This window comes from Harpia harpyja, chromosome 1 (assembly GCF_026419915.1).
Source record: "Harpia harpyja isolate bHarHar1 chromosome 1, bHarHar1 primary haplotype, whole genome shotgun sequence".
Classification (NCBI taxonomy): domain Eukaryota; kingdom Metazoa; phylum Chordata; class Aves; order Accipitriformes; family Accipitridae; genus Harpia; species Harpia harpyja.
Genome location: NC_068940.1, coordinates 37,709,415 through 37,853,593, shown reverse-complemented (window position 1 = coordinate 37,853,593; position 144,179 = coordinate 37,709,415). Strand labels below are relative to the sequence as shown.

The 144,179-nt window shown below is 44.4% G+C and overlaps 1 protein-coding gene and 1 long non-coding RNA gene across 4 annotated transcripts; one reads left to right on the top strand and one right to left on the bottom strand.

The window, feature by feature from the left end:
• Window positions 1–32,277: 32,277 nt before the first annotated feature.
• NFATC2 (nuclear factor of activated T cells 2) lies at window positions 32,278–126,941 on the bottom strand. Of its 3 annotated transcripts, XM_052787346.1 has the most exons (11): window positions 126,627–126,941; window positions 117,070–118,096; window positions 115,526–115,694; window positions 98,295–98,497; window positions 95,973–96,145; window positions 85,226–85,366; window positions 70,418–70,473; window positions 69,363–69,489; window positions 67,103–67,798; window positions 42,830–42,917; window positions 32,278–38,461 (listed from the first exon to the last, which is right to left on the bottom strand). In XM_052787346.1, the coding sequence occupies exons 1-10, from the start codon at window positions 126,775–126,777 to the stop codon at window positions 42,874–42,876; spliced, it is 2,787 nt and encodes a 928-aa protein (XP_052643306.1). In that variant the 5' UTR covers window positions 126,778–126,941; the 3' UTR covers window positions 32,278–38,461; window positions 42,830–42,873. The 3 variants fall into 3 exon arrangements, with proteins under 3 accessions (XP_052643306.1, XP_052643295.1, XP_052643317.1); XM_052787335.1 differs by lacking the exon at window positions 42,830–42,917; XM_052787357.1 differs by lacking the exon at window positions 42,830–42,917 and having other exon boundaries at window positions 117,070–117,579; window positions 126,627–126,711.
• Window positions 126,942–134,616: 7,675 nt separating this feature from the next.
• Window positions 134,617–136,131, top strand: LOC128141456 (uncharacterized). Its single transcript, XR_008235066.1, has 2 exons — window positions 134,617–135,052; window positions 135,953–136,131. It is a non-coding gene; the product is annotated as an uncharacterized LOC128141456 (long non-coding RNA).
• Window positions 136,132–144,179: the final 8,048 nt, after the last annotated feature.

The window sequence follows — 144,179 nt, the reverse complement described above, 5'->3', positions numbered from 1 at the left end:
CTTCTGTGGATGGTGGTTTTCCAATTAGTCAGAGAGCCTACGACGGCAGGCTATGCAACGCAGTCCTGTGGGTGAAAAAGGAGATAATAATGGTTTTTCCCTGCAGCAGTTTCACTGTCCAAGGGGAGCGTGGGGACGGGAGGGCAGGGCAGGGTACAGATGTTCCTGCAGAGCCCTCGGCGGAGGCAGTCCCCCCGCTCCCTTCCTCGATGCTCGCACGGACTGACACCAGCCAGGCAATACCCACCTACTCTGTGCCATGGCCTGAAATCCTCTGTATGTCTGCAGCTCTCCCTGAGGCTGGTAGTATTTTTTTTTTCTTTTATGAAGACCGAATTAATTCAGATATATAAAAAGAATGGAAATAGGTACAAATATGCCAATGTATGCATTTAGCACTCCCCCCAGCATTTTTGGTTTTAGTCGTCTTCTGTCCCACACCCCTTCTGGCAACTCACGGTTGTAACGTTTTATTAATAGTTCAAATGCGTGGTGAATTCTTCCACTAGAATGGTCTCTCAAATTCTCATTTGGTTCTTCCTAGGCACAACTGGTTTTTAAGCGCAGTGTATGGGTTTATCCTTACTTAACCACCTATCTCACAATTTTTGATCTCTGAAGGCTGAGATTTTAATATTAAGTATGATTATAAACCCTTGCTTTTATGAGGGTTCGAAAACCCCCAAGTATTTGTTGCCTTAATGTTCATTGCATCGAGATCTACAACTTCCTAACAGCCTATGACAAAATGCATGCTTGGAAATGGTAATTAGAGACACAATTTTATTTTACGAGCCACATGAATTCAAATGTCTGTGCTTACACCAACCCCTGAGTCATGGAACAGTGAAGGGTTGGTGATAGCCTCTGATTAATCCCAGCCGGGCTGCGAGCCAGCAGCAACCTGAGGCTGGAAGCTCCATCTGCAATTTCCAGGCAGCTCAGCTTTGGGGGTCTGTTATTCCTAGGCAGAAGGCAAAGCAATCCATTGATTGCATACTGGTCTGGGGTCCTTTGTGGTTTTACGTTCCCAGATAAAATACTGTCCAAGTACGGATATTATTTAAACAGTTTTTAAGCAGAAAAAGAGGTGTGCTGTTTTTTCTTTTTTTTCCCTAATCTGCCTCGCAAATGAGAAATTCTGGAGATCACAGTCCTTTTTGAAGATCAGCTCACTTCTGACACCTAAGAATGTTGCTCAACCAGTTCCTTCAAAACTGGTTCTTTCATAAAACTATTTCTAGAATCTTTTTTCACCTTGAATCCTTGGTAAGATTTTTTAGGCAGCTGCATTTTAATCTTTAGCATTAATTAATTTGGTAAAGTATAAAGTAGCGGAAACATGGATGACAATACCAATGAAAGTAATAAAAACAGATTAATGACTAAATCCAAAGAAACAGAACCCTAGCCTCCCTGCAGACATGGATATTAATGAGATTTCCTTTGTTTCTCTCTGAGGGTGGGCAGTTTCTCCCACCCCACTAATCTCTGCAAGTGCCAAAGAGTTTGTTTACTTTATGTCTGGTTCGAGTTAGAGCCACGGGCAGAACTTGTAAATACAGTGAAATACTATTAGAAACACGAATTTCTGACCTGACAGCAAATGTGTCAAACCAGAAATCTTAATGGGATTTTTTTTTTTTCTTGAGGTGACCAAAGAGGAGGGAGAGGCAGCTTTGCTTTTGGGCGTTCACGCAAACTGAAGCTCCGAGACTGCTTTGTTTCGGTAGGAAAGAGAGGCATACAGTTTTCCAGCATCTATCCAACTTATTAGGGGAATTTAAATATATGGAAATGGACAAAGGGAAGGAGGTGAATTAGGGAGATTCTGCCACACCAGGTGCTGGCTTGTCTGCTCAAATAAATAGGACCAACAAGTGTCTTGAGGGCAAATTAAATAGAAACTCATGTTAGCAATGCATGTAAACAGCTACTGGGTATTTGGCATTTTGGTTTTTCCTAATGTCTCATAGTTTGTGTTGAGTACACCTTTCCCTCATGTGATTTCAACAGGCAAAACAGAGAAAAGCCACAGCCTCTTACAGTGATGGTGGGGCATAACATCTCAATGTTGGTCTGCCCAGAGCCTTTGTTCAGGGAAAGAAAGTGATGATGGACTGAATATTAAAAAACCACTGTAGTGTACGTCTCTGTGTCCGTGCCTACGTCCTGCTTAGGGAAGCAGGGAAGGTTGATTTGCAAATTCCTTCTGTTAATGACTTGTGATGCTGCAGCAAACTCAATTTGTATCCATAATGAAACCTTATAATGTTAGTGGCAGTATTAATATCGGTGTAATTAATAATACTATTTATATCATCAAGAGACAGTCAGTAATTATGCAGAAGGATTGATATCTAACAGCAGATTAACCTCCTCTCACTAAGCAACGGCTTGAACTTGTTTTCACCCAAGTAACTCATTAAAGGAGATGCTCAGAAGCATTGCCGTGGGGGGAGAGAGCTGCTGCAGGGGAGCAACAGAAATCTGGTCATCATCAATTGCAGCACTGCGAAGTGGGCAAAGTCTTAGGGCCAAGGTTTCCGTAATTGAAGTTAAATAAAGTTACGCTTCTAAATAAAGCTCTGTCATGCCTCTGAAAGGGGACCTGGTTCTCAGGAGTAAATCAGTGTGACCAGCACATTTGTATTGAAAACAGTTCTTTCCATTTGAGTTTGTCTGCAGCTGGATCACTCCTCAGTTATCTCATATGTAAGTCAAGTCCCTTCACTCGCTTGTAGGAAATAGTAGGTACCATGGTAAAGAAAAAATGCCATTTATAAAACCAAGAACAGAAGAGGTTCAGTCATTCCCAGCAAAGATATTTCTCTTGATGAGGTGGACACTACAAGGGTGAAAAGTGTGTGAACTTTTTTGATTTATTTTTTTTTAATTTCATTACTACTTTATGATACTTGTTTAAAGAAGCCTCAAACATTTTAACTTGTTAAATTCCTTCACTTTGTGGTTTTGTTTTTGTTTGGTTTTTTTTTTTTTTTATCAGGTCCTTTCTACCTAGATGACTGGAGAACTGGTAGGGTGATGAAGCAAGAAATACTGTACAAATAAAGGCTGATCCATGGTGAGGATGGCAACTTTTTTCAAACTATTTGAAGCTCTTTGGTTTTTCTTAGTGCTACTTTAATTCAGACTTCTGAGGAACTCTGAGGTATAAGAGATCTTTGTTAAAATTCATTAATTCTTTCCCTTTATTTAAAGAAGGAGAAATAAGAGTCTGAATCAGACTGCTGATGAGTTATATGGGAAGGTCAGAATTGATAGCAGCTGTAAAGAAGAACAAAACAGCTTTAAAACCTCATCCCTTTCTGGTGATAAATAAAGAACATGATCTCAATTATTTTTCTCTTCTATGGACTTGTTTCAAGTGAAGGTTTTTTGCTATATGCAGTTTCTCCTCTGAAAAAAAAGTACATCGGTAATAAAAAATAGTCCTTCCTTTGGGTAAGCTTTAATCCATGAATTCTGACAACCCAGCAATCAAGGCTTGTTTCTTCATCCACAGGCTTACGGTTTGTACCGCACAAAGGGTTGTACATGTGCAGTGCACAGCAAGAACGATGTCCCACACCTGTTTGCTATACAAAAATGATGTTGCGGTGAGAAGACAACGGGGTTCCTAATGAGAGGTTGGAAAGCTGTCAAAACGGCTGCTGAGTCAGCTTTTGCTAGGAGCTGGCTTTCCAAAGACTGTTTAAACTACTTCAGATAATTTATGCTGTTGAAATTTCTTTCAGTCAGTGAAAACTAGAGGTGCCAGATATTTCACCACTGACAGCCAGCTGTGCCTTACCTCGGTCTTTCCAGCAACCAGCAGTGTAAATTAAAAGGTAATGGGCTTTGGGTTAGATAGTCATGGTGGAGGCAGTATCTGAAACGTGTCACAGCTTGATTCGGACTATTGCGGAGATGTCTAGTAGGGCTAGATCAGTGCTCAGTGCTCTATGGATAATAGCCTCGTACAAAGGCAGAGAGATAGATGAAAATCCCATTGTATCCCTTCTGGTACTACATGTTCTCTGATTTTTTTACTGAACTTATCAAATGTTATGGTAACATAACTGCTCTCTGACTCCGCAGCTTCGGGAGGGAGGGGGGAAGTGGGAGGAGAGAGAAAAGCTGTCCTTAAAATCAAGAGATTGAATTGTAAGTAGAATAATGGGACATAATATCCAGATACTCACACTAGAGCTCTTGAACAGCCAGCAGACGATCCCATTACAGGGACACACAGGGGCATATCCGGAGTGAAAACACTACAGGCCAAATTGAGCCCCGATACAACCAGAGGCAGCAAATTCGTGCCTGAAGCCCGGAGCCTCCCTAGACCTTTCAAGAGGATGACGGTCCCTCACTCTGCGGTGTTAACCTCTGCCTGGCTCCATGAAGGACTGACGGATGCACAAACAGCGGGAGGCAGATTGTCCCATCCTTGACCCAACTCTTGGGGATGTCACAGAGCTTCGAGTGCTTCCCAAGGACTGGCAGCAGCTCTCGGCCGAGCGCAGGGCAGTACCTGCCAGCCCCTACTGCTGCCTCTGCCTCGCAAGAGCCTGTTCAAGTAGCGCTTGATTTGATTTGAGGGTTTCAATTTTCAAGGAAAATAGACTGCTCTTTTGTAGCTGGAAAGAAATGTGTTTGCAGCATGACTAGTGCCCAGCACAGGATCAGACTCTTGCTGCTTTTCATCCTGAGAGACTGAGCTTAGGCTTGTTCTGTTCGGACATACAGGCACAATTCTGGGAATATCAAAGTCAAGCTGGGCTTTCTTCTAGCCAGAAAACAAAGAAGTATTTGAGTTCCAGTCTATTTATTGAATCTGAAAAACAATATAGCTCACATTTTCCTTCCTTCTTTAATGTTTAATGTTTTATATTCACATCTTGGAGCATCTTCTATCTCTCCTCTCAGGCCTTAGTTTCACATTCTCCTGGGCAGCTGGTAGTCACCATTTAATCCTTGTTCACCTCCCTCTAGATGAGGGTATTGGCCCTGCAGCTGGGAATGATTGCAGACAGCCTGCACTGACTGCTAGATGAAGTTGGGCAGGAATTACCTGAGGCTTTCTTCAACAAGCAGATTTTTTTTTTTAAAAAAAGATACGTTTGCAGATGATACTGCAGAAACTTGTGTTTCTGGTATCCAGCCTTGCAAGGCTCCCTCTGACCTGAACCACATGGTTTGGGTTTCAGTCTGTGCTGCTTTTAGCTGGACATCAGTCTTCCTTTGCCACCCACCTTCTCTCCAAAGGGCCACCCCAGCACCTTCATGGGGTCCAGGACGGGCACAGAATTTGTCGGCTAATGCTGCCAGCAAAGGCCACGGTGCATCCTCTGGTGATGCTGGGGCTTGGCATGTGGGAGCCCCTCCACAGCGGTGGTCAGCTGAGGGCTGGTCCGAGCCCTCTGTGGTCAAATGGAACATTTAGCGCATGCTGGTGGGTATGGATCCAGCCTCGACTCATTAGCACTCAGCAAGAGAAAAACACCTGCTCATTTCTGCAGGTAAGTGCAAGTCTTACCAAATAATTAACCTGGCCACGTAAGAGAAGAACATGCACAATAAACGGCTGAGGTTTAATAGCAGGCATGACATTTGAGCCTACAATTAATGAGCTCCCAGTCTACAGCAAGCCCATGCTCTGTCACTGAAGATTTGACTTCAAATTATTTGGCCTTTCAGCAGAAGCCCATGGATTCCCCCAGTGACCATAATGCGCTGAAAAAAACCACGGGTTTTACACGTGCTCTCACACGAGGGAGGAAAAGCACTGCAGACTTCCACATAAATTAATTTTTCATGTAAAAGCCCTAGAACAATGAGTCTTCAGCTTGCATATATAAATAATTAGTGCGGTTATAAGTTGGCTGGTTTCTTTTTAATTGACTGTATGTATGTATTTACTGACTTTGAAAATGATGCCAAACTTTCTGCTAGATCAAAGCTGCTAACTTTCCCTCTTGCAACCGTTTCCATGTGCTGAGTTTATTCCCTAAATTACAGAAGGAAAAGGCTCCCCTCTTGTGGCTGCGAAGGAAAATGACATTTTCTGCACTGTATTCTCCACTTCCTTAGTTATAGAGAAAGGTAAATAAATTAAAATACCAGTCCTCTTCCACTTACACCACAGCATGGAGCTTTGCCACTTGTGGTGTGCTGTAGAAGTGTTTTAGCAGTCTCTTCAATAGCTGCTGTGTTTGCTTCAGGGCAAAGGGAAATATTTGGGGGAAACTGATTTAAGTTATTTAAATTCTAACTAAAAGTCATAATCTATATCAACAGTTGGGAACATTAGATTTAAAGAACGGATTTAAAGCTGTTTTGCGTTTGTACCTTTAAGATACTTTCTTAGTAAATGTTGATATTTTTATGTGTTGGATTGATTTTGCTCTATAAAGTCTGCTCTTGGAGAGAAGACCTTATAGATAAATGCTTAAAACATACTGCAACTCAGCAGGCATTCATTCAGATTATCAGGTTTTCTATTTTTATTACGTTAGGAATGCTGAAAAGCATATATTGTTTACAGGATGGCTGATTTCCTTTCCAGTTGGTTTGAAACTGCTTTTGAATAAAACCTGAAATTTAATTTAAAAGTCACAAAAGCAGCAGCTTAAAATTATTAGTTAAAAGCTGTCTTTAAATACTTTGGATGCATCAGAAAGAAAAGCAGTAAGTTTACACAGGCATGTTGGACAATTAAAATGAATGCATTTATCAACAAAGGGAAGTTTTTCTCAAAGTCAGTAAACTGAAGCACTTGTTTCTCATCAATGTGTCTGCCAAAGTTTTGGAGCTAACAGGACTTAGCCTCTCACACCTCATTTGTATGTATAAATTGGAAGAAGAAAACAAACTTTCTTGCTTTTTCAACTCTTAGCTGGTTTCTCAATGTTGAATGACCTACTCATTGAACACAGATATACTGAAATTCAAATATACTGAATTTTCTTTTCTTTGTATTTCTACAGAAGAAACAATTACTACCCAAAGTAGGGCTCATTTACTTATTTAACTGTCCAACTTCTTGGAGAATAACTTCCTTCAGGCCACTTGCTTGACTTTCTTTACAATATCAGCAGCAATGATGTGCTGCTATATATAAATATATAAGTATATAAATAATTTATATAAAATTTAAAATAGCTGATATTAAATTTATGCCTCAATATAAGTTATTTCAGTTATATTTTTAAAATTTGTTTATTTTTGAAAGACAGACACATGTTAAATAATCTGCTTTTTTTTTTTTTTTTCTTAAAACTGTATTTCATCTATTGTAGAGACCCTTAAATTCCAGGAAATAATTTGATCCTGGGATTTGAACTGGACCTACAAGAAAACAGTAAAAGTTTTAGATTCAAGGCTATGATCTTGGACAACTCTCAAAAGGAAATATAGAGAAATGTAGCTCAGGAAAAAGGCAGCCTGAAATTAGAACTGTTGTTAATACAAATATAATAGAACAGATTTAGATTTTAGTTTTAACCCTGGTGCTATTTTTAGACTATAAAGAATCTAAAATGGGAAGTCTTTCATGTAATAAAAATCCAAATACAAACAGTTCCTTTTTGATTTCTAAAGCAGAATTTTCTATTGTGGAAGACTTATGTTATGATTTTCAAATTTGCTGCATCTCTATTATTATTATTATTTTAATAATAATGAATTATCTTTAAAATGAGATGCATTTGGCCCAGTAGTTTGGCACATATAGTAGAACTGTTCATTTTTAATTATTAGTCTGTGGCACTAAACCCTGTCATTTTCCCTTTTGAGTAGATCTATTCAAACAGACCTGAAAATGGGTTGGAAATGGAATTGATCTATGAGTTAGGGCAAGAACAGAAGAAGTCACAGCACTTGTATGAGTATCAGTTCTCATATCTGATGAGAATACAGGTTGCTCTATTTTTGTGTCCTGTCTTTGGCAACATTCTGCACAGTACCATTTTGTACCATGGTACCATGGATATCATTTTGACTTTTATTGGTGTCTTTCTGGAGCTGAGGTACCTTCGCAGGGCAGTGCCACTGGGGAGCTGAGCCTTCCTGTTCATTTACAAAACAGAAAAAAATCTGCAGCTTTTGGAGCTGGAAATACCCCCAAATTTATACGATGCATTTAGTCCGCATGCATTATGCATGTCCTTAGCTACACTGAGGGCTTCTCAGGAGATGCAGCTATAACCACAGTGTAGCCAACTATTTATTCTTCCCTCTGATAAACAAATATATTCCAGAGAAGGCAATTTCAGCCTGCTGCCTTTGGACTCTCAGCCTGATCTGACCAAACACTCCGCACGGAGTGAAGGACACTTGAGGGCTCTGTGCGGTTTGCAGCTCACCACGGAGAGCTGCAAAGTTCCCGTGTTAATCCCCTGCCATCCAGATTAAGAGCTTTTCAGATCCTTTGCAGATTTTCTTTTTTTTTAAGCAGCAACTTGTAGGGTTCTCTAATCACCATTGAAAATAGAAAGCAGTCTTCGGTGATGTGAGAAGTTAAAATGAGGGCCACGCACTTTCCTTGCTCTGTGGAGGGAAGAGCTGATTCAGAGACCACCCTTGCAGAGCAGATCCCTCACCACCCATTCCTGCTGCTCAGCATCCACTTCAAAGGCTTTTTGGGGGGTAAGATGATGTATTTAAACCTTCCAGCTTGGAATTTTTGTCTATACCATTTCCATAAGTTAGTGGATTCTGAAGAAACTTCCGGACAATTAATATGCAAGGATGCGAGAGGTGATGGCTGCAGGAGGTGACGGCGGCTGCATAATAACCTTCATCCCTCTCCATCGTGTCCTGCCTACGCGTTGCTCTTGCTTTGGCCCTGTGGTGCTGCTCCCAGCACACATCAGGCCTTAGCACGAGCCGTGTGTTAGCCAAAACCTGAGCAGGAGTTGGGCGAACGGACACCGAGGTGCCAGTGACTGCAATGAAACGGCTGCCTGGGACCGCAGGGAGGTGTGAGGCTGGCATGGTTTGTGGAGTCCTCCTTTTTATTTTTTTTTATTAAGCCTCTTAATGCTTTCTAAAGAGTAAAAACTATGCACGCTTGCCATCTCATTATTGTGCATAAAATAACTAGGGCTCCTCCGGGTGAAATGAGCTTCAGAAATACATGCTTCTTTTCTGCTCTACATTTAAGCAATAATAATTTATGAATCTAATTAGGCTATGGTTTGCAAGAATGATGAATATTCACATTCTAAATAGCTGAGAAATATTAAAAATGTATGACAGCTTTATTTGTTCCAGCTCTGAGGATTATGGGTGAATATTTTCCTGAATGTGCTGAGCTTTCTCAGCATCATTGAAGTGCTGCACTAGAAAAAAAGGATGCTCAGCCTGCTGCAGGGCTGCACCTGCCAGGCAGACCTGCGTGCAGTGCCCTGCAAATGCAGTCCATTGTGCCTGTCGCAAAAATAGCAGTGACAGAATTGCAGCACTGTGGGTTTTAGAATCTCTGTGACAACTTGTTTCCTTGCCATAGTTAATATCCAAGTCATTTTCTAGAAGTTAAGGATAATGTTTTCCTAATAACCTCCCCCTATTTCTTATCTTACCGGTAACTTTGGAATTTGTGTATTTGAGCTGGAAGGATTTGATAACTCCTTTTGCATTTCACCTTTAATTTTATACTTTTTGCTCTGGATTCCTCTGCAATTATGAAAGCAGATGATCAGCAGTCTTGCTGCCCTTAAATAAGGTGTTTAATTTACAGATTCTAAGTTGCCTACAGAGCTTCATATTGTAGGGAAAGTATGTAATTTTTTTTTTTTTTTTGGTCTCCTAATTACTTTCTATATGTTACTTTGCTAGCACAAGGGTACAGTATTTGATTTGCTGGTGTTGCAGCAATCTTTACACAAGACCAAAAACATAATTTTACCATCTAAATGACCAGTCAAGACTAAATTAATACCATCAGCTGAACACTGGTCTGTTGGAGAGCCCATCAGATGAGAATTTAATTTGAAATGCATGTTTGTATTAGGCTTTTTTTTTTTTTTGTGGTGGTGGTTTTCTTTTGTGTGCTTTTTTTGTTGATATCAATATAAGTATCAGGCTCAAGGAACTGAGAAAGAGAGATAGAAACATCTTCTGTAGTCTATTGTTCCGTAGGGATTAGTCTTTTTTTTTTACATTGGTGTTGAATTTGGGGCACAGCTCACACTGAGGTTACATTATCTATCATGCTGAATTACCAAGTAGTGTGTCTGTGGTCAGCCAGGATGTAAAAGTCTCTATGTCATGATGCAGGTTTCTTTGAATTGGATTTGGTTTCCAGAAATTACTTATGTACATACAAACGGAAACCAAACATTTCTGTCTAGCAGCTCATAGGCTGGGCAGTACAGAATCAGCACCTCGGGAACCCTGAGCCCACTATTTATGAATGAAAATTAGGTGAGACAACCTAGAATTCAGCATTTATAAATTTCAAATACCTTGGACTAAAAAATTGACAGTCATGGAAACTACCTATCTGCAACTTGAAAACAGAAAAAAAAAACCAAACCAATTTCATTTTACCCTGTTGTTTTCTATGTTTATTGTACATGGGCCTGAGGTTCTGGGTAAATTTATGAAAATTTTCTATTTTACTGGCTTTGTCCATCTTACGAACCACTTTCTCTGACAACAGCAATTTCCTCACACTATGGCAGCTTGACTTCAACACTCTGGTAGAGATGCAGAAGTGTTCTCGTTAGAAACTGCCTTTCCAGTGTGACACAACTGGTAGGAAGCCCTTTGCATGACAAACCTTGGTTTATAGGGTGTCAAACTGGAGCAAGATGCCTCCTCCAGAAGGGTTGAGCAATCTCTGAAAAACATGTCATGTTGGACAAATCATGTTGACACCAAGTCCCGAGCTGACCAGGTCCCACTTGGCTGGTCGACACTGGCTGGTTAGTGTCTATGAAAGGACAGGCTCCAATTTGATTAATTTTTCACCTAACTGGATCAGACAGACAAAATGGGAGCTTGAGGAAGGGTCATTATCCCTGTTCCATGGACTGGGAAATGGAAGACAGTTACTAATTGAAGGTCACACAATAGATGCATGGGTGCCAGATGCTGTAGATGCCAGAGATGGGATTTAAATCCAGACATCCTGAGTGACAGCTCAGTGCACTAAATTCATATTTATCCATCCTCTCAAAAATCCAAGAAGACTTTTCAATTGATTCAGTGTTTAGAAAATTTTGGCTGCCATAAAGTGATACTTCAGAGAACCCTACAATTTACTAATGTAAAAGACTATTTTTACTACCCCTTTCATCTCCTTTAGGAATGAATGAGTTTAGCCTTCTACAAGGTAAGAAAGTAACAATTAGAGCAACTTTTCAGAAGTGGATGTTACAGCACATGTCTGAAGTGACTTGTCAATAACACCTGAGAAGTCTGTGTTAGAAGAAATAGTTCTGATTCCACTCTGTACTGCAGTGATTTTCAGGTCTCCTTCATTAATATTTCGTTCCTCAGTTTTCCTCTGTTCTTTGATGCATTTTTTAACTTTGCAGATCATTAAAATTGTATTGTTTTCAGATTGATAAAAACACTTCCTTGTGCCAGAATAAATGGAGCATCTCTGATGGATACAGTTGAACTGATTTACAGGAAAGGAATACAATTTAACAAGGAAGCCACTACCTTAAAAAAAAAAAATAGGGGAAAAAAAGAAATCTGTAATTCTGAAGACTGCAAGTTTTGGAGCATAAATGACAATGGAAGTTTATGGAGCCTTTTGGATTAAACCAAAGGCTAGCTCCATTAAACCAAATGGAGCATTCCTAATCTGACATGTTGACAAGGACACCCCTGCCTATTCCAAAAGGGAGATTCAAATGAATCCAGATTTATCTTATGTTCCCAACAGGGGCTGGGCTGGCTCCAAAGGAAGTTATCCAGGCCAAAAATAAACAAGATACACATGAAGCAGTTTGTGCCACCAGGAAACCTTCCAGGGAATATGCGGAGAAGAGAAGGAAAGCCAGCAGAATCACAGCTTAAGGTATCTTTCCTCCCTCCTCATTATGTCCTATCTCTATTTCTTCAGAGAATGTAAATCAAAGTTTCTTCTCCATGAGACCCCTTGCCCTTCTATTCGCTTTCCTCATCATTGCTTCCCCAAGAAGATGGCTCCATGTGCTGCTTCTCAACACTCAACTCCTCCCTGTCCTGCAGTTGCAAGGAAGCAGCTACAGAGATGCTCAGTGCTGATCCTGCATCTGCTAACATTCATACTTGGTTATTGACTTCTGCAAGAGCCGGCTGGAGCCGAATACCCATGCTTTTCCCAGGAATGTGTGTACATAATTTCAATTATGTAATTCTAAAAAGGAAATTTAGCCTTTTCCAACTGCTTTTACTGTGGCAGACACGTAGTCACAGTAATTGCAAATATCAGGACAAGCACCTTTGGCATTTACATTTTGTCAAACTGGGACCAACCTTTTAATTTGCTAAGAGACCCCAGGAGAGCTGTCCTGGTGGCATACGTTGTTACCGCACCATGTCTGACCAGAGTCTGGCAAGGGCTTTATAATTTGCTGGAGCAGAGTGACTAAATTACTTGCTGCTATGAGATATATAACCCCACGAGACACAGAGCAGTTCCTTAATACAATAGCCTTCGAAGAGGCATGAGCTCAAATACCGCTGCAGAGAACAAAGCTTCCCAGTGTTAGATATGATATTAGACGTTCTACCTCATGAAACATTATAGACTCCATTTTCAAAGGAAATCCAAGTTTGTGCCCGTAACAATAGCGTGTTCAGAACTTCCTGCCAGAGCAAAAGTCCGTCTAGCTACTCGGAGACAAGCATCAGTGCACGCAAAAAGGAAGGCTGTGGAGTGTCTACTTTACAAATGCAACTCTAAGGTTTCAGAAGTGCAAGCTATACACATGCAGGATGGAGACAGTTATAAGATGTTTGGCAGTGAGGGTTAGGGTATAAAATATGAGTCTCAGAAGGTTGTTTTATAGCCTGAACTGTAGATTTTGCAGCAGCCTTAGTATTCTGTTAGCTATATTTTGGAAATCAGAAATCTGTTCCAGAGACGTGTGTTGCCTTCCGTGTAGTATTAACATATAAATTTTGTGTGTGAATCTCTCGTCATCAAAATGACAGCAGTCCTTTTTGTCCATGAATTGTGTCATTTACTATCCCCAGTGATAACTGGGCGACAATAGTCATATTCTTGTAGAGTTTGATACTTGAAGGAAATATGCTAACAGAATTAAATGTGAAAAACAGATTACTAGTGTCACTTGCAGCAGTGAAAACTTTTGCAAAGAGGTGATGTAGTATATTGCTACAGTATAGAAGATTGTTGAAACACTGCACATAAAACGGGTAAGTGATGATCAATGATTGTATTTGTGTATTCACCAGAGTCACATTGACTTTAATAGCAGTTGTATGTACGCAGCCAAGGAAGACTTTTTATCATTATATATATAAATAGATATATTTATAGATCTGTATCTATATGAATAGATAGATGTGTGTGCATTTATGTATAGAACCACACAAAACCACAGCTGTTTGGTCTTGTCCTTTTGCTATAATGTTTAACAAGTCTGGTAGAGATTTATTCTGATAATATTACAGTATATTGGCTACATGTATCAAGGCTTTTTTGTTTGGGTTTTTTGTAGGTACGAGGAAGGTAAGAGGTAGCTGGGTTTTGGGGTTCAAGCAGATGCAAAAATCTGAGGCTGGCCAGATCAAGACTTCAGCTTGAGAAGTGCAAAATATATAGCTGGATCACTCCAGCAGTTCTAGTGCAATGATTGTGCTCTTCTATGTCTGTAAGATTTCTTTTGACTTGCTTTTGGTCTTGGCAAGATGCTCACATTTGAGGCTTTGGCTCTCCTTCTTAGGAGGAATATTTAGGCCAATATGGACACTTGAATCTCCCAGTCCTCCCGATAAAATTATGGGCAAGTTCCATTAAGTGATACTGGAGAGGTTTGTTTTTAAAATCACTTAGAACTAGGTCGTGTACATGGGACTCAGGCTGGGTATCCCGGAGGGGAGTAAGGAACCTGTGTGCCTGGGTAAGCGAGCTACCTGCCGGACTGGAGATGGGGTGACACCACCCCTACACGCACTGTCCACAGCCCAGGGTTTACGAGCTGCTGCTAGCTTTGGCCAGCAACACGTTAGCCTCTCCCTGGGGAGGCTGGGGAGGGAAGATGACTCAGAGGGGTGTCTGAATCATCGGGGCTTCCCCTGGGCGAGGCTGGACTTGGGCACACCGCCCTGCCGCATGTCTGGGCAGGGGGGATGGATGGGGAGGGAACTTCTAGCTCTACAGACCTGCAGCCCCAGGAGCAATCTCCCTCCTGAAGGACTTTATACCTGTAGTGTAGCCACAGGTGAGAAACAGGATCAAGGTGACACATGGCATGTGTAAAAGTCATTCCTAAGACTTTTTTGGTGTGTATTTGCTTTCAGGGTCTGTTTTCAGTTCACCGGGGCTACAAACTATGGCAGCTTTGCTGCAAAGTCTGCAATAATGTGAAAACAGAAATAAGCGGTGAGTGGCTGTTGCAAACTACACTGGCCTCCTGGCATTTTCCGCTGTTTTCCACCCACCCTTGAAACTCATATCTGGCCCAAAATGGAACTGTGAGCTGTACCACATGCTCTAAATGAAGTGCTAATTAAATACTTCTACTTAATGTAGACAACATTTCTGCAAAGACTGTAATGTATTGCAGATGTCATGAATTCCCTTAGAGAATGACGAAGGGAGCAACGTACACATTGCATCCCTCTCTAGGCAGTAGGCATGTAACCCAGGTGGTTATGACTGATAAGGCCTAATGTTGAAAGAGCACTTGTCTGATCCAAATTCCCACACGCATTCTCTCACAGTGACCTTGGTATCAGGTATACTGCAGGTGCTTCCATCTGGATGCACGCTTTGACACATGGGAGGTAAATGGTGGAGCTGTAGAGCTTGACAGGTACTCAGCATCTGTCCTGGTTTCGGCTGGAACAAAGTTAATTTTCTTCCTAGTAGCTGGTATAGCGCTGTGTTTTGGATTTAGGATGAGAATAATGTTGATAACACACTGATGTTTTAGTTGTTGCTAAGCAGTGTTTATACTAAGTCAAGGACTTCTCAGCGTCTCAAACTGCCCTGCCAGCGGAGGCTGGGAGTGCACAAGAAGTTGGGAGGGGACACAGCAAGGACAGCTGACCCAAACGAGCCAAAGGGGTATTCCATACCATATGATGTCCTGCCCAGTATAGAAACTGGCAAAGCTGGCCAGGGGACACCACGGCTCAGGGATTGGTTGGGCATCAGTCAGCAAGTGGTGAGCAATTGTATTGTGCATCACTTGTTTTGTATATTCTATTATTATTATTTTCCGTTCCTTTCCTGTCCTATCAAACTGTCTTTATCTCAACCTGTGAGTTTTACTTCCCCCCCAGCCCCTGATTCTCTCCCCCATCCCACTGGGGGGGTGGGGGAAGGGCAAGCGACCAAGCAGCTGTGTTGTGCTTAGTTGCCAGCTGGGGTTAAATCACTACAGAGTCTAAAAGAAAATGGGTAAGAACTGGCAGATGTTGCAGAAAAGGACCTAAATCTCTCTGGGTGGAGGCCCCAGCCATGCTAGAGGAGCTGGCAAGTAGTCTCTGGCTCAGGCTGCCCCAGTGCAGGACAGAGCTCCACAGCAAAGAAACTGAAAGGCTTTGGGTTTAGCACATGCACTAAAGTCCTTTCTGGCAACAGGAGAAAGGCTGAAAATCCAGGTCCAGAACAGTTGGAAGGCTCTGCTAAAGTTATTGCTGTTGAAATCATGGTCAATCTTTAGGTTTCAGGGTCAGCAGCCATCAAGCTCAGAAGAGCCAGATCACCCAGCTTTTGGGATATGCGTATGCTGTTAACGGACCATATGTTCAAGTCCATTTCCAAGTCCAGACTTGCCCATGAGCAGCTTGCTTTCATGCAAGCTCTGGCGCAAGTTCAAGCCCAGCTCTAGCTCTGTCTTGAGGGAAGAGTTTGAGCAAAATGGGTGTCTTTGTACAGACCCAGGCTCTCATCAGTGCAGCCTGGGTGGATTAGACAAAAGCAGGGCTGTGCATACAGGGGTTCAGTTTTCCAGCATGAATCCCAAACTTGGATTGAAACACTTTGTCTGTATACCAGACCCAAATCACCACCAGGCCAATAGCTAGCCAAATGGACAGAAACTTGCATGTCACGGAGCTTGTCCCCACGTGCCTGTGCTCATCACACACATGGCCTCTGTCTGTAGGCAGGCTCTGAGATCAAGTCCTCTTGGGTCATCTTTTGAGGGAGGAGATTTTTCTCATAATCCACAGGACTAGAAATCCAGACTGTCCTTTCTCTGACAGTTCAAACCCTTGGGTATCTGAGGGATTACTTGTGAGACACTGGCACTTCGTCTAAGGTCAGGCTTCAGGGATGGGTCAGAGAGAGGCCCCCCTGCCTGCAGCGGAGCAGGAAAGGGAGCTTTTGGAGTATTTCAGCTGCAATGGTCTGAATACACCCCACACACAAACAAAGCAAATATGACAGAAAGAATAAACTAGGAAATCCAGTTTTCATGCAGTAATGGTTACTTACAGGGCTGGGAAAGATCTCTGATACTCCAGTGTCAGGATGGGGTAAAGAGCCTGATTAGGCAGAGATTCCAGCTGGGAGTGGAAGGACTGAGCCAGGATTCCTGGCTTTAACTAGTTTGTGCTAACGAGCCTTCTTAGTGGCTTGCCTACTGATATACCACTTTGCTCTTCAAAATAGATGGTACATCCTATCTTGTTGAGATCAAATAACTAACGTGTGTTAGTTCAGGTGAAATAATATTTATGTAGGACTTCCTGGCCAGCAGATGAATGTTGCCATAGTGCCTGCGTTTTGGGGTGTCGGTGATGATTAATTAAATCTTACATTAACACTGGATATGTGTAAGTTTGGAAGTGCAAACTGGAGAAGGAGCTCAGCACTGAAGAGTTAACAGGTGAAAAAAAAAAGTCTAGTTCTTTCTGTTTTCATTCTGACACATTTTGCTTTGAACTGTAGCCAACGTGAACCACCTCTGCCCTGATCCAGTGGTACCTCCTCACTGAACTCATGGAGCTTTTCTCTCCAGGACCGTGTCCTGCGTGTCTCCCCACCAGAAATAAAACTGGGTATTCACAGATACCTAACTACAAATTGAACTCCCTCTCTTTTTCTTTTGAAGATTGCAGGCTTGTAAAGATCTGAAGCTAGTTTAGCAACTGTTCTCTGCAGCAGGATTGTGCTTATTGTGCAATGTTAAAACAGTTATTTTTCTTAAAAGAGAGCAGCCAGCCTGTTTCCTTGTTGGTGGAAGGACCAATGCAGACTACGCTGTACTGAGTTTCTGCCTGCAGTGCCTGAAGTCTGCAGGCAAAATTGAGTCAAAGGGTGCCGAAAAGGATGTCTGGTCACCCTGGCAGCGCTGCTCCCATCACCCTCCACACGCTGTCCCTGGCCTGTCCCCACCTCAGTAGCTCTTCCACACCAGGCAGCTGCATCTTGGCTATCTCCATCACCACTTTCACCTTCTCATTCCCAGGTACCGTGTGGGGAAAGCTGTGTCCTTGTGCCGTTGACAGCAGCCAGTGGAAGGCACGGACACCCTGGCACCCCGATGCCGGGACCAAACCAACCTCTGGCAGCCCCACGCTTGGGGCACAGGGAGCAAATTGCTCCTTTGCAGGAGATCTGGGGATGAGCCAATCTCAAGCTGGACAGTTTCTAAACAAATTACTTGCAAGGTGCCCGGTGGCTCTAAGTGCAGAATTAAGGGTACAGCCACCGTAATCAGTATTTGGGATAGCACAATTCCTTTATTATTCAACTCTTGTGGGTGGGAAGGAAATTTCAAGGTGGAGTTAGAGTGCACAGAGGGGTTGGATTTGCTTTGGTAGCTGCAGTAGGCACTAGCATGAGCCCACAGGGAGCTGTGGTTTTGCTGTGTGAAGATACTCTGGGAGACACCAATCAAAAGCAGAGAAAATATTCACTTTCAGAGTGATACAGCAATTAATTAGCACTATCTTTGTTCTTCTTTTGCTGGGGCTGATAACAGTGATGGCTGAAAAATACAGAGATAGCTTCAAAGAATTTCTTTATAACAAGAAATACGCAGCATCTTACTGTGTAAAGAGTATGAAAGCTGCTCCTGTAAAAAATTCATAGAGTATTTCAAGATGGTTCTGCAGTGTTGTGAGTGCTTTTCAGGGTTGGATGCTCTCTTGGGAGAAAAAGGAGGTAGGAATCCAAGATGATGCAGAAATAAGAAAAAGGGGGAAGAGAAAGCAGATGGCTAGGTGGAGAGCTTTCCTTAATAAAGTATTACACATTGAGGATGTGAATTCAACTGCCTGTTGCTATTTATCATGACCACATAAAATTCAGAGTACTTTGCTATTTAAATAGTTATAGATTCAGAGATGAGTCATGAAGCAGAGCTGATATTTTATCCGTGGCTATGTTGGTGAATGGTTTTCTACTGCAAGGATCTTATTTCCATTCTCTCTACTTTAACGCTATTTCTATTCTCAGATTATTTTGTAGTAGATAAATGGGACCAAATGAATAAAACTAATGCTTCTGGGGCTATCTATTATTACAGACTTAATTATTTTCTTTTAAAAAACACACTGCTACACAGGATTGCAGAGATATTCCAAGTTCTCTCTCTCCAGAGAGAATTAATCGAGAAAGAGAGAATTACCTTCTGGCTCTGCTTCTGTAGGAAACTTTGAGGGGAATTTTTTGCTGCTGTTGGTGAGCAGGTCTCTGAGTCAAGTCTCATTTTGCACATCTTTTTGCCAAGATGCAATGTGTCATTTGTATGATAGGCACTGCAAGCATCCTGCACAAGGGAGTAAGTGTTTGGGAGTGCAGGGGAGCATATCCAGTGGCGTGAACTTAAAAACCAGAAGAATCCTGCAAAGTTCAATTCTGCATGTGGAAATGGATACGGTTTTCAATTTTTCAAGTTTAATTCTCTTAGTATTTCTGGGTATGGCAAGCCAGAATAGGCTGAAATTTGTACAATAAATAGCATCATTCACATGAAATGTGTTTTGATACAAAATGTTCTCTCTTGCCCTGAAGACAACCAGCTACTCAAGCAGCCCCTCCACCGCTAAAATAATTTGTAATAGTGCGGTGGTAGTTTTCTCTTCCGCCTGAAAGTAGAGTTAAGTTTGAGAGAAGACAGATCCTTGTCCCAAGGAAAGTATTGCTGATGTTCAAGTCAGGGACCCCAAACAGAGGCTGCTTTCGGAAGATGCATGTTGAGGATTGTTAATACTGGAGAGGGAACTGACTCATCACATCATCAATTCTGCTCCTCTGCCAGTACAGCACAAAACATCTTTTATCATCACACTCTCCCTTTCTTCTTCATTTCTTTTTTAAAAAAGAGTTTAAAACTGTTCAGTGTTCTTGCCTTCCCCTTTTCCAGCCGGTTGCTGTTCTCTGACTGGTGGTTACAATCTGGGGTGATGGACCCCCCATTTGCCCTGTGCAGGAGGACTCTTCCCATCTAGGCATTCCCAAGGACAAGCCAGAGGATGAATTTCTTGGCTTACGCTTTCACTCCCAGCACCGAGTTGCACACATACCCCTTAGCTGTAAGAAAACTAAGCTTTCCCATCTGAGTCCTTTTTTCTTTTTGCTTGCCTTAATCCCTCCTTTCTCTTTGTTGCGGAAAGCACTGTTTATCTTAATGGGGACAGCAAGAACACTCTGGCCACATAATTGCCATGAAGGCTACAGCTTGGTCCAGACGGTACCAGTTTGCAATGATATTTTTCTGGAGCATGCCAACAGCAAGCGGCTGCTGTGAGAGCTGAAATTGCTGCTTTTTTCTGTTCACATCTGCATTTGATTTTCAATCAAGAGTTGGTTGGTGAAAAGCCAACTAATCTACAGTGCTTAGGGGTTTTTTTGTTTGTTTTTAAGGGGCTGGTTTGAGCCAAGTTTAGTACCACAGAACTAGTTCTTAATAGATTTTTTTTTTCCTCTGAATTATGAGTACTTTTGGATACAGACTATTTCAAATGGATCTTATGGGAAAATTATCATTCACCATTATTTCTTTGTATTAGTATCTTGTGTATGGCCATTATGAAGGGCCAAGACCTTTCTGTGCCAGGTGTATTATGGCACACAACAAAATGGCAAATCACGTACCCAGGCCCTCGCGGTGTCAGGGATGCTACTGGGGAGATGGGTGCCTCCAGCTTTGTGCTCTGAAGCCAGGGAATCAGAAAAGTTTGACTTTTGTGAGAACTAGAGGAGGAATTTCCACAGGTTTTGCATGAAACTTCTGGCATTTTCTTTAGGCTGGTGTCACATCTTCTTCCATTTGCTGCTGTTGTGGCAGAGGAAGAATTGGTTTTGTATTGAAGAAACATGAAAAGTCACTGTTTAATCAGAAACTTCAAAGGAGCTGGAAAAGGAACCATTTGTGATTCAACCATCTTAGGCTTTGGGGGACAAATCTGGTACCAGAAAGAGGAAAAGGTCTTGGATCACAGAGTTTTCACTTTTTTATGGCAATTTTTCTGTGAATTACAACAACTGAAAGCACTGACCTGTAACTAACAGTCTACAGCAGGACTTCTAGTACTGCTCGCTGTCCTTTATTTATCCAAGGCTCTGTTTGACACATAACACACTTTCAACAGAATTTTTTAAGCTGAACATACAGTTACTGTTGAAAGGTGCTGAACTAATAACCTTCTGAAACTAAATTTGCCTCTTAATGTGGGGGACTTTGGTTGGGGGCACTGGCTGGATGAGGAAGAGAGCAAATTAATCATACTGACAGAGAAAAAATATAAAAGGTAAAAGCAACTAATACAACACAACAGTAGTACTGTGAACCACTAACACTCACATCGCAGTGCTTTGTACCTGTATTTTAACATGTGCTAGTGCAAAATCAGTATAAAAATCTACCTCGGTCAGCCCATTTGTATATTATACCCTCTCTGGCCACACCAGCATGGCACTGAAAACTGAAGGCACTTCATGGAGTCCCAGAAAATACATTGCCAAGACCTCTGAGCCTGTGCAAACGTTGTAATGCGACACCATGTATTAGGAATGAGGCAGTGTTAGGGAGCTGGGGGCTGTTCCCATGTGCCCTGACATCCTTCTGGGCCTGGGCCCTATCGCAGCGTCTTTTCCATAGGAGGAATTTAACCTCTCAGCCTGTAGAAGTTATACTCCTTTTTTTTTTTTTATTGTTTTATGCATATTTTCTATAGCTGGTGATTTTTTGGCTAAAGATGTAGGCTTTAGTGATGATAATCCACGAGCCCCATCCTTCCTCTGCCTTCCTCTGCTAGCAGGTGTGATGTGCTTTCTGCAATAGTTTTGGCTTCTTAGAGAACCTGTTTAAATAGTTGAAAATACTAAATGACTGTGTGGTTATAAGGCAAAGTACGATCTTCAGTAGTCTGTGCTTTCTTCTGCTATATGACAAAAGCTTGAAAGGTCCCTTACTAACGGATAGAGCTAAAATCTATCATTCTTTTCTGGTTAGTTGTCTTTTAGCCATCAAAGATACCAGCTGCAGTATCTGTATGGAAAACCTGCTAATTTCTAACCTACCTTCAGTTTTCTCGGTCAGTCCCAGCGGACTGGATGTTTAAAAATATGTAAGAGCTGGAGGCTGACTATGCGGCTGCAGTGTTTTTGTTAAGCCAGCCAACTGATGAAAGTTGGCAGCCTTGTTTGTATGGGATATTATATACGGAGGGGAGCGGGATGTGCCAGTCGGTGCTGCTAACAGCAGTGGCTCTGTATGCATGCTTGGGGCTGACACCGTCCTGCAGAGTGACAGGCTCTTCTCTGCTTTATGTGGAAAGTAGAACACACAGAATTTTAAATCTCTACCTATTTCAGTCTTTGGGGGACATTTTTAGGTAGCTTGGATAGCCTGATCTGCCTTCTGCAGTGTACATAGTGCCATCTATTGCTGTCTTCCCTGTGGCGCCTAAAAACCTTCCTCTTTATATGGTTTGTGCTTATGTCCAGTATATTTGCCTGCATATCTGACCTAGGCACCAATGCAGGATGAGCAATTTTAGGTTTTTAATTGAAATTTCTTTCCTTCCTCCGTGCTTGGCCTTCAGAAAATGGTTTTCTTTTTTTTTTTTTTTGGAAGGAAGGAAGGAAAAGCGTTGAACTTCTGTTTACCTCATTTTGTTTGAACAGAGCCCTGTGTGTTAACCCTCCTCCACACAATGAAACTCTGTACAGTGAAAATTGGCTAAGTGGGTCCTTATTCAGGATCATTCATCACCATGGCACGGCCTCGTGCATACATGGCAGATTTACATCAGTGAAACCGAGGAAGAAAAACAAAAGGCCCATGATCTGAAGGAAGGGCTGGCGTTATTTATGAAGTGCCAGTAATGTGCTGAGGACTAGATGAAGATCTAATCAGCCTCACTCTGCAAGGGTGCTGGTGGCAGGGTGACACACCACCAAACGTTGCAGCGAGGAGGACAATGCGTTTGGCAACTCGGGGCTCCTTAAAGGTATGTCATAGTGTGCATTTGCACATTAGACTCTCCCCTTTGGACGATGGGGCATGCGTATGGGAAGTAAGTCTAATGGTGAGTACAGACAGTAAAATTAGTTGAAGGAATTAGCGTTCCTGTTGCGCTTGCTTATTTGAAGCCAGGAAGCCACAGTGATAGTTTCAGCTCCCACTTTGCTCGTTTTGTCCAAGCAAAAGAAATGCCAACAAATATCAGAGGGGACGCAGAGACGAACGGAGAACGTGCTTCTTGGAGTCAGCAATTCATCCTCCTTGCGGGGCTCAAATATATACCTTCCCTTGTGTGTCTCTGCTGTATGTCAGTGAGGGACCAGCAGCAGCTCTGAAGTTGTTACCCAGGAGCCCAAACCCATAAGCCAGGCTCAGGCCAACTTCATCAGGAGCATCCTTAGGATGCTGCTGGCCTAGGTGCAGGGTGTGCGGAGTCAGCTGGCACCAGCTGCTCGTTCACAAATTCTCAGCTTTTTCATAGCAATGGCAATACTTGCTCAACAGCCAATAGCCAGGCCGTGAGGAAGCCTTCTCCCACTCCCTGTATCCTGGTGGTTTTTGTTAAAGGAGAAATTGCATCTCTTGGCGCTGGTCGAGATGAGAGTTGTTCTGGTTTCCGAGGCGTTGCTTTTCGGTGAGTGTCTCCAGCTGCTGCACTCCCCTTCACTCAGGGTACTGACTCATGCTTTTTGCCATCACAATAAGTCTGTTTTCATAAACAAAATTAAGTGCACTGTGTTTATTCATTAGGGAGATCTGAAGTCTCTCAGCAACCAAGAAATACGCTTCGTGGGATGAACTTCTCTCCCTCTTCCCCCTTTTCTCTTTTAACAGCTAAGGGAAAAAAATGGTTTGAGAAAACGCTGGCCCAATGCTATCAGAGGGCTGATTCTGTGCCTGCTGATGTGCAACACCACAACTGAGGAGATGATATTGACTGTTCAGCTGGGGTTTGTACATCTCAGAGACTCAGTGCTCTAGAGAGGGATATTTAAAATTGCACAAAGATGGACGGGAAAACATGGACGGGTTAATGAACTAGGCTTTAAACCATGCTCCAGGTAAGCACAGCGCAGACGAGGGGTCCCAGCTTGACAGCCAGAGAGAGAATCTTGTCTGGCACGTGGATGGCTCTGTGCCAGCGGCTCCCTTATGGATGGTTTTGGGCAGGACTGGTCCTGGTCCTGGGCAAAGCCAAGCATGGCAAGTTGCCCAGTGCCTGTGCCAGAGCCCTGGTGACACAGCCAGCTCTGCTGCTGTTCTCCCTGTTGTGTCCGTCTCGCCCCCAGCCTTCTCCTCTCCTTCCCAGAGTGGGAACACAGCTGGACCCAGCCCCTTATCCTAAGTGGGACAAAATTCAGTTTGCCTACAGTGCTGATAGGTTTTAAGCTGGATCTGCAACAAGGTGAGAGGCTTGGGCAGCCCCACCATGCCAAGAGTCCCCATTTTTGGGTGTCACTCCTCCCTGCTGCGAAGGCTCCTGTAATTGCTGCCATCTGGGATTACTGATGCATTGGTGACATTGATGTTTCTTCATTAAGGACTGGACTAATTCCTGCAATATAGTTTGAGAGAAAAGAAAAATCTTCCTATGGTTAAGCCTGAAATAAAATGAAATCAGATGGAAACCATATGAGTGAGTTCATGGCAACCGGATGGATAAAATTTTGCAACTGAAACAACCCCTGTGCTCTCACTTAGGACAAGTGTAAAGGCAAGTAGCAACCGAGAGATGGCGTTAAGGATGTGAAGAGACAGAATCTAAACTAATAAATAAGCCCCTGTAATTGATACAAGTTTTAACTGAAGCATCCGTATCTAGAGATTCTTCACCTTGGTCAGGTGCAGTACTGCAGAGGAAGAAGTGCAAAATGCCAAGTTATGGAGCATTTTAAAGACAGATAAATTCTAATGCGAGCTAAAGAAAATGGACTGGATCAGAATCAGTAAGTCTGTGTAACGACACATCAGCTCATATCAGCTTACCAATACAGATTTACTCCCTAATGTACGTTGCCTATTATGGTATGTTTTCCAGCATGTCAGTGTGATGGATACCCTTTGAAATTTGGTTTATGTTATGGAACCCAAATCAGAGACTTGCAAAAGCATCTCCCATACTGAGTGCATGCTTCCATTTGGCTAGCTGTCATCATGCAGAAGAGAATTTAGAAGAAATAAGTAATCCCCAAGCCAGTGGGTAGCAGTGAGGGAAGCAGTTCAACCAACCAGGTATAATGTCAATATACACAGAATGTAATCCCAGCCTCTAAAATAGCGAGATCTGGGTTTGAACATTGATTAATAAAACCATGTTATTACAGGGTGGAAAATATACTTTGAATTTCTACTCATAACAACTACTCAGTGACTTCTTTATTAGTATGCAAATTTTGTGCCCATTGAAGAGGAAATAAACGTGGAATTTGCTGTCTTTGCAGCAAATGTAGAGGGTATTTTGGCCATTCTTGAAATCCCACTTTCCACCACATACCATAAATGAAGTGAATACCTTTCACTCGTGCTTTAGAGGGATCCATAAATCAGAAACAAAGGACAGCAGAATAACAGGGTGGTGTTTCTGCTTCCAGAGCACCAGATACCCTGTGCCAACAGCAACAATGTCAATGTGATCTGCGGTTTCCATGCCAGATGATTCTATGGGACTTGAGTGTGGCGGTTGCTTACCTTCCAGTGAGCCAGCCCTCATTTGCCAGCACCCAGTCTTCCTCAGGGGTCATTCCTCAGTAAGAAATGCTGGCAGCCACCTCAAACTTCATGAATTTGGGGGAGTGGGAGCATGGATATTGATCTGGGCTCAGACTTCTGATAACTGGATTTTGTCCCCAGTTATCATTGTAGTTGCTGGAGCTGGGACTTTGGATGAGTCCCTTCCCCGTGCCTCAGTTTCACCATCTGTCCAAACAAGGTTATAGTATTTCCTTGAGAAATTTGTGCTGTGTGGGTGAGAAAACGCTGGATAAAACCAAGGAATTTTGTAATTTTTAAATGTTTAAATTTTGGAATGTTTTGATTTCTCTGTGATTGACAGCAAACTCAGGGGGTCTTCTGGTGTAGGTTCCCACGTGGAAAACTGGATACACTGGTATGTGTAGGAGTTTATTGGCTAGAAAAGCACCATGTCTTCAAAAGTGTAACCAGATGGACTGTCCTGTTAAATAATCACAAACACGCGACTGTGCATAATTCTTCAAAGGATAACTCTTAACCTGCAGCCATTCTCTCCTTGATGTGTCTACAAATACTATTTCAGTACTCTTCTATTTCTGTTGCTGTTGGATCCTTCACCACTGAAAAATGCTCTGGGTAAAGTGATGGCCAGGCTGAATGGGTAAGTCTAATTTTCAGCTCCTGCCAGGTCAGCCTCCGGCTCTGATTTCTTATAAAACACCTGACAGATGAATCTTATGCAGAAGTGAATTGGCCTTTTCATCACCTTCAGGCTGTTCTGCTCCTCAACCCCTACCTCCTCCTGAGAGACGGAGCCAGTGAGTCGCCATCGGGTGCTGCTCTTTGCGGACTAGAGGTGTGTGGGTCTCGAAGGGCTCTAACACCTTTTCTAAGAAGTCCTGGCTTGTTTCAAATCTGCTTATTTCAGAAACTAAAGAAACCCCACAAACATAGAAGAGACCTCATCAAACACATGATGGGCTCCAAGTCCACAAATGGGTCTGCATCTGTGTTAGGGGTAGGTTCAAAGGTTTTGACCAGCCAAAGCTTCTGGATGTAACTCCATGCCTTGGAGTGTCAGCCTCTAAAAAGTCACATTCAAGCTCAACTGTATGTGTCACATATTTGAACCAAAATTTGTCACCCAGGTTTAGAGGAGGGAGAAGCCTCATGGTTATTTCTGTCACTGCATTTTTTTCCTATTGAGTCACGATGCTTATCAGGCACTGTTTCTGGAAAAAAAAACCAACCACAGCCCAAAACACCCTTGTCCTCAGACTTTCTTTTCATCCACCAAATCCCTTTTATTACTTTAAGTTCTCCTGATGGAGATCTCTCTATGAAAAGAAAGATAAAGAAAAATAAAACAGCTAAGCCTTCATCGTTAGTCTTATTTTAGAGGGCTTCATGTTGGCCAGCAAGATCTGGGTTTGTCTGATATAACTTTAGGAAAATGGATTAGTCCTGGACTGTAACCTGCACAAAATGCATCTTGTTTAGATATAGTTCCTTAGTTATAAAACATACATGTTTAGCTTAACCTGTCCCTAAAGAATGGAGGGATAATTAAAACAATGGTTAATTGTTGCCAAACCCACTCCCTGTTGTGTGAACCAGAGAAACGGTAGGGGCTGTGGTCAGAGAGTATCAATTCGTGTAGGGTACAACAGCTCCATCCTTGCTCTGGTTTCTTACCACCTCTGGTACCACCTACCACTGTCTGCTGTTTGCCAGGTAGGCTTGGTGTGGTTTTCCCAGCTGTGAAATGGGGTGATTAGCTCTTGGAGACCAAAATGGGAGTGTGCTGTGTCGAGGAATGAAGAAAAAGGCTGGGAAGTCACATAGCCATCGCAGCAGCTGTGCAAACACTGGTTTAATACAGAGCTGCTGCAAATAATAGAAAAGGTGTCATCTATGATCATCATCTGCTGGCTGGTGCGTGAAACATGGTGGCAGAGATCGGCCCAGCAAAACTCCCTGCTTTCTTATGAGGGAACTAAGCAGCGCAAGGTGAACCAAGCTGCGTGGAAGACTGGAAAACCAAAGTTTTCCAGACAACAGTTTTCACAATCATGAAGCACTTCCTAGTCTTGGCATAGCCTTGCCAGAACTGGGGAGAGATGGCTGGGTAGCCCCTGAGGGGAGAGCAGGGGTGTCTGCCTGTGTCTTGGTCTCGGGCCAGCCAAATCGCCCCATGCTTGGAAAAGTGCGTGCGTGCGTCCGTCTGTCTTTTCGTTGAGGGGGGTAACCGTTTCGCCCGGCAGCGCTTCTTGCTGTCTTCTGCTGTCAGAGGGGGGAGGATTAGGGAGGGCAGCAAACCGCTCTGCCAGCAAACGCAGCCCGGCCACAGGCCAACGGTGCAACGGGCGAGGGTGCGATGGGCGAGGGTGCAGCATGTGATGGTGCACTGGGTCTGCTGCCAGCAGGGCCCCTGTCTCCCCCTCCCCTGACTGCCGAACCCCTCCCGGGAAGTGTTTTCCATGGCCAGGACATTTAACCTCCCTCTGGTGCTGCAGGTCTGCCCCGCTGGCGTGAGGAGGGCTCCCACGGGGGCCCTGGGGAGCGTTGCAGGATCGGTGCGGCAGCGGTGAGTGCACCTCCCCTGCAGATGGCAGTGATATTCTGTGCTGCAGCAAAACCTTTGCTGTGTTTCCCCATACTTTTTTTTTCTTGCTAAGGGGAAAAAAAAAATCCCAACCCTCCATGCAGACTAAAGAGCAAATTTTATATAAACTTTGCTTTGGCCCCAGCCTGCAGCCTCGAGGGAGCAGTGCCATTGTGAGGCAACGTATTACATAGGCCATTCCCATATAAAAGCCTAGAAAATGTAAGATATGTGGGCATGGTTCAATTACATTTATTCCTTCCATTTATTTCATATGTTATATATCCTTTTTAAAGGTAAATGAAGCCAAAACAGTTTCTTGCAAAAGCCCTGTATACCTAGCTAGTACAAATCCTGATTTATAGAACTGTTTGAGTTTAGAACTGGGAAAAAGAAAAAGCGTAAGGAAAGAAAGGCATTCCTGCGCTAATGGTAGACTGAGCTAGTCCCTGGAGACTTCAACTCAAAAAAGAAAGGTCTCACCCCACCTTTTCCTTTAGTGAAGCCTAACATGAAAAAGCTTAGAAATTAAACATCCGTTGGGCTTAGATTTCGGTGGCTTGCTCATGCTGATATAATCAGGCAGCTGAGAAGGCTTCCGTGATACTACTCGTCTTTCAATAAGGGTATGTATATAAAGGGTCCATGAAAAATTTACTCAGGCCAACTTAAACCTTCAGGACTCCGTCTCACCAGTGATCTAGCAATACCAAGTATTTGATATGTTAAGAATGTCCACAGGGAGCAGGTGAAAGCTGAGACCTTAGTACCACTCTAAGGAAAAATAACCAGCCAGTCAATGAAGCTTCACTTCGACTGAATCGTGGCCAGTGACATAGAAAATACTTAAATTCTCATCACTGTCATGTTCATGTGCTCTTACCTAGCACTGCGTAGAGCTAGTATGGCCAATCTGTCACACTTTGTGGAGCCCAACAGTTGTGCTGCTGTTGAGGTCCCTGTACCACACCTGAGCAGATTGCTGTGCTGCTGGCTGGAGACATTAGAAATGCCTGTGCTGTGAAGCCACTTTATAAATAAGCCTGGAAAGCTTTCGGAATTAACAGTAATGCTCCAGGGCTCTCATGCTAAGTAAATGTCACTGACAAGGCCCCATTTCCCATAGATGTTTTTCTTATGCTGGAAACCCTTTAATTTTAATTTGGGCTGGGGAAAGCTTGCTGGTAGTTGCAGTAACCCTGCAATGTACAGTCATCCTTCCTGCACACGCCTCCAGAGAACGGGTGAAAACTCAGTCCAGTGCCTTCATTTGCCATGCTGCATGTATGCGGTCATCACCACTGACTTTTCATCCTTCCCAGCCAGTTTGTAGTTTTTCTTTCAGCTAGAAGCAGATATGTATTTTGGTTTATAAAGAGCAGTGTTATAGCAAGTGGCTTCAGATGCTGTAGTACAGATTAGGGCAAACTTTGCAACGAATCAGGCAATAAGATGTGAGATCTGTTGCAATAAGGTTGGATGGGACACACACATGTATGTCTAAAACTCTGATGGCTTTTTATGCCTCTAGTTCATCATCTGGTGTGAAAAGTTGAGGCACATGGGTTTGAGACAATTTCTGACATTGAAAAAAAAAAAATTAAAGCAAAGCGGGGGGGGAGCAGGTAGCTGGCAAAAAAGTCATTGATATTATCTGTCAAAACTAATATGAATCAAACTTGACTCCTTCTATGCTTATTCCTAGGCTATCATTAAAGGCCTGCCACAAAATCACAGTATTCATCTCTGTTCTGCTCTGCAGGGACAGAGGCTGTAATATTTTCCCCTCGGCCGTGCTGCTTGCTGCCACGCCGGCAGCTCCCACCAAGGGCCGGGAGGGCACATCGGTGCAGGCAGTCACTGCAGCTTTGCTGGAGGGAGGTTTCCGAAAGCTGACATCCTAATCCACTCTGAACCTTCAGCAGTATTTTGGACCGGGCATTTTTCTCAGTTGCTGCTCTCAGCTAGAGGTGGTGGATGGACTGGACTGCTCCCGGGGGGACTTCTGAGTCATATTTCCTCTGCAATTTTGCTGCTGGAGGAGAGGGCTCAGGGCAGCGGTGAGGCTCCCTGCACGGGGCCGGCACTGATCCGGCTGTCTCTCACCTCTGCCAGAGGCAGAGAGCCAGCATACATCTAGTGTCAAGCCCAGAGGTCCGAGGAGTTAAGCTGCAGTTTCTTACTCCTGGTTTCTTACTGTCTGGAGCCCAGGGTGCAGCCTAGCCCTTAGAGCAGTTAAAATCACCTGGAAATAACTTCCTTAATTGCGTACACTCTCATAGATGTGCATAAATGCTGCAGTTGGCCAAAGAAGGTTTATTATGCTTTTAGCTTGGTTTCTGACGGAAACAAGGCTGGTATGGTGAATGCTGGCTGCTTGCTCCCCATCCCTGGCCTGAAAGTCCATTTCATCCCAAATCCCTGAGCAGAGCTGAGCTCTCACAGATAGTTAGACAGTTAATAGCCTGCAGTGCTCAAAAAAATAAATCCTTTCTTTACTATTTATATTTCTCTATATCTGAGTGGCAGCTAGAGAATGTTTTTATTTTGCATGCCTGCCTTCCTTGCTCTGGTCTGCCTCCGTGCTCTCCTGCTTGATTTCAGCTACGATTTCGGTCCTACCGTCTCCTGAATAAAGAGGCACCTTTGTGCTGCAGTCACCTCTGGTGCCTGGCTTTGGCCAATTTGTGTGCAGTGCAGCTCCTGCCAGCCTCTCCTGCCTCCCCCTTCCCCTGGGCTTTTAGGTTAAGTGGTTCCTCACAACCTCAGCAATTTTGCTGTGCCAGCAGTCTTGCCCTTTGGTTTAGCAGGAGCTCAGATCCTGTGCTATGGTCTTCCCTTCCCTAAATAAAAATAATTCAAGCCCCTCTACAACATGAGTTCACTGAGACGGTAGCTGCTCGCAGGACAGACGGTCCAGCTAAGGAGGTGACCAGGGATAGGGGAGAGGAGGACAGTGTTGGGTGGGAGCTCATCTTTCCTGCAGAGCTCCCTTAGCAGCAGCCCAGTTGAGTGTGGCCACCTGAACAAGCCAGTGATGATGTATTTAGAAAAGAATTTGGTATGAAGTTGAAAGGCAGCTTCTTACATTGAGTAAATTACATTTGTATTTAAAAAAAAAAAAAAAAAGAACGTGTAAATCGCATATTTACACAATGGAGCACGCGAGCAAGCAAGTTCTCATACGAAACCCAGATGTTCATTAGAAACATGAATTTTTCTTCCTTGCTGCTACCATGAAAAGTAAAACTGGGAAAAAAGTCAGCTATGTTGAAGGGGTATAAAGGAGTAAGTTAAGTCTAGAAAATCCAGGAAATTTCCCGTTAAGACTAAAAATCTGGGGTACTGTTGTAGTTTTTTAATTTGGACCCAAGATATAAATTAAAGCCAGAGTATCAAGTCAGGTGCTCAAGTTCTCAGCCCTTAGCTGTGGAATTTCCAGGTTAAGTTACTTAAATTTTCCTGTTGCTGAATAAAGCTAAAATCCTGTGTGCCATATATTTGCTCATCATAAAATGTTCTCTCCTAGCCAGTAACAGCTTCTTTGTTGGCGAAGCCTGTCTGGTTTATGAGCTTCCCAGCCTTTGTACAGTGTACTGGGAGTTAAGAACTTCCACATGGCGCTTGCTCTGAGGCTTTTGTGAATAAGCAAAGCAAAGGGCTTGCTCTATGTCCAACAAATATATCAAATATGGTTTGAATTCTCTGTTTTTAAATGCAAAGGATAATATTGATTTTGTTAAGGTAAATGTCTTTAATTGTATGCTGTATAAACTCAACTCTTACTGAGACATAATGGGCTCTGGGCATTCTTCCAGCACAGCAGTACGAAAATGTATCTTTTAGTGTCTCCAGTAGAGAAATGCAGAATTAAGATTTAGCTGAACAAAAATTAAATGGAGTACATCCCCAGTCTCTAAAAAGCATATACTGATGCAGAAGGACATTTACACAGATGGAATTTAATGCTATATTAAGGTCAAAACTCTGGAGTACCTGTTGATGTGGATTGTTTAGTGCTTTTTATTGGGATGGTGCTAGTGGGAATAGGAAATTAAATGAGGGAAAATAGACAATAAGAGAAAATGAAGAAGTTGTTAATAAAATTGTCACTGTATGAATCAATCTATCTATCATCTCATCTACAGAAAGTGAATGGGCTCTTGATGCAAAGGGCTACTGGGCATCTCATCAACAAAGTAGTACTCTGAAATCCTTATGCACGTCCATCCCATTTGTGAGTATTTAGGAGGGTAATGAGGACAAGGAGACTATCATCAAGTGGGTGAATCACCCACTTGATACTAGTTTATCAAAGGCAATAAAGGTATTTAAGAATAGACCAAACACTCATGCAGCAGATGATATCCTTTCATTTATTGCTAAACTACCATAGTACAGGCAATATATAAAAATATTTTACAGATAGCAAAAAAACCATTACACTGGAGGTTAACAATGTTGTTGTAGGAATGTGAATGATATAAACCCCTTTTCAATTCTTAAAGTTAGGCTTTTGAACAAACAGTTTGATTAAAAGGACATCTGTTATGATGATTTGAGTGACAATTGCTCACTCGTGTATGTATTAACATATGGTTTTACCTGAACATACAGGATAGGGCTTCAGCAAGGAGGGTTGGACTTCAGAGAGGGGAGGATCACTTTGTAATTACACACACTCATACGCGCACACACTCACAAATACATAAGTCCCAATTAGGCCACCGTTATTAAGACTGAACTGTACCTTGATTCTCTGTTCCCAGGTCTCACCACGCTACTTGTGTAGTAAGGTACTCATCAGCATCAGTAAAAAAATGGCAGTTTAATCCTGGAATAACTGATTATTCCAACAACACATCTGTGGATTTCTGGGCTATTACAAACACATAAATCATTATTCATTTTTGTGACCCAGTCATTCTAGAACTTTCTACCCAATTTTGCTATTTTATCAGCATTATTGAAAAGAAACTCGAAATACTAACTTTTCCCTAGATAACCACTCATTTGCAGCCTGTATGATCTTTTACAGTACCAGCACCTTCATTTGAAATTAATTGCAATGTGGGTCAGGTACCAATTTTTTCTTTTGTACCCCAGAACAATGAAAATGGCTAAACAAATCTTAAACTGACCATAGTAGATTAGATATTGACTGGTAGTTAAACAAATTACTATCAGCTATCACCTGCTGCAGTTATCAAGTAGCAGACATTAAAAAAGACAGATGTCAATCTTACGTCAATCATTCAAAAACGTGGATTATTCATTCTGAACTGAGATGAATAAAGAAAGAATTATAACTTTCCACGTGTGATGGCAGATAGATGCCTTACATGTACAGGTAAGAAATCACTGAAATGTAAACGACGAGGAAAACAGTTGATTTCTGGAGAATTTGCAATTCACCCAGTCTAAACCCAACGTTGGCATCTCTTCCTATTGCACAGGAATACATAATATAAATAACAAACACTCAGAATTGCAGATAATCTGGAACATCAGATGATTTTAAGTGGTGCAAAATTTATGAAGATCTGAATCAATTTAAGATTTGAAATTAAGACAGTCATTTTCTTGAATCCCATCTGGCAGATAATTGTTCCCTATTAAGTAGCGATTTGGAAAGAAATGCAGGGGAAAAAGTCAGATTGAAATATTTAGAAACATATTTCTGAAGTGTTTAAAGCTGTCTTTGAAGTCTTTGGAAAATTTATCAAATACATTTTTTTAGGACAATAACAATTCAACAACAATTGCATAGAAAATTAATACACTCAGAAAATGAAAATTGATCCTTTATAAATACTATCCTTAATCCAAAGGTGTTGCATATTTGGTCAGACAAAAAGCATAGACACTTTTTTGTAAAGATATGGGTTACAAAATATACTTTAAAAAAAACATGCTAGCTAATTTGAGAACTGTTTTAGATATGTTATTAAGCAGCAGCATTTTATACAATAGAGAATAACATAGTGCTGGTTTTGGAAATATTCTACATTCAGAAAAATGCTGTATTCCTACAAGAAGAAGGGAAGTGATACATATTTACATGGATACAAATAAAGCAAGTGCAAAAACCATGGCTCTTCTACATTCTTTCTACCAATAAAAACACATACATTAGACACTTTCATTCCATCGCTGTTGTTCAGATCTTACATTTTGCTCATTCTCATGGAGAAAAACAAAACAGGGATGTCATATTTCACTGCAAGTTTCTTCACGAGCAATTACTCTCCTGGCAAACTGTACTTCCAACATTCATAACTGACAAAAAAATATCTTCCTGGTATCTGTCCACTCCCATTCCACTCTCAGACTGTTTACATATCATGAATGATGATTTTATTCTACGTATTCATATATTTGATGCAGAAGTTTATAGAAGCTCATCCTGTATTTGCAGCCAAAGCTTGGATGGAAAAATGGAAGTAAAAAAAAAAATGTGCACACACACACACACACACAAAAAAAGAAAGAGATGAACTTCTGAGTTCCGACGAGCCCCATGTACTTCGCATGGTATAACTTTGATGGAAAATGCATTAGAGTTGTTCACCCTGTAGACAACATATTTGGAGGCCTTTGGTACAATGGCAGGAAGGCACTGTGGTGAAACATTCAGATAACTGAGGAAAGACAGAATTTCCTCATGTGCAAGTATGGCTATTTTCCAGATAAAGTGAGAACAAATTACTCACAAAATGGTTTTAACTCTTCCAAGGTTAAGCTAATGCTTCTACAGAAAGAGAGCAAGTTGTATTAAGTAACAAAATATTAATACTGGAAAAACACTGCTCAGCAAGAACAGGAAATAATTTAGTACTGTATATTCTGAAGTTCTTCAGCCTAGCTATATAACTTCTTTAACATACTGATTTTCTTTTTAAAAAGAGACAACGTGTAGCACTATGTCTGAGGATCCTCCTTTTCTCCAGAAATAAATATAAAGTTGCTTAAAGCTGTATTATTTAACTAACAGTTGCATGTAAAAGCGGATAGAGTAGCACAGCCTGACCTCATGTAGCTGTAAATAAAACCACTAAAAAAAGTAGTCTATATTATATACATCTTATGAACTCTCGATCCAGTAGCTGGCTTCATGTGCCTGCATACGTCTGGCTGACTGGAGCCAATTATGGAATCGTGACCCAAGTTCGTAATGGGGGGGTGTGTGTGTTCACATATATCATATGTATATAATATAGCCATATATATCTCTCTCTATATATATGGTTATATTATGTAAATATACATGTATATGCACCTACACAAACACACATACAGATTAATATCTATGCATTAAAAATGAGGAAGAAATACAGCTAATGCAAGCAAGAATAAAGCACTTGTAGCACATTAAAAAAAAAGTCCTCTCCCCCTCTCCATAGCAATGTGCCTGAAGGAACACATAAGAGCAGTGGAAATCTTGTCTTTCAGTTAAAGAGCACATGTTTCATGGGTGCATCCCGCAAAGTAGCTTTGATGGAGCATTGCAGGGGCTCAGGGGTTTGCCTGCCTGGGTCCCTTTGAACGCTGAAAAGCCTTTGCTATGAGTCTATGTTTTTCTTGTCTGCTATACATATTTATGCCTTATAGTAAAAAGGGGAGAAAGATGCTTAAATGGTCAGTGGGGGATAGTGACAAAAAAAAAAAAAAAAAAAGCAGTCCGCATCATGAACATGCATACTGCAATTGCACATTGCAGGAGGAAGGTTGCTAGTGGATTTGGTGTGTGATTATCTGACTTCAAGATCAGCCATTCCTCTTTATACAGAGGACTATTGATAAGCAGTTGCTATGGACAATCACCAAATAAGCAGCAATATTTCTAGACTACATCAGTGTGTCTACAGATTTGAAATGACATTCATTTTCTTCTTTGATAGTCTATTTAAAATCCAGCAACAGAAAAGTGTCTGTCAGTTATTTGGGGACTTTTGGTTTCCTGTGAATGGGTTTTTGGTTTGTTTTCTAAATTTCTCCTATACTTTACAGGTTAGATCAGGGAAAACTAGATGGTCATTTTTGATACTTCCAAGCATGAATTCTGTGAAACCAGGAGCCATACTTAGTCTGTTCTTTTACTCAGCTGCAGCAGAGAACTTCTGACAGACAACTTTTGGCCTGAGGAATTTTTTCAAAATTGTCCAAAACATGAGACTGCATTAGAAATCCATAATACATGTCAGATTCTGGCAAACTGGCAGTTTTAAAACAGTCCTAAATAGCTTATTTGAGGCATGTGAGCCAGTCGAAGTACTATACAAGTGCTGTTTAACAATCAGTAATTCCCCTGTGCAGAAGTCATTTCAGCTAGTCCGAGCCTCAGTTTTGTTTCTGTAAAAGTCAGCAATAAAAAAGGCCATTTTCACCTCTGCAGGTAACAGGCTGAGGCTTGGCTATCTTGACTTTTGTACTGATGCAACATGTGGAGCTCACAATATGAGCACCACAATAAGGCAACCAATGACTTTTTGGTGTTGCTGAAATGGGATACAGGGACTCGTTTTGTGACAAAAAAGAGTTGAATCTCACAAAGTGGACTAATGCCTGCTACCACTCTCCATCTTTCTTACACTAGTGCTGCCGGTGGGTGTTAGCAGTACTTCAAGGGGAAAAAGAAGCAAACTCCCCAAGCTGTGTTATTAATGCCAGTTTGGAATGTGCAGTCAGGAAGGGCTCTGCTCTGGTTCTGGATCTAGGCTTGGTTGAATCCAGAGCTTAGAGCTGCTCTTGTGAAATTCAGATTTCAGTTTAAGATCCAAGATTATAGCTGAGACCTAGGCCAGGTGTTCTGGAAAGTCTAATGCTTCTGTCTCCCACTCTAAAACTGAAGACCTTGCAGAGCTTAAGCACCAGCTTTTAGTGGCAGAAAATATATTCTTCTCAATACTCCTGAAAAGATTTCTGTTGAACCGAGCACATACTCTGCAGGGTTTATGCAAGATCTTTCTTGCAATATTTGGGAATCAATTATGCAGCTGCTCTGCTGGTCTGCTGTATTCATATAACCTAATTCCTGCTGTGAGCATCTGGACACGTTGGTATTCAGCAAAGTTTACTGTGAAACAACTGAGAAAAGAGTAGTTTCACTGTGTTTTCTAGAATAGAGCTCAGGCTCTGCACTCTTAAAAATATCAGTGTTCCTCATTTACAAAACCAGGAAATATTACTATGTATTTCCTACAATATTATGGCTATCTTTTACTGTACATTGATTATCCACTCATGATGCCTTTTTATCACACTGTGGTAGCAGTGACACACCAAAATGTTATAAACTTGCTAGCTGTACAACTGCAGATGGCAGCGGTTATCTTTTATCGTGATAAGCTTGTGTCGGTACAGTATATTCTAACACATGAAGCCAAACATAACAAACATACTAACTCACATGGAAATTTAACCTTTCCAGAAATTGCTGGTAGCTTTGCAAAGATAAAGAGACAAGGTGAATATAAGTAAGAGTATACTTCTTCTGGAACATATGGCTTCTGTAAGATGCAATTATTTTCCTTTGCAGCTCATGTGGTTAAATGTTACAGCTGCTAAATGAGACAAGTTATGAGCCAATAGCAGATTCTATATGAAAAGAAACAGCAACCATTTGTTAGAAAGAAAACATCTAAGATGTGTTCATACACTGCCTAAATATTAATAAGGATCAATCATAAAATCTTTGGATTTACTGTGACTGTGATATATTAATCTCTGTTTTATCTGGGTTCATTTTACCTTGGGACAGGTGTTACAACTGCTGAATTGCTCTTTTCACTGGTTCTCTGTGAGCATCCCTCTCCTTCAAATTCCTATCCAGTCTGACAAGAAAAATGAAGAAAACTCCTGGATTCAGCTGACATCTACCGTTTGAAATACTGATCACAGTGCTCAGAGTCAGAAAAAAATGGCTTTTGATCCCAGGTCGGATAAAGGCCAAGAAAGCTTGGGTTGCCTCAGTTTCCTACAACAATAAAATTTCTCAGAAGGGCTTTGAGACCTGGAGGGCAAGTCATTGTTAGTGAACCGCAAAATGTTGTTATTCTTTTATGGAATATATTACTCTTTCTTCCCCCGTTTCCCACCCCACCCAAATAAGCACTAATATATAACCTCCCTTGCTTTGTGCGGTGTTCAGGAACGACATATCACTTCTCCCTTATTACTAAGATAGATCGATACATAGATAGATATTTTGCAGCAGGCTTGAAGAGTTTCCTCAGACAGATGCCCTGTTATACGAGAACAATACGATCTTTGGACGAAAGGAAGGGTGTCCTTCTCGATGTTTACAGAGAGAGGTGGCGAGCTGCTTAGTCAAGGCTGTCAGCTTGATGCCAATACATTGTTCCTTGCATTGAATTGGTGCCTTGAGATGAACAGTTAAGGAAGCAGGAGGTTGCAGGGGCATTGGAAGGATCTAAGAGGTCAGTTATGGAAGGATTCGGTAAAAGTTGTCTCACAAATCTCTTCTTCTATGTCTGATTTCTGGCAGGGAGTCCAGAAAATTCCTTCCTGATAATTTCGTTAACTGTGAAATAAAAGAAAGAGTAAGAAATGTTAGAGCACTTTCAAAATCATGAGAAGTAAAAGCAATCCTTGGGCAGTTTGCTGTTAAGCTGAAAACATCCCCTCTGTATTCATAACATAATTTTATTAAAACCTAAAACTTTTAGTCCTATTTACCCAGACTACATAGTTTTGGAAGGCAAAGGGGAAGGAGCGGAGAGAAGGGGTTTACACTGTGTTCAGCATGCTTCAAGTACCATAAAAACACAACTGAGAAGCTGTGCCATGTGTCCAGTACACGCTACATCCCTTACGTACACAACACTTGCCCTCTTTCAGAGACATTTCCTTTACCTGAGGTAAAAAAGAAAAATCTGTAAGTATCTAAGCATTTTAACATTTTTCACTAGGCTGAAGTAAGAATATTTTGAAAAGAAAAAGACCAGGTTTGGAGGAAATATAGTGGACAGTGCTGAAAACACAGAGACTGCAATTCAGGTGAAAAAGTGTTGGCTTTTTTGTATTTGGTTGTTTTCTGGGTTTTTTTTAAATCTTGCTGTAGACTATTTGCTCTACATTTTTATTATAGTTTGTTTGTAGATTGTAGCATAAGCAAACTTCCATGCACCACTATGATACTTGGAGAGGCTGGGACAGGCTTGTTAATAAAGCTCAAGAGAAAACACTGAAGAACATGTTACATACAACAGCCATTCCTCCCTGTCTACCTTCCACACTTATTTGCCTAAAGTACCCTTTGGTACCTCCTGGAACAACAATTCTCTCTCTAGGCTGCACTTTCATTAGGAGAGACCTAAAACATGAGCATTTTGGTGCAAAACTCCAGAACTGCCTGTTTTGGGGCTCCATTTCACATGCAGATCCTTGGCGCTGTATTCTCCAAGGGGGTCCACAGTTTGGAAACTTTTTATCAACTTTGACAAATTTGCCTTGAAACCAGAAGACCAAATTTTCCAAGGTTTCAGACACCAGATCTAAATGATTTCTCCCTATTGATATTTAAGGGCTAAGACAAGGACTAACTCAAACTAAAGAAGACCCTCACCCAAGACTGATTAATCCTCAGGTATGCAGGTGTAAGACTCCTTCATATTTAGGCCCCTTTCTAACAAATGTTTATGAAAAAAATTAATTAACATAGTATTTCACCACTTCCAACAATTAAAAAAAAAACGGTGCCAAATCCCTTATTGTCTCTGGGAAGGGGAACACATGTACTAGTTTTTAACAGTTATGACTAGTAGTTCGAAATCTCCCTCCACTCTACATGCAATGGAATTTACCTCTGCGGAAGTAAAAGCTATGTTTTACACAAAGCTCTGTCTTCTTACTGTCTGTTGTGGTGGGATACACTCCTCAAGGACTAAGTGTTTGCACAGAGCATAGCACAGGTGCTTGATGGGAGGAGCAGGGAGCCAGCCCTCTGCATATCCAGGTACAATGAATTCTCCTGAAGGGACCTCATAGCCTGTGTCACACAAGGCAGTTTCCATTCTTCTGTGCTCAAGAGTCCCACCATTAACAGCCCAGAGTTTAGCTCTTTCTAATTCCAGCCAGGAAATGCCTGATTTCAACCAGATTGGTGCCTCTTGGAGAGGACATGGGCAAAAAAGCATGGCTGACAGCAGAACTCCTCTTCTCTCCTGCTCCCCAACTTTCTACCTGCCACCATCACCTGCTGGCTTCTATCAGCCTTTTGGGTGAATTCTTGCAAATAAAGCACATATGTGGGGTATTTAATGTGTTGCTGCTCTGCAGTGCAAGCAAGCAACCAGTGGGAGGTGAGGTTGGTCCACCTTCAGGCAAAAAAACCTCCTTCAGCTCAGTTAGAAGAGCTTCCTGTTTGCTCTACCCAGGAAATGAGAGGAGCAGGTCTTCAATGGAAATTTTTCACAGCCTCAGCTAAAAATAGCAGTGAGGTAAAAGAAGTGGGCACCCACTCTTACAGGGTCATTTCCTTTCTAAAAACAAGTGGGCTGAAACTGCGGGCCGATTTATTTATCGACACGTTTGTTTGAGCAGCCCGCATACCAAAAATACCGTGATTGAGTTTCCTTTCATTTAATACAGCCACCACTCGTGGAAATATCAGAGCCAACAGTCATCCTAGGAAGGGTTAAATATTAAGTGAAAAATGAGCAGATAATTAAATGGAGTTTACTAAACCTACAGTCTTTTGAAGGGTCTGGTTTTGGTTCTGTTTCCCAGCCTGAGCTTTAGGCAAAGTAAAATCCATCGTGCAGCACCAGCAGACCATGAGCCTGAAGCCTGGCCAGTGTGAGGACCTCCACTCGCTGGCCCCGGGCAGGTTGGACGGTGTGGTAAAGGGCTTAGCCTGCAAATTTCACTTTCCCTCCTGTGTGCTGCATGGGAGGTCAGCAGTGGGTTTTGTGGGCTGAGGTTATAGGGGGACTACAATCTGAAAAGAGTTTAAAAGTTGCAGGGGAACAGTATGAAACATTAACCCCATAGACGGGCTGCAGGACCATGCTCGGGCACTGCTGGGCTCTCTCTGTGCGAGCTCTTACAGGTGGCAAATTGGATTTTCATTGTAAGCATCTGAATGACAAGGGAGCTTCCTGTTAACAGTTGGCCTGAACGTCCTGTAATCACCCTGAATTTCAACTAAATCCAAATGGTGAGGGGAATGAGGTGCAGTTTAAGCTGGGCAACACTAGTCTGGGAGCTCTAAGGGAAAGATGTGTAAATCAATGATTGACCCAGTACAAAAAGTCCTAATCTACAACCAGAGCCCCTAAATCTAATGAATATATAAACATAACAGGAATGGATCCCAAGGCAAGTATCTCTCTCCCAGTTTGGAGTCACCTCCAGACTGAGTCTAGTGAAATTACACATCTTTGGTGATCTGCTCCAGATTTGGGAGCATACGGATCCAGACTCAGGTGTAATCTCAGTGAGTTGGGTTTCAATAGAACAAAATCAGCAAACTGAGACATATCTAAACTTCAGAGGAAGCTGAGATCATGTGCGGAATTTGCTATTCTGAGCTCCTATCTATCTTTTTTTGGTAGCATGGTTAAAATGTATCTCAAGTATCGGTTCTCATTATTTGCTCGTTTCTAGCTGAGAGGAAATGGAGATGATGTGATTAATAAATAAAATATTGTTTAAGGTGTCTGGCATGTGGCAGCTCTGGAGCACACTGCTATTGATCCATTTAATGAGAGAGAACTGATTAAATGGGGCCATGAGAACATATGCAAAGATAATGAAAGATTAAATAATAAAAAAGGATATTGAAATTACAGTTGACGTCAGCCATCCAGACCAAGGAAATGCCTAGTTAGGCCTGAATCCCTTCAGCATATCCTCTGTTAGATACTGCTGTGGTACAAGTATTACAACAGCCTCAGTGCTTGGAGATCCCCAAGTTAGCTGAATGCGAGAGGCTGGCTGAAATCATGGGAGAATGTCTGCGTTCTTCTAATCACTCAGCTTTGATGGGTTAGAGTCAGTCTCTCAGGCTCCAGTCCTCAAAGACATTTAAGACTCTAATTCACATCCTCTCAGATAGAAATCTGGAGTGTATTCACTTGCGGGATGATAGTGGGTTGTATTAAATACCGAGCTTCAACTAGTAGTCCAGAGACAGAAAACAGTCTCCAATTTTAGCTGGCAATGAGTCAGGCTCCTTGTAATTGATTATATACACGCACACGCACTCCCATGCATGCGTGCGCACACATTCACACACGCATCTGAGTAACAACTTTACTAGCGTTACTCCACGTGTATGTCTGGAATAACACCGATGGAGTCGATGTTGTCACAGCACTATACTCGTGGCAGTGACTGGGGTCTTGTGCCCTTTGGGGATCCTGCAAGAGTGAGGGTCTCATCTGAGGAGGCAAAGCGCAGCTCCAGCGGGCTCCTCCCTGCACCAGGCACGGATTCTGTAATATTCCATGTTTGCTCTGCTAACACAGCCAAGAGGCATTTTTACATGCAAAGCAAACAAAAGACACGCAGGGAGGAACTAATGGCATAACAAGGACTGAGGAGGAAAGTTGAACCCTGAATTTTTAGTGTGCCCTCAAAACGTGACCAGGCAAACCATGGTCCTAACGTGGTTCTAGCTGCTGCCTGGGAAGGACAGGATGCTTTAGCCCAGCATGCACAACCCCATCTCTCCTTCCCTGCCCACCAGGCCCCAGCTACTTCAGGACAGCTCTGTGGTACACAAGTGGGGAAGAAAAAGAATGAAAAAAAATTAAATTAAATTAAATAAGATTTTAAACCCTTTAAGCCAAATAAAAAGGGGCATGACTTTTTAATTGAAAAAAATAAATAAATGAAGGTTAAGAGAAACACACAGCTGGAGAAAAGGCAGAAAAATACCAATTACCTTTCTTTTTGATTGCTTGGATCAAAGATCACAGTCATTCTTTTTCATATAATGTTTTGTATCCAGCTAAGGTGTGTATCTATCAGCTCTGAAAAAGATTTGCAAAACCATTTTTGAGAAAAAAAGGTAACCTTTGACCTATGTTGCAAGGCCAAATGTTACAGTTTTCAGCTACTCTTTCATTTTGTAGTTTAATTTATTAAAAGGACATTTCAGCATATACAATACATAAGGCAGAACTTAACCACTGACCTTTCTGTTTGCTCAGATCCAGCACTAGATTTCACTTTTTTCCCCTCTTTTCTCAACTGATATTATCTAAAAATAACTATGCAAAAAAATCACACTCCTAAATTGATCACAAAACATGCGAAATGCTGATAATTTGATCTGAGACTTCAGAGGCACAGGAGGTCCATGCGTCTTGTAAGTCAGGTCAAAGACTAGTCACTGCCTTTTGCAAAATTCAGTTATATTATCATCTTAGTGGCCCAAATAAAACATGACACATTAATGCCAGATCAAAAGTCAGTCCCTTTTAAATAAGAGACCTAACCACAGTGGCCGTGTAAATTAGTCTTTGCCTTAATTGTAAAGAACAGGAAAGATATGCGCAAAGAAATTATGAAAGTTACAGTCTTTGCTTCAAACACAAGGTGAAATTTTTTTCTCATAAAATGGCAATTTTTAAAATTATGTTTCATTTTTTTCTGTCTGATCTTTTTAGATTTCTTTTGACTTCATCATGAAAGCATTTGGCACTTCTGCAAAACCATGTGGCAATTATTAAAAAAAATAATTGCAATATTAAGGAGGAAAAAGTGCTTCTTAAAAACTAAGTTAGTTTTGAGTGCAAGATTCAGAAGTGTCTTTGCTGCTGGATTTCAGGTGACTATATATAGAAAAGAAATATTTTACTTGGCTCCCTAAGATTGTGCAGCCACGTATCGTACACTGGAACCTACCACTCAGTACACAGACTATTTTATATTCTGCATCCTGGAAAATCAGCTTTTGCACATGCAAGCAGAGCAACTAATTGACTGGTAAATACAAACCTAGGTGTATCAGGCACAAGGAGCCCAAACCCAACAAACTGTTGGGGGAAAATACCGTGTGGGGGTGGGTGGGGTTGTTTCATAAATCAACAGCAATGAAAGGCTTTTTTTCTGGAAAACGGGGACATATAACTACTAAGAGGTTCTTAGCTGTAAAGCTCTACTTCAATTACACGTCAAAAAAAGATTTTACTCCTTACTGAAATAATGCCAATAAATGCACCCTGCAACTTTTCTTCCTTGTCCTGTTTGTAATCTATGTAGTCTGTGTAAACTATAAACCTCTTCAATGCCATCCAGCCCAACGGCAATCAGGTCATCTCCATTAATTAAGGAAACTCTTGGAAGAAGTTACTGATCTCAAACTAAGTGGCAATTCAAGTCCCATGATGCATTTTTGCTAATAGTTTCAACAGGCTCAAAAACCATCGGCATCTTTCCATGAATTTAACATCATAATATAGATATCTGATGGAAAACAGAATCTAAATAAAATGCATATTTTTGGCTAAAGCCTGTCCCAACTGAAATCAATATCTAAACTCCTTGTGATTCACAGGATCTGGATTTCACTCACGATATTTAAATATCCTTCCTTTACATTTTAATATAGTTCCAGAGTGAGGTGCAAAAATACAATGTATCTATGTATGCTACTATCCTACCCCAAATCTTTAACAGGAAGCTGGGTGTGCCTGTAAGAAAAGAGCAGAAAATGAAGATAGCATTTCTGCTAAAAAAAATTTCAGTGTCCTAAACATACCATACATCAAAACTATCAAGAAGGAAATACTCAAAACACAAATCTGACTGAGACACTACCCCAGAAACTTTAAGGATTTTCTAAGCACTTTTGTTATTGTCAGTGGGCTTCCAGAAAAGATCAACAGCCTACCGCTACAAAACAACTGCATTAAAACTGTCAGGAAAAAGTGTGACCTAGTGGTTAAAGCAGAAGACTGGATAGTGGGACTCCAGAGCTTGGACCTCTGCTATATCATCATCTTGCCATATGGCCCTGGCCAAGTCCAAAGTATCCCTGAAGGACCAGATTTATTACAGGTTTGCTTTGGTCTGAAAAACACAGAAAGACTGTGAAGGTCACACTCAGGGAACTTAAATAACATATGCTTAGCTAACAGAAAAAACCCTGAAACGATGATGACCTGCATAGAATGAGCCTATACTAAGTGTGTGGATGTAGTAGAGAGCAATCATTTTCAAAAGTCCCTACAGGGCTGTTTTGAAGTCCTTAGGTAGTTTAGATCTCAAACTATCAAAGGCATGAGGTGCTAAGCTCACTTAGGCACTCTAAAAATCCTAACAGGCAACAATTTAAGTCACCAAGCTAAAACCTATAAATGTCAGTCAACATCAGAGTGCTCAATACCTCTAGAAATTAGGTCCTAAGTATTTCTGTTAGGAAATTGAGCCAACATAGGTAATGGAGAACACTTTGAAGACGGTGACCTGTTCTGACTTTGCTGTATAGCATCTGAAGTCAGGAGACTAAGGAGCATCCCTCAGCCCTGGCAATGCCTTGTCCTGGGAGACACTGGGGTACCACTTGTGAGAAGCTGCACGGACACTCTCTCTACTGACTGCGTGGGAAGTCTGGGACTGGTATCCTGAGACAGTTGGTAGCCTGAATAATTTCTTTTAGACAAACAACCCTTTGCTTTTGTTTATTCATGCATTATTGTCAGACAGAAGTTGTTACTCTGCGGTTCCCTCCAGCCAAATTCTCCTCAGTGATACAAAGCAAAGTGGCCAGTTACAAGGGAAGAAAAACAGCAGTTTGCAGCTGTGGAGATAATGTGAAACCTGTGCTACTCTCCTTGTACTACCTGCAGTGCACAGAGCTGTTGGGTGCCTGTCCTATTTTGCCATGCTTCACTTCAGCTTGTTACACAAGTGGTTACAATCTTGTAAATCAGTAATAAGTTGCACCTGAACCTGTAAGTGATTAGTGAAAAATCATTACACTTCCATGGCCAGAGGACTTTAACACAGTTAATCAGTTAAGAAAAGAACTGGGTGTTAACTGGTTGTTTAATTCCCTGGAAGACCAGTTTATTGAGACCCCATAGCAAGAGGACTGAAATCTGAAGTGCAAACAATATATGGGAGAATTATATTGCTTACAAATGACATACTCTCCTGGAGAAACAGGCACCAAATGTTGCCCTAAAGTGAGCTGAATGGAGGAATTCTAAGGCTGAGCAGGTGCCATTTGTGGTGCTTTCAGTTATTTAATCCATTTGATCCCTGTTTAAATCTATTGGAAATCAATGAGTTAAGTTTTCTTGGCACCTTCTCTATGAACCAGGAAACTGGGGTTATGTGATATTTGCAGGACACATACACGAGCTTTCTCATCCTGGGTTGTTGACTGGAACAGCGAAAGAAAGAGTAATTTTTGCTCCAGAGTGTGATTTCCTGTCTGCTTGATGGACTTCAGTATTTAGTTGTCAATTTTTTATCACAAGATTCTAAGATAGGTGCAAACCCTGCCTACGCATGGACTGGAGGAAGAATCTGCATCAGCTGGCAATCTGGAAAGTGCACCTTCAGGCACAATTTCATGTCCTTTCCCTCCTGCCCCATTAGGCTTCAGCACATTACTGTGGGAAGCCCTTGGACCTCATCTGCAGGCTCAGTCACCCTGGTGTACAAAAACCTTCATTTAGAGGAGTTGCATCTTAGTCACTGCATGAGTACAATGGGAAGAGGCACCCCATCAAACTGGGGTGTTTCTTTAAATCTCATTCTCAGAACCCTTTTTCTGCCCGGTCCACAGTGCTGCACATACTGAAACCAAGCCCGAGGGATAGCGTTCAGGGTGGCACCCAGTGCCAGGCGCTGCCAATCTCATTCACGGGTTACCTGACAAAGGACTGGCTCTGAATATTAATGTTGACACTGCCGGGAACTATATGAGCATGAAGCAAAAACTCTTGTGTTATTAAATTTGCTAAGATGATGATAAATATCCTGTTTATTTATTAGATAAACCTTTTAAGTCTGTTTAGTCACTACATGTAAGGCATAAAGGGACTGCAACAAGATGTGATAGCTTCGTGCAGTTCTTCTACAAGTGTCAGCAGCCACTTTAGGAAGTGTACCTTGAAAGTGGAAAACTAGATCAGCCTGGGTGTGATGAGGAACTCCAGGCCACCGTGGATTTGGTTTGTAGTAGCTTTCCATAACAAAGTCTTTTTTTAACTGACTTTCTTTCTGCTCACATATATTTAGATATGACTTTCATTCGGCAGTGCTCTGATGCCAGATAGTTTTGGCTGAAATTGTAAGGGAAGGGACACGTGTTTGAGTCATGCAGGCTCTCTCTAGTTGATAGTTAGCAAGTTACTGAGAAAAGATGAAGTTTGTATTTAGTTTTAGTTAACGTGCAATGAAACCAAGTAAAATATTCCAAGTAGAATATGCACATAATAAATAAACATACAAAACCTTATACCAGAAGGGGATGGAGTTCATTTTCTTAAACCACATTAGTTGGCTAAACCAATACAGAAATATTAGGCTGATGGACTGAAGCTTAAGAAACACAAGGCAAGAGACTTCATTTTGTCACTCCTAACTCTTGATCTAACTCTGCAGCAGTTGCTGCTGCTGCAAAGCACAAGGGTGAACTGTGCTTGCATGTATTTTTGTGTGCATGGTTTGGACCTTATGAATTTGCTACATAACTGCTGAGATAAGCAGTGCCATTTGGTATTAAACATCTTTCTTTCAGATTAAGAACAGCAAAACCAAAGGAGGTTGGTGATGACTTTTTCCTACAGTAGCTTGCACCTGATGGTTTAAAAGCTAATGAAATTGGTAATAAATACCACAATGCCTCTAAAATAGTAACTGCCAGCAGGAAAAGCACACAAGCAATAGCACTATTTATTCACATGTCATTTTGCAGTTTCATCATTCTCCTAGACTTAACCTATTTACTAAGAGGCGGTATGAGTCATTCAGCAAAGTGTTTCAAAAACAGCGAGAGAAAAGAGAATGGATGGGAGAAAGCTATTTTTTACAGGAAATAATTGGGGGGTAGGAACCGAAGAACAGTTACAGCATGTTCAGGATTAGCTGAAAGTAACAAGAATAGGCAATGCTGCTGCTTTTTTTATTTCTGTCACAAAGGAACTACCAGAACAAATATTTAATTGAGGGGAAACAAAGCATTTAACAAATATTTAATTAAGGGGAAACAAATCATACTACCCTTCCCTTTAGGCAGTTATGCAGGGGATGAACAGTCAATAATGTAATCTATTTTCCTCCCTTGAGCACTAGCGCTTATGTCTATTAATCCACAAAACTATTTACTGGCTCTAGTTCTCTGGCATCTTATCTTCTGCCGTGTCTTAACTTTGCAAGCATCCCTGCTGAAGGGCTTGTGGATTCTTGTAGAACCTGGGCCTCTCCAGCAAACTGGGTTTCCCTCCCAACATGTCTGAACTGAATTTTGAGCATGGTTCTCAGGAGAAAACAGTCAGCAGAAAATCATTGTCCCAAGGTAACAGGGAAGATGCACAAGTGGCCTACGAACAATTTTGCCAGACAAACCAAGCTCTCCTCTGGAACAGGCATGCAAATAACCTTCTGCTTGCAATTACTCTGCTTTCACAAACAACTTCAGAACAGCGAGTGCAAAGAAGGCATATGGTTTTTATGTGCTTTATTTTAAAGAGGACTATGGGCAGTAGGCACACTGTTCGGAGCGAGAAACACTGAGTAGGGGAACACATGAAATCACTTTTGCACACAGATTATTTTTCTGTCATGACTCCACATCCTTCAGCAAATGAATGTTTGGGGCCAGATTCTCCCCCCTTTGCACCAGGCGCTGAATGGCAAGTGCTGTTTTAGGAGCCCTGGCATCAGGAACTGCCTCCGCAGGCGACGGAAAGTGATAGACACTGCTAGAGAGGTCTGCGGATCTTGGCAATAGGAGTCCAGGACAGCTGAGCACCTAACTTAGGAGCTACAGTTACGACTCCCAAGTTAGCTGGAAAGAATCCAGAGATTAAATATTTAAGTGGCTATTGACAGAATGTTACAATTCACATATAACAATGTCAAGGAGGTGCCACATACAAGGTACTGCATCTCTGTCCACATCCATCTGTTTGCTTTTATTTTGCACTTTGACTGTAAGTCCTTTGAGGCAGGAACTGCTTTTTTTCCCTTTGGAGTCAACACAGCATCTGCCACAACAGAGTTCTCATCCATGTGGGGGTTTCTAACATACAATAATGTAATAAAAAAATACTATATAATATTATGGAGTATATGTATAAATCAGAGACCATTATGAACTGAGAGTTGATTATGAGACACCTATAACTAGAAAAAGGAGTGCGAAGGACTATGGGGAGCAGATACTGTAACTGACTCTGCATCTCACCTCAAGAAGGCCATGAACATCTGACAGTAAATAGCTTGAGAGAATAAGGTATATGCATCATCCAAAGACTTCAAATATTCAATTTGAGTCAATGGCGCAAACGAGAAAACTTTTGTTCTCAGTATGAAAAGAAGAGAAAAGAGAAGAGAAGAGAAGAGAAGAGAAGAGAAGAGAAGAGAAAAGGAGAAGAAAAGAAAAGAAAACAGGGGATTTAAATTACCAGAAATAGAACTGAGCTCCTTGATGTCCAATAGCTGCTGAGGTGACTGTCTTTAGCTGAAGTGCAGCTGGAGCTATTGAGGTTGGGCAATTCCCAACCTCACCACAATAGCAATAACCTACATTTGTTCAGAAATTAGCCTCAATTATTTGCAGATCTCCCATCCCAATTCCAGATCAAGACGTAGGAACAACCACCCTAAGAGACTGCCCCAGGGAATCCTTCCCAGGATTTAATGATGAGCCATCCCAAATTTTCCAACTGTGAGGTCTGGGAGCTGTGTGTATCCCCATGCAACCCAGGCAGGAGCTGAAATACTATGCTCATTGCAGTGTCTCAGGGGCATGCAGCAAGATGCTGCAAGTACTTAGCAAGACTATACTAATCACTCCCAAGTTCTCATCAGCTGTATGACAACGTTGTCCTTTATACATGAGTTTGCACAGCCAGCTCACGAGCTCTGCATTTGTAGCTCATATTGAACCTATTAGTTTGCATTTAACCATCCATTGCTACACTTCCTGGGTGATTTCCAACCAAACAACGAAGGCTTTGGAACCACATCATGATAAAACACTCTCTTGCCTAAAATAAAGATAAAACTTGCTCACGTTTGATATGATCTCATCTGACTACAGAACACATACAGAAGCAATTGGCAGGCTGTCCCCTCGGCTAGGAACGTGGACTGAATGGGAATACTGTTTGTCCTGCAGTTGGGGAACTAGCCACAGACAGCTGGAAGACACAGTAGTAGCAAAGTTGAAGGCCAAGATCACCATAACTCTTTCTGAGCAGTCTTGGAAGAGGAGTGACTGCCAACACGAATGAAATGCCCCAGCTAACACACACAGCAGAGTGAAACTGTATGAAGCCATCGGATATCTTCTGCAAGGCCAGATTTTTAAAGATTTTGGTAGCTAACTCTCAACTAAATCACTGTGGACTAGACATCTAGCTGCTTTTAAAAAAATCAAATACACAAAGAGACAAGCATGCATCACTTCTCAGAATCTGGCCTAGACCGTACCCAATGTATCCCTGACAGACAAGATGGAACAAGTGTTGGGGAACACCAATAGAGGATGTCCTACGACAGGAACCAGCAGTTGTCATTTGGGATGCCGAACAGAGATGGGAAGTTTTTTGTACTAGTAAGGGCTGACACATGGGTGGGGAAGTAATGCTGACTCCTTGCACGCTCCTTGCAGTATCATCACGAGGAAGGCTCACAGCATGTCTGTGCAGCACCATGAGGTGACTTCATCATCATCACCATCATGGAGCGACACTGCACAGCACTGCCATAATCTCTTCTCTAGGACATGGGAACAGCTCTGATGGCTGACTACCACCAGCTGCTGTGCTTTGCTGCAAGCTCAACTTGGGAGAGGAAGGACAGCAGGGCAGTGATGGTGGAGACAAACCCAGCTGAAGCAACAGGACAGCTGTCCATCCTAACCTGTGCTCCCCTGTAACTCATGAGGCTCAGTGACTTGGCTGTGGGCTGTAACACATGCTGCCGAGCCTGTCCCAGCCAGCTCTGGCTCCCATGGTGTTCCTCAGCACCGCAGGACTGCCTGGCAGTGAGCGCAGGTGCAATACTTCAAACCACACTGGAATTACCTGCTGGCCATGGCATCGCTGAGCCCAGCAGCAGCAAAACAGGCAGGTGCCTGGTAAACGGGAGGGAATAGTCTAGGTACTACAAAAATGCCACATCAAGAGACCTAAAAATGGAAGTAATTTACTCGTGGGAAAAGACAAACTATCCAAGAGACTGCGTCTTCCCTGTTTTCAGCCAAGAAGTTAAAATGTGCTCAAGTTTAAGTGGGTGGTTAAGCCATGGTGACTTCAGACCAGGGTCATGCTACAGGACATGCTGGGAGAGGGCAGAAGGAGCATCACAGAACTGAAAACTCCTGTTTTGTGCTGACAGTGACCAGTGACCTGAGCCCTGTCAAGCAGAGATTGGTTACATCTCATGGCCAAGCCAGCAGCCAACATCCCTGCGGGGCCTGTCGGCACGGAGGGTGAGGTGGGAGCACGCTCCGCCCCGGCTGTGCCACAGGTCACACAACAGGGTTTTCCTCTCAGGGGGTCCCCTCGACATGACTGTAATCAACACTAAAAATAATAGCACAGTTTATATTTGGGCTGGAAATCACCACTGTTATTAGCAACAGCCAGCAGAGTCTCCAGAGAGGGTTTGGTCACTGCTGACCATGGCTGAGATCTGAAGGATGATCAGGATAGAGAGGGCTGCAGCCTTTCAGCCGCAGACAGAGACAATTTTTATGATTCAAGAGGGTGACCATCTTCAGTGGGCACTCTCCCCCTTCTCATCACCTGTGTTAGGTGCCCCAGAACCATCCCCCAGTTGCATTTCTTCTTCACCCACTTGTGCGAGGCACTCAGCCTGGCCCTGCCACTGCATGGGGGCAGCATTGGAAGGTGGCCAGAGCAAAACACAAAAGTGGCTGGTTTGGTTTGGGCTTCTTTTTGTTTTTTTTCTTGATTCAGAAATGTCATCTGCATCCAGCTGTTAGTATTTTGGAAATCTGCTGGGTTTTGTTTTCCTCATGTGGTTCAGTGTGGCTGATGCTCCAGCTGCAAAACCCTTGGCAGCCAGTGAGCCTGCTTAAAGCAACTATACATGAAAGCCCGTGTCCTGGCCAGCACCTCCTCTCCTGGGAGCACCCTGAGGCTCCCTTTGGGCAGCCTCCTCATCACTCTAATGGGAACGGTGCTTAACTCCATCGCAACCACACCAGATGAGAGTGTGGTGATCAGGAACTGCACAAATAGGTATCTACATCAACTGATGTGGCCAAGAAAATATTTTAGTTACAGCCAATGCCATCCTGACCCTGACTTCTGAATGCATGGCAATGCTTACACTCTGAGCTGCAGCATAATAAATACACTATAAATTGATAAACTTCCAAAACACTATGGCACTGCTATCGACTCTCAGGTTTTCTGCTTTTCTGCAGAGTTTGTTTTTTAAAATCCCATATTGTCATGAGTATAATCTATGTTACCTATAAAAAGACCTTGATTCAGCAACAGGGCAGGTTATACATGAATGAGGGTAATGCCTTTACCCCTGCATCTTTTCCTTCCAGTATGCTTCTCCCTTGCCCATCTCAGTTGCTTGCTCTCTCTCACGGCCACAACAACCCCTCTTCCTTCCCCCTATCCCAGAGCAGATGCCCCTGCTAGAGGTAGAGAATGGCTGGATCCAGAGTGCCTTGAAACAGCAGAAGAGACTGCAGTGTATTATGAGGAGGTGAGGGCTTGCTGAGACTTATTTCCAAGGAACAAACTTTTAATGGGGTGTGGGTTATACATGTGAAAACATGGTGATTAAGTAAAGTTAAGGGACAGGGCTTTATTACTTAAATAATTCTTCCATTTGACAGCTGAATCCCAAGTCCTCCATTTTTATCCACACAACTCTAATTCCATGCTCAGTTACTCAGTGACATGGATAAAATCATCCATTACTGAATAGTCAGGTAAATACAAACCACCACTAAAGGTAGCCTGATCACATAATTGGCCTTTACATGTCTTTCGCCTCCCAAGCAATGATGGAAACAATGTTGGGTGATTAATAACCCCTGATGATTATATTTACCAAATAAGCTATAAAAGAAAGTAAAAGCGATACGGAAGTGTACTTGCTGCAGCAGAGGCATTCAGTGGTGTGCTGGGGGGGTGCTTCCCTGGCAGGGGTAGGACAGTCCCCGGAGGCAGAGATGCAGTGCAGGGCCATGCTCCTGCAAGCCAGCCTCTGCATGCCCAAAGTCCTGAGGGGAAAGGGGTAGACAAAATCCTCTTTAGAGAATCCCTAACTCCTGCAGATGATAAGCACATTGTAGCTGAAGTTAAACAAAGAAGAAAAGAAAATACATAGTGTGGGCTGCTTGTAAGGTCACTAAACCAGTGGAGAAGGCATTACTTTAATTTCCCTTTTCCCTGGAAAGAGAAATAAACTGAAAAAACAAAATAACCCCACCACCTCTTTTAAGGGTTGGAAAAAAACCTGTCTGAGAAGGGAGATAGTTGAAAATGCCCTGTTGAATGCATGCTGTTTCCCATCCCCCATAAGCAGGCCTTAGTGTGTCTTTTACCACGGCTGGCCTGGACGCAGGCGTTTCACAGTGCAGGAGAGACAGGGCGAGGAGCAAGAGGACATGAAGTTTGCTGTGCTGTCCAGAAGATGAAAACACTAGTGCTGTTTATAGAGGGAAACCCAATTCGTCAGCCCAAATGAATTCCTGTGCTAATCCATGCAGGCTTCATGTTTTCCACCAGCCCCAGCCACTGTAAAGACTATCTTTAGGAGGCACAGTGTGTTTGGAAAGGAGCAGCTGGAAAGAGGGGGACGTTTATGCCAGCTTGGAAGACTTTCTGGTATGGAAAAAGAGGAATGCTCTCTTGGGTCTCCCCACAAAATTAAAGCATCTTCATCCAGAGCAAAACGATGCCAAGCACAACAAACAAAAGCGGCTTTCCCCAACTCTCCTGGGCAGCCTCACTCCAGGGTTCACAATGGTTTCCATAGAACTTGTTTTGCTATCATAACAAATTTGATCTATCCAGGCGTGATGGTGCACACTGTTTTCTAAAGACAAGAAAATTAATTTCGTCGCTTATTTGTCTGCCAAAGCATTTTTGTCTAGGTGCCACCGACAGGGACTCCCCAGATAACTAGTGCATCTGCCTGTCGGCTGAATGCAGCGTACATCTTGAAAAGAAAAATCCTTGAGAGGCTTTGGTCCGTGTGGCACGATGCGAGTTACCTTTGCTGCAGAGGCTGGGGGAGAGGCTGCCCTTGGCTAATCACTCTTGTTCCTCAGCCTCTGATCCTCCCAAGCTGAGCTAGCCTCAGTGCAGTGTGCCTGTGTGCGGCAACACGAGCTTCCTGTAATAAACCAGCCATCAACTGTGTGCATCTCTCGTTGCATACACGGGAGGAAATGAATGTCTTGTTATATTGACCACAATCTGTTGAAATGCTAGTAAATATTACAGTCAAACTGTGATTAAGGGCTAAACTATTTGCATGGCTGGGTATGCTCCCCAAGAGCGAGAGCTGCACTGGAATGTCCCACGCGGGAGAGGTTTCTTCCAGCCTTTCTGCACTCATGCTCAGCAGTGTTTTTTGAAAAGCAGAGATATTTTTCTGCATGACAGCAAAAGCTGGAGGAGCATTTAATGCTACATCTGAACCAAGACCATTATCAGAATGGCCTGAATTTTTTGAAAGTCTTAATCTTGATCTAAAACTTGCCCTAGTTTTGAAGAGAGGAAGAGCTATGAAATATAGTTAAGTATAAAACAAAGGTCCACAGTTCTGTTCTAAAACAGACATAATAGTTTTGTCTGCTTTTTATTTTAATAATAGCCTGTAAAATTTATACCAAAGAAAAATTTGTATTAAAATCAATGGAATTTTTTTAAAAAGGAAACATATCTGAAAACATAGTAGAAGTTATCTGAAGACATGAAGCTGCAGGATGACCTCAGGAGAAGAGCTCTCACATAGTCCAGCCTACCTAGCTGAAAAATCTCACCCTAGGGTTTGCCTGCTGGAAATCAGTACCTTGGGATGCTTTCCAAGGAAGAAGACAGCATCCCACTTAAAGTAAATGAACATGTGTGAAGAAGAAACCAGACAAGAAAAAATTAAATGTAATTTTGAAGAAAAAAGACCCACAAAACACAATGTAATTAAAAAATACAGCTGCTAAAAGTCCTCCTTTGATTTGCCTCAGTTCTGGTTTAAACCAAGCCACTTTGCTCACTGGACCTGCCCAACGCCTAGAGTGGCCAGTGTTTGCAGACTGTTTCCAGACTTTGCAAACATCAATTTGTACAAAATTATAATTACTTCATATCCAGTGACTTGAACTGGGGGACTTGCCCAAGTCCTAAGGACAGGTTCCTAGGTTGGTGACCGTTTACCTACAGAAGTGCTGGGCTTCATTTTTAAGTGGCTTTGGCAGACCCGTGAAACATGGGATTAAAGCATAGGTATGGCAGTGCCCTGTGTGCCCACAGCATTGCCCCTTCCCCTGGAAAGCAGTGGCCAAAGGCACTGCCTGTGGGCAAGCTGGAGGCACCACAACCACACAGAGCATCTGAGGGCAGATGCCTTTCAAAGTCAGGACCTTCACAGACACTTTCGGAGAACAGCCCTGCTGCCTCCTGGTAAGAATCAGAAACCCAAAAGTGGCTGATGAAGACCCAGCACGAGCACTGGGAGGTATCTGACCATAAGGGGAATGCAATATCTGGTACATCATCCAGCTTCCTCTGGCCTTGTGGCTACGGAGTCTCCTGGAACTGAGATCTTACAAAATAACCGATGCTGTGTTGCTCATAATGACAGATATTTAACCCAGGGAGGTTTAACTGTCACGATACTTTCACCATTGACTCCCATACTTCTGAAGTGGCTCCCCCTTCATTTAGTCATTCTCACTCTTTCCAAAGAAACTTAGAAACCACCTAAATAAACCAGCACCCATTGAGACATTGCAAATGTCATAAGAGTCATTCATGTGTCTCACTATTTGTCCTACATTTGACTGGATTCATTCACGGATGGTGAAGTCATTCATCATTAAGAAACCAAACCAAACCAAACCATACCACACCACACCACAATCTGGGAATCTTTGACTAGACTCCCCTGGCAGAGATGATCAGAAGGAATGATTGCAAACTCACACTCCTCTAATTTACTGCTGCTTTTGCCTTGGCCCAAATTATTCTTTGCACGTTAAAAGTGAAGGTTCAGAGTCCTTGCAAAAAGGCAGAGCAAGTCAACACGTAAGCATTGAAAAAGGACTAAATTATGCTGTGACTTTGCTGTGATGTCATCCAACTATTTCTGCAGGGCCTCAAGGTTTTCTGGTCATGCAGTGCACACTGCTTTGGTGCACAGACAGGTCTGGCACACAACCACCGCACGGCCAGCACCCTCCCACCACCCACGAGTCAAAGCGTGCCCAAATGCACACAGCTGGGTGGAAGCAAGGGACAGTCCGCTTTGACCTTTACTTCCATACCTGACAATTATCCATGCAGAAAAATTCTCCCTCAGATGCAAACCTATCACTTCAACATCCAAAGGCAGAAGTCAATACTTTTCTCACTAAATCTAGTTCAACTACGATTTCACTCTAAAGACATAGTGTTTGTTCAGCTGAGGGCAGAGTTTAGCCTATGTTTTGGAGTGCAAAGTTTCCAAATTAAAAACCCACAGAAGGACATGGCTTGATTAAAATGGGAACTGTGTGGATTAGGAGAACCTGCAGGAAGATGGAGAGTATTAGACCAGTTTCTCACTGAATGAATTAGTGTTGCCCTGCTGAGTCACACGGGCATCACTGTTGCAGCCCTTTGATCCTCAGTGGTTTTACTCTAGTTAACAGTAGCTGAAGATTTAACTCTTTTATACCTAACACTGGTTAAATCCAACTCAAGACCAAGATTTCAAAGTCATTGTTATCAGACCATTAGTCATGCGAATATAGAGATCAGAGTTTTAATTGCCAAACAGACTGTAGTATTTCTAGTAGACGTGCACCTAAACTGCAGAATACAAATGTTTGGAAAGATGGGAGTACTTGGATTTAGGGTTTTTGTGCAGACCCCTTTTAGAGAGACGATCCATCTGTGAAATTCACAGCTGGATGTATGCCCAGATTTCTGTGCTTGCAAAATTGAAGCATGGGGACTAGGAGTGATGATTCAGACACAACTGCATTGTTTATACATTTTAGGTTGGCTTTTACCTTCCTCTGGTTTCTTCTTGGTAAACACAGAAAAAGTTATATTACAGAATAAGAAAGAGAAAGAGTGTGAAAGCCAGCAGCTGGTTGAAAATTCAAATTAGGAGCTAATATGCTGGGAAGGGAGTTTCATGGTCTTAAAGTATTTGCTCTTCTTCCCCTATCTCTGACTCTCCTGCTGGCACCACTACAGATGTGCTGCTTGTTTTTCAAATCAGAGAAGAAGGAATGACCTATTAGGTCATCTAGTACCTCTCGTAGCCAGTGCAGGATTGTCTTCTTGTACATTTGTCCAGTCTGCTTTTAAAATTCCTCTAAAAACATACTGCATCCAAACTAGAGCACAGAAGTCTCTTGGAACTGGTGAGTAAGCACCACTATAAAATGACCGGGGAGTATAAGGCCATACCAGCTTCTGCTGGGAAGAAAAGTAGCTCTCACTACTTAGAGTTCTCTTAAGAAAACCAACTTCGATGGGAAATTCAGATGATTCATCCTCATTTTTTTTTATTTTAAAATGGCCAGGTATTTATAAATAATAATATTTTCATAAGAAACAAAGTATGAAAAGCGAGTTGAGGAAAAATGGATTTTAAATTAATCACCTATAGGTCTTCATTCTTGTGAGAAAAAAGACCTATACAGACAAAAAGTCCCCCATCAACTATCCATGCTGCCTGGCAGGATGTGACTGTAACTGGAAAAGTTCTGCTTGTGTGAATAATGCTGAAAATCCAGCCATTTTTCTATAGTAGAAGATTTTATAACTGGCTTTCAGTTTGCACCATAAACAGACCATATATCTTTAAGATGGTTATTCTTGCCAGGCATTTTATTTCACAATAGTTAAAGAAATGTGCAGATGTTGTCCAAACTTTTCAAAGCAGCAGGGCTCTTTGCAGCTGCTTGCAAGATTTCAGAAGTACAGTTCAAAAATGGCTCAAGCTGCCTTTTTGCTAGCCATTGCAGAAGGAGCCGAATCCTCCCATGTGTTATATTGCAGTTTAAGGGGAGAAAGACCCTACCCTTTTCCCACCTTTGCACATTCTTAAATTTAACACAATTTGTAACAAATCAAACTCTGAAGAGCAGCAATGCCAAACCAAGGCGTTCAGGGTTCATGAGCCAGGCCTCTAATAATCATGAGATTGGTTTTTAAATCATGCAATCAACCCCCGCCCCCAAAGTTGCATCATTTTTGTCTGCCTGGATTTTGAAAGACCAAAACACCATGGTTCATATTTTTAATGTTTTGGTTTTTCTTGGATCGGAGTTGAAAAGATCACTACGAAAAAAGTAACTCTCGTATTTTGCTGCAGTCACCTGCACAGGGTCTTTTAAATTGCTATAAATATTCCAAGACTCACAATGAAATTGGAAAGAATTAGCAAAAGCTTCGAGCTGCAATGTGGATGTAAGCCAGTTCAGTGGTTATACTTATTCAATTACATTGTACTAATTTTAAAGGGGAGATAACAGGACAAACTGCAGGTTCCCTACATAGTTGTCAGGGAGGGTAGAACTCCCCTCAGCAAAGCATCTTTCTAATAAATTAATCCAGCCCATTGCATCATCTTTGCTGGAAGTTACTAACACTAGGATTCCTTTTGAGGTGGTCAACATACAAAGCAAGCAGGCTGAGTTCATGCAATTATTGCCCATGTGAAAATCCCTTATATTACATAGGCCGTAGCTACCCCTACAAGTTTAGCCAGCTTAGCAGCACTGGCATTGCTGGTGGAAACCCTTCTTCCAATGCAGACATAGTCATCCCAGTACAAAAGCCTTTCAGTGAAACAGCTGGTGATGGTTCCCTGACTTGGCATAAGCTGTGCTGATTCCAGTGTTTTTACACCAACAGAGCTGTGTCTATACAAGGGCTTTTACCATAATAGCTGTCTTAGCAAAATAAAAAAAAAAAAACCACCACCTTAACCAGCATAGTTATGTGGTAAGCTGCATAAGTGTAAACCAAGCCTTGTTAAAGGTTTCAAGAGCGCGCTTCTCTGGTTCAATGCAAAATGGTGAATTTATCTCTAGGAGTTAACCCCCCTTCCTGCTTTGCACAGTTTTGTTATAAGCCATTTCCCATCCACACATTTCTTGCTTTTCATCTCCAAAGCCCCCATTTTACAAAGATGTTGTCAAAACAGTTATGATTTTGACTGAACTGAAAGAATTTCTGTGTGAAACACCCATTGTCACCCCTAGCTGGCAGAAGACCACTGATTCATTTTCTTTACATCCTGTACTTGCTCATATGACAGCTTTGCTCTGTCTCCAGACTTTGCCCTCAGAAATGAGGGTGTTTCTAATAGACACGCCTGTTCTCAGTGACAGGTAGTGTATTACTTGCCAGCAATCAATCATTCACTTCTAGAAAGCAGGTAGTATTCTTTGATACATACAGTATGAAAGGAGTGAGTCTGATGGAAAGACAGAAAAAAGAGAGAGTAGCTCTGCCAATCCCTCCCTTTTGTGCAACACGTGTTTTAACAACCTACGGCATGGCCCGCACTGCCCCAGCTCCTGCACACCCAGACAACAGCTTCACGTGCCTTTGGTACCCTCACGTCTGTGCAAGGGATGCAGCTGGCGGGACCTGGAATCCCCTAGCCAAGTTACAGTTTTACCAGTGACTTTTTGCATCAGCTGGGGCAAGTCACTTAAAAGCTCTGTGCCCCGCTTCACCCATCTGTAAGAGCTGGGGAAAAGCTTGTCTGCTTCTTTCTGCAGTGGAATTATTTTAATTCATTACCGTTTCTCTGCACTGGATGAATAGTATCACTGGACTGAAAAATGTTATTGTTGTTATCCCTTTAAATTGAAAGTGGATTGAAGGAATAAAAGTAAATGCATGGTCTATTTTGGCAGTTGTCTTCCAACAGATGGGTGTCTATGGTCTTCTTTATAAGAGCTGTCTGCTGTCTGTGATTCAGACCGTCTAAGGAATGCCATGAGCGTGGAGTAAATGGACAGCAAGTCTGGGAAAGGACTTTATTGTGGTTTAGAAGCTTTCAATTCCAAACTGCATGAACAAGTTCTTTTTTTCAAGTAACTCTTTGCCAGTATTTCAAAACTACCATTGAAAATTGCTTGATGCCTTCCGAAAACTAAGCACTTTCTGCTGATAACAGTCCACTGGTTTAGCCTTCAAATGGTGGCATGCCTTCCACCAGCAAATAGCTAGAATTGGGGTTTATTGTCTTGGTGCATCAGTTCGCGGTGGGACCCTGCCCATCGAGGCACCAAGAGAGTGTTCACGTACCCATCCTGCAGTGTCAGTTCTTGGCGGCGGTGCCCGTGGTCTCCTAATGGAATCTGCATGTTCTTTTGAACAGGAAATGCTTTGTAACACAACTTGCCTGTGGGCACTTACTGCACCAATTAAAGATTCCTGAGCTCGAGAACAAAGAGGTGCCAGTGGAACTATGGTTTTAATCACTTGATTCATTTTCTTCCTTCCTCCACTGCTGATTTTGGATGTATGGGTTTTTCTTTTTCTCGCTTTGTTTTGTTTTGCGTGTTTTTAGACAGCAGGACAGCCACTCAGGAAGACTGCTGGGGAAAGAGCAGTCTTGAAAAGGGGCTGGATTTGTCTGAATTTTCAAATAGCAAATTGTTTCTAGACGTGAAGAAGAACATCAGATGCCAGCCTGCCATAACAATACAAATACTTAGCTCTTATTCACGTATGCAGCTTTTTTTTTCTGAGAATCCATGTGAGTTTTAGTAACATGAATTAATTAAATGCTTTACTGGAGGGAAGGATAACAAAATACCTTTGAAGAATGGTAAACTGAAGTACAGGGAAGTTAAATACTTCACTGAAAGGCCAAGCTCAGACACAACCCAGAAGACCTTCCTCCTGGTACACTGATCTTTCTACTTCCTGCCAACAGACTACAGGTTTTGGGGAGCAGAACCACCTTCTTGTTCTCTTTTCATATTGCCTCTAGAAAAGACTCTGGCATATGACTGGGGTACTTATATCCTAACACAACACAAACCCACAATAGCAGTGATCCAAAAATAAAGCATATAGTGTACCCACAGAGTGCTGTAAGGTCCCAATAGAGAACAGAAAATCTGGAATAAAGTGAGTCAGAACTTCAAGAATGAGTCTGATGAATACATAGATTTGCTAGAGTGTTTGAGCTAAATGTTTTGGAGAACATACATGCTTCACTCTTAGTCAAACTCTGCCTGAGCAGAAATGACCACACCTTCTATGAAAAGTAGTTCTAATTAAAAACAGAGCATGGCTTTTTTTTGATGCAAATTGTTGTTCTAACTGAACCACAGCCTATTTGCAACATTCAAATTCACTCCTGTCTAAAATGCCAGGAAACAGGAACATTTCCCCCTCTGCCCTGTATTGCTATTTTACTCTGCGCGTGGACACATGACAAAAACAACTACAAAACAAACTAAAACATGCTCCTAAAGCCACCATCTTCCGTGCTTTCTGGGGATGATAACAATACAGTGTTAAGAAAGAGAAGCGGCTTCTCTACAGCCAGGCAGGCGGCCGGACTCCTGGCCCTTGCTAGTGCGGCTCCACTGCTTTAATGCACGGAGGGCTTAAAACTGCCTTTACCGTGCAGCTGAGGTTCCCCCAGCACAGGGAAATCCCCAGTTGGCAGCAAGCTGACAGCGCTGGCTTCGTGCCACCCCCTCCTCCATCCGCTGTGCAGGGGCTGGGGAGGGCGAGCAGCATGCTCAAAACGTGCTAGCACCGGAGCCAAAGCCCTATGGACCGCGCTGGCTGCAGTGGGAGGCCCTGTGTCCTGTCTTCCCTCCTGGCTGCACTGACCCTTCTCCTTTCACCCGCACACGCACGCTGGTCTCCCCAAGGAGCACATGGAACCAGCGTGGATGCCGAGCAGGCGGCGAGACACCAAAGCCAGCAGGAAGGAGCTCAGTCCTGGACTGCCGCTTACTCAGGGCTGACACAGTAGCTTTGCTTCTTGGGTCCCCAGGAGACCCAGGGTTTCCTGGAGGTACACCGTGCTCAGGCTTATGCCTAACAGCTACCAGCCTAAAGACAAAAAAGCTGGTCAGAAAAGAAAGATTCTTCCTGAACATGGAGGAAAGAAGGGATTTCAATTTTATTTCATGCCACTGTGGGGACAGACTGCAGATTTTGTTGTTGTTGAATGAAAGAACACAAAAAGAAAATGTAGGGACCTAACACACTCTGAATGGTCTTGGATGAGACCCATGGTTAGGGCAATGGTTACTGCAGTGGGGAGCAAAACTGCACAAATGAAGACATTGCTCATAGCAAAGGTGATTGAAAGTGCTGGGCAATATACAAGCACCACATTGCACACCCTCCAGATCCATTTTCTAAAGAAATATCTGCTGTGTCTGAAATTTTCTGTGAAATACATGAGTTCACTATAAAACATCTCTGCTGATCGGCAGTCTGATAAACCACTACACAAGCATCTGCCTTGCTTTTCTCCTCCCCATTAAAGATTGCTGGTGCACCAAAAATAATTTAGAGCTGCTGTATCAAGCAGACAGTTTTGAGTGTCAGATGTGGTTAGATAGTTACTATTTGAATAATGACAATCATTTTGCTTTGTAAAGTAAAAAACACACAACATGACAGCTGAACCGAAAAGAAGAACTAAATCTAAGGCAGGCAAGTTGATAACATTTGAGACAACAGCTACACGTTCATTATTTGTATATGGAAAGAGCCTAACACCATACTTGACACTCAGTCTCTACAAGCCACCTTTAGATCGTGTCGCATCTGAGTGCTTTAGAGTCTGTGATGCATTTATCCTCCTATTGCTCTTGTCACACGATCCTCGTATCTCTGTGTCACAGACGGGGAACTGTGGCACACGGCAGCTGAGCGGCTTCCCCAGGGCTACAGAAGAAACCTCTGGCTCTGCAGCATGAGCACGGGCAGTCCAGGGCCCCAAGCCCGGGGGCACTGGTCTCTCAATCCCCCTCTCCCTCGATCCTGCCCCACCAAGGGATTTTGGACAGTGCTGCAAATAACTAATTTTTTAACTGGGTTTGTGCTTTGAATAGCTAACCTGATTGCTCTGAAGGTGTTGAAAGACCTACGTTCTATTTGTCAACATATTTCTGTGGTTGTTTGTGTAATCTTTACCAATGTGGGAGGTTTTGGTTATGAATAATATTAAGATGAGGCCTCAGCTGAAACGTGCTGAGCATTGTCTCATCCGATGGCTTTCACTTGCATTTGAAGCTAATCATTGCTTGCTGGCATTAGGTTGGACACCTCATGCATCCTGAAGGATGTCCTGACCACGGTTTATATTCACTTCCAAAGTTTTTCCAACAGTAAATAATCTCTGAGGCAGAGGTGTGCAACAAAGGTTTCTCTGCCAATTTTTCATGAATAGTTCCTTCCTCTGGGGTTTGTCTTTATACTATTTGATATCAAAAAGTTACAGATACATATATTTTTTGACAGAGAAATATGGAGGTATATGGAGGAATATGTATATGAAGGTATACATATGTGTGGCAATATCTAACCTGCATCAGCCTTCCTAATGGCTGCATTTCCAAATCCAACCTCTGGGACTTGATAGCTACAGCCTTCCTTCTAGTAACCATGCATTTCATAATTAAGTCTGGGAAGGGGAAAGTTGAGAAGTTGCAAGGGGGCTGCATAGGCTGGCCTGGGCACCCCTTGCTCAGAGGTAGCACTGGCAAGAGGATAATAGGAGCAAATGCTCCTTCCAGGAAAGCATATGGTAGGTCTCTACATCTGCAGTACGGTCAGAAATGAGCTACAGACATGCCAAAGTTACCATTAAGGTAGCCAGTATGGATGGTACCAGTTGTGCAGCTACTGCACGAAGAGTTCCTCGCACATGGCAAAACACACCTGAGAAGATAGGTAAATACTTGCCATCACCTGCCTTAAGGTCCATGCTGTTTTGGCTACACTGCTGGTGCTATTCAACCTCGAGAGCTTACAGCTTTATGAGCTATGGTCCCACATTTGACTCCTTCCTGTGGAGGTGGAACCAGCTCTTATCTTTACAAGGTGGGAGGTAAAGACAGGTTAGGTGTGCTAAGTCCCCAGTATTATGTGCCCTGTGGAGCAGTGAAGGCTCTGAGCAAAGAACAAATCATGGTCTCCGGATGAAGGACAAATACTTTTTTTTACAGCTGGGAAGATAGGAAAATAATGAAGGGTCTTGCCAGCAGTGGCAGCAGGAAGCTGGAAGAGGTAAAGAGAAATAGCAATTGTGTTAGCTATGAGATGTTCTTCTCTGGTCACTTCCAGGAAAGCTCAAAGACTGGGACAGCATCCCCACTCTGAGAGGCAACAGCTTCAGGAATGAGGAACTGATGGAGCGGGGCTTGTCCCAGGTCATTCAAAAAGTTCGTGGCAAAGCTCAGAATAGAAGCAAAGTCCAGAACACCAAGGCTGCGTGTTAACCACGAAGGCAGAGGACAAGAGTTGACAAGAGGAGGTCACAACCATAGAAAGGGACGAAAGCCGGACTGTCAGCAGAAATATGGAGAAAGAAGAACAAAGAAGAGGGAGGAGGAAGATGGGGGGAGGGAAGAAGAGAGAAGGGAAGCGAGAGACAGTGGTTGCCTAAGAGTCTGTGCATCAGCGGCAATGCAGCGCACTCATGCCAAGCCTGGCTGCGGAACCATCAGCTCAGTGTCTATCCCTGAAAAATCACAGCAAGACCTAACAGCTCACTTTATCTCAGAAGAGCTTTCTGGATAAAAGGGATTTGAGGGTAAAGCCTCCATAATCCTTTGGGTTTGCTTTCTTTTAATACTATAAAGCACAAAAATAAACTTTCTAGTCAGGAAAAATATGGCTTTTGTTATGTTTTGAGTCACTTTTCCCCAGCAGCAAACAAAGTGGCTTTTCAATTCAAGTCCTGAACATTTCAGAATAAAATGTTTTGCACAGTCCTAAAGTAAATCGCAATTCTCCAAGTCACACTTCTAGCTAATGTAAACTCATTGAGGTCAGTAAAGAGACTGCATGTGACTGATCTCGCCTGGCCTGACTTGGGTGGCATAATTGATAAATTAATCTCTAGTTGAAATCAATTCAGGATGATCCGGTCAGCCAAGCAGAAGCCTGGAATTTCATTATTAACTTGCTGCTATTCTGCCTAATGGCTCCCCTTAGCATGGAGGTCAAGTGCACCCTTGTGAGCTATGCTATAGTTAGATGTTACTGGCCTGATTCAAAACGCAGCGAAATTAATTTTGCAGTCCATTTTGGGAGTTCATTTAAGTGGACTTTTGCTTGAATCTGAAGTTTGCTAGCTTTTACTTCAAGATTCTTTCTTTTTTATTTCTTTTACAAGGTTTGTACCAAGTATTTTTAGAAACGTGGAAGAACCTCTCAGCCTCTCATATTAAAAGAACCTTAAAACAGTGTTCAGTTTTACTATTAGAAAGATTATCTTGCTTTGTTATCATGCCCCACTCCCTGAATGGGAAGTGGATTTTACTTAGCTATTTTCTTGCAGATCCAGCAAATCTCCTAAATCAAATTCACTGTCAAAACCCAATTCAACACTCCTCTTCAGACAAGAGGACCAGTAAAAACTCTCCAGATTTTACTGTGATGGCACCAAAGCTATATCAACCACATTTCAAACACAGACTAACGAAGAAAACCATCCAAACTCTACTCTGCCCACAAAAAAAGCAATGAAGTCTGTACATGATACAGCCACAGAGCACTCAGTACCTAAGTTGAAGAAACCTCTTGTTCTTCTTGTGTTTCATGGGCACAGTTTCACAACTCTATGTGAGTAACTGCAGTAAAAATCCCAAACTACTGGGTGCTTACAAAGCACATAATGGTGCACATTCACAAGATCAAACCATGCATGCAATTGCTTAGACTGAGAGGATAGCAGCAGTGAATATATGTGAAAATCAGGTCTGTACTTCATGCATAAGAACACCCTATATTTGCAGCAATATATCCAGCAACCTCACTCTGCTCCCACTAAAATCAATGTTGGGTTTGCTACTGGCCTTTATGATTGCAGCATCCAGCTGCACTATTAAATTTGCATTGATTTCCTCTTGCAAGGAACATACTTTAATAAAAGAACCAATCAACCAGATTGTCAATAGTTGCCTACCTAAGAATAAGCAGGATATGTTCAAAGAAAGCTTTACTCTAAATTATATTCATTCCTGAAGGCTAAATCTGCTGGCTCACAACAAAGAAACATCATTGTTTTACTTATCAATGTCCTACTGTTCATCTAGAACATCTGCAATAGTTTTGCCTGCAGCACTACCCCATTCATTACAGGCCTTGATAGACTGTTCAATGGGCTTTTTTTTGGTACAAAATGTACAGAAGCATTTTACAAAGTGGACTTTGCCCTGGTATGAATAATAAAAAAATAATTAATGAAAAAGTGCATTTTGTTTCAGAATCTCCATTTTCCAAACTAACCTTTGGCAAATGGAAACAAAATGGCAACAGCTCGAAACCTGACAGCTCACTCCATGGCACGAAGCAAGACAGAGGGTTTCTGCAGAACACTGTTTTTTGCTCGGTTGCCAAAGCGCATTGCCATCTACCAAAAATGCAGTTGATGAAAGACCAAAATACAGCATGAGCAAACAGCAAAAATCCACACCCATTAAAAGCAGGCCATGTTGGTTTTGTGCCGAGGAACAGGTGGGATTTATAAGTCCTAAACTGCCCCCCTCCCTCCAACAAACTGACCCATACAAGAGAAGAGTGGTGCTTACCGTCATCCAGATATGCTTGGTCCAGATTCTGTTCCTGTTTAATAGTGACTCCAGCTGGTAACACTTCCTTCTGGTCGCTAACCGGTGGTCCATTTTTTGCTGCTCGCTGGCCTGAGGCTGTCTGCTGCTGAATCACGGTAGGATATGAACTTGGACTTAACCTTTGTGCTTGACTGACCTGGGGCTGGCTGGATCTTGCAACATTGGATGCAAAATTTTCACAGCACATGATGTGCTGAAATTCTTGGTGACTTCCACACCTCAGCTGCTGGTTGGTTGGAGAATAGTGAATCACCGGAGAAGACTGCTGGTTGCCTGGAGAGTGGTGGAGCACCGCTGAAGTTTGGCCTGGAGAACCAGCGTGAACCAGCACTGACCGATGGGCATCTGAAATAGCAACTGGTGTAGCCATCAAATTGGATTGCTGGTAGCCCAGTTGGCTCGGACTAAGGCTCTTGCTTCTTTGGTATATTACAGCGGCCGGATTCTGCTGATGGTATCGAGAATCAGGAGAAGAAAGGCCTGAGCGCAACTGCTGGCAAGGAGCCATAGTGGCCACAAGACAGGAAGGGGATTCGGTGACCATTGTATGCTGTGAATAGTAAGGCTGTGTTACTGTTCCCAGACCACTGTGTACTGTATTGCAGATTAAGGCTGGATCATAGTCATCAATGGGCTCTGTTTTGATTGATGGTACTAGAATAAAGCATGCAAAGGACATTATTCGTAACAAGCTGATGAGAAACAGAGAGGTTTTCCTTGAAGTAATAAGAGATTTAAGCCATTTACAAGATTTGCATGTGTGAGCTCATATCTCGCAGGCATTGAGTTTAATAAATCACGTCTATGCAATCATGTCAGAGACTCTCTTGAAAGCACTCTATACTTAGATGTTCTTTAAAATCTTTAATGATCTATTTAACCACAAATTTTTGAAAATTGAGAAAATCAATACTTTAGCTCATTCTGGAACATAAGCAAAATAATAAGCCATAGACAGGTGTTTCTTGTAGTACTTCCATATCAAAGGAAGACTGAATAACTAGAAATCCTATGACATATGCAACTCCTCTTTTTTCTGTGAAACATTTAACTAGTGACCAAAGGCACAGTTGAACTATTTTAGGGCTTTCTTTTTAGCTCCTTTGCTACATGTAACTTCCCCAGTACTGAGAGCTGAAGATCTTTCTGACACCATCATTTAAAAGACCATGATTTTACTGAGAGTTGTGTGAATCTTGGTGTGGATAACTGATGGTCCCCTACAGACAAATTCTCACATTTCTAATGCTTTTTGTCAAATCTTCCCCAAAACTCAGTACAGAAATACCATACAATGGAAACCATACAATGGCCATGCAACTGGGTTATTTTTTGGAAGTATAAAGCTTCCTTCTCTGAAGTGGTCTATTTCAGGGATCATATTGAGATAATATTGTACTTCTCAATAGTATTCCATAACACAACAATTTAGCAACTATACAAAACCTTCACATTGGTGATATCCTATACAGTTCATAAATTCATGGAGAGGACCAGAGATTTCCAGCCTGGAGGAGACTGAAATAAGAATCAGAATGAATGTTTGCTCATCCTTAGAAACCAGTCAAATTAAGACATCATTCTGAAGCTTTCAAAAAATCTGGTACTGTTATTTTATGCTTTCTGGTTTCGACAAACACAATAATCTGATTTTCTCACAATATTTTTCTCCCAGCCAAAGCTGAGAAATTCTGGGAATCTCATTAGTAATCCTACTGCATTTATTGTGACATGGCTCACCAATTCCCAAGAGGAAGAACATCAGAAAAGCATTCATATTTCTCTCAACCAGCCTCATTCTGAAGAATATACTGCTCGTCTTCCTGCATACCAAGCCCTTGTTACTTTCCCAGATCTGATGTTATCTTACTGTCATACACGTCAGCTGGGGAAGGCAATGCTCACGGTTTTCACAGGGTCACATCATGTCACAGACTGAGTCTGCTCCCACTAAGGCTGTTGGCAAACTTCCATCAAGTGAATGGGGCAGCATCAGCCCATTGCCAAGGCAAGTGTCCCATTAAATTTATGGGAAATTCCTGATCATAAATCACATGCATCCTTTAAACCAACCAGTTGTTGAGTGCTTAGCTGCACTCAGCTGAATTAAATTAGTAAAAATATAGATCCTCAAATAATGGCAAGAAAACAACATAGGAGAAAATAAAATCTTGCTCATGAGAACTAGACAACAACTTGCTGTGTCCTTGACAATTACCTGGGTGATAGGTAAAATGCTGGGGTTGGCTTCTTTTTCTTTTCCCATTGATGACGTAAAAATTCACCTTCACAGCTGTGCGAATGTGCTTGTTACGGTACTCTGGTACTTCTACAAAAAGCATGCTCTGAAACAATGAAAGGTGACAATACAGAATTAGTAACTGAGACTGACCAGAGATTCTTGGGTGCATCTCCCCTGTTACACATCCAGGCATAAAGGAAGAGAAATCTTCCTATTCATCCCTATAAAGAAGGGTGTGAAAAGAAGAAAGGGAAAAAAGGGCAGATGGTGAAAGACTAGAAGATTTTTGGTACTAGGAAGCTGGATTCTATGTACTGTATTCTCTCTGGTACTTGATGTTGTCCTGAACTTAGAGAAAGAAGTCGCAGCTACAAATAAAACACACAGAATGGTGATAAATGTGGCAGCACTGTAAATCAGACTGTGCTTGATAAACAAGCATGTATTGCAGAATTCCCTCTTTTTCTTAAACTTGATTATTCTATAGGTTTTTTCACTTATACACAGCCGGATCCTGCTTCCATGGAAATTAACAGCGAGTCTCTCGTTCTCTTCCGCAAGGGCAGGCATGGCCCATGGCAATGTAAGTGCTAGCTCCTAAATGCACTGAACAACTACAGTAAGGTCCCATTAAGCAAAGTGAACAAAGAGGCTCATTCCCTTGAAAGATCAATGTTCATTTCAAATACTGTAGTATAAATCCTGTCCTGCTAAGTACAGAGCACCCAAGACTTCCATACAGGCAAAAGGAAGTCAGGACAGCCAGCATCCTGCAGAGGACAGGGCTGATACAATAGAGTCTTCTGCAAGAACACAAAATCTAGCAGTTATTCAATTTGCTGTGGGTTACTGCTAAATGAATAGTTTCTTTTTGCAACACATTTACTGCTGAAGCATTTGACATTTGTTCATCACAGCAGCAAGATAGCTGCTCTTTCTGCTTTTGAGACACTCTTTGAAAACTACCCCTTGAATACAACTTGCTCTCTGAGAAGCCCAAGGAGAGGACATCCAATGTTTTGCATACTTACAGGCTGGCTCTTATCTTTGTCCACTGTTGCCTCCATTTCCCAGATCTGCTGCCCATCTAGAAGAATATCACAATATTAACCTCACTGTATTTTTTTATATCATAAGGTTTGACTTAAAAAAAAGGAAACCAATTAAGGGCATCAAGTTAGTAAAGCTCTCAAGATGGACTTAATTTCAAGCACCTTCCCAGTCCTAACCAAAAGCAACAGCATTTAATTTAAACATATCATTGAACACTTCTCTCGCCAGGAAAATACATATTAAAATTAAATGTTTATGTAGAAATTAGCCAAACTGAGGAATGAAATATTTAGTACAGGTGCAACATGTGCTTTTTACCAGACTTGATTTCATCCAGTTTGACTGATGGAGGGCATCAGAAGGTCAGATAACTTGTTAAGAGTCACATTTGGTCAGCAGCTTAGCAAACTTTCTGCTATTTTAAGCTAAGACCACATGGCTCCCCACCAGTGGGGTAAGTGGTGGAATGGCCAAGGAGGTGGAAGAAGGACTAGCTAAAAATCCAGATCTCGTACAGGGTGCATGGAGATGGAAGCAAGCAAACTGAGCCACTTCAGGGCTGATTTTTAGAGGTGCTGCACAGTGAAACTGGCAGATGCTCTGAATTCTCACAGGAGCGTAGGTTTTTCTAGAAGTAGTTGAACTGGGACAGATTCTTACCGTAATTGGGAAACCAGCTGTATAGGGTGCTTGATTTCTGTTATGCATGCCCTCTTACTATTTATACTTGTTTCTTATATGTGCAATATGAAACCTCAGCACATGATATCTAGCAATACAGCTCCTCTGATCAAGTAACAAGCCCAACGTCTCCGACAGTGAATCCACACCTCAGCACTGCCACCACTGCAGGCTGTGACAGAGTGCCACTGGCAGTCCTAAAGTCACTACAAGGCACCAAATATTCACCATACTCAGTGTAAAAGAACCTCATTGCATGTGTGATAGCCGCTACCTCTGAACCACTGAAAGTCTTTCTGCTCTTAATTACATCCACGCAGCTCGTCTCCATTCTGAGTTACACAAAATTGTATTTATAGAGGAAAATAAAATTTGATCCCCTTGTATGCAATACCGTCAAAGTAACCCCAGTGCTATAAGAGTACGTCAGTAGTGACATGACATTTGTACACAGACTGGGCGCTTCATCTGGCTACAAATATTTCTTAAATCTACTGTCACCCACACTTCCCAGAAACATCTTTTAGCAATGCCTTCCTTATTACTTTATTTTTTTTTTTTAGATTTTAATCTCTACCCCTTTGATTTTTATATTCCGCTGAGCCTTTTAGCCAAGCAATTTGCAGAAGAAAAATACTGATGGGAAAAAAATTGCCTCATACCTTTCTGAAAGCTTGATTTTAAAATGAATAGGGGACACATATCCAAACGAACCGACGTGACTTGAAATACTGCAGCCGCAAGGCTAGTGTTTGCTTTAGAGAGGGGGAGGCAGCTCCCCGGCGCGTTTCTGCGGGGGTTCCCCAGACTGCACGCCCAGGTCTGGCCGGACAGGGGTGGAGGTCTCCTAAAAACAGTCCTTCTCACAGGACTTTTTATTTTTCCCAATTCTTGGAAATTCTGCAAGAGCTGCTTTTGTCCTCTGTTATTTAAGTACTTCTGCTTCTGGCGAAAAGGGAAATGAAAGAGTATTTTTAAATGCATTTTGCATTTTTTCTGTTGTTTTCCTCTTTGTTCTCCGCTCTGCGCAGACAATGAGCTGACAGATGTGCTCGGCTCTCCGGGCAGCCTCTCCCTGAGCAGGACTCGAGCTGCTGCTCCACAGCCAGGCCAGGCCAGGCCAGGCCAGGCCGCAGCCCCAGGGAGGGCCCTGCCTGCCCCAGCTCCGTGTCCTCTCAGCCCGGGGGTCCCTCCCAGAGTGCCCACCGCAGCAGGCGGGACCTCGCCTCCCCTAGCACTCTACACCTGAGAGACCTCTGCTATGCTTTGGGCCCTAAACACCCACCACGGAGAGAAGGGTTTTCCCCGAGGCTGTCGCCAGCAGCGTGCCCCTTCCTCCCTCAGGATGGGCCGGCTCGCTGGGGCATTTGGGCAGGGTGCCTGGCTTGTGGTGGGGCAGGAGTGGGCACAGAGCGCTGGGTGGGCTTCCTCACCCCCGATCCTTCCCGCTGGGGAAGCGGAGGCAGCCGAGGAATAGCTGGAGGTTTGGTTCTGTCCATCAGTTACCTGTGAGAGGGGAGAGAGAGCCCAGGCCTCCAACGCCTCCTGCCACTACAGGCACAGCATTCTGGTGCAAGGAGAAAACGCTAAATAATTCTGACTTTTTTCTTTTCAAGTGTTTCAAGCTCCCCTGCAGTGAGTCAGTTGTCTTTTCTAAGCTAACACATGGATTAGTGACGGACTGCCAGAGCAGAGATAGCCTAAGCAAGCTGTGTAATTAGAGCCTGCGAGGCTCTCGCCCAATTTGCTGTTTAGCCCTCACATCCCAAAGGACCGCTGTGCAAAGGAATGGAAAATACTTCATTATTTAACAATAAGCATTCACTTTGGCCACTGCTCTGGACTGTTGCAGGTTAAATCTATACCCCTGTTAACACAGCTAACTCTGCACAGTTGCTGAAATAGTAAACATCTTGGGGAAGGGGCAAGCCACCAAATACTGGGGGTTTAATCCAGCAAATACTAAATGCATTGTCTGATGACAAGGCAGTTAATACTTAATGGGGGGATCCCTCTTCTAGGTGATCTTTATGGAAAGAAACCATCATAGTATGTGTTAAGGAACCTCCCCCCACCCCCCAAAAAAACCCAAAGGATAAATTTTTATAGTTCTCTGAAGAAAAGAGGAGGGAAAAGGAAACAACAAAATACGTCATAAAATAAGAGCTCTGATAAAGACGCACGCTGGGAGCTGTCTAAGCAATGCAATATGAAGATGTCCCGACAAGGACAGCCAAGTGGGAATATTTGACATTGGTTTTCCTCCAGGCAGAATGTTTTCATCTTTGTTTCTGTACTGCTAAATTCAAACAGGCTGTGCAGATACAACAGCACTAACTTCACAAAGAAGGTAGAAATCAAAAGGATTTGTTGGGCCAAAATGCATTAAAAAAAGGAGAAACGAGCCTCCAAGTCATCTGCCGTATTCAAGAGGCCTGTAAAGCACATGCAACCACAACCACAATGGATTTGATTTAGTAACTGAGCCACTGAAATTGCACTAAAAGCTAATGAAGCCAACCATAAAAATCAAACAATGTTTAGGCTGAGTCCAAAGTCTGTGGGGATTAAAAGTAAGAATGAGAATAAGGCCAACCAAACAAGAAATAAATGTATTTGGGGTTATCATTCTAATGATGATAGATGCTTCTGTTTGGATATATTCATGCTTGTGGCAGCTAAACAGGTTTCTAATTAATCTGTCAGCAGCAGCAATCCCTGTTCTTTAAGCACTGAAGCCCTGTTGAATATAATCACTCTGCAGTTCACTCCCTGACCTTTATGCTTAAATATCACGATGTTGCTCCATCTGTCTCACTGCTTCACTTTCATAGCTGTGAATGTACAAACTTTAGCTCAAGACAATCAATATTTGCTTTTCCTTTAACCCCTCTGGATACACACATTATGGTGAGCTTTTGGCAGAAGGATGAGGGAGGCTGTGAATAAAATGAAAAAATACAACTGCATTCAGAAATCTCTCTCTACTTTAACCTATCCTTTTTGCTGGTAATGAAAAGAAATCTTTTGATTATGCACACTCAGAGAGTTAATGAAGAGCAGGAGGAATAAACTGAGAAGTCTAAGGCCCATCTGTAAGACAATTAGAGGAAATTTTGAACAGAGAAAACTTGCACCAAACTGTCAACACATTTATCAACTTTAGATTGTGCAAAAATGAGGATTTTTTTTTTTAGGAGGAAATTAAATTGGATGTTTGAAGAAAGTCATCAGCAAAAATGGGATTTTTATTGTAAGGCTGTGCTAAAAATCATAACACTGATATGATGGTAGAGCATAGCCCCCAATACAAAACATGCGTCACGACCTGGCTATGCTGAAGTAGGCCCTTTTCTCCAGTGCCAGTGTTGCAACCCAGGTGGTGCCTAAACACTACAGATGCGTTTTGCTTTGAGCAGAAGGTTGGGCTCAACAACCTCCGGAGGACCCTTCTGGCCTTAATTACCCTGTAATTCTGTCATGCCACAAATGGGACAAATGACTGGTCCCCTCCCTGCTTGCAAACCAAGAAGATAAGCCCCAACTTGACTAATAATCTAAAGTCTACAAGTACAGACAGCTATTTATTGCACATAATTAAACCTGCTTTGACAGTGGAGAGGTAAGAAAACTGCAAGAGAGCAACAGCATCATTTTTGCTGAAGTACTGTAAGAGCGTGAGCGCACAGATGTAGAGAACATGTGCTCTGCAAGCTGCATTCAGCACTGGTCTGTCCTGACAGTGATACGCGCCAGCCAGAGCACTGCAGGGATGTCCCAGTACGTGCGTGGATCACAGGGGAACTTGGTGCCAGGTCCACGTGTGTGGTGTGCCTCAAATTCTACCTCCACTATGGGGAATTCGATCCGCGCCTCTGAAAAGAGAAGTAGTTCCACTAAAGATGATAAAATATTTTTGGATTTAGACCCTGAGGTCTTACCAGCCATGGCTGCCTCATGCAATATTTTTACTGTTGTGGTTCCCCGCTCATTTAATGGTTTGTCTTAGTTGGCAAGTCTTTTAACACCACAGGTCAGTGAAATGTTCAGGAAATAGAGATTTTTGTGCTGCTTCAGGGCTATGAGAGTTAGCGTTAAACCCTGATGAGAGATCTGATTGTGTCAGCACTCTTTGGAGGAATGAATGAGTTGTTGGAAGAAAGTAATTCTACCCTCTGTAACTCAAACAGTGATCATACCAAAAGTCCTGCTTCAAACTTTGGGGAAAATCAAAACGTCAGACTGCATTAGGAACATTTAGGGTGATTCTCTGCAGCCCCTTATAGGGCTTTTTTTAATTAGCCAATTAAAGGTTTTCTGAACCAGTTACAGCCTTTACACATTATTCACCATCCCTTACTCATGACTTTGGGGTCAGTAACTAGCAGAGAAACAAACTTACTACTTTATTTGAACAAGCATGACTGATGGACTGAGAGGTTCAGGAAATTTTCTTTGCAGTTCTCTCCAGTTGAAGACTAAGTATACTATTGTGCCGATTCTGTATGTGATCCTGTGCCTGCATGTGATTTTATGCCTGAAAATGTACATTGCTTTTCAGTCAAGCATTACACAAATTACTTAATGAACAACCTGTTACCTTTTTCCCAGGCAGCAAACCATGCTAGTTCCCCAAACAAACTGAGCCTGGTAGCTGGTGGGACAGCTGCCCCAACTACACGTTTCTACAGAGTTCCCTTCGGGCTTGCAATGAATTGTCCCTATTCACTGTGTTTCTTGGAAGGTCTTCCAAAAAAGCACAACGATTATCGCTGTCAGCTTTTATCAGTAGATGATACGCATCTCTGGAAAACAGTCAAGGTTTTTTAGAGCCACCCCAAGAACAAAATAAACAGCAATGAATGCTTTCCAGCAGAACAGACACCACTTCTGGGATGCAGAAACCTTATGGGCAGGGGAGCACTCACACAAAGACTCTGCTGCTCTTTTCGGGGACAAATTCTCATTTCAGCTGGGAAGTTATTCTGCTCATGTCAGTGCAAGGTTGCTCAGCATCTGGTCCTAAGCAGTTGTCTCCTTCTGAGCTTTTACTTCAGAATAGTTTTCAAACTTTAGAGCAAACCCAGCATAAATGAATTTAAAACTCACAAAAGTAGAGCTATTGAATTTTTCACTGAACGTGATTTTCATGGATTTCTTTTTCTTTCTGAAGCAAGACTGCCCACTGCAGTTAATGAAGCTCTGTTTATGAGTTGAGGCCAGTGCCTTCATTTCACTGAGGACATAAGTTTGAGTCACCACGGCCAAAGATACAAGTCAAGGTCTGGGAGGTAAAAGGCCAATGGATTAGTCATCCGCCATCCAGCCCAACCCCAAATCTGACATTTTGCACAGTGAGAACAAGTCTAGAGGAGATTTCTCCCCATCTATTGTTGAGGAATTCAGTTCACACTAAAGTAACACACAAATACAGTAGTTGAGTAGTGAAGCAGCAGGGGCAGTCTGTCATTCCAGAGCTCTTCCAAATGATTCCTTATGCCAATACATCAAAATAGATCTGTTGTTTTTTTAAGTTTATACATGTGTGTGTGTGTGTGTGTGTGTGTATAAATTATTAAACAAAAGCTCCTCTCAAAATAAAACCACTGGGAACCTCCATGTAATAAAATGAGTCACACCAGGATGCGATGACTAAGTGGGAGAATAGGGAATTCCACTCCCCATGCCAGCTTTCTACATGATCAATTTTCTGTCAACAGGTGATGGGAGCTTGTCTCTCTGCCTTTTGTTTATTCCAAGAATTATTATTATTTTTTAATATTCTCTTTAAACAATTAAGATTAAAAGCTGAATAATCAGGACCAGGCATACTTCCACTAGGCGCCCCCATAGTAAACACTGAGCCAGGGAATCCAGGCCAGTAGTGGCTGCCTGTGTTAATAAGGATTTACCAGCTGTAAAATTCCAAAATCTTGTGTCATACGGGGAAACCTTCCAAAACACTGGATTCCACCCTGTCTCGCTGAGTCTCTAACAGCTATGGCAACTCCGTTTCTGCAGCCACACTCTTGCATTTTCGTGTGTGTGATCCTTAGATTTTTTCCTGTTTTGCAGTGTTTTTCTGGGATCCCCAGTTTAATGTCTGACAATTGCCCCATGGGATTACAAGAACACCTGGGGCAGGCAGCACATTTCAGCCAGGGGGTAAACCTGTGGGCAGAAAGGTTTGCTGGGTTTTCAGCAGCTATAATAGCAAGGAAAAGCAGAAGGTGTCCCATTTACCCTGAAACTTTCTAATTTGCACAGCAAAAAAGGGCAAGCTCTAATCTGCCTGATTAATGCTTGCTACTCTTCAGTGTGCACAAATGGTGGGATTTGCTGAGACACTCTCCTCTTTTGCTTAGAAAGAACAAATAAAACAGAAACTCAAAGAGAACAAAACCTCCCTGATCCTCCCCAGTTCTGACATCTTTTTGTAGAGAACTACCAAACAGGCCCTGTGCTCCACTTTGCTGCCGCCTTACTTTGGTGCACTGCAAGGCACGAGGAGGGGAGAGTAACCTGGAAGGTGATCACCTTTAGCTAATGCAAAAATCAGGTGGGCCTCCCAACAGAGACATCTATAATTTATTCTCCTGGTTCATCCCATTGCTCTGCAGGTTTAGAGTAGAGAAGGTATGCATCCAGCTTTAAATGCTGGACTCCAGCCACAGACTGCACAGAGCAGAGAAAGTGCTCTTTCTAAACTATCAGGAAAACAGCAAGGTAACAATTTTATTTCATATACTCTCTGTAGAACCTCACATGTTGGAAACAAATTGAATCATTTAAAATTACAGTACCACTCTCAGTTTTGTTAACTCTATAACTATTCCCAGATATTTGTGCTTTTTTCCTTAGCCTTTCCCATTAAAAAAACTAAACAATAGTTTGGGTTCTTTTCCCCAGATGCTGGGCTTTTGTCTCAGGTTAAGATGTCTTAAAAACCTACATTGTAATGCATGTTCAGCAGTGGATTGCGTCTGCAACGGAGTTATGATCCTAGTTCTAAGATATGTCCCATTCCTCTCAATTCTCCGTAACTTAAACCCTCTATTTTAGTTCATTAATTTAGAATTCAGTGAGAGAACTGGCGCTTGGAGCTTGCATTAAATATTTAAAGTTGTTTACCGGGGTTAAATAGCAAACATCTCTTTTGGATGGATCTAGGAAAAAAGTGGAAGTTTAAAAAAAAAAATTTGGTGTCTTCTTTATCTTTAATTTGCCTGAGAAAATTGCATCATTGATTTTGCATCATTATGTTCAAAAAGATACTTGTTGAAAATAGTTTGCTTTTTTTTTTGCATTCCCCAGGAGTTTTTTGATCATTCATGAAACTGCCAGACTGCTAACAGGCATTTAGTTCCCTGTTTGGGGCAGAGCAAGACATTTCAGAGTTGACACAACAGAAAAGGGGAACACTGCTGTAGACAGTCTTACAATTTCCTTTCACATCTCCCATAAAGGACCATGATCCTTAGCCCTGGTTCCTCACTATCATCAAAATCAATACACAAACCACCTTCTATTCACATTATACATGCCATAATGCCATCCCATCACAGTTTTCTATAGTGAATTGTCCTGCCCAGAAGACTGTTTCATGTTTCAAGTCATTTGGCTGATTTTGAGCAGATCTATATCAACTTACACAATTACAACACATACAGGCTGTAAAAGGCATTTACTGCATAGAAGAGCACTTGCAATAGTGGCTTTACTTACGATAAAATGTCAGCCAGTATGTGCCTTGGGATTCTTGGGTCTGGGGCAACACTTACTGTAGACTCAGCCTCCCCAGGAGCTTCAGCTCAAAGTAAAATATCACCCCTTTTAACTCCTTGCTTGTCAAGGCTGACACCCTCTTCCCATTATTGCCTGGCAGTATGTAGCTGTTCATTGCTCCAGAACTGATTGCTGAGGACTCCCACACCCCATTAACGAAGGATTTACCCCATTTCACTGAACTCTCTGGCTGCTTTTCATAAGCAAGTCCCATGCCCAAACACCCAGAAGTATTGAGCTCTTGCTGCAGCCGCAGGCCAAAAGGGAGCGATGTAAGAAACCATAAATTCTTAATTTTCTGTGTTTTTAAAATCTATTATATCTAAATACATATTCAACAAATCATCACTATTGCCATCTGTAAGGTGCAAATATAAAACCTTTCTAGGGAGCTGTGATTTCCTTTTAAATTTTGCAGGGAGAGGTACAGGAAGATTGATAGCATTATTGGGTTCAACTTATTGTGTTTTAGAAACAAGTCTTTTTCTAGAAAGTGGAAATTCTAAAACGAGAAAGCACTGCTGTGCTTATCTGCTAGCTTGTGATGCAGCTGGAATACTGCAAAGTGCAAATTTGAGAGCAAAATCACTGTAGAGCCTGCCCGTTTGCTTCTAAAAGTGAAAGTAATATGTTTTGAAGAAATGAAATTATTTACCCGGAGTTAAAGCACGTCTGCAATGAGAGATGTACAGAAGTGCTGGAAATCAGAGACACACTGTGAAGTAGTACAGCTATCAACAGAATAGTTATTAACTTTATTGTTATTCCAGTGATAGGCAAGCCATTACAAGGGATGTAAATGAATATATTGGGATGAAACAGGTACATGTGGCCATGGGTGCTTCTGAGCACCCAAGTCACTGCAGTTAGCATACCTGGATGTGCAATGAGAGCCCATCTCCTACAGCAATCCCCAACAGACAGCAACACATAAATATATACCTGCGAAGCAGAGAGCCACCAACCTCAAAGATGATGGGCACAGGCTGGACACCTGATGCACACCTCAAGTAGTGTGATACTGCTCCTGCTGTGCATGAAGACATGAATGCTACTGCCGTACCTGAAGCAACAAACTCTGTGAATTGTATTTCTGATATTTGACTAAAGCTGCCAGGTATGCCAAAGGGGGTATAGGAGGGAGCCAGAGGAGGTACAAGATGGAACAAGAGGGAGGGAAGATGAAAGGCTCATGGCTCTTGGTATCCTGGCACTGGCACAGGCTCTGTGGTTTGTTTCTAGGGTCAGAGGCAAGTGCATTCCATTCAGACACAGCATTTTGGGCGCTGTGCAGATGAAGGCCTCAACTCGCCACTCAACTCAACACACTGAACACAATGGTCCTGATCCTGCCCTGTGGTGAGCTCTCCTGAAACCAGCAGACATCCAAGTATGTTCAAGCTCACCTGCTCTAGCTGTTAGCACCCTAAGAAAGCACTGTCACTAAAAGATCACTGAGGTGACAGACATGCAGAAACTCAAGGGAAAAAGAAACTAGAACTCCATTGCTTGAATCTAGAGCTGGAAAGATTTATTTTTGTCAAATGGACTTTGAGCATCCATGCTTCAGAGGCCTTGACAGCTGCATCAGTTCAAAGGGCACAGAGAGCACCACCTCCTCTCTTTACACTACATGGCCGAATTGAAAGATTTATGGTGGATCTACTCCAAAGATGTACGCTTCCTGTTTGGGTTGTTCTTCCACCACCCACATTGTCCTAGCAATGATTCATGATGTCCATGTGGCCACCATAAGAGTTTGGCAGGGGAAAGCACAGTCCATTTGCACTTTTCTCCCAGAGAAACACGAAACTCCTCTATCACTCACAGCAGAGCAGCAGTAACCAGTACACAAATGGGAGTAAACATAATGCAACCAACAACATCTGACTTGCAAATTATTACATGACAATTAAAACAAATAAAAGGGGGAATTCCAAACCTTTTCTTTTTTTAACTGTACTGTAAGATCTGGGCCCCAACCAAACACTAACACCCTTGACCTTTAGCATATTTCAAATCCTTGATAGCTGTAAGACTGCTTTTCAAGCTCACTCTTCCAGATCAAAATTAAAAGAATACATGCACTTCCAAAATTTCTATCTGTACAATCTGATCTAGTTGCTTCCCCTGACATATTTTTATTTAGCTGGGCTCAGTTACATGTCTCTGAGTTCAGATCTTAAAACTCCTTGAGCCAAACTCTGCTTTTGTGTGCTGGACTGACTGTACCGAATTCATGAGTTCCCCTGGCTTACAACAGCTACAGATTACAATCTTTCATCAGGAAGAGATAACCTTAAGAAGAACTCAAAACTGTAACACTTGCATGTTGGTAAACCTTATCATTAAGAAAATGAATGCTATTTATGCATCAGCATTTCAAACGCAAGTACTTTATCCCCTTGCTCACACAGAGCACCGAGCTCCAGCCCCTTCAGTTCGCTTCCTGCTGCCATTTCCTGTCGCAAGCCTAAAATGAGAGACACTTACAGACTTCTCATTGGCAAGCTCATTGCAATAGTTTCTAGTTCGTGTAATACAAGGCAGTTATTTTCATAATGACTTCCCAGCATAATTTGGGGAATATTCTTTATTTTCCAGGTATTTCTAGGGAAATATCTGTAGTGCTGTGTAACGGAGAAATAAAATCTGTTCATTGTTGTTCTTAGAAGCATGTTGTATTTCGGTCACAAATATGAACAGTTCTCTGTTTCTCTGTGTTGCTAATAGTAAGTGAAGAATTGCCTACATGATCCAGAGGAAATTGAAATAGGTGTTGAGTGTCCGCCTGAGGGATAAAACCTAATTTACAATTGTGAGCCCCAACAGCAGGTTCCTCAGTTTCCTAAGGCATACTGACTGCCACCTTCTCAGCACCCGCTTCATTGCAGACACTGATCCAGACTCCAGATTCAAGGTGCACCCAGATTTTGGAGTCTATGAAGCAATTAACAGGAGAATACCTCACTGTACAAAGATAACTGCACAAAGGTTTCTGAGGAAAAAAGAGTCTTGCTAGTCTCATCTTAAACACTGGACAAACAAGCCAAGCCTAGGAGCTCTGTAGAGTATGGCATGTCGAAAGCTATTAGATGGTTTTCTACGCTACTGCTCTCACCCTTGCTGTTATTAGTAGAGCTAAAACTGGCGGCAAAAGTGGGAAATCAAATACCACTTGCTAGCACAGACAAGGCTTGTGAGCTGTTAAAATGAAACTCAAAGAAAACCATGTTTCCCCTGCGAGCTTAGTGCATCTTCCTGCCTTCACGAAGGTGCGATTCTTTCACATGCTCCTGGGGCAGCATCGCACTCTGGAAGAGGGCGCAACAATGACAGGGTCACACCAGCGATGCACTATCCACCCACTGGCATGTTTACTGTGGCTTACTTTACTTCTGAGCAGCTTATCAGCGCTTTTTGCAAGGTGCTGTGCAGATCTGATCTGCAGCGAGCGAGCTCCCTGAGGCGAGCGCAGGATCCACCTCCTCCTTCTACCCAGTGACATTTCTAATTGATAAATTGGGCTGCAGAACTGGGCCTTTTTGTTCTGTGTTCATGCAGCCTAATGCAACAACGACTAAGCTTGGCCATGGTAGCGATAATTAAAATTGTTTACAGTGTATAATGAGGGAAGCTGAGAGTCACAGGTGCATAAGATCCTAATTTTCAGGCAAGCTGGGACACTCATTAACCTCTGGCAACCCAAGCACAAAGGCTTAATTCTCAACCTGCTGCAGTCAGCCAGTCTGATCAGCCCCTGCGTGATTTGCATATCCAGCTCAGCTTCTTAACCTTCCTCACCTTAAGATATACCTATTAAAGAAAGCAATCTTCACTTAAAAGCACTTCAGAGCGTACCTGTAAGAGGTATCGCTGCATTATAAAACAGTGCATGAATACACAGAGAACTAGCTCGCCTTCAGCACAGAGCAGAGTCCCCTGATAACCCACTGCAAACTACACAGACTTCTGATTCAGATCAAAGATTTGACTCTGGGCCTCCCATCGTCTAAATTCCCCCTCTGCCAATCATCTATTCAAAGTACAGCAGACTGAGACTGCCTGCAGAGGCTGAAGGGCAGTGGGGAAGGCAGGATATGGAACACCAGCATGCAAATCCCTGCTCCAGACTGGGCACTGCCGCTGGGATAAGTCATGCCTCTCCACTACCAGGAGGTAAAAAAAGGAAAAAAAAAAAAAGAAAAAGTAAAAAAAAAAAAGGCAGTTTCCCCAGGAGTGAAGAAAAGCTTTAGATTTAGTGTGGAAAATGTTGTTGTTCTTTTTACTTTCTAACATCTATTCCAGCCAGAGCCTTCTCTGCTCTTATACGGAAATAGGGGCAGGGCATTTTGGATGTTTCCTCGAAATGGCATTAAGAGCTACCTCCTTTTAGTGGATCATCTCCTTTAGTTACTGCAAAACATTCTTGGGACAGGTACTGTCGCAGGCTGCCAAGCATGTTCCCATGCACCTTCACGATTCGCTGACATCGACGGAACAGTGGCAGCACAGTGGGAAGGAATTAATACGCGGGCTTAAAAGGAAATGCAGGGTGCCAAGAAAATTGCTCTGACTGCACAGGCTCATCTGAACCTTCACAGTTCAGAGGCCCAGAGCCTTTCATTCTTGCTGTAAAACAGCATGGCTTGCTGGTGGTGTGGGAAGAAACCGGGACCCACAGCATGCCTTTTTTTCCCCCCACGTCATCAGCTGATGCCCACATACATTAATTTTTGGCTCAATTATTACTTTTTGCCAAAGCCATTACCCCATAAATCACACACATGCTGTTCACTTGGGCGATGCAATGTCTTAAATCACTTGCAAGTCACTGGATATATCGCCTAGGCTGCCTCTACCTTAGTTTACCAACAGAAAACTTAGGAGCAACGTGTTTTCTTAACAGCATAAAGGGAACACAAAGTTTACATAAAACAGGCTGATGCTTTTTCATACTGCAGAGTCCTTTGTCTTGCTGAAATCAACAGGAGTAAAGGGTGGCAGAGTCTGGCCCTTCATATTTGCAAAGTGCTTTTTTGATCCCTGGATGTTGTTGTTATCCTTGCAGAGCACAGTATTTAGAATACAAAAATGAAGCCTAATGAAGGGTAAGTTAAACAAGTCCAGACCATTTACAAAGAAACAAATGTCCCTTTGCAAAAGCCTTAGAAAATCCAATAAAATACACATACTGCTTAGTGAGGCGAGATGAAATGCCTGCATGCATATGATATTAGAAAAGAAACAATTCAGCTCTGAAAAAACAGGTAACTAACTACAGCAGAATGCATTTGTTTGTGTTTCCTTCTGTAAACAAAAAAAAAATGGATTTCTGCTGCCCACCTTAACCATTAGATCATGCTAAGCATATTTTCTGGGGTCAGGTATTCTCTGAGTTAGAAATCAAGTGATGTTTGTTATAGCATGCCATTATGAAAACACAATACAGAGAGCTTAGGAAAGGCAGTAAATGTGATGCTAGGCAACTAAATAACTCCCGGTAACCATTCTTTATTCCTATTATTTATCTATATTCATCCAACACCAGTCAGGGCTTGGGACCATCTTGTACTGGCTCTGTGCAAGTCGAGCAAATAAGTAGACAAGATGAAAAGAAAGAGAATCTACAATCTGTCACTCATTCCCCCTTCATGGTTGCTCAAGAGCTAGCAAGATTACCTGAAAACTTTGGCAAAACATGTTTTAAAAGAAGCAGCTCTGCTGGAAAGAAAGTAGCACTGGGCTGTAACAGGGGCCTTTCTCTTTGAATTGAATTTGTTTTGCTACAGTCTGAGCCTATATAAAAATACATGAAAAAATATGAAAGATGAAGTGATGTATTCTTGTATCTCGGTATGTGTATAAAAATAATTTTACTTTGATATAAAATACACATTATGTACATTTTCCCCCACAGACGTCTAAAGGGAAGAAAACACAATCTTTGCCTACAGTTCACAGCAATAAAAAAATGTTCATTTCAATTATGATTTCTATAGTAGTGTTCACTAAACACAAGTTAGAACAAGCATAGAGGAACATGTAATGGTCATCCCATTTCTTTGATAACATATCCTGTTCCTGCTGATTCCCAGCGTCTGTATTCTTGTGAACTAACAACATAAATATTTGCTCCCAAGTCTAATTTTACTGACATTGTTAAGTGATTTGGTTTTACTTACATGAACTTGAATGGGATTACTCACTCAAGTAGAGTTACTCATGAGCACAAATCTTAGGACGAGAGCATGAGACACAACAGCACTACAGATTTGCCTTATCCCATTAGGAAAAGTTAGGAAAAAAACCTGCCTTACCTGATGTTTTCTCTGTGAACACCACCTTGGACTCTGCTGTGAAATTTTGCCCAGTCAGAATCATCTGTTGTCCTCCATAAACAAGGCAGCTATCGATATCTTGTCTTTCAACCATTGGAAGCTCATGAGCAGACCTTTGGGCTGTGGACAAATTGCAGACATGAATGAAATCAACTCTGTTTTACCAGGACTTTCCAAATCTTCCCAGAACTATCCACAGATCGATCTTGTCATCGTTACCATCTGTTGACTGCCAAAGCAGCTTCTCCAGGGTGCTAAATTTAGGTTTGAGAAGGAAAAATAAACTTACTCAAGGCATTTTATTTGGAAACATTCAGGAGCTGGCTGCAGCGTTTCAGCTGTGCTGGCCTTACTCCTTGTCCTTGAGAAAGGACAGCTTGGATGAATGAGCTGGAACTTGCCCATGTCTGTTTCCAAATAAATGGCCAAATTTTCAAGTGCAGGCACACTACAGCCCTGGAGCCCAAAAATTCCACCTGCAGAGAGGATTCCACTGAATAACACTGAATTCCTTCAGAAAAAAAAAATTAAAATAAACCTCTTCTACAAAAGCCCGCTGCCTCCTACAGAACAGGGACTACGCTGGGCCTGGAACAGTCCGTTTGCCAACAAAAGCACCATCTCCAAGTGCAGGCACCAACACTTGTGCACAAAACAAGAGGGGCAATCACGAAGCCGTGTTCACATCAGTGAGCAGGAGGGGTCACACCAGGACTCTGCTGCAGCCCGGGCTTTTTGCAAGCATGTTTTGCAGAGGCCTGAACATCTGAGGAGCAGGGCCCTGTGTTGCACGCTGAGTTTGATACAAAAGGCAAGGAAAGAAAAGGTAGGGTGGAATCCAGATGGGCATGTACGTGATCAAGGGTTTCTAAGGTCTTTACTGTTCTTGGCCACAAGCTTGGAGTGTGACTTTGGCAGGTTATTCTCTCTTTCCCCAGCCAGAAAACCAGGATAGCACCATCTCTCCACCTACTTTCCTCTCATCCCATTAAAACAGCCATCTGCATGGTCAGAAAAGCTTTAGAGAATCCTGGTCACCATCCCTGCAAGCCCATTCCAACTGTTTGCTAACAAGCGGCAGGAGCCGAAGAAAGTGAAGATGCGAGAATTGTTCCCTGCAACGCAGACAGCTGGAAAATATCATGAGCTTCCCTGTGACCAGACCAGGTGGGCAGCAGTTCGGGTCTGGTGAACTGCGAGTTCATGACCTGCACTCAAACTCCTCCAGATTCATCCACCCCAACTGGAGAGGTCTCTAGAGGATGCCGCTCATCTATTTAACAGCTGCCTTGGCTGGATTTTAACTTTCTCTGACAAAGAGCCTGCTCCCAAGAGACCCTGAGCACTTGTGTCTTCCCTTCACCGAACACCGTTGGCTGCTGAGCCAAAAACAAGGAAATATTATCCTATACGTTCAGTGCTGGCCCTTCACTCACGCACAGACAAGGCTGCGCTTTCTGTGACCTGGTCCCGGCACACTTTTACTGCTGTGCAACCTTCAGAAAGCCGAAAATCCAACAGCTCTTGGCTGCGGTGAGAGCTGTACGAATTCTCTCCCCACATGAAGAAAATGCTAGAGTATTTGGTGGGGAAATACAAGCATTAAACCTTTCAGACAGGTGTCTGTGGAAGTGGGAAGCAACTTTTCTAGCGAGGACAGGCTCAACTGAACCCTTTCTGCCAGTCATGACACAGAGGTTTTGGGCTTGTTAAAAATATAGCTAATTCAATATTTATAACCCTCTTGTGCTGTTTGAGAAGCATTTTTAAAAATCTATTTAAAACAACCTTATGACTCATTGTTCCCTTCAAATATATAACAACAGCTGGGCTAAGATACTGCCAATTAAGAATATATATTCAGATTATTTTCACAGAAGCTGCTAATTTCTTTCACATGGCTGTATGATTAATTCCTTTCCCTAAATACTCAAATATTTGATGAGTTTATAATTGGATTTATCACAAAGACAGACTTGTAACCTCAAAGGCTTAAGAGTAAATAGCAATCATCAAAAACATGTCTACAATAGTCAAGAGAAAAGGTATTTAAGCTTTGCCCTGGACACTGTTTATTCCTATTCAATCCCCAAATTTCACTTCCAAAGCATCCCAAATCATCAAAATTCCAGATTAACCCATGTCTCCTTCAGACTTCAGTGTGTTAATAGAGAGCTTTGTACCTGACATCCCACAGATCAGTGGTTCTCAAGGCTTTTTCAGGACGAGGAAGGACAAATTTTAGCCTGGAAATAACCGTCTGACTCATCTTAATTACATTTGGATCTCAGCAAGTTGGAAATCGCTGCTGAAGACCAAGCCTCTGTCCAACTTCCATAGAGCGGAGTGTTTGTGTACACTGCGACCTACCAGGGAGCCGGGGAGGACAGCCGGTTCACCGGGAACGTGCATCCCGGCTCTTAGGAAATGCCAAAAACCCTTCTGCCATCCTCAGCCAAGCTGGGGCAGCCTCAGCAGCGCTGCCTGGAAGCCCGTGATGGGCAGAGGTGTTCTGCAGGTACCCCCACGCAGCTTCATGCTGCCACGGCCCCACAGTCAGCAGCAGCCAGGCTTGATGCAGAGCTATGTTCCAGCATGGCTACAGCACAAGCAGGCTATGGGCATCTCCAAAACCGCTTTTGCCTTGACCCAAATTTGGTCATGCCTGTAGGTGTACAAAACCCATGTGTGCTTTATATGTGCTCCAGAATAATACCACTTGGAAGTGCTGCCGTTGAGTTTCTCAATGTGAATACCGTGCTAAGGTGAAAGGTGGAGGCATACAGGTACCTACTGAGCACCGGGTTTCCTCTGCCCTGTTTTGCCTGTACTCTTCCTCTCCCACTGGGTAGTTTGCAAACCCTTTTCTAAAAAAAAACATTTTTCATTTTCCAAGATCACCTTTTTTTTTTCCACCCAGGCCTATAAGAAGGTTTCACTCCATTCCCACCAGTAAGAAGGCTCAAAGTTCAGTGTGGAGCTGCCTGAATAGGATTACTTTTTTTCCTCTGCAAGAAATATTAATTGCCAATAAATCCCCTTCCTCTAAGGCTCATGATGGGTGGACTGCATGCAATAATTTCACACTATTCCTTCTCTTCCCCCAGGGCTTGGCACTTCATAAAATGACCTAGAGCTACTGGAGTTTATGAGCTTTGAATAAACAAAACGCTGTTGATTTAACCAGTTGAGGTGTTTACTTTCAATAGCAACAGTTACTGACATAAGGCAGCAAAGCAAATGCTATAGAAATACTCACGCTTGGCCTGAAGCAGTGTGTCAACCTATTAACAGGGGACATTATTTTTCTATTTTATTTGACTGTCTGCAAATCAAGATGTCATGGATGCACGGTGCCAAGAAATACAATGCATGCGGCGATACAAGAGAGAAAGGGAACTGCTGTCTCAGAGTGCCGCACCACCTCCAGCAAGCCTCAGCCCGGGAGGGAAGCAGCCCCTATGCCGCTGCCCTTGCCCGCACCGCCTGGCAGGCCCGCTGCTGCCCACAGCCCACCCAGGCTCACGTGCACCCGCTGCAGGGGCACGGAGCGCTTCTCGGGGGGTAAGCCTTTATCTGCTTCCCTATGCCAGCAGGTGGAGGAAAGTTTAAGACGGCCTCAACCTCTGGGACAGCAGGCTGAATGCTGCACAGGGGATGCACAAGCCTGGAGGCTGACGGTAAGGAAGCGTGCCAAGGCGGGGTGAAGGTGTTTCTTGCTTCCCCACCTGCCTGCAGCATCCATAACTGTTCCATTTTCAGCAGAGAGGCTATTTGGTTTCTAGGAGAAAAAAGGGATATTTTGAGACAACGGATTACCTGGGTAAGTCTCTTGTGGCTCCAAATCTCCCCCAGGCGAGTGTTGCCCATTGCTGTTAGCAGGTTCCGAGTGACAACCTCAGTTGTGTTCCCTAAAGTGCTCCTTAGGTAATCCCAGCTCCACCTGAGAGCCCCTTTCCCTCCGCGCCGCCCAGCTTTCTCCATCAGCGCTCCTCCTGCACGCATCTCCTGGGACGAGAAGTTCTAGCCCTGCCTGAACATCGTGTTTCCTTCCACCGGCTTGGAGCGCTTCCAAGCGCTGCCTTGTCTTGCCCAAAAGCTGACTCGTTTTATGAGGAGTCTTAGCTGAAGCTAAATGTCTCTGAACAGCCTCCGGAGAGGAACAGTCTCGGCAATCTCTCTCCCTGCGTGTGCAATAAGAACTAGGGCCGGATCGGGTAATGTAGGCAAAGCAAAAAGACTAATGTGATCTGCCCCTCAGGAGGAACAGGCTTGTGAACTCTGCGCAGAGCACTGTGGGTCTGACCAACACTTCCAGAGCAGAGAGACTCTACAGCCTCCATGTATCAGCGCGCTATCTCAGTGCCACCTTCTGCAGAGTGGCTGGAGGCCTCTACGCAAACCTCTGTGTAAACAGAGGCCAAAGAATAGCTGCCAAAGTGAAATCTGCTCCATGCCGCCTTTCTGACACTTGTCACACTGGATCCAGAGCTTAGGTTTACCTGTTGTCCCCATAGCTGACCAGAGTTTAGGAGAGATCTTATCCTGGGTGATCACAAGGAGCAGGATTGAGTCTCACCTGCAGCTCAGTGAGGACAAAGCTAGCGTTACCTCTGATTACCTCTAACTGCCATCACAAGCCAAGTAAACCAAAAAATGTGGCTGCTTAAAAGAGGTGGGGTCACCACATGCACCCGCAGTGCAGCAGTCTCCCCAGGCCAAATGCCCGGGTCCTCTTTGGAACCCCCCCAGCCTTACCCTGCCCAGGGCAGCCCCTGCTCACCCCAGCTTGCTGGAAGCCTTCAAGCCGTGACTCACCACTCCTGACATGTCTTTCCAAACCCCCAAAGGCTCTTGGCTCCAGCCACTGATTTCTGTTGGATTTGAGAAGAGCAGATAGAGCTGAGTGCCTGATGCTAAAAAAAATCCCGAACCCTAGAAGCAATAGCAGAGGCGTAATTTGTTGTGGGATTAATTCTTCCACCTCAGTGCAAACCTTAATGAGCCAAAGTAAACATCTCATTCCTCCTGTCACACTGTGTTTATTTACCACAAGCTGCCTGCCTGAGGTAGGATTGATAGGAGCAGAGCTCCTGTGCCCAGTGCTTATCCAACGCATTAATGTCCTGAGAGACTTTGATCCCATCCATCACACGCTGAAGCACCCTGAGTTCTCCTGTGGGAGGAGAGGCAAAGGCTGGGGAACTGCAGTATGGGACCCAGGGAAGGACCAAGGGCAGAAGACATGTCTAGCAGGCAGGTAGACATTAGTAAGGCACCCTAGAGAACAGCAATCTTCTCATCAGAGGGATGGGTTGAATTACCTCCTGGTAGGAGTATGGGCCAGTGGAAGGCTTAAGTGAGAACTGTATAAATAAAGCAGAGTTCTAACCCTTGTGATTAGATGGGAAACCTTGAAAATGTGATCTAAACACTATGAAAAGAATAACCCGGTATGAATGACAACAGTTTCCAATTTGTTGCCAGCAAGACTAAATCAGCAGTTTGTGCAGAGCCATCCAAGAAAAAAGCACCAAAAATAGAGGGCTTTTCTCCACCTCCTTCTCTGCCCATAATTTATTTTATGATGACCTTGTGAAGGAGGAGTGACAAGCACTGATGGCAGCAGTGTCAGATAAGTATGATACTTTCTATGAACTGCAGCCAGTTCACCAAACCAGCGTGTGATTAATGACAGGAAAACCATGGCCTCGGTTCACTTCTCTGTCGATCATCTCTGCGGGTATGCACAGCATTTCCCTTTAATCCCTTGTGGAGATCTGCTGAGCTTAAATTATGCTCAGAAATCCATGCTCTGCGTAATACACTGGGGCACTTGCTTTTACCACAGCAGTATTGCAAAGACAAAAAATAAACAGGAGTTTATCCTCATAGCAAGGCTTGCAGGCTGCAAAAAGGGCGGGCATTTTCCTTCTGACTCAGACTTTCCAGACTGAAATATTTTGGTTGCACATTAAAAGTGGCAAACATTGTCAGAATTAGCTTTTAAATGCTGTGCTTTAGGAGAGAGAAAAATTTCACTTTAGTAACAGCACCCAGTTTTGTGTCAGTTTTATTTACGGCAACCTGCATGACTGTCTTGCAGTTGAAACGAAAGGGGCAAAAAAATTCCTTTAATTCAACTGGAAACCATGCTACTCTCATAATAATCATGGTTATGGTTAAATTTGCAAATGGGTATCTCCCAAGTGCAAAGACACCATTTGTTTCTGCTTTTTTATCTGAATAAACTAGGGCTCCTTCTTGCCTGCCATTGTATTCCAACCAGCGCAGCTCCCAGCTAAGGAAAAGCACTCGCTGGTTTGCCAAGACAACATTCTTTTACATGACTAGCTCTTTCCTCTGTAGTTATTAATGTGTCACATATCATAGGCTCAGATTGTCTAATATTATGGGAAAATCTACTAGAAGGAGAGAAAAATAAAGGAAACTTCCAGGGAAATTGATTAAAGGGAAATAAGATATTTGACCCAATTTAGTGGAACAAAATACAGTCAATAATAGAAACTATTTAAATTCCTCAGATGGACACACAGTTCTTTAGCAATAAGTTTTGTTTGTTTTGTTTTTTTTTACCACCTCGGAATATCTATTATAAGAACAAGATTTTAGACTCTTTCTCTCATGCCAAGTGCAATCATTTGCATTTTAAGGGATTCACGAGCACAGCTTAGTAACAGCAAACATAGATTATACGAAACAAGAACTGTGAGACACTTTGGGAAGATTTAACCAGGATCCATTAGAATAGAAACTGTGACGCAGTATGGATGATACTCCTAAACCTTACACTCACATCTCACAGACACTTGCATAAAGCCGGTTTTGGTTGCTGACAGCATGGTGTAAAACAAGCTGCCTTGCAGGTGCTTATGTGTCTACTCTGAACTCCCTTCAATACTGCTCCTTCTCTGCTCTATGGATGCTTCAGCTGAGGAGTAGAAACACAACTCCAGAGATCACTCACTCACCGGGAAATGGTTTTCAGCTCATAGTGAAAGGTAAATCAAAGCAAATTAATAGAACTAATGTTACAGAAATTATCTTAATGGTTTGAAAATAATGATCAGATCTGCAAATAGCAAGCCCCTCCATGGGTGATTTGCCAAGTGGCTTGTTATTAGGGCTGTATTTGAAGGGACAAGTTAACTCAGTAACCCTTCATGCCTGCAATTTCACCACCTTCTGTGATAGCAGCTCTGTGATAGCACTGCCTGGCCCAGCAAGAGCTCACCTACATGAGCTGGCTTATGCCTACGCCTAAAGCACAGACCTGCACAAGCAGGGATGGACGTTTGGGCGTGCACAACTGCGTACGAATAACAGCACCGAGGTGTGCAGAGGTGCACAGGCAGGGAGCTGAGCCAAGGACCCGTCGGCTGTGGATCCCGGGGACATCTGTAGCAGCTGTGGGGCTTGCTGCCATTTCACAGACTCAGCGTGGAGCAACACCCAGGAGAAGGGATTTTTCTCACCTTTCCAGCACCACACCTATGAGGCAGTGGCTTTTTATCCCTAAATAAGTGATGGCCTGTTGCTACAATTGTCAGAGGACCTTCAAATGCCTTTGCCTCCTCAGTGGCTTCAGAACGAATCAACAGGCAACAGGAAAAAAAAGCTGCAAGCTGCTGAATGTGCAGGCCTGTCTGGATATGAGGTCCATTTTGAGGCATAACTGATCATTTAACAACATATCACCTCCTTGGTCCTCCCACACAGCTGCCTGGGGAGGAACTTGCTCCGGATGATGCTTTGAACCTGTGAAATCCCCTTCTAAAACCTGTCAAGTGCTGAATGTGACACAGATGAGGTGGAATCAAATCGCCCCGTGAAAAGCAGATACTTCACAGCTCTTGCTTCATTGCAGCTAATGATCTGCTGACACCGGCGGGAGTTTTTAGCCGGGATCAGCTTCTGCTGAGGAGAGCACTCAACTATTCTGTTGGTAGCAACAGTGCTCTCGGGGGAACCCCACTGGTAGGGAAATGGCCAGTTATCTTAAAGCTGCTACTTACTAAGGCTTTCCCGGCGGGATATTACTAACAGCTACCAGACAGGAGAGATCTTACAGGAGAGTCCCTGAGGATAAGGGTCCCCAGGCGGCCATGTAAAAAAAAATGAAAAACAAACAAAGGAAAAAGAAGAGAATCCCAGCAGCACACGAAGGTGGGAGGTGGGGCACAAGGAGAAAATGTCACAGAGCCCCAGCATGCCTCTTCTCGGCAGGGCACCTGAGCTTACCTGAGACTGAGCTCTGCAACATGTGCAGATTGTCTGGGAGAAACTGAGGTTATCATCTCTGCTGTGATTTAGCTTGCATTACTAATGCTGGCTGAACCAACTAATGTTTTTAACCACCTTCCCAGAACTGGGCTGAGATCAGGAAGTGCTACTGAAATGCAAAAACATCGCTAAATATGCAACATACGTACTAAATGGAAGAGGCTTATTACTCCAGATCACTTTATACTCTGCTTCCATGAGTTCAGAAAAGCACAGTCCTTAACATACCTCTCCAAATTGCCAGTACATCCAGTATTCCAAAAATAAAACTTACTTTTTTTTTCTTGGGGAACAAATACATTTTTTTCTTGTAGGAACTTTGCTGTCCGCTATGCAACCAACATTTTCATATTTTAATTAAAAAAATCATAAAAATAAGCCACTTATACTGGCATCTCCACTCTTGGCTTTTTTATGCCCCTAAGACTCATCAAAGCAAACACATCTCAGAAGAAATGCCTAGACATCTTAAACAAGCCATTGTAAATAGTAGTCATTGCACAGGCAAATTAGGTGTGCGCATACAATTCAGGAAAATGTGATCTTATTCTGTAAACCATGACCAGATTTCTGCTTGAACGCTCTTTGGTGATGGGCACAAATACAATGTGCAATTGTGGAAGGGTCTTAGAATGCCTGGCTAACTCATATTTTCTTTTCCTGTAGGAGAATTTGAATAAGTGGGGTGTGATCTGCAGGGCTCCCTGCATGACCCAGAGATCATCCACCCTCTGTTCTGGGCTCGTGCTGTTTTTCTGTACAGTGGATGTAGGAGTTACACCTGGAGTTTCCCCACCCAAGTAGCTCCCCACTGCGGGCAGGAATGGGCTGTTTCCACTCGGAAAAGAAACTGAGGGAGAAGCCAGATGGTCCTTTGCCACAACTCCCTTCCTATCCACAGAAGCTGCAGGTTGCTGAACATTTCCTTCAGCAAATAGGCCTTTCTTTCAGCAGGGACACATTTGGTGTGGAGGCCACTATAGTTTCAGCCATCTAGTTCCATAAAGGATCGTAACTGTTTCCTATGGAGAAAGGTGGTGGCTACTCCCGCTGTTCTCCTTTCCCCATCATGGTGCCCGGAGACTTCACTCAGCTGCTAAAATGCTCTGATAGTTGGTATCTTCTCATAAACATTGCCAAGAGATTTTACATATCCATCATGCTCTCCTTAGCCTTCTCTTGTTTATTCGTTTCTACTGTTTTTTAAAAAGCTGCCATCAATAATTCACCAGCCACAATTTCTCTTGATTTCCCATCCAAAATTGGCTCCTCTCTTATTCTAAGCAGTTGTTATTTAAGTAAAGCCTGCATCTCAATAAATAAAACTCACACACGAGAAACTCTTAATGACTTTCTTCATATGACTTATGGCAAGACAGGTTCTGCGAAAGGGGTGAGTCATTCGGCAAAGGGAGAGGAACACTGTTCATTATGTATTTGCGAAATCCCCAAACCGCTGAAAAGGCACCATTTACCAACAAAAAGCATCACAGAATACATATGAACCAGCAAAGTGGGTGGAGCCCTTCCAGAAATGACTGTGACATGGGGGGCACCTTGTCAGAGGCCTCTCTTTCTCAGGATCCAGTACATTAAAATGAGTGGGAGGTGCAGGTTTCTCAGCTTATAGGATTTGTCCCCCAGAAATCAAAACTGCAAGTTTTCTTCTGTCCCTCAGGGGAATACCAGAACAACCCGGGCTTTCCCTGCTTCAGCCACAGCCTCCTGAGCTGTACACCCCTTAGCACTGACATCTAGAAAAAACAACAACCAGGATGCGCCTGAGCCTCAAAGTCAAACCTGTTTCTTCATTTCAGTTGTGTTCCTGCCACAGCTCAGATCAGAGGATCCTCCTCTGATCAGTCACTCCTTCGGCAGGTGGGACTGGCCACAGTGCTAGGATCCAGCCCAGGTTTGAATTCAAAACCTCCAACCACATGCCAGCTTGTGGATAACAAGTTCTGGTTGTGCCTCTATGCAAAACAAAACCAATCCCAGGAAGGCAGGCAGCTTGCACGCTCATGCACAAACAGGGAGAATGTAAATACGCCCCTATACATGCACCCACGCTGGCTCCCTGCTCCCAGAAAAGACCCGCTAGCCAGAAGGATCCAACAGCAACACACTAATAAATAAACTTCGCAAAAGCCCCGAAGTCCCTCACTGTCCTCACAAGCTCTAAACACCATGAAGAGCCACCTGCCACCAAAGCTTGTTTCAGGAAAGGGAATGCATGTGGGTAAGAGCCACAGGTCACTCAAACGGTGGCACAGACCCAGCCAGCGCAGGAAGAGCAAAGCACCTTGCGTTTGCCTATCTGAGCATGTTGGGTTTTTTCCCCTCAGTGCTAGCCTGGAGCAGAGGGACAAGATGATTGCTGTTGCAAGAGACGGAGAAGGAGCAAATCTCAGGGGATACTTACAGCATTCGATGGGGTTCGATGCTGCTTGCAGAGAAATGATCCTGCCGTTGGACTCGGGGATGTGCACGCGGAAGACGAGCCGGACGCGGGTGTTCTTCCTGCCGATGTCCGTCTCTCCCTTGCGCAGCTCGATGTCTGCGTTCCTCAGCTTCAAAATCCCCGCGCAGTCAATGCTGCCAAACACACACGCCGTTTAGCTTACCACTTCTGCTCTCAAATAGCTTGGAAATAGGTGACAGTCAAGAGAATTAAGCAGTCTTGCTTTGATCTCTGGGTTAAAAGCAGCTCCAAATACCTGGTTTGCTTAGGATTTAGACATTGCCATTTCAGCAGTTACAGGGGAAGAAATCCCAGACAGGCAGTGAGTGGGGGATGCTGCTGGACCCCTCCCCGAAGACCCTGGGCCCAGTGGCTCAGCGGGTCCCAGCCGAGGGCTAGGGGTGGCCTTTACCCTGGGGACAGCCAAAGCCACTCTCCAAACTTTATAACCCCGAGTCTTATTTCCCTCCTGTGCTAAGCACAAGAGTGCACATGGCAGAGCCCACCCCGGCCCGCCGGGGCAGGGAGAGTGAACCAGAACAAGAAGCACACACTGGGGCAGGCAATAAGCTGAGGCTGTGCCGGAGCCCTCTGCAAGCTAGAGAGCATTAAAGCCTCCACTGCCAGCTCTCCAAACAGCTCAGTGCCCAGAGACTGCACAGCAGCTATTGCCTGCACGTGGGCAAATTAGTTCAGCTCCACGGGGAATCACAGCAGTTGAACCAGCTAATTGCATGCACCATCCAGGCACATTTTCCCCACAGTTTGTAATGCAAGCATTGAATTTAACTGCAAAGCAGGAACCAAACTGCTCTCTCCTCCTTTTGGACAAGGTAGGTGCTACTGCTAGAACTGGGCTCTCCAGCCCTGGCCCAGGTCACCATGTCATCCTCCAAAGCCCTGGGATATTGTTCCCAGCCAAGACAATAGCCTGGCAGAGCTGAAAATGGTTCTCTGCCCCCGTTCACCATGTCCCTGCACAAAGGGAGGATATAGGGAGCAGGATGGGGCTGAGCAGCAATGAAAGGATTAGGATGGCTTAAACCACCATTGCAACTTAATATTGGTGTAAGTGCAGGTTAACTTCTTAAGAGTCCAGTGTAACCGAGCAAACATGGCTGTCTACATTAAGAGAATGTGCCAATTAATATTTACAGAATCTGAGATCTTCAGCTCAGCAATAGTCCTCAGAGGGTGCAGTGAGCCCTGTTATTAAACAGGCACTGCCAACCCCTTTTGATATCAGTTTTAAAGACACACCATTTTTCTTCTTTTGATATGAATTAAAAACACATTTTGGGAGGCATAAACCCCAAGCTGTTTCCTACACCCACGCTGTTCCTTGCCATTGCATGTGTGCAGGGGTTTATTACTCCAGGGTTACTTGTTAGGAACAGACAATCGTGTTCCATTCAGCATTTGGCTGCTTAAGTTTGAGATGTGGACTTTTATTTATTTCCTTGGGTGCAGAGGGAAGGAGAGGTTTGAAGGAAAGGGAGGAATGAGGTATATTTTCTGAAAAAAGATATATAAAGAAAGAATGGGGATTTTGCGATGAAGTAGGGGGGCTTAAAAACATAGCTGCTCTGCCAATTTTCTCAGTATCCTCTGAAGGATGGAGATACAGCTCTTTCCTCTGTAGAGCAATCACTCTCATGCTGCCTGGCACACATTCAAGCCTGAAGCTTCAGACTGGTGCCCACTTCATCCCTCTGCCTCCATAAAACTGGAAGGAGTAATACAGAAAAGATGTGCCTGTACTTGCTTTTCTGTGAACCTATTACAAGGGAGTGCGATTTCATGGCCAGAGCACTTGGCTGAGTTCAGAAGAGATGTTTTCTATTCCATTAGATGTTGTAAAATGAATCGTACACCTTTCCTCCACTGTCTACTGCTCCTTGCTTCTCATTGCGTGCCTGCAGCATAAGGACTTGAGATTTGAATCTTGTTTTCCTTACTGCCCTGCAAACCATTCTGACTTTGAAGATGACAGATGATTACAATGTAGTCACCACGGCAATTGGGGTAAAGAGCAAAAATGCCTGCACGGTCAGCTGATGAATGGTAACTCTTCGAGCAGCTTTAACCCAGGTGCTTGTAACTGCTGCTCATGCTTTTGTAAAAATGGTCTTACACTCATATATCATCCTGATGCTTTGGAAAGGGGAGTCCCTCCAGAGCAGACATCATTATTCATTTAAGTGACTCCTTTCCACAGGAGAAAGAACTTCACATGCCAATTTAATCCTCCTCAACTTTGCAAGTAAAAAGAAATGTGCTTACGTTGCTTTCATGTTGTTTTTGGGTTCCAGTGGGATCTCTAAAACTTTGGTGTTGCCAATGATTTTTTCATAGCTGGTGGTGGTGACGGTTTTTCCTGTAATGCGATGGACTTGATAGAAAGCGTGAGGTTTAAGTATCCGTTCATCTGCTGTCCCAATGAAGATCTGAAGACCCAAGGGCTTGTTCTCCATGTAACCGTGAAGCTGGCAAGACATTACAAATCTGTTATCACACACAGGGCTTGCAATGCCTTCATGTCAGGAAACCAAATAGATCTACAGACATATATACAGATATGGAGATACTTATAAAGATACGTGTAGTACAGACTCTTTCCTACTCTCTGAGACAGACATCCTCTTAAGAGTATTTGCTGGAGTCCATGATACATGGGGAAGGGAGCTAATGGAAAACATGTAATTAATGGTTATAATACTAAATACATCAAGTAGAAAAAAAAGAATATATCAAGAAGAAAAAATTCCAGACACGCTCTCCATTACCAGAAATTTGTTGATTGTCTCCAAAACGGATTGATAAATCCCCTCAAAAGGTACATTTTTGAGTACACATGTTTAATTTGCAATGACTGATTCCTAAATAAGGTTCAGAAGATTTTTTTTCTGTGCGGTGGATAAAGCTGCAAAGCAGAGCTGACTCCCCACACCTGCAGCCTTGGGCAGCGGTTCCTGCTTCCTGCCAGCAGGAAACACAGTCTCTCGCTTGCCTTCATATACGTGTTATATACGTGGTACTCCCATATGCACCTTCTCCAGACCTTATCAAAGCTAATGGAAGATGCATATTGACATAGGGGGCTTTAAACCAGTCCCTTTGTGACATCTAACTTGCAAACCCTAGTTTCTGTCCAGCCTAACATTCAGTAAAATGACTTTGCCTCAGCTTGACTTGTGATTCCTACCTCAACTGCAGTTTAAAATTAAGGGGGTTTTTCCCCTAAACAGGAAGTATCTAGCGAATGGGTCTGCAATTTTGAGAACTGAATTGTTAAACAACGTATAAGCATTTCAGAAATTAATGATCCCTGCCACATCCCTTTCTCTGGTCTTGGCAGGTGCAGTCTTGCCCCAGCTCACATCCATTTCAAACCCAGCTGGAAGGATTGTCCTTCCAACCTCTCACTGTGCTCAAGTCACCCTGAGCTTCACATCTCTCCAGCTTCCCCTGTCTCCCTCAAAGCAGACAAGCTGCCTGCTTTCATCTTCAAAGCTCTGCTCTTCTCTTTGCCCTCTCACGTCTCTTTTTCTACCCAGTTAACACCTATTCCCCAACTTCCCAAATCCAGCCCCAAACACCAGCATCAACTTCTGGAACACTCACAGCATTGCATTTTCTGCCCATCAGCCTCTTCCCCCAGGGAGGATGTTCCCGTTTAATATCTGCATCTCCACCCTACAAATCTTCCTGTCTGCAGAATTCTTAAATAGTCTTAAAAGGAAACACGTTCTTGTTCTCCTGAAATCACTTATGTGGGCCAGCGTTGATTCACTGCTCTTTGAAACTCATCCTTCCCCCAGTTGTTGGTTCACTTTCAGCCATTCCTCTTGCATTGCAGTAAAATATTATCTGTACAGGTAGAGATGGCATTTTTGGTCTGTGACTGTACAGCACAAGGATGTCTTAGCTGACCTTAGAGACTGGGACCTCTAGGGTTCAAAGACATAAACAGACTCTTCTTCTGTACTAAATAACATTTTCATAAACGGCATTTGCTGCAAGAGGAGCAAGAAAGCCAGAATGCCTCCATAGGCCAGGAGACGAGGAAATTTCTCCTTCTTTATTAACATTCAAAATTACAAATCAAACCATTCTAAATTTCTCACATAACCAAAAATGAAAACCAGACATTTATCTACCGCATAGCCAGTGATCTAGCTGAAAGGGAACTTTATGGTCTGAGACATGGTAAATTTGTTTTCAATTATTCCATCCACATGCAAAACCTTGATGAAGCCATACAAAGCAAATAGTACTGGAAGATCAGAGAAAAGGAAGATTAAGCTAATGGTATTCATGGCCAAACCGTTTTTTTTTTGCTTTTCTCTTTTCACCAGTCAGCAGGAGGTATCTTTGCATAGAAGGATTAATTCCCCCCTGGAAGGGGACCACATGCAGCATCAATGCAATCCTGGCAACCTTCCTTCAGTATGGCAAATGTAAAGCGACACTCACTCTTCTGAGCTATCATTACTCATCTAGCACATATTTGCGAGGCATACAAAGACAGGGTCTATGCCCCAGAGACCTTAGAACCCAAGGGCCCGAATTTGCAGCCTCCACTTACATGAATAGCTCCATTGAAGTCAACAGGCCTTAAGTAGGGGTTGTGCAAGAAAGAATTACAGAATCCAGCCCAGCCGCAGCTCAAACACCTACGATAGCTCACTCACACAGGCGCTTCGGGAGATTGTGAGGACGGAAAATAGGGTACGAGGCTTTGTGCAAACACGCCAGTTGGCTCTGGGAGCAAGGTGGAGGAGGAGCAGAGCTGGACTGCAAGCACAAGGCTTGGTATTGGAGAAGCAGCGTTGCCAAGAATGTGATAAATACGATGGCAGTCACAGGGAGACTTAGAAATGCACAGAGTGTATAGAAGATTAAAGGCGACAGAGGTCAAAATGATAGATCTGGGAACAGGCATGAATGTAGGAATCAGCCCCTGTTTATCCACAGGGGCCCATTAAGCCCAGGTTCTCTGGGAGCCATACTGAAACTCATCCTAAGAATGGTACTTTAAAAATCCAAGATTTCCTGGCCTTCAATGAAAAGCCGTTATATGACCAAAAGCCATCTTATCCTTACAAGGGGAGGGAGAAGAGTAGTTTTCAAGTACTGAGCATGTTTATTGTCATGCCTGACAGAGTAATTCTTTGTGGATCCAGCTAAGATGACAAGAGGATCCTTTGGACTGGAACGGTTATTACAGTGACAGCAAAGCAGCTTTCGCTCTGCCCTTTGTCCAGGCAGAACAAAATCCCAGAGTTATAGGTGGGAGACTGGGATGGAGGAAAACAGATAATAAATTACAAAAGATGATTTGCCCCCAGTGAGCACAGTCAGTAGCAGCTGTAACAGAACTGGCTACGTACACAGTTTTTCATACTGGCCACCTTTAAAAGTAACTTTAAGTGGTGTTTTTGCGCACGTGTAGAATGAGCTCCCAAGGTAAAACTATTCACGGTCTTCTAATAATAGGTATGTCTGTGGGTTTGGGTCTGTATAAATGTATACGCACTTAAAGAGGAGGAGAATTGATTGCCTGCTCATATGGCAACGTTTGTATCATCTTCTGGACGAGGGGGTATAAAACATATAGTAAAAGGCCTTCTGGTCCTTCACAGGACCAGATTTTAAATCAATTGTTTGATCAGTGGAAGAAAGTAACATAATTATTTGGTAATTTATGACATTATGGCAATGCTTTGGGATGACATCACTGTAAAATCAAAATAGAATTATAAAATGCAAATACAAAGAAAAAATATATGTAAAAGACAGGTGTCTCCATTTAAAAGGGTGTGTCCTTATCTTGAATTAATTGATTATATTTTAAAGGATAATACAGATGATCATTTACCATAAGCACTTCCATCTACCTTTCACTTGCTAAGAGCACATTAGGATGACTTAGGAACAAAAAATGAAGATGGACAGCCCACAGAAACACTTCAGGAACTTAACTTTAAGTAGCTAACCCTACTTTGCAGGGACAGAAACGAGACAATATTTTGTGCTGCATTTTTAAATAGAAAAATTCATTGTGAGCTAGAATGAAAGAACCTGTTAAAGCTATGTTTCAGATATACGTCTCTCCTGAAAATTGAACTACTACAAGAGACTGTTACTCTCAATAAACACTCACCTCCACTGTGCTAGGCAGCTGCTTTAGCATTTAACCGTAACGCTGATCTTTTCTTTGGTGGAGCAAAGAAGGAGCAAAAGTGATCCTTAAAGAACCCTACAGACAAGTGAAGACTTAAAATATTTTTTAAATAATAACTTCAATTCATTTTTTCCTCCCTTAGCAACAACCAAGCCGCTTGAAAGTCTCAGGTTTTCAGTCCTACTTTTCTGCTCATCTCACGGGAAGGGAGACGGCAGCTCAGCCTGCGGCTGCCCGAGGGGAGGGCGCAAAGCCCTGCAACGGGAGTTTCAGCAGAGACAAGAACAGAGGACCAGCCCCGCGCCAAGGTGTTCCTTTACTCATTTTCACTCTTCTTTCCGTGAAGAAAACAAAATCATCTGGATTTCAGTTTCAAGAGAGTGAGAATCGAGAAAGATTTATGAATACATAACTCTGGGAGGAAATATTTTTGTGTATTATAAGGTGACCTATTCACAATAAAACTCCCCCAAACTGTATACAGATCGAGCTGGAAAAAAACCAACTCCTTTGAGTCACATTTGCCACAAGGGGAAAGAGAAGCCAGACATGATGTGTACCTTTCCATACTCTATTTTGGGATTTTAAGATCCTATTTCTTTCAGTTGAAAGATTTTTCTTAAAACTTTGCTTTTGCATAACTCTTATAATATTAACATAGCCAGACGTGGGCTGGTCTGTGACCTGAGGAAATGCAAAGCACTTTGGCAGATAAACAAATAACATCATTCAGAAAACAAGGAGACTTTTCTTGTTTGGTTTGCTGCTATGATTGGGTTTCTAAACAAAATGGAAATGTGTGGCATGATTAAAATCACCATCTCACCTCTGCATAAATAAAATTCATTCATTCTCCACTCCATCCGTGGATCAATACCAGTCAAATTTGGGAGAAGGGGGTATTTAAGTGCCATTTTCAGGAAAGCACGTGTAATTCTGCATGCAAAAAATGAGCAGATGTGCCTTTAGCTACTGTCTATTGGCAGTCCAGTTACCCACACGAACACAATTCCTGTGACGGTACCAGCAACCGCAGCCATCGAGACCACACATTAGGCATATGAAACAACACTTCTTTTTTTTCCTGCACTATTTCAAAACTCAGATCTTCTTACAGACTGAGACCCCCAGCTCCAAATATACAAGCACTTAAAGCCAGAGTTTAAAATTCACATCTAAATCTGTCCCTACCCCAGTGTTCAGATGAACCAAACCCTGCATTCATGTAGTTGGCATTGACTCTGGCTGTGGGGATTTAAAAACAGACGTTCACCTTTGCTGTGCTGCATGAACAGCAAATCTCTTCGCACAAGTGACGCCTGCAACACTGCTTAGTTATGCTGTCTGGTAACCAAGTGATAAATTGACAGCAGAGTCAGAAAGAAAGGCAAATTCCTTAAAGATTCTGTAGGCGGTCACCTATAGATACAACATAAGCACGTACAGGGGGAATTTAGTGAAACCTTCGGAATTCAGATCTTTGAATCTGGACACGTTTACTTGAGTTTAAATATTATTATATTTTATATAGAGTTACATTATTAGCAAGGAGGGAGGATTCAAAGGAGATAAGTAAGATAACATTTTTATTCTTAAATGGGGAAGCCAGGGCAGAGAGGTGCAGTGATTTGCTGGGTCCCGCAGGTGACAAGCAGCCAAAACTCAGTGAGAAACCCGAGGTCGCCATCCCCCTGTGCTCTGCCTTGCTGCAGGAGTTACCGACCTCGTTCTGCAAATGGCACAAACCCGCGGTAACACCGCTCACCGGCCACAGCACCTCAGTTTCCACTAGTATTGCAACAGGTTTCAGAGCCAGATTTTCTTGGAGATTTCTAGTTTGGGTGTTGCACATCTGAAAGTCTGCATGCAAACAGGGATGGGCTTTGCAAGACAAAAGCAGGAGCATCTGCAAATCTTACGGGCACCTTTGAAGAGCCCCAGTGAGAACCTGTGCGATACAGACACCGATTGCCTTAGAGAGTAGAAGGGAGTAATTTGTTTCCCATTCATCCCACCAGGGCTTTGCTTGTCAGGAATTTAGGTCTTTCTGCCCTGGGAGGGATAAAGCTGCATCTTTAAAGCTGATTGCACACATCTTCCTGTCTAGACAACGCAAGCTACTGCCAGAAGGAAAGTATAAAATTGGGGAATGAATTCACTAGTCTTGGTGATTTTATTTGCTTGAAAGTAATCATCTCTCGCTTATTTCAGCTCACTGTAACATGAGGCTTAGTCCATTAACTGCTGCACATTACTTGCTATCTCCCCGTGGAAGTCACTCCAGCTTCCCCTCGAAGAGGGTGTGCATGTGTGTGGTCAGCTTTGAGAACAGCACTGGGGTGATTCAGATAGACCATCCCTGGCCGGTAGCGAAAAGTGGCAAAACAGAGCTCGACTAGCAACATTTAATTAGAAGCACATACAAAGCCGCGTGAGAAATCGCTTCCTCCTACTGCTTCCCTTTTCCTGCTGTACACAAGAAGATAAGAAAGCACCGAGAGACTTGCCAGGAGTGGCACGTGGTTGTGGCACCGGCTGCCCTAGGAAGGAGCCCCAGCTCCCCCAACGCCCACCTTCCTCTAGAAACTGTGAGAGGCTGCAGAGTTAAACCCGTGTCTCAAAGCTTTTTGACACCACAAACTATTCCCTTGCTCAGACTCTTTGTCAGCCCTGAGGCTGGGTTTTGTGCGTTTTTGGACACTCCGCAGCGGACAAGAGGAAGATGTGCTTGTCGGAATAGCCCCACCTTGGCACAGCGCTTCTGTCGTGCCTATTCAGCTCCCTTCCTGGTGGAAGCAACTCTGCGTCTTGGATTTTATCATTAATTCTCATCATTAATACCCTTTGGCTTCAACAATTTCAAGGAATTTTGGGGGAAGTCTTTACTCAACAATACTCCTACCAAGATGGAAAATTTCACTGTATTGTCTCAGGGAGAGTGGCATATCAATAGCTGTCAGTAATTAAGACAAAGACCTCATCCGGACACCGTATCATGTAGCAGCTTGCCTGCCTGCTTTACTTAGAGCTGACATTGAGCAACAAAGTTGAATCTTGTCACATGTTTTTGTTCAATTTAATGTACTTGGGATGTAGCAAAAGAACGCAAACCAGAAGGAAATCTCTGCCTTGGTTCTTTTTGCTCCTTACCAAAGCAGTCTAAAAAGGCCTCCAAAGATAATCCATTGAACATCTGATTCTGCTAAATGATGAGTTTTTATTATACTTAATTTTAAGTGTTTCTTATTTTGGTGATAATTTTGTCAAAATTCCAAGGACTGAATCTCATTTGCTCTGCTGCTCCTTACAGTAAATGACAACCAGACTCCCAGTGTCTAACTGGGATTTCTGCTTTCACGTGGGGTTAAAATACAGGTCTGGGACAGAGACAGCAGCTCTGGGGGGAAAGCAGTTGGGGGGGGGTTGTTCCTGACTGTCTTGACACTGACCTTACATTGCAATGTAAGCAAGTTGTTTCCTCTCTGTGCCTCAGTTTCCCTACCCCTACAAAGGGCTGATCCTCTTTTCAAGATGCTTTGACTATCTCGACTGAAAGTTTAAAAGAAGAGGCACTATGCATCTGACTACTGCACATATGCAGATATGGGAATTTGGAGATCAGATTTTCATAGCTGGGTGAAAATATGAATTTTTTCCTACTAAGAAAACCAGCTGTGTAATTAAAGAGCTTCCATTCACATTCATGACAAAAGATTCAAAATTCCCCCAGCACAAAAAACCTCTCTCTGCCACAAGTAAATCAGAGGGTGTAAATCTGCTGATTTTGACAGAATCACACTGGGGGAGTTTCTCAGCAGAGGGCTCTGCCACCGGTTAGCAAAGTCGTTCCCTTGCTGGCTGTCAGAGGCACCATGGGAACCAGCCTCAGCCCAGCTGGAGCAGAATGAAGGGTGGCAAGCAGAGCGGCTTTCTCATCACCTAACCTTGCAGCTTCCTCTGCCACAGTCCGTTCATCCTTCCCAGCAGACAAGCGAGGCAGCGATGCTTCAGGTGCAGCCCCGGGAGCATCGTACTGTGCAACCGAGACGTGGCACAAAGCTTGAGAGCAACCATGCTGACAAGGGGGAAGATGGGACAAGCAGTAGCAGCAAGAGCACCTTGGAGTTACTCAGTTCAGCCTGAGATGATGGATTTGACTGCATTGAACCAAATCCCCAGAGCTGAGCCCTCTGCCAGGCCTTAGTGCAGGGCCTCCTTTGATGCAGATTTGGGGTCCAGGAACCATACCATGGCCTTTGCTCAGGCACTGGCTATTTGACTGAACGTCAGCCAGATTTTGGAAAGGATCTTGGCCAAAAAGCATTTTTGGAAAAAAGAAAAAAAAGAAAGGGAAAAAAAAAAAGAGAGAGAAATAAAAGCAAGCCCCAGGAGCCTCACTCCTCCCCAGTTTCTTTCTCATGCTGAAACCCACAACACAAGACATGCTCAGAGAGAGTAACTCAGGTCTGCCGGAAGCATCAGGGTTTCAACAGTTGTTTCCGAATGAAATAGAGACCCTAGAAAATTTTCACCAAGCAGCAGCAGGCAGGAGGAATCCAGTCCCTTTCCCTCTGAACAGCCATTAGCCCAGCAAGCGTGACGCTCCCCCCGGATGTGGGAGACCCAGGTGCGAGTCCTCGCTTGGCACGAGGCACTTCCAGTTCAATAGACATCGGTCTTGAGAGAGGAAGGGAGGAACTGGAGGCTTAGCTGGACAGTGAAGCCTGTGAACAGAGAGCTCAGATGTGAGTTTACAGGACACTATCCACCCTGCATGAACTTCTCCTGTGGATACTCGAGAGCGCCCTGAATGGGATGAGTTATGTCAGCATTACTGCTGCGCTGGAAGTGTCCACATTCATGGCAAACAGCCATAAATTCGAACTTTGGTTTACTGCGCGCTGACTCCCCCATGTACAGTCATGCAGTGAGAGCATACATGAAAGAGTAGCCTAAATCTTGCATCTGCCTAATCCAAGCATACTTCTAATCCAATTAATAACCCAAGCCTTCTGCATAACGCAGGCATCACCCTCAAACCAGTTGGTGTACTCTCCTTGCCCTCACCTCTGCCAAAATTACTTTCCATCAAAAGCAATGTATTCTGAATTGGGCTCAAAAGTTTCAGTGAGAGCTTTTCGTTCACTCAAAGCAGGTTGGCACACGGGAAAATCCCTCTGCTCCCTCGAGGTACATGGTTCACTGATCATCTGCCCTGCACCTCTACATCCCAACTGCACCCCAACTGTACATGGAGCAATCCTGCCTGTCCTCTTAGGGGCAAGCTGCACTCGCTCAGCCATAACATCTGGGTGACAGCATCCCTTTCACACAGGGGGATGCAGACCCAGTTTAAAGACTTTAAGCAACAGAGCATGCAACTTATCTCCAGTTCAGGTCTCCCACTAGCTAATTATCCTCACTGTTATCCAGCAGTTCTCTTCTTGCATTATTTAGAGAAAGCACACAGGTCAGCTCTTCCTCTAATCTTGGTTTATTAGATATTATATTTGATATTCCCTGTCTTTCAGTCCAGTCTCACATCTAAACAAAAGCAAACTTCAAGCTTATCTGTGTTTTCCTACACTACTTTTGATTTATCTAGCCATTTCATTTCCTCAGTGGCTTCACTGAGCTTTCAGATAGATAGATCTCAAGGTACAGCCATGCTATCAGTATGCTAGCAGTACAGTGTGAGGGGTACTGACCTACTGACCTACCCTTACATTTGACGGGATATTAGTTTTGAAAAGAATTTCCCAGATGTGCCCAAAATCTGCATTTTTGGCATTGCACATCTATCCCTGCATTAGCACATGTAACAACAGTAAATATATCCACAACCCAACAGCTCAAAGCTCAAGAGGCACCTACAGTCATCACAGTTGCGCAAACAAGCCCCATAGTCCTGCAGGTAAGTCAGGCATGAAACGTGCAGTCAATCTGTCATACACTGTTCTCGAGTTGGGGGCAGAAATCCCTGCAAGAGCCAAAAGCTGCCGAGAGCCTGTGTGAGGCTCCCGCTCCCTAGAAAGGGGAAGGCCACGAGAATGGTACAAAGACGTTGCACAGCATGAGCTGGCTCGGCTGCACAAGTCCAGCACAGCCTGCCCACAAAGTGCAAACAACGCAGGGCTTCGTCCCAGACCTCCGACTTCCCCTTCACTGAACAGGGGGAGTTGGGAAGATGGACAGAAAAGGACAAACTCAACTCCTCTGACGGGCCCTCAAGAGTAAATCTTCCTGGGCAGGCTGGTTTGGGTTTCAGCAGGAGCGCATCTCCAGCCCAGCCCTACTTGTGAGAGTGTGAATCATGGTATCAAGCTGTGATTTGGTTTTAAGTTTCCATCAAAGTTGTGGTTTCACTAATACGCAAAGGAATTAGTTGAATGTTGGAAGTCTCATACAGTTAAAAGTCAAGGTCCCATGCGAAGCCTAGGCTAGAAAACAATGTCTCCTTTGACTTAGAAACCACAAGAAAACACATACAGCAAAATTCAAATATAAAAGGAAAGTGGAACATACGTTTGTTATTGCAAAGCAGCTCCTGTGTGCTCCATTAACAACTCTACCATTCCAGCTTCTTTTTAATTAAAAAAAAAAAAACCACCACAGTGAAAGTCATCCAAATTTTTAAAGTTAAAACCCAGGGGAAAGTTGGGTCAACTGTGCTGAACAGGAGCCCCTCTCTGTACAGCTTTCCTGCTTTAAAGAGGAGAAACGAGGAGGAGACTAGCGCACACAGCCGCGTGATGGGTCGGGGGTACCCTCTGCCCTCCACTTCAGCACTGGGACTTTGTACACCTGGTCTGCGTTTGGATGTTGTACCAAGTTAAACAGTTGTGTAATGTATTTAATTTTTACTGTTACAATCAAGCCAGTAAAGGAGATGTAATTATGGCAGTAGGATGATCGCTCATAGCAGAATTACCTCCTCCCCTTTGCTTCTGAAATTAAGCCCACGGGGGGACGTCCTTTTCCACATTCACTGCTGCCAGCAGAAGGCTGACTTGTGCCCAGTTTGCCCATTACTGCCACGCTGGAGGTTACTGCTCCTGAACCTCTGTTAGAGGAACTGTCAACAGCTTTTAGTGTTGTGCGTGCCAAGAACAGAAGAGACTGAAGACCTCACCGACGTCCAAGACATCTGCATTGGCAAGGCTTTTGTTAAATAAATACAACTCCCACATGATTTTAGGATAGCGGCAGCAGGCAGGGACTGAAGTCTCAGTCCACTTGTGATATCTCCCCCCTCCTGCTGTGGGGAAGAGATGGGGAAGGAGTCGTCCCCGGTGCTCTGACCTGAAGGAAATATTCCCTCCTCTCTCCCAGCCCCGTTACTCAGTTTAACCCACCGCGTTTGACTAACCAGAGACCCCAGCACTCAGCAGCTGCTGAAGCAGGTCGCGGGGATGTTGCCTGCCTGTCTGCCGGGGACCACGGCTCCGGCGGGGGCCAAGACAGCTGCCGCCCGTCACCGCGCGGTGCTTGGGGAGCCTGTGCGACCCGCCGGCCGAGCCCAAACCACCAAGCTGTCACCTAAAGGTGGGAGCCAGCCACCGAAGACTGCTCTCTGCAAAGGTCCCGAACAACGCTCGCCTCAGCCGCAGGCTCGGCCGGCTCAGCGTCGGGCTGCCCGAGCATCCGAAACCTCCGGCTGCAGGAAGGCGCAAAACTTTCTGGCTGAGGAGGGAGTTTTTCCCCACCCCGAGTCAGGGACCACTGATGCAGGGTGTGCTCTGGGCACGGTGCTGCCTTGGAAAACTGGGGCCCCGAGTGACCAACGTCCTCAGCTGCTCTCGAGCACTGCAGCCTCAGGTTGTGCTGAGCGGATTCGATTATCTGACGCAAGCAGTGGAAAAAAGCAGGTTTGTTGATGAAGAACGGAGTTAATAACGTGGTGGAAGTGAGAGAAACAAAGCGAGATACAAATGAGCTACTGGTTACTTATGTGCTGGTTTTCATTCAGGAGTATTTGAGCCTTTTGTAAAGGTAAGTTAGAGAAGCAATACATCAGGGGAAGGATTTGCTGAGATGGCAATAAAAAAAATCCAAAATGCCAGAATTAGGCACACTACTTTGAGAATATGACTACAAATTACTGTGCTGAAGAGCTACGTAAAACACCAGCTTCCTTGAGGATTGTTTACAGCAAGGTAAGTCTGAAACACACAGGTGCTTAGGGAAAAAATTAGAAATAATAAGAAAAACAAAAAGAAGTAAAAAAGCCTATATTTACTTTTTGACCCCAAGACTTAGCTGAGTTCTCACAAACAGATTTTTAACAAAATAGTATACCTCAGCCTCTCTACAGTCCATGGCAGATGCACATCTGAAATCAGTGCCCTGTGTCACCACTCTCAATTATATGAGGTGAGTGCTGCAGCAAATCACACATTTATCTCACAGTCCCAGAGGACTTCAGAATGTGGGAAGACTATGGTGTGAAATGGGTTTGTCTCATTTATACCCATGGGCTGCAACACGTGTAAAAGCAACCACTTCTAATGAAACGAGTACGGATCAGCTATCCAGGTTACAGTTGGACAATCATTTGCATAAATCAACTGCTCATCTTCCCTAAAAGCTTTTCCTTCCACTTCCCTTGAGGGAAGGACAAGAGTTCTGCTTAGAACTCCCTGAAATATCACACAATCATGTGAAATATCATTTCCATCTTGAAAAGAAGATCAGGCTTCATGCAAAGCAGTAGGACAAAACCAGAACCACTAAGTTTAATGAATATCTTCAAAATAGTATTTTTATGGCTTTTAAGGGACCACAGACTCTGCTTGACCATGAAGTGAAGCTCATCCAGACCCAACCTTTGCTACTGAAAAGATCTTTCCTTCTCATCACTGCCTTCAACAGTTCAAAGACAGCAGAACCTTTGCTGAAGAACTGAAAACCTGTCTCTCTCTGAAGCAGAGAGCTTCTGATCACCACATTTTCCTGTGGGCAGTAGGTGAAAGACACCTATGCCAGCATCCAGTGTTACTGAAGTGCTACCACATGCCCTGTTTCCCCTGGACAACAGGATAGTGAGCAATGCCAACAACTCAAAAATTTTACTTCCCTTTAAGAGGTGGGAGCTCCTAGAGGATTATTGAAAATAATGCTGGGAGAGATCTCAAGGAATCATCTAGTTCATCTCTCCTATCCCAAGCAGAATTCAAGTATGTCCATGTCCTTCCTAACAGATGTTTGCCTAAAAGCATGCAAAGATGGAGATTTTTACCCCTCTGGGCAGGGCGTGCTGCTGCGGGGTGAACTTGGACAGAGCTAGGTTTGTGTTTGGATTGCCACCTCTATCCCAGTCACATCCATAAGCTCTCTACACAGGAGCAGTCACTGCCTTTCCTAATGGACAATCTCTTCCAGAGCCTTGACTGGAGCCGCTGGGTACAAATAAGCAGTTGTTCCTCAGCTTTGGTGAAAAATTGTTGGACACTAATCATGCGTACCCCTCTCCTCTGCCGTCTCAGTAACCGGGTGGACCTGCAAGATGGTAGGTGCGTTGCAAACTTCAGCTTTGTCCTTGCTACGCAGGACTTCCTTGCTGTTCTCAGTGACTTAACACCTAGGGAATACTCACACTGGCATTCAACTTACATCCCTAAAACAGAAGCCTGAGTTTCTCTATAGCTAACAGCAAGCTGTAGTTTCCTCTCAAGAGTGACTCAAACACCTAAACTGGGAGCCTACGCTTTTCCATATGACTCTAGATGGCCTCTGAAGTTAAATGGTGTGAACATTACACAGCATGCATGGCTTCTCTCTTCCTCCCCCAGGCAAACAAAGTAAATGCCCTCTTCCGTGTGGCCCATCTAGCCAGAGGTTTTGATTAACCAGACTCTTCTCCTGCCATACTTGGAGCGCACAACTGGTGCAGAATCTTGCGCACAAACTCTCGGGGCTAGACACGTGAAGAAGAGGAAGCAGCATCAGAAAGATAAACCACAAGATAAGGCCTGAAGGATATGAGATCTACTGGTCTGTAGCTTCAGAGCACCCAAAAGAAGAAACTTGCATGCAAAACGCAGTTTTCAAAACATAAATATTGCAGGCCAACACTGTGCTGCAAAAACTAGCCAACTTCTCTTCCTCCAGAAGGTTCAGCTGGATAATTAGTCATGTGGAGGGTTAATTTAATGGGAAATTTAAAAAAAAAAAAAAAAAAATCAGATTTTTTTTTTTAAAGGAGTTTGTATTTTAGAAAAAGTAATCAAAATATTGGAAAAGCAGTATATCAAAAGTGGTTGTAAAATGTATGGGACACAAATGGGACATTCAGCCTTAGTACAAATCCCACCACTTTGGTGAGCTTCTCTCACTCAGGGAAAGCTTGGCTTCTCAATGTTTAAGTCCAAATGTCTAAGAGACAGCACTGCATTCAATAAAGTTGCTATGGAGAGGTCCTAGCGCTCCAGAAAAATCCCAAGGGTGGTGTGTTCACGTCTGTCATTTGAGAAGTGCTGTGGGTGCCCAGCACCAGGTCTGCAGCAGGCAGGAGAACCCCAGCCCTGTCACCCCTGGGTCAACACTGCCATTCCTGCTCTGGGGCCAAACACACTCAGAACCTGTTGAAAACAATTTAATTTAATTTCCTTACAACCAGGTGCCTTTAACTCATGCAAACTTTCCTCAACACAGCGCCTACCTTTTAAAAATCTCTCCTGTTTCATTTTCTCTGTTTCTGTACTGTTTGCATCTGACAAGAACACAAAAGTTAAAATTCACTGAGGGGAAAGAAGGAAAAAGAAAAAGAAACCTTGAAGCCAAATAACTTATGACATGAAAGCTTTGGATTTTACTAGCCTTCCCAAGTTTCAGATGTCATAAACCATACAGGTGCAACTATCTCATTGCTCGGCACCCATATGAACCTTGTTATGTTAAAGTGAACACAAATCCAACTAATACTTCCAGGTTTATAATAAGCCTTCATAAAGAAACTGTCCATATTTTCCCCATATGCAGGCACAGCTGTGCAGAGGCACATCTGCTCGGGAAACTAACGTGGATCTTTGAATTTATAGTTTAAGATCCTTAAGCTTGATGGCAAATTATGATAAAACTAGGAATATCAGTTCCTGTCTCCAATAGAAAATATAAATCCCTCTTTGATTGATATTGATTACAGGAAGGAAACAAAGCACTTATATTTCCCCATGTCACGAGAAACTCCTTCATTGCAATAAACATCCGGTTGACAGGAATATCTTGGGAAGGTAAATGATACTATACTTGTAAGCAAACTGAGAAAAGAGCAAGTGCTGATTGGCCATATAGTTCATACAACCATGTAGCTTCAAACACACCACAGCAGGCTACGAGTTTGTCAGATTCATAAACTAAAAAGATGGAATATATTAAGGTATGTCAAATGTGATTGCTATTTATTATTTTCCTGCACCCTTTACTCAAATATCCAGTCCGTATATGCAAGTCCAGCTCAACCAAAGTAAACAATTTCATTGATTTAACAATTTATGGCTTGATTTTAAAAGGGAGTGAGCCTCCAGGGGAATATCTAACATATGTTTGAAGTTAATCACAAGCCAACCGAGTGAAATAAGTGGTATTGATCACATGCTTAAAATTAAGCATAAATTTCAATGTTTTCCTGGTCCAGGCTTGCCATAGCAAGTCCTATGTGTGACTGGAACATCCGTAGGATGCACCCCAACTTGGCTTAACAAAAGTTGTAGCTGTGGGTGATCTGTACAGTTGCCATACATCATTACCAGCAATATCGCCCTAAAACCTTGCAACACCGACCAAAAGCCTGGCTTTCTTTCCTGAATGGCACTGGCTGAAACGAGGAGGAAATAAGTGAAAAGACCGATGTGGCCCCAAATGGCTACAGCACAGCTACTCAGCCATTATTTTACATTACCCTTTGAAAGGTGAAGGAAAAGCCCTTCACTCTCCACAACAGAATAAGGGTTCAGCTCATCCACCCCTCAGGTCAGCAAAGGGCCACATTTTGTTACCTCCGTCAGCTTGAATTTCATTCACTGGTTTCAGCAGGCTGACTTCCCTTCTCACAAGCATAGCTAGGACCAGAACTGGACTCTTTAGGGCAGTATAAATGATACCTCAAAAGAGATATAAAATTTTCTTTCTGTAGTGACATCAGCCCAAATCACAAGGGAGCTCCTGCCTAAATTAATGCACCCTTTCTCTATAGCATTACAAAGCCAATAAACATGTCCTCTCTATATTTACAGCTTTACGGAGGCCAAACTTTTACTTGAAATCATTCCCACTGCTATGTAATTATCTTGCCCTGCTCTCTCCTTATCACACAGCTACTACAGCTAGTACAGGTTTCCCCTCGGTGGCGTACATCCAGGACAAAACGAAGGCAGTGTTGCCACAGATGACAAGCAGAACTGCATGCAAGGTGGGACATGGCATCAGCAAGTTACATATAAACCAGATTGAAATGGATGTACTGAGTGCTTGAATTACACACGGGTGAAATTCTCTGACCTAAATTTAAACGGGCTTAAAATGAGAAGTCCTACCACGTAACCAGAGGACAGGAAAAAAAAAGAGTAAAATTGCTAAGGAAAAAGGAAACGCATGAAAGACATTTCTAGCAAAAGGCAGCTGTTAACTCTGGGGAAACTCCAGTTTAACATGCATACCTTCCTAATCCAACCCCCATCGAGGTTCACGAAGGTTGCTTTGCTTTTCTTAAGCGAATGTGTAGGAGTCGTATACAGTTTGGCTGTACCGACCAGAGAGGAGCCAAGGTTAGATGCAGCCAAAAACACAGGTAGCAACTCTGCTGCGTGGACTTGCCCTGCAGGAACCTGGGGGACCACGGCTCCAAAACCCTCACTCACCGCCGGCAGGAGGATGTGGTACCGCAGACCTAACGCGATCTGCTAGTTATTTTAAATCTGAGTTTGGTAGGTCACTGAGCTACGCTGAGTGTGAAAGCCAGGCTTGATGTTTGTACATTTTGAAAGCCCTAGTTTACACAGAAGAGTCTGTTATCACGATAAAATGGGCTCAGCTGGAGTTCAGGACAGTTGGGCTTCTTATGACAGAGTTGGGTCACAGGAAGTTTAACATATAGCCCAGAAAAGGTGGCAAATATTTTGCCTAAGTTTCTGAGCTTTCACAAGCTAATCTAAACCAACTTTCTAAACGTCTAGGACTTCACCACAGTTCATCTTCACTTTACGCGCATCTACAAGCACACCCAGGTTCACATGGTCCTCCTCTTTCAGGGCCAGCCCCCAGCAAGACTTTCAGAAATGAACTCACCCCCCCCAGTTTTCCTGTACGGAGTTGTTCTCCAGTCCCTTACCTGGACGACGGGGTGGCCTCCAGTCGGTGCCTTGACGGCCCCTCGGCTTCCCTCCGTCTCGTAGTGTGCCCGGTGGTGGGGCTTCGGCTGCACCTCGATCCGCAGCTCGTAGGAGCCAGACTGGCTGGAGAGCGGCCACTCGAGGGGTGGGAGCGACTGGACGGGCAAGCTGGGCAGAGAGAGACCACACCAGTTGAAACTCTTTAGCACTTTATTTCTCAGAGCCCTCATCCCTTCTTCCTCCAAGTACCCCTCCGGGGCTGCTCTCACTGAAACATTTAGGAATCTGCTATTAATTTCAACAGGAATATGCTGTCCTGCTCACATTTGATTGCAAACTCTGCTGACATTCACGACGAACACAATAAGTTCTGTGGGCCCATCTCCTTGCAGGAGAGAATAGAAGAGAATATTTCTATTTCTTAGAAATATCTGTAGCAGTTATATTTTTTCAAAGATCCCCCTCTTTTACCTAGCTTTTGCTGTGCGTCTTAAACTTTTATCACAGAACATATAGTGAAATATTAACTCCACCTACCACTACTTACCATTTGTGCAAGTTAATAATCTTTATGATTTCCATAAATATTAAAAAGCACACAAATAAAATGCTAAATATTCTTACCTGATACTAGCTTTCCTGTTACCGAAATGCACCAGGGTTTATAACATGAAATTAATACATTGAAATGTACAACTAGACCTTGCACTGGGTTTTAAACAACTTTTATTTTGTTAGCACAAACTGCTGCCAGGACCAATCTAACAAGCCAAGGAAAGTCACAGCCCACGTTCTTCACTCGCAATTTGTGTTTAGCAGGTAGGGAGCCGCACGGGATAACGTCAGCGTGGGGACAACCTTGCTGCCGAGCGGGATGGCAGGGCTGACAGGGTGCCAGTGGTGACTGCAAGTGGAGTCACGCATTTGGCAACCTCCATCCTGGCAGTTGTGCACCGCTCAGGATCCAGACCTGCACGCCGCCAGCACCAGACAATGGAGGGAGTCGATGAGGGCAGTGCCAACGGCTGAGATTTGGGTTAAATGACAATAAACAAATTAACAACCAACAATAAGTCACTTGGGGTTGACTGAATGCTCAGTCTGACTTGGAGCAGCGTGCTCTATTTTGAATCAGGAAATATTTAAAGTATTTTCACCCTTGGTGGAAATTTGTAAGCGAGACATTCTCTGAATTTAGAAAAGCGATCAAACCATTTTCTTTAAAAGCAGCAGGATTGAATGAGAGCGTTTAGCCTTTGTCAAAGGCTGTCTGCAATCTGCTCTTTAGACAAATAATTTGGAAATCTGAATTTGTCATATGCTGTGCTTTCAATGAACCTTTGATGATGTTTCTTCCAAACCCAGATTTTTTCATCTCTCGGAATCATAATGGATTGGGCTCCCATTAACCAGTAGTGTCCCTGAGCACTTAGCTCTGGTTTGCAGCAGGATCCGCTCAAGGAAACCCTCCCTAGGGATCATCATGCATGACAAAGGACATCACACCATGAGAAAACACACAAGCACAAGAAGCACTACATACCTGCAGATAGGTATTGCAGGCACCAGTTGCTTTGTCCAAGATGGAGGTACCAACAAAATTGATTCTGGGGCTGAGTTTCTCCTGTCCTCCTGCTCACAAGGCCCGTGGAAGTCAACAGTCTGAAAGACGTGACACGGAATGCTGTTTTTGTGGGAAGGCATTGATGAAGGATCAGGGCTGGTTTTCCAAATTTTCGTGGGAACACCACAGGAAGGATCCGTAGGAAGGCTGTTCATAGCATCCATGGAAAGAGAAGCGCTGGGCAACTGCGTGTAAGTAACTGAAGAGTTGTCTTCTCTCAAGGGGATGCGAGGAGAGGATTGTGGAGAGGGGGTCCTTGACTGTCGTGGAGAAGTGGAAGGCAGCTGAGTGCTGTAGAGCTCAGTGCAAGAATACCTCCGTTTTGCACCTGGTGATGAAGACCTTGAGTTGGGACAGGGTGATGGTGAATGTCGTCCCAAGCAGGTTTCCTCCGTGATGCTTGTTCGTGGTGACATTATTGGAGAGGTTCTAGGAGAATAATGAGTATGGATGTTTTGAAACTGTGGACAAAGGTCATCACTAGGACCATTATTTGGTGAAACACATGGTGATGTGCAAGGAGATACATTTGTCTCTGAAATGAAACTTGCAGAGGAGCCGCTACTAGCTGGGCTCAAACACAGTGGTTCTCTGTAGCCCTCAAAGCCAGGGACAGGCAGGGTAACCCTTGGGCTAGTGGTAGCTGAGTTTGACTGATGTTCTACCAAAAGAACATCTGTGTCTCTGCTGCGGAAGGGACCCCCTGAATGAATCAGTTCATGATATGGAGTAATTTCAATCCTAGGGCTCGGAGCAGAGGCCCCTGCAGCGTTGGCAGGGTGTGTAGGTGTTGTCCCTATGCTATCTGGCTGTCCATATCTGCCCATGGGATCTGCAGAAAGGCTAGAAAAAGGCAGGGGGCATGGCTTGAGGCCACAGTCCAAGACATCATGAGCGTATGTAACTCCAGAGGGTGGGCTGTTGGTTTTATGTGGAGTCGGTTCTTCTGGAAAAAGAAGGGTCTCTTTAAGACTATAAATATTATTACAGAAGCTGAGCAATCATGGATTAAAAAAATGCATATTTATAAACTGGTTGTGATCTGATATTAGGTAAATAGTTGTTTAATTCTTTTTAACTGCAATTAATGCTTGTGGAAAGTACTGGATTAACAGCCAGGGAAGCTCAAGTGCTCAGAGCAGATGCGGCATGGACAGAAGCACTGCAAACACCTCCACACCGCCCGGCCGGGCTCCCTCTACCTGAGCCCTGAGCTAGAGGGATCACCTGGAAGGGTCAGCACCACGTCAGCCTCTCTGCCCATTTCAATGCTGGCCGTCCTACTCCTTCTGCCAAATATACCCCTCAGCGCTAATTGGGGTGTCATGACTTTGGGCAACTTTTGTCAACTAGGAACTGGACTGAGACCATCACGTCACAAAACCACTTCCAAATAGGTCTACCTAAAACCTAAAGGTTGAGGAACAGCTTTTGGTGAAGGGAGAAGAACCCTTCTTACACAGCAAAGTCCAGTCAGAAAGGGCTTCATGAAACCAAAGCTGAGCTTAAGCTCTTAAATTAAAAACTCAGTTCTGTGTGATGATTTGTTTGGCTCCATATCATGTCAACAAGTTTTGGTGACAGGTTTCACATGAGAAAGCACCAGGTAATCAGAAAACACATTCACAAATATTTTTTAGAAAAGAGAAGGAGAGATAAAAAGGATCCAGCCCCATGGTTACAGGCAATCACTTTCCAATTTCAGCTCAAGGAACATTTTGGCCAGAGAGGGATTATAAAATACACGGTATCAGGTCCTAAGTGTTCAGTGCAATCCTCTCTCCTGGTGCAAAAAAAATCTCAATTTTCAGAAATACTCAGTCTTGCAAACTATCCCCAGGTTGCAGAGTACAGGGATGCTTCTAGGCAACACAGAATTCCCACCAGCACCGCTGAGCCCAGTTCTGATCTCGCCCCAGCACCCCATCGGGTGCTTAATGCCAGCGGCATCCGAGAAAGCAAAGTCATGCCAGGTATCCCTGGGACAGACCCCTCGATGTACATCAGCTCCTGTAGTGTCCCCAGCCTGGGAGCTGAATAATATTTGTCATTACATAAAAGCATGCAAAAAGCTATCAGGATTTTTTTATGTTTTTAAAGATTTCAATGTATCCAGCAGGAAACACCTGAAACAGCTCCACAGTTTGAGATTGATTCTCGCTATCTGCTCACCCCTGGGCACAGATCAGTACATGTCATAGGTGAAGAGTATTTCATTTAAATATTTAAATAACTGTTCCAGCATTTTCTCTAACTCCTACACTACATGAGGCAGCATTTCCCATGAGCCAGTAATATTGTACATAAAGCCAGGTAGGAGCTGACTGTGCTTTCTGCAAAAGTAGCAAAAGTTCGTAGTGAAACTTTTACATACAGAGAGATTGTGATTTAATTTCAGGGGGGTTCTGTTCGTTTTCAGATTTAAATGCTTCTTAGTGTGAGAGCAAAATCCTCCACTGATTTTTGACTACTACCTTTTGTGCTTAATGTTTTGCACAACCTGGAGAAAACTCCACAAAACGAAAAAAATGTAGCAGAAAGTGCTGCGCCTTCATGTTTAGTGGGAAACCCTGACAGCCAACCAAACAAACCAACACACAGAATGTCTATGTGACGGGATAGGAGACGACTGGGAGAGTCCAGCTTGCAGATTTCTTAAGGTTCCTCTGGCTTTTAATCCCAGCACACAGCTGTTTTGGGGATGGTGAAAACAGCAACAAGTAACTGAATTTTGAGCCGAACATATTTTTAGCATTGTTGATCTCAGATATCAGAGCTTTGGCATTCACAGGAATAGTGTGTCATTCACATCACTCAAACTCTGACGCATCAAGCCTAGATACTGATGCTACGATTCACTTTGAATAAAACTCATCACTCCTTCGGACTCAGTGAAGCAACACACCCCTCCGCAGTCACACAAAACATCAATCCCACCGCTTTCAGAAGAATCACTCCAATTTATGCTGATGCAAGGGAGCAAAATCAGCACCAGGCAGAGTGAGGCTTGACGCCAGGACTCGAGGCAGGATTCATACAGTGACCAGCAATCGCAGAAAAGCTCTCCAGGCTGAACAGCTTCACATCAGGAACAGATGACTGTTTCAGTTCCCCATTCAACACACCTACAGCAAAAGCTGCCCCCACCGTACACATTAAACCACATTACCTGTGCCAAATACACAGACAACAGGAAGAAAATTACAGCTCCTCACAACACACGTTGAGCAGCAAAGCTGGCATGTATAATTTGTGTTAAGGGGTATGGGGAAGGCAAACATATATTTGTATGTGAATGTGTAATTTTTAGTCTTCTGAATAACAAACACACACCACCACCCACACTTTCTGCCTATTAAAAATCGGGCTTTAGATAACCCGAGTTTTCTTTGCTTTTCTCTGAAATACTGTGTTGAAACGAGCGCTTTCATCCTTGGCATTCACGCTCCAAGAGGATCCACGTTCCAGATATTAATAACAATGTTTACGCACAACAACAAGCTGCAACATGCCCTTGCCTTCCTACAGCACTCTGGCAGAGCACTCCTCTGCAGTGCTTTACGGGCTGTGCAAACCGGGATTGCTCACCCAGCGCTCACAGGCAGCGAGCGAGGCAGGCGCCCTTTGCCAAGCAGACAACACCCACAGCCTTCCGTAGAGCAAAAATATTTAGTTTCCCCCCACAAGGCAAATTATCAATAAAGCAGGCAGCGGCACTGAAACACGGGCAAGACTGCAGACAAGAAAAACCTCGGCTCGTTTGAAGAGTGCCTGGGGAACTGCACCGGGCAGAGATGCCCAGAGGCTGAGGCCGCGTCTCGGGCACGGGAGAGGCTGCCGGCCCTGACTCATCGGCACGGCTTCGTCAGGACTCGGGGCTTGCGAGGTTTGGGGACATCTCCCGACCGAGTTCCAGCCCTGCATAACTTCAGAGGTACAATGAAATCACTGTCCCGGGTGCTATTGCCCACGCCTGTGATGTCAAGGTCTGTTGCCATGGAAATGCCGGTGATGCTACAACGCAAGGCTCTGACCTCACCGGGGAGGGAAAAGGGGTGGTTGGGTGAAGCAGCAAGTGCTGCTTTCCGGAAGTAAACGGCTTTTCCATCAAAATCAGGAGAAATTCTGCTTTTTGCTTCAGTAGGAGGGGACTGGCTACCCTGCTCCTGGCCAACTTGGCTAAGGCAGGCTGGGGTTTGGAATCTGCTCGAGGAAGGGGCAGACCCAAGCCAACATCCCAGCCTCTCCAGGCGAGCACTGCAGGAGTTTGGTTTTGTAAACAATATCAAGCTCCTGCCTTTGAGAGGGGCAGCAGGGGACAGGGAGATGTTGCTCCCCGGCAGCCCAGCTGCTTTCTCGCTGCTTTTGCAGAGACCAGCAGGAACGTGGAGCAGCCCAGGGCCCGGGAATGGCTCCAGGCAGATGGCCCCAGCAATACCCATGTTTCTCCCCAAGCTGCCAAGGTGAGCTTGGTTAGGGTGGCAGGAGCTGAGGACAGCAAACCTCACACTGCTGGCCTGCTGCCACACTGGAGATGGCAGGGAACAGCCCAGCCACCCACCAGCTGAGCTCCCCAAGGAGGAGAGAGGCCATTGCACCCCCTTACAAGAGAATAATTATGTGACCAATCAGCCTAGCAGAGGTGTTTTTCAAGAAACGAAGCAGCTTCGAAACCTTTGTGCAGATGCCCCAGAGGTACAGTTTTGCACCCAAGGTTGTGCCACCTTCAAGGGTTCATCCACCTCTTGCATATTGCATCCCAGAACACAGACGGAAGCACTGCTGCAAAGGACTGTCCTCTCCACCGCTTTTCTGATGGACGTCTTGGCAAGCAGCACAGCAGCTTCAGCACAGCTCCTCTGACAGCCCTCTGCACATGCAGTTACAGTGCTTCCCCCCCCTCCCTTCAAGGGGGCATTTCCCAGCCTGAGGTTTCACTGCTGAATCATCCTCTGATTCAGTACCAAAAGATCCTTCTTGTTTGACGGGGGGTTAAAAGAAAGTGAGCTTCACACCCAGACAACACTGGCACCTCCTCACATTCTTGGTCAGCTTGACTGTCAGCAAACAGCCTAGTCCCCTGTGTCATCTCGTTCCCGTGACCAGGGAAGTCCGACCTCCAAGGCCCGTAGTATCCCACCCAAACTGCCTCCAAGCTGCCAGCTCTTATTCCCCTCTTTTTTCCATAGCCTTTACCCAGTTACTAGTTCACAAGACCATCTCTACTCTTCCCACAATAGGAAATGGAAGCAGGGCTCTGCATCCTACCATACTGTAAACAAACAGCAAACCAGCTCCTACAGACAGACTCAGGAATTCTGCAGGCAGCTCCACCAACCATCTGGTGGCTGGGCAGCCTCCCCAGGTGGGTACCTTCAGCACTGCCCTTAGTACTGATTAGCTAGAAGACTTAAAACACAGGTGAAAAAGATCAAGGGATTTAAGTTTCAAAGGACTTAACCCTTGAGTTAAAAAAAAAACAAAAAACCTCCTTTTCACACACCTCCGAAAGGCAGAAAGGAAAAGGTCCTGCTGGGCTCCAGAGATTTCCCAAGCTGGACGGGACGCACACCAGTGCGTGTGTGCACACATGGCTTTGCAAGGGCCCACCCTCCACTGTTTTTTAAACAAGGCAGTAACTTCAAAGCCATTCAGTCGGCCAAATGTGACCTTGCCAATTAGCATGAAATTAGGGAATAACATCACCCCAGCAACTGCATTCCACGATGGGTTTATACAAATCATCATCTAGGAAAAGCTAAAGATAGCCACGTGTGGGACAAGGGAGGGCAGGGGGAGAAGTTCGATTTTGACCTCACATCTGTTTGCTGCAGTGCGGCTCCTGGGATTTCAATGGAGTTCCTTATTTGCATAAGTAAAAGAGTCCAAATTTTTTTTAATTAGTTTGCTAATTGTAATTTGAAGGGGCCATTGCAGAGCTTTTTTGCATTTTTCAAAAGCCAAGTCGTCTGTTATTTACGCTAGCTGCTTGGAAGCTCAAAGTGAAAGTTGGTTTCCTGAGTGAAATCTGGTATTCTCTGTTACATGTGCATATTTGTTTCCTCACTGCAGGGCTGCTGCTGAACACTGCCTCCTGTGTTACTGAGCCAGTCACCAGGACTGAGCTGCAAGCTTTTTTTTTTTTTTTCCTTTTAATAGCTTTGTATTGGGGAGAAAAAGAAGGAATGAGGCAAATTATGCAGGGCTTGACACCTACAAGACGTGGCAACGTTCCTGGGAGCCTGGCTACAAAAAAACAACCATTTAGAGGAATATTAATATTTATAGATGCTCCCTGCTTCCCCTCTCCGTATTATACATACATAGACCTTGTAGAGTCATATCACCAGATACAATGTAAGAGTCTGCTGAGCTACAGCAAAGGCTTGAGCCTATGAGAAAACACTCTTTCCCATTTGCATTCTCACCTGTTGTCTTAGGGCAGGATTTTGTCTGGAATCTTATTTAAAGGTGGGGTTTGTTTGGATTTTCAGTTTCAAAACACCCCTCAGAGGATCAGTTCTCAGAAGCATTAACCTCAAATATTAAAAATTATGTGGCAGCTTTACCTATCAGTGGATCATCACACAGTGAACACAGAACAAAAATACATGAAGTGAGCTGCTGAAGCAGGGCAGTTGTCTGGCTTTTCAGTATTTTGTCTCTCATAGTGGCCAACAACAGGTATTATGGAATAATACACAAAGCAGTTATCAGAACTTACTCAGCTGGGAGTCCTGTTTGTAGGAGCTAGTTCCAATGCTCATTGACTTTCTGTTAATCTTCCCCGCTGAGAAACAAGGATATTCAGCACCTTTCAAGTTTGAAACAAGCTAAAACTTGGGATACCACTAGCAGTATCTCCACATGTATCTCTCAAGGGAATGCATCTAACACATTTTTTTAAAAAGAGACAGAAAACATCTTCAATGCCCAAGTGAAATCACAATTTCAACCTAACAGCACAGGATACCCGCTTTACCCAAACTTCCCAAAGCCCGTTCACCTGGGCACATCTCTGAGTTCAGCCTGCTGATGGCAGATGTTTCTGATTTGCAAATGCTGAGATGATGATAGCTAATTAAAGTCTGGCAAATAAGGGTAAAAGGCAGATGGAAAATGGCACTTTGTACAGCACTCCTGCTTTTGGAAATGGTTGGCTTAGAGAGGAATATCTAATATTAATAATATTGACCGTTGCATTTTTATTTACCCTTTTTTCCCCTGTTGCTTTTATAGCAGTCCATGTTCCTGTTGTCTCAGGCACACATAAGCACTACTGAATGCCAACCGCTTTCAGTAAGGATATTTCTGGCATTTCCATGGCAACAAGTTGTGATATAGATCCTACTTTTAAAATACAAGCTTAGGTGGAAACTGTCAAATCCCAACCTTTTAAAAAATTGTTTATCTGAAATAAACTTTCATCCCAATCTAATTCTAGAGCCCCAAATTTACTTTTTTTTTCCCCTAAAAAAAAATTTAAAAAAAAAAATCACTTTTAGCATGTTTACAGAGATCTGTTATTACAGGACCTGTCGTGAGTGGTGGGTGGAGCAGGCCAGACTCTGAGGAAACCAGAGCCTCTTTCAAATGGGCTTTGAATGTAGGAACCAGACTGAAGTGCTGGGATCCAGAGACACTCCTATGGTTTTGGTTCCATTTTGAATCCTCCACTGAAAAGGACTTGTTTTCCCAAGTGCAGTTCAGACGAGGCCAGAATCGCGCATGAAATACGAGCATCAGTTACCACCAGCATGTGGATAAAGCCCTTTCTCAAAATTTGAACATTTTCTGTTCTCGTGTAAACACGCTTTAATCTTTTGTACATTAAAGGTCAGGGATGTATACTGGATTGCTTACAGACTCTAGCTGGTGCCTTTTCAAAGCGAGGGAGAATGTTCTCCAGATTAGAATGCTAATATATATGGTTGTGATTTTTTTTTTTTCATGCTAATGATTTCCATCTTTGCAACAAACAAAATTACTACTAATTATGGTTTCCAGTCATTCAAATGTGGAGAAAGCAGGCTCAAGAAGGAAGTTACTTCTACTACAAGCATACGCTGCTCTGCATTTATGTGGTTTGAAGATTAAACTTTCTACCCCCCACCTACATACTATTATATTCTGTGGAACTTCCCACTTAAGGCTTCACAGCAGTACGCTCTACTATAAGATGTGAAAAACACCAGCATCTGAAGCTTTCGCTGGGATTTAATGTATTTCCATTAAAATCACTGACCTCTCCCCATCGTGGATTTATTTTAGCATGGTTTGATCTACATTAAACCTTGAAAGAAAATTCAGCTTTGTACATTTCTTGACATTAACCATCGTCACTCAGCTTTGATGGTGGTGCACATCTTTATATTTAAACAAGTAAACAAAGAATAAAGCTGAGTAACAACTCCCCATTTTGCTAATGGCACCACAATTCAGGCCTAATAGGTCTCCTCCTGCGCTGTCCCCTAGGAACGCAACATCTCTTCCTTCAAATGCCCTAAAGGAATGCCACCTCTCAACTGTGCAGAATCAAATCTTAGAAACAATATCCCAGCAATTCTTTCCTCTGGGTCCTGTCTCTTTTGGCTTTGTCTGGTTTACACAAATCCGTATTTCATGGGATAGGAAGTATCGATTTTTAGTATCATCAACTGATGGAATCATTTAGAAAGTCAGGGAACACTGGTCACGGTGCTTTTAGTATTACAGATTTGCATAAACTCAGAAAAGCAGGAGAACAGACTGCCACTTTTTTCTTTTTTTTTTTTTTTCTTAATTTAACTTAAGCTTACAGTGTTTGGACCCAAACTGGGATCTGGATCTCCCCAGCTCCTTGCCATCCAAGCAGGATGGCCGGACTCCTCTCGGGTGACTAACTCCTTGGGGCTCCTAGACCCGCTACTCAAGCCGCCTCTTTGAGTTTCCAGAACACCCTCTACCGTGATGATGGTGGTCACAAGGAGACCGGCCGAGCTGAGCTCTTCTGCTTCGTCTTTCACAGCTGCGCTCTCACACCCAGGCGCACAACTCCGTAAATACGAGGAAGGTCCCGCGGCCCCTTTTTCGGATGCTCCATCACCAGACGGGGACCGAGCCACTCGCCGCCCGCGACAGCGCCCGTTCGCAAGCGCCCGCCGCCTAAAGCAGCGCCGCAAAACCCGACAAGCCCAGCCCCGAGCCCAGCCCGCCAAGCAGCACACCGCTCGGCATCCATCGCCACGCCGCTCCCGGGCAGTCACAGCGGGGCCCGGGCCCGGGCCCGGCCGCACACCCGGCGAGGGGCCCCGGCGGGGCCGGCCCCGGGCGGAGCAGGCGCCCGGCAGCACCCCGGGTCTCCGCCGCCCTCCGAGGGGCTGCCGGAGGGCGCAGGCAGCGCCCCGCCCGGCCCGGCCCGGCCCCCCGCAGCCGCTCGGCCCCGCCGCCCCGTCGGGGCGCGGCACCGGCTCCTCCTGCGGCGGCTCCTCACCAACCTTCAATCGGCTTCAGGTAGTCGTAGTCGAAGAGGATGGAGAAGTCAAACTCCTCCTGCGGGCTGCCCTCCCGGGCCGGGCCGGGGCCGGGGCCATGCCCGGGCCCCCCCTCCTGCGGGTCGGGCTCCGGAGCCTGGGCGGCGGCGCTCATGGCGGCCAGAGCCCGCCGGGCAGCGGCGGGGCGGGAGGGGAGGCTCGCCCGGGGCTGGCCGGCTGCCGAAAGGAGCCCGAAGCGCGACAGCCGCCGCGAAACCCCTCGGTATCCTTCCAAGTGCAAGTGGAGAGGAGTTAGAGGGGAGGATAAAAGCGGGGAAAACGAGCAAAAAAGATCTCCTGGCGGGGGGGGGGGGGGGGTGCTGAGGCGGGCGCGGCTGCCCCCGACGGCGGGGGGTGCGGGCGGCGAGCGCCGGAGGCGGCGGCACACGAGGGGGTTTGCCGCGACGAGCGGTGGCAGCTTCCTGCTCCCGAGCAGCCACCTGCCGCCGGGGCCGCCCCCGGGGAGGAGGAGCCCGGCCCGGGCCGCACCGGCCCCGGCGCCGGTCCCGGCCCCGGCGGGCGTCCCTCCGGGGGGGGGGGGGTAGTCTGCAGGGGTCGTGGTGGGAGAGCGGAGGAGAGGGGCCTGGGGAGGAGGGGAAGCGGAACGGACAAGCGAAAAGCAGGGCCCCCAGGGAAGTAATGGCCTTGCGCAGGGATGGGAGCCTCCAGAAACCACCTTCAGCCCCCATTCGGTGAGCTGTCTCTGCCCCGTTACCCTTGGTTGAGCATGACTTGGTGCCTCGCACGCAGCCTCCTCCTCCGCAGCAGCAGTCGGGCCCCTTACTGTTGAGGTTTCCAGGGTCTCCAGCAGCCCCAGGTACCCCAGGTGCTGCCCTTGCCTTCTCCAGGCTTCGTGTGTCCTGCACCACGTGCTCCTGCCTCCCATCGCAGGCTGCTGCTAAGGCAGCAGCAGGCAGGTTTCTGAGTGTGTCTCGTTCTGCAATCACAGGCCACCCGCTCTTAACTGGAGCACCTTTAGAAACACCAAGTCCGCGATGCACAAGGCCTCTGTTCTCCTCCTGCCTTGCTCACAAACAGTGTTTCACAGAACGGGCTCTTGCCACGTTCCCTGCTGACCACACTGCCGGTGCTGCCAGCTTCCCCAAGTACCCTCGGCCACCTTCGCCACATTGACTCTATTCATCAGCATCTTCCCCAGGCCCTTCACAGGGTGCTGGTTGCTGCCCCCCAACATCCTTCTACCCCTCCGATGGCTGCTACAACCAGCAATGACTTCACTCGTGGGTAACTGGAGAGCCTAAATTTGTGTGTTTAGAGCATCTGTGGTCAGAAGACTCTGTTCCCTTGCTTACCTGTTTGTATGGTCCCCTTTATTAGTGTACAGATGGCTGTCACCGGGTCTGTGAGTTTGAAAAATGCTCTTAGTCTGTAGACAGGGAAGGGAGGCAAAGGCAGAGGGACCAAGATCATTAAAAAAGTATTTTGGTGTTTACTTCAACTTGTTTTTATTTGCTAAGCCTGTTAGCACAACAGCATTAACTACATTACAAATCTGACCCCAAGTTACTTGTCTAAGGTCGCAGAAAGTCTGTTTTACAGCACACGTGAACCAGCATCTCTACGTTTACGCTTATACCCTATCACCTTTATCATTAATGTGGTCAGCCAAACCAAGGTGACAAATCACCTTCTCGTCACACCCTTTTGCTCCTTCCTTTGCCAGTTCGGAGTGCAAGAACTCAGACTTTTGCTATGCTTTGAAATCAGTTTCTACATTATGCTTCTGAAGAACCCAGCAGCAAGCTTTGCACAGGCCAGTCACCCCGCAGCAGCTACAGGGAAATGTTAGAGGCACCTATTGGCGAGCAGAAACACTGCACAGAGCTTTCGGGTGCGAAAGGGGAGTAAGGAGAACTGCAAAAACTGCATGAAGGCAGGTGGGGAGCAATCAGACTGGAATTAGGCCTTTATGGCATTAATTTGCTACTGGAAAGCGCCAAGGGATAGGGAAAGCTGACTTTCAGAAAGGGCAGGTGATCCTGCAGATGGGGTGTGCCAGGGTTTTTACTGAGGTATTTAGAGAAGGAGATGGTGAGCTGGAAATAACCAGGAACCTTCCTGGTGTGTTCACTGTGTACATTTCCCTCTGAAGTGCAGTTTAAATGGAGAGGGAAAGGCCATTATTCCATATTCACAGCCACTAATTAATGAGTGATTTCACTGCAATCCATGCATACTTTAGCTCAGCAGAGACTAAAAGGACAATATTTTTTCTCATTGATGCATAATATACATAGTAACACAACAGATAGATAGCTTCCTCGGACCAAACCATTTGAACTTTCTCCTGCACACACTGCCAAAACAGTCGGGAGTGGCGCTTTGCTGGGTTTCCATATGGTCACCGTGCAGCCCTGTGGGCACGTGCACACACGTGTGTAAGCGGCATGAAAAGGTCATAGGCTGTGTCTGTCTCCCCTTGTGCAACACGACGCTGCTTCCTGACCCGATGTGGCTCCTTGGTCGGTGCAGGGACTGCTGAAGCCTATTTTGAAAAGGATCCAGTGCTCGCTCTGTGGTTGAGCTGGAGACCACAGTTAAAGTCTACCTCATCTGCTGCAGCGATTCTTAATGCTACACGAGGCACTTGCTCTCTGTAGTTTCGTAGTGGCTGGTTCGGCCAGAGACAGGGCTCTGCTGCTGCCGGGCAGAGACAGGGAAGCCAGAGCAGCCAGCGATTAGCGGTCTTGGCTACTGGCATTCAGAAACGAGGCCACCACCCCAGAAAGCTGCAGATGGGGTTGAGCTCTTACCCTCAGGAACATGTGTGGGGAACGGAGGCTGCGGCCCCTTGGGGAGCACGTGCTGCTCTGTCTGAGGGCTTGATTCGTTCCGAATTGTTTAAATGTGAAGAAAACGTATATTAGATCGGCCTATTTATATATCCGTTCTAAAACAATGCTTACCGTTTTCTGGAGTGCTAGCTTTTTATCATTGGCCCTTCTATTTAAAATTCATTAGAAAAACCAAATATACTTGCTGATCTTGGCTTAGCACTAAAGCGAGCTGTCATCTTTGCAGCTAACAACACATGGAGCACGACTGGATAGCATCATTTGTATCAGCCACAAAAAGAAAAGACATGAACGATAACATTGGCCTTTTTAAGTAAGATATGGATGATTGGCAGGAGAGCATGGGGAAACGACCCCAACTTCTGCTAAATCTTTGGCTGATCCCTTATCCTTTATTTCCTACCTCACCTGCAATCCATTAAGCATGTGAAGTTTCAAACTTATCCTCATCTACTCCTAGAATTAGTAATACTCCACAAATGGAAAATGCACCTTTTGCTTTCCAAGATGACCATGTCATCCGAAATAGTTTCACCACTAATACATGTAATTATAAATTCTGACACTGGCGAGGAATTAGGGTGACAAGACAGCAATGAGAAAAGTGTTAGAGAAACGTAGGAATTAGCTCAGCTTATAGGATTTAACTCTTTTGCCCAGCGGACAACTTGACAGATGTCAAGGAGCACTAGCCACCAGGCATGCAGTTGACTGGATTCCCTCTGCTCCCTTTTGCAGCTCACAGGGCACATGAGGACATTGGTCCCATATAACCGCTACAGCATAACATATAGGAATAACAGTTTCCACAGGCTTTGGGTGCACAGAGGTGTGAGTTATAATACTGTACTCTGTGGGCTGTGTTGGAACCTACCAGTGTGTTATTTTGAGCAGAAATGGTGCAAATCCACAAAGTATAGATCTGGCCTAAATATTAGAGATGCATGAAACCATTACTAGGTGCAAGCAGCTGCAGAATTCAGCTCAAGTGACAGCTGTAGCTTTTGGAGCCCTCCAAGGGCTGAGCATAGTTTAGTTTAGACCCAAAACAAGCTCCTGAGCCAACAATGAGAATAAAATATTACAAATTGTTGAAGTTTTAGCTGTTATAACTACATAACTGACAAATACTGCCCACAGTCCATCATTGATAATTAGCAATGAAGAAAAGGCAGGGAAACTACTAGACTTAAATAGACTATGGACTCTTCAGCTCAATCCGCACACTCAGAAAAAGCATCCAGCCACTCCAAATCAAAGGAAAAACCCAAACAACGTGACAAACACTTCCCAGTGCTTGTTTTCCATTAGGGCTGGAGTGAAAGGCTGGAATACAGTGTCCAAGGACCAGAAATACTAGCTGGTTTCCCTAAATCTCAATCTTTTTCATATCAGAAACCCTTCCTTTCTACAAGGATCCACCATTTTATTGCCACTACCAAAAGGCTGACATGGCCACAACCCCCAGCTGCTGGTCACAACTCCACTTGGGCTCACAGCACCCACATTAGAGATCTGGGGGGCAGCATTGACTCCTATTTTTTTTTCTGTAAAGCTGTTTTCATGAGCCAAAAAGGTGTTTCAAGAACTTAAGCAAAGTCTGTCCTTGGCAGCATTAACAAAAATTGCAGCCACGTATACTTGCAGCAAGCTCTACACAGAGCAGAACTGGAAATACATTGTGCTGCCATTTCAGGGAACTGGAGAATGGAAGGAGTCCTTTTCCACATAGTTGGATCAGTGCTTGCCTTTGGCAGGGCTTTGCTTTAATAAACTTTAAAAGTATGTGAATTCTGGACTACCTAGGTACTAGGGGACGAGGAATCCAAAAACAAAGCTAAAAAGAGTAGTTTCTAGTGTATACAAACTATGATTTTAAAAGTACTTAACATATTTCTCAGTGTTTAAATTTACTGCAAATGTAATTTATCATTTACTATTTTCAGGTTCTACTCATACCGTCCCGTTGCATTCCTTGTACCAATAACTTCACTAATGCAAGTGATCAGATGATGCTCCGAGCTGAAGAAAGTTTTAGACGATCTTCTCAGAAATACAGTGGCTGTGCTAATTATTATGTGGCCCACATGACATGTAATTTACACGGGATCTGTAACACTGTAATACCCTCATTTAAAACTTTTTAAAAGAAAAAGAGGCAGAGAAAAGTGGATTTAAAATGCTGCACATCTATTTAGCAGCTAAAACCCAAAGAAAATATGAGTCAATGCTGTCTTAAAAATCTAAGTGTTCTAATGGTGTATGTGGCAGGCATTAGAAATTTAACAGGCAACTAAAACTTGCACATGGACTTAATCCAAGCTCTTTAAAATGAGCTCAGACTGTGAGTGACTAGTTGCTTGGTCTGGAGTGTGGGGAGTGCTATTAGAGAAAAAAAGGAGAGAGAGAGAGAGAGAGAGGGGAGAAATATTCTGGTACTTCCTTTGAGAGGCACACATGCACACACGCTACTATTCAATTTTGGGGTCAGGTTGAGTCAGAGATATTACCCCCCAATTTCAAGCTTAAAGTGGTTTGGCAAGAAAGGACAATGGAAAAATTGCTCATATCTCCATGTTCCCATTAAGTTCTGAAGTCTGCTGTGCAAACCAAAGGAATGCACATATCATAGTTTAAAAAAATAGATTAAGCCAGTAGTGGAAAAGAAGTTCTAGGATATTATTATCCTTGGCTATTTTCAAAAAATGAATGATGAAACAGTTCAGTTAGAATACCTATTGGAATGTTATAAAAGAGTGCTCCAATTATGTCAGTGTCCCATCTGTGAATGTGATTCCTGCCCTGTACGAGAGACTCTGAAATCATTTGCTGACTGTTAGCTGGTGTAACTGTGTCCCGTGGGGCAGGCCTACGGATAGAAAGGGGCTACCTTGAGTGACGGAGCATTAACAGATGTGGGATAACAAGATGACACAGGGACTCACGGTCACCTGGTGAAAATCTCTGCCATGGCTAGTGTCTTGCTGACACTTGCAGAAGCACAGCTCAGGGAGCAAAGCTACTGAGGCATCTTTTTGCTAGCAGGGTGTTAAGCTATGCAAAGTCTTCATTCCCCATTCTGAGCCTGCTCTAATCATAAAAGGGGGCTAGGGCCTAAAATTATTAACACATCATCATTTACACACCCTACATTAATGAGACTCTTGCACTTTGTTGTGGGTGCAGAAATCCTCCCAAAGCCAGAGACTGATCCTGGAAGTGCCATGTGCTATTTATTAACCCCTAGCAGTTTTGTGCAGCTCTTTTTTTGTGGAAAGGTTGGGAGCAGACTTGTGACATGAAGATGAGTTGGTGCCAGGGTCTGCTCCCATTGCCCCTATGCCGCTGGCAGTAGTAAGCATTTTGCATAAGGGAAAAATACATGCTAGGGCCCAGGAGCATATTCTTTCTGGAGCACCTCTGGGCTCGGCCGTGCAGATGACTGCACTGCTTATCTGGCTACTGTGGTCTCAAATACTTGATCGGGGGGGGGGGGGGAATAATCAGCGCCTTTCATTTTGGTCTATGACTGCAGGGCTCTGGGGATCATCTGCTCCGGGGAAAGCAGAGGTGCACAGCAGTGGAAGGAGTTGTGGGAGCTGCCATTGGAGTGCAGCCTTGTGCTTTGATCCACTGCTATCCTATAGCAGGTGAGAGCGGGACCTTACCAGCACCGAGAGCAGCAAGAAGTCTCCTATCTTTCCCTTTCCTGCTCTCTCTGCAGCGAAATAACTTCTCCGGGGTGTTGTGAGAGTGACTAAGAGCAGCTGAAGCGCTCAGGAGAGAGGGAGTTTTGTCTGGAGAAAGCCGACGATACACGAGGCAGGGCAATGGCCTGATCCTCGGGCGGTATAAAGCCACTCAGAGTCTTTCCATTGGCTTGTCCGAGAATCGGAGCTCTCGGATGATCCCCTTCGGGTGTACGTGTTAATGAGTGTGGTTTGGCAGGTGCCTGGGGAGCTTGCTACGGCAGGAGAAAACAAATAGCCGCTACTAAGGGCCCTTCAAAGGAAGCCCTGCGACACCCGCCTCATCCCCCTCCCATGGCCCGCACACCCCCTCCGCCGGCCCCGGGAGCCCCCGGGGCGGCTCTGACTCAGCGGCCGAGCGGCCGTGCCAGCGCTGGCGGCGGGGCGGGGACCCGGGGAGCGCGGCGGGCAGGCTCGGCGGCGGCCGGCCGGAGGGCGGGGGGGGGGGAAGCTAAAATGGAGCGAGCCGAGGGAAAAAACCGCTTCCCTTCGCCCCCCTTCCCGCCCCCTCTCCACGCTGCTCCCCCGGACCGGTAGCCCTGAGAAAATTGCAACTCACCTGCGCTTCCCGCCCGGCCCGCGGGGTGCAGCGCCGAGCACCCCGGCGGAACGGGCAGGCCGCCTGGGCAGGGGGCTGCAGGGGCCGGGGGGAGCAGCAGGGCTCGCTGCTCCACGGGCGCCTGACAAGAGCCGGGCTGCGGGCGGCGAGGGGTTTCCTCGCGCGGAGCATCCTCCGCCCCGATCCGCCGCCGGCGGCCACGCCGACCCCGGGGACCGCCGGCACGGCTGTGCCCGGAGACCCCCCTCCCTGTCCGCTAACATCGCCCGGCGGGACGCCCCTTCCCCCGGCTCCCTGCCGGCATCGCACAGCCGCTGCCGTGCCTGCAGCCCCCCTCTCTCCGCGTCCCCACGCAGGGCCGCTCCCGCCGCCGCGCCCTCCCCTGGGGCCCGCAGGCTCGCTTCGCCGCGGCGGGGGAGGACGGGACGGAGGATGCCGCGGCCCCTCCTAGATGGCTGCCCCCCGCCTCGGCGGGGCCGGGGCGGCAGCGGGGAGATCTCCGCTGCCGAGTGGGGTGACGGCTGGGGTCGGAGCCGACCCGCGGGAGGCGCGGAGCGGCCGCGCACCGAGCGCGCACTGTCAGCGGGGCAGACTCCTCCTCTCGCCGCGCTTAACTCTTGCCTCCACCGGCACCGGCGCGCTGCGGCGGCGGGAGGGGAGAGCGGCGGCCGCCCCGAGTCCCCCCTCCGGTCGTCCCCCCCCCCCAGCCCCGCGGCAGGGCTCGCCCCCGCCCGCCCCGCGGAGGTGCCGACCCCGACGGGAGCCGCGGGCAGCCCCGAGGGCAGCGCTGCCGCGGAGCCGCCGGTGCCGGCCCAGCGCTGCCGCAGGGCTCCGCCGGGCCCGGGGAAGCCGCCCGCGACGCCCCGAGCCCCCGACCTGGGCAGGCGGCGGAAGGGTTAAGCGGCCGGGAGGTTAGTCAGCGAGACTCCTGGGGTGATGGCTTGGAAGAGGAGAGTCCCTCTGGCTGAAGTTTAAAGGAGGTTTCTCCAGACAGAATCGTATCGCCTTCGCGGAGCGCTTCAAACCAAACCTAAAGCCAGTCCCGTCCCTTCCCCGAGGGACCTTCTCGCCATGAAACCCTTCCTGCCTACCCAGCCGAGCTGCCTGCGAGCGAGCTAAAACCGGCAGGAGAAACCAGCGGGCCCGAGGAGTGACCTACAGAGACCCCCGGGCAAGGGAAGCGCGCAGGAGGGCACACACACAGCACACAGACACACAGCGCGGGAGTAAGACCCTACCTTGATCCATAGACCTCATGATGTGGTGGTAATGTACCAGCCTGCAGGCAGTTTCTCTCTGCATCAGGAATTGAAAAAAAAAAAATCAATAGCAGGAAAAAAAAAAAAAGAAAAAAAAAAGAAGGAAAAAAAATCTTCTTTAAACCATGTTCAACCAGTGCCGCCCGGACAGAGGGAACCCCTCTTGCTCGCCTCCTCCGTAAGTGTTTGGAGGTGCAAAGAGGGATCCGAACTGGGCTGAGCTTGTTCCTGAAGTGAAGTCAGTTCTCTGCTCTGAGATGAGGGTTACTAGAGAGGGAAAGGCCACTTCCTTCCCTGCTCCGAGTGTTTATAGTCTTTGAATGCTGTAAAATAACGGGATTCCCTCACTGTTTCCTCCTGTTTATCCCAGTGCCATGGAAACCCCTGGATCGCCTCCATCTCCCAAACTGAGGGCTTTCCTGCAAACTTCACACTCAGGAATCCATGACGTCTCCCAGCTCCGGGCCAAGGCAGCTCTGCGGCTTTCTCAGTCTGCAGCACAAGCACTTAATTGTTGAGCAGAAAGTTAGAGAGCGAGAAAGAAAGAAATATGGATGATGTTAAAAATCCCAGTGTGTGCTTTTTAAACAAAACTTGCAGGCACTGCAAAGCCTTTCAAAGCAACGGGGCTTCTGTGCAGAAGTTTTCCTTCTTCCCAGCAGAGACAAGCTCGGACTGCTGCTGCTTTTACCTTTGAATAAATCATTCAGAAAACCGAAGTCCCCAGCTTATATTTATGTCTTTTAAATTCGCCAGCACCCTATTAATACCCATCTTGTTACTGGCACAGGTTTTGACTTCTAATTACCACTGGCTCGGTTCTTCATACAGAAGACGAAAAGAAAAAAAAAAACCGGTTAATTTGTTTAGTGGCATTTCACAGACCTCTCTCTGTTTCTATTTTTAGATCCATTTAGAAGAGGAGCAACCCCATGGATTTCCACTGATACACGTGGAGCTTAGCAAGAATGAAATAGCCAAGGAAGCCTCCGAAACCAAGACAACCCGTGTGTGTTTACACGTACTGTGTATAAACAGGAAAATAAAGCAAAAGAAAACAGGAAAATAAAGATGTCGTGAACTGTGTGCTGTCTTACAACGTATGGTTTTGACCAGTGTGTTAACGAGCATCTGCCTCTCGATACCGTGCTGGGCTCAGCACCTCCGTGCAACCGTAGGTTTTTTCCAGAAGAGATGAAGAGTTCCCATACATAAAACGCTTCTGCGGGGATCGCGACAGCTCTGCAGTCCCTCGGTGTTTGTACGTAACCCCACCAAACGGCGCGATGTGCATTTTGAGCCGGGGTGGCTGCCGGGGTCAGCTGGAGCCCTGGGCAGCAGCGGGGAGTGAGTCACTGCAGAGGGACTTGGCCCGGAGCTGCATGGAGGGCTGGCTGGCACCCGCACGACATTTCCATTTTTCACTCCCTGAGTCCCAAAATCGACTCGAAGGAGGTATCACAATCAAACTTTCTGCTTCTCGAGTTTGTTGTCCTGCAGGCTAGCAACTGCAGGCAGGCCAGGGAAACTCAGCGCACCTCACTTTCCTAGCCTTTGTCATTTTTGGACGTGCCGAGGCGGAAATACCTTCCCCAGCTCCGCGGGCCCGTTATGCAACCGGCTTCCACCGACCCCCGAAGCGCGGGGGAGCCCCGTCCCGCTGACCCCGCGCCCCTCAGCTCCCCCCGCGGCGCCGCGCCAGCCTCCCCCGGGGCCCCCGCAGCGAGTACCCCCCTCACGCCCCCGCCGCCTTCTAGGGAAGCCTTTTTCTCCCCGTCCCGGCAGAGGCTGAGCACCGGGAGCCCCGCTTTGCTCTCCCGGCAGCGATGCCGCCTGCAGAGCCCGGCTCTCGGGCCGCTCTCTCGCAGGGATTCTCCTGCCCGAGCCCCCGGCAGCGAAACACCCGAAACCTGCGCCTGACACTTAGACTCGACCTGGATGCTTCGCCCTTTAACAGCCCTCTCGGCCGGCCACTTGGAAGCCACGGTGTTTACCGGCGAGCTCCTGCAAAAATCCCGGCGCCGCTCCCGCAGCGGCCAGCGCGGCCGCGGCCGCGGCCCCGGGCGGGAGGGACCCAACCCCCCCCGCGGCACCCAGCAGCTCCCGGCCCCTTCCCGAGGTGTCCCCCCCCGAAGCTAATTGGCGTGGTTGATTGGACCCACTGTTGGCATCAGGTGAAGTCCGAACCGTCTGATTTCTGCTTCGAAACGTTAAAGGGAAACAGAGGTTGCGGCTTTGCTTGGAGAGCAAAGCGGTTGTTAATTAATTATTAGTCGGGAGAAATTAGTAATTTCGCCCCGCTTCCAGGCCCAAACTCCTCACTGTGGCACCAAGTGGTCTCCCCCGCATCGCTCCTTATAATTGCACTGGGAAATGCAGAGAAGAGGGGCTGGGGAGGGGGCTTTAGGTGAGGGCGACCTAAAGCAGAGCTGGGAAGGGGCGAGCTGGAGGGGGTTGAGGGCGAGCAGAGGGAGCAAGTGGGTGCAGGGGGGACACCCACCCACCCTGGGGGGGCCGAGGGCACCGTGCCCTGCCAAAGGGTATCCCAGAGCGAGCGGAGAATGGGCGACCCCGACGGAAAGCTTCGCCTCCTCCCACGCTGAGCTATAATCGGGGGAGTAGTCACAGCTCAGCGGTTATGGCACACAGGTTGGCTTCCCTAGTCTGGGCCGTTTAAAAATACAATGTCTTTCTTTTAATAGCTCAGTTTGATCGGCTCCCGCTAGTTCACATGACAGGGTTTTCCTAAAATATCTTCTTCCACCAAGTTTTTTCCAACTTAAAAATGCTGAATCCTGCTACCCAAATTAAACTCAGTGCAAAGCAAAAAAAAAAAAAAAAAAAATAAATAAAGAAGTGAAAGAGGGCTGGCGGCTGCCTCCGGACTGCTAGCATTCCCCAAACCAGCATATGACACAACTGTAAGATTTCCAAGGCTTTTGGAGAGTTCAGCGAGAGAATCGTGTCCTCCACTGGCTGCAGCTTCCCCGCTGAGTTAAACTTTCCTGACGGAACCTTTCTCCATCTGGCTCCGGCTCCCAGCGCGTTGTGAGCGGCCGCGGAGGAGAAGGGGGATGTAGTTCAAGTCTTATATAACTGTGCAGGCTGGATGCGGGGGCAGAGACTTTCCCTAGAAACGAGAGATTTTTATATATATATATAGTTATTTTTAGCTTCCTTTTTCAAAGGAAGGCCAAATACCTCCGACTTTCCTTTGCTTTCTTATTTTGGTATCACTAAGGGATTTTATTTTTGGAGGTAAGGAGCTATTAATAGCTAATATTTTTAGCTATTTATTCCCTCTTTAGGAGAATACTTCCTCTTCCTTTCAGGGCCACGTTCTGGACCGCATCCCTACACACCCCCCCCCCCCCAACAACAGACCCACCGTGCCCATGGCACCCTCCAGGATTTGCCAAGAGGATGCCCGGCTTTGGGGGACAGGAGAGGGGGAGTATCTCCCGGCCCCGGCCCCGGCCCCCTCCCTGGGGGTCAGGGGATGGGTTTGGAAACCGACGTTCTCCCCGTGAGCAGCTCAGCCCGTCCTCAGCGCCGGGCTCCCAGCCGAGGAGGCTGAGCAACGAGCTCCCTGCGCGGGAAAGGAGAGACGGCTACGGGCGGCTGGGGAGAGCAGCCGGCCCGGGGGGCTCCGGGGAGTCGGGTTCCCGGGGGGGCCGGCCCCGGGAGGTGTGTGTGTGGGGGTCTCTGGCTTCCCCCGGCAGCTGCCCGCAGCATCGCCCCGCCACCGGGCAGGGCCGCTGCATCTCCCGCTGGAGAACGAGCGCTCCCCGGCCGGCTCCGCGCTCTGAATTGGCAATAAACCCGAAAGAGGTTGTTGGGTTCTTTTTAAATTTCTCGTGCTCTTCAGGAGATAAGACATCAAGGCTTCCTGAGGATGTGCTCTCAGGCCATCGGGGCAGCTGCCCGGAGTTTATCATCATAGACTTCATGGAGACATCTCTGTTTTCCACTTGCAAAAGGTATTTCAGGCTCACAGCAACAATAAGTATTTTTGACAAAAGCTCCTCACCCTTCCAAAGTAAATACTGTTCTGCCCGAATCTGCCATCGCATGCAATGCACTCTCCAGCGCAACCTCGACACGTTTAAGACGTTAAGCAGAGCCGTGCCTGAACATCGGATTTACCCACTCCGGCTGTGTCTCCGCTGCACCTAACCGGGGCTCCCGAACAGAGCAAGGACCAAACAACTCAACAGCTGCAGCTCGGCCTGCTTAAGTAACGCAAACTGGCACCTCCCTCCCTTTTCATAACGGTCCGAGAGCATCCTGACTACACGTTACCAACTCGAGCTTATTTCTGACAATGCACTTGTCTAAATAACGTATTCACTCACTTAATTAAGTTACAAACAGAGTGTCTGATCTTGTAACGAGCTCCACGTGGCCCGGGGAATCCACCCACATAGAGCTCTCCGAGATTGGAACTAGAACTGCTTGAATTTTTCCCATCAAAACATTTTTTCCAAATGAGAAATAGCTTTTCATCTAAAATGAAAACTGGTTGAAATTTTCTGTTTTTTTCAACAAAACTCAATAAACTGAAAGGCTATTTTTTGAGTTAAAGTAGTTTTTTGGGCTGGTTTGTTTTTTTTTTTTTTTCCTAAGAACTGGCTTTTAGTAAACGGATTCTGTTTGTGAACATTAAAAATTATTTTTATAAGTGAAGAGTGATTTTTTTAACTTTTTCCTCAATAAAGGCAACCTCAGAAAACAAAACCACAAATAAAAAAAAGGTATTGAAGAAAGTGTAGAGAACATTCTTTCTCTTCCCCCTCCCCTCGAAAATTTCCTGTAAAGGAAAAAATAAATGTCTTTCAACTCACTCGTAGAACAATAGGGCCCCACTCTCGCTGTCTTTAGTCAGGCAGCTCTTGAATTAGTGTCCTCTTATGGGACCGGGAGGATGTAATTAATTCAGCTGGCCTGATACGATACCATCCCAGGCTGCAGTTTCCCGTTTTACCGATTACCATGTCTGTCTCCTAGAAATCTGTAGGATTGCAGACAGACACTGAAGCACATTTGCAAAGCAGTCGCACGAGTTCATAACCGTTCGTACACGGAAATGTCCGACACCCTCATGTCAGGATACATGTGAAAGTACCAGACCTGCACCTGCAGCTGTCGGAAAACCTATTCTGAGCCTCAGCCTCCTGAAAAACTCGACCTCGGACTTGTTTTTTTTTCCAGGCAAAAGCCAAATCACTCAGCCTGGCTCGCAGCGGGGGCGGCTGCCCGGGACCCCCCGGTCGCGCAGCATCCCTCCTCCAGCATTGCTTCTCGGATAGGGAATTTCAGAGGCAGGGAAATTCGTTTGCATGGGGGAGAGAGAGAAAACGAGGCGGGACGGCCCGTTAGGTACGACGGCAGGGGTCAGTCTTCCCGGGAGGATTTTTTTTCACGCCCGGGCAGAAGGCAAACCCGATCATTCAGCTGAAAATCCGAGAGTTTACATATATGCCCCATATCCCTATGGGGAATGAAACGGCTGAGGCACCACTCTGCTCCCGCCCGGCACACCGCGGGAGCCCAGGTCTGCTCCCGGCGGGATGCGGGATGGGGGGGCAGCGGGGAACAGCCAGGTACAGGGAAGGTGCAGGTAGATCGTCACCTTTGCAAGCAGGATTCAGACGTGACAGCTCCGAAATAAAAGCAATACGTTGGTTTACTGGGTTGTAAACGGCACCAGATCTATTCCGAACCTGAAATTCGCTTAGCGCGCTCTGCTTCAGCAAACTTGGGCAAAGAGGGATGTTTATACATCATGATCTGTGCTTTTACCCAAACATCAAACATTGTTTTCAGGGAACACTTAAGTCCTCAGGATTGGCACTGCCTTACAAAATACTACCACCAACGACTAGGTTAGCAACTCCGAGGCTTTTTGCAAACGAGCACGTAGGATAAAACTGAACTATAGCCCTTTTTTTAAAGCAAGACTAATTAAACAAATAAGAACTCTGGATGAGGCTGTAAAGGCGTTAGTTTCTTGCCAAAGATAGCTTCTCTTTAAGATTATAAAACCATAGGTGTTTTCTTTTTTTTTTTTTTTCGTTTTCCAGGATTTTGAGCTCAGGTTCAGAAAAAAAAAAGAGACAGCCAAATAGAGCAATTACTCGCTGGAATAATTAGGAAAACATTAGTCATATTGGGAGTTGGAAAGGTGCTTCTCTACGCGGGCAAGGCAAGTAAACAGCATGTTACCATTTACCTGTTCCTTGTAGAGCTCAGGTCACTGTAACTGCAGTCACCAGGCCACGCTTTTGGGAAGAGATCTCCAACAAACAGCCATGCATGAGAAATGCCGATTCTTCTGCTTTTTAACCCTGGATTTTTAGCCCCATCAAAAGTTGCTACCTGGGAAATGGCCATTATTGGTCATTTTAGGATTAGAACTGGCTTGTGAACCTCCTTCCCTTTGCATAGCACAGGAAAAAAGGGAGAGGAAGAAACTACAAGTGCTGGCCAAGACCAGGCGCCTGCCGGCTCAGCCTACAGCAGCCTTGAGCTGCTCCGTCCAGTGCCCTCCCCTGGGGCAGATGAGCACTGGGAATCCTTTCCCACCTGCTCTGTTCAGTGAAGCTGGATACAACAGAGATCCTGTCCCATAAATTATTGTTGTTACAACAGTACAAGGAAATAGCTGGTCACTTTTGCACATTGCTCCCAGCTCACAGAACAGTTTGTGGAATGAGAACAGCATCGTTAATTAATCATTATTCCTAGCTATTCAACTCACCTTCCCCTTCCAAGGAGTTATTGTAGACAACCAAGGTAGGAATTTGAAGTGATCCTTCTGACTGCAGGTGATTATGAGTGTTTTTCCCCAGCAGTTCCTTTCAGGGGGCTGGGTTCAACATCCCCTAGGTACGTGTCCATGCACCATTGGCTTCACAGTGCTCAGCATGGACCTTCCTTCAAGTCCCACATAGCAGCAAGCACCTCTGCAGAAGGGCTGGGTGAGTGTTTGCAAAGCTTTTGGGAAGGGAAAGCATTCATGGTTGAAAGCTAGTCCAGGAAGGACTCAGCAAACCTAGACCGAGAGGATGACTATGAAACCCACCATGCTCACAGAACACCTGGACTCAAATGCCCACACCTACCAACTCCTGGCTCAGCTGGACAATACAGCTAAGTGATTTTTTTTTTTTTTTTTACACAAGTTCAGAGTGAATTGCAGTTTAGAGTGATATTTTTGTATCTAAAGACAACCGCTCACTATCAGGGCACTGGCAAAAATGCATGTATAAATAGATAGCATTAGTTTCAGTTACACTAGGACATAAGTTGCTTTATTAATAACAACAACAATGAACTAATCCAATTAGACACCTGTACATTAGGGTCAGGATGGAAACACTGATGGCTAAACTAAATAAAGATAATAAAGAAAGGTTATGACTGTTTTGAAAAGGTGGTTTTATCCCTTTAATATCACCGCCAGGGCAAGGGAATCTGATATTATATCCTGAACACAATTTACAATTCATTACTGGGGCTCTGGCCACACCCGGCAGCTAATCTAGAATTTCACACATTTAATGAACTTCATACTTGAAATATGTGGTCTGTAAAATCTGATTTACACTGTTGTTAAAATAGTTGGTGTTTGAAAGAAAATATATTTTAAAGTATGTATTTGTGCACAAAGTTTGTTGTTGTTTTTTTTTTTTCCTAAAAAACCCAAACCTGGTCATTAATTTACCCCAAAGCATATAAAATGTTCCCTACAGCGTAATTTCTGGTGCAGTATTTCTTTCAGCACCTCAGATTTACTCACTATGTTTCTTCAGGAGCAACTGCATTCAGTTGTACAAAGGAGTAGAAAGCCCCCACAATGTAATTGTAGGTACTTCAGTTGGTAAGTTAACTTGACAAGTCAGTTCATGATGGAGTCCAGGGTCTATAATTAGTCCTTACCTGCCACCATCATAAAACCGCTGCATTAGGTCAGTCCTTGCTAGGGCCATGCAAGAGGTACCTTGCAATCCCAGTTCATTCAAGCATGTTAGCTTTTTATTGGATGTTAACACCTGATACTTCCTCCAGGCTCTGGTCTTACTGAAGGCTTTGTGGCATTATGTTCTTCGGAGCTGGAATGGCAACAGGAGCTGAAAGAAAGAAGAGTGGGAACCCGTATAAATCACCGCCCTGCACAGTATCCTGACGGTGAAAGATCACAAAAGACACCTAGGCTGTTGAAGGAAATAGCTGTCATTCACATGTGAAATACAAGATGTTTCTTTCTGTTGAAGGCTATTTATGGTGAACACCGCACCTGTAAAAATTAGTTCCACACTTCAGTAACAAGGATTTGCAAGAATTCAACTCAGACTTGAACAAAACCCGAGGATTGTGTGAGGGTGTGGATGAGCGTGACCTGTTCATTTACACCAGCCGCGGGTCTTCCACCGAGATACCAACACAGTGCACTTTTTCCCATCTGATTTTGGGAAGATTTTCTCCTTATGGGTTAGTGTTGCAAATAGCAATTTCACTTAGAAAATTTGTTTTCTGGCTCATTTCTCCTTGGATGTAGGAAAGATCAGATATCAAAATCTGATCGGCAGGAGGCTTGAGACTTCCTAGGAGCAAAACTGGGCAGCTTCAAATCAAACTTTAGTCTACAGACAGTTGCCTGAGAAATTCTGTCACTAGTTTCAGCCTAAAACGTAAACTGTCACTTTGGTTAATTTATCTGGATCCAGCTAAAAGGCAGCAATGCATCTCGACAAATAAATAAAAGGATACCAAAGACTGGAAAGAGGCATATCTGGAGAAAGCAAGATCGATGAGGGGTTGATAACATCTAACCTTGGTCTTTCAGAAATTTTGTTTTCATTTTACAGCCCAGCTGTCAGGGTGGAGAAGGTCCAAGTCCCTATGCCACGCTACAAATAATACTTGGTAAATGCTTCTCTGGAGTAGCTCCACAGCAGACAACGATAGTGTAGATCCTGTTTAAGATGGGTCTTCCCCTTCTGTATGTATTTTACTTACCTTGGACACAAATAGAGATAAGGAGAAGAACCAGTGTTAGTTTCCAGCTCACACTTTAGGCAAAAAAATTTCCTTGCTTTAATTTTATTCACCTTCGATGTTAAAATCACTTT

Bases quoted from the DNA above. Each gene is read 5' to 3' on its own strand.
- NFATC2 (XM_052787335.1), bottom strand. From the start codon at position 126,777: ATGAGCGCCGCCGCCCAGGCTCCGGAGCCCGACCCGCAGGAGGGGGGG. The intron at 118,097-126,626 runs GTTGGTGAGGAG...TTCTTTTTCCAG, and splicing joins CTACCTGAAGCCGATTGAAG to AAGAACCGACTCCACATAAA. The intron at 67,799-69,362 runs GTAATTGTCAAG...GCTTTATTCTAG, and splicing joins GCATTTTACCTATCACCCAG to TACCATCAATCAAAACAGAG.